Source organism: Macaca thibetana, chromosome 3, assembly GCF_024542745.1.
Source record: "Macaca thibetana thibetana isolate TM-01 chromosome 3, ASM2454274v1, whole genome shotgun sequence".
NCBI classification, from domain to species: Eukaryota; Metazoa; Chordata; class Mammalia; order Primates; family Cercopithecidae; genus Macaca; species Macaca thibetana.
In genome coordinates, this window is record NC_065580.1 from 160,905,352 (window position 1) to 161,048,891 (window position 143,540).

Genomic DNA, 143,540 nt, shown 5'->3' on the forward strand with positions numbered 1-143,540 from the left:
CCAGAGCTGCAACGCCGGAGGGGCTGAATGTTCCAGAAAGTTTTCTAATGCCCCGACTCCCGGATCTACCCTCTCCATGAGCTGTGTATTGTGTCATGCCAAGACACATCCCTCTTTTGATCCTGGCTGAGCCAAGCAATGCTTTGCAGGGCTAAGAGGTCTGCCTCCCTGAAAGCAAAACTTGATGGTGATGGGTCAGTAGGGGGCCTGAGACAGGTGACAGTTGAATTAAAACTATTTTGGGAGAATCCCAAAGGGAGGAAAACACGTGCCAAGTAATTTTCTTGGTTGTGCACCCATCACTCACTGCGAAATGCAGATGTTTGCTTTATCTTAAGATGCAATGAAATTATTTGCACACTAACTGCTTTAGTTAGCAGTTAGATCCCCTTTCTTGCTTAAGAGAAACTGAAACTTAAGAATTAGAGAAAAAAGATGTCCTGTAATTAGACTTCCAGGCATGGGCAGGCAATCTCTGTGTGGTTCCTAGTATTCTCAAATGGGAGAGAATGTTTATGAAACTCCTACTATGCCGTAAGCCATTTATTAGAATGTTTTCTCTAATTGTTATATAACCCCTGTTTGCTAAAAGTATCTACATTTTTGTTTTATCCAAAGTCACAGTTAATATGTAAAATATATGGCATCTCCCCATGAGATGTGGACCCATAAAACGAAGGAATTGCCAAAGGTGTGTCAATGTATGGACGGTCAGTTGGACTCCTTCATTCATCTTCTTCACTGTAACCCACGTGTTTGATCTGAGTGTGTTTGATTAGTGACTCCGAGATTAGCAGAGAGCTACCGTCTCATCATGATTCTGCTTTACTCAAGCAGATCTGGCTGAACTGCCTGTGCCCTGCCACCCTGAGTCCACTTTCTCTATCAAAGTCAATAGCTGGGCACCTGCTGGGTGTGGTTTCCTTTATGCCCCAACCAATATTTCTTTCTTTCCAAAGAGTATTTGATATTTCACTTTACAGACATGGAGCTATTCAGGTTTTCCATTGCTTCTTCAGTGAGTTGAGTGTTTTTTTAAATATTAATAAATGTGTACATTTTATGTAAGTTACCTCCAATGATATGAGGTTATTAGTAATATGCTCTTGTTTGTTTGTTTGTTTTGTTTTTTAGACAGAGTCTTACTCTGTTGACCAGGCTGCAGTGCAGTGGCATGATCTCAGCTCACTGCAACCTCTGCCTTCCGGGTTCAAGCAATTCTCCTGCCTCAGCCTCCAGAGTAGCTGGGATTACAGGTGTCCGCCACCATGCCTGGCTAGTTTTTGTATTTTTAGTAGAGACGGGGTTTCACCCTGTTGGCCAGGCTGGACTTTGAACTCCTGAGTTCAGGTGATCCACCCGCCTCGGCTTCCCAAAGTGCTGGGATTTTAGGGATGAGTCACTGCCGAACCCCTTATTATCTTTTTATTAATCATAATGATGCTATTTCTCATTCCTGACATTGGTAATCTGTGTCTTTCATTTTTTTTTTTTTCTTTTTCTGATCTGTCTGGCTAGAGGTTTAGCACTTTTTTTTTTTTTTTTTTTTTTTTTTCCTCAAGGAACTGGCTTTTGGCTTCATTGATTTTTTTTTACCTTCATTGCTTTCTTCTGATTATATTGATTTTTGTTCTGATCTTTATTTACTTTCATCTGCTCATTTGGGGTTTCATTTGCTCTTATTCTAGTTTCTTACTAGAAACTAGAGGTCATTGTTTGAGATAGTTCTTTTTTTTTTTTGAGACGTAGTTTGGCTCTTGTTGGCCAGGCTGGAGTGCAATGGCGTGATCTTGGCTCACAGCAACTTCCGCCTCCCGGGTTCAAGTGATTCTCCTGCCTCAGCCTCCCTAGTAGCTGGGATTACAGGCATGTGCCACCACGCCCGGCTAATTTTGTATTTTGAGTACAGACAGGGTTTCTCTATACTGGTCAGGCTGGTCTCGAACTCTCGACCTCAGGTGATCTGTCCGCCTCGGCCTCCCAAAGTGCTGGGATTACAGGTATGAGCTACTACGCCCGGCCGAGATAGTTCTTCTTTTCTAGTGTAGGTGTTAAGTAGTATAAATTTCCCTCTAAGTACTGCTTTAGTGCCACCCCACAAACATTGATATGTTGTGTTTTCAGTTTCATTCAGTTCAAAATACTTTTGAATTTAACTTTCAGTATCTTTTTAAAAAATTTTTAATTTTTTGTTTTTTTCTTAACTTTTGATATCTTTTTGACTAAGGGTGTTTGAAAGTGTATTTTTTTGGTTTCCAACTATTTGGGGATTTTTCTGGCTACCTTGCTATTGATTTCTAATGTAATTCCAGTGTGGTCAGAGAACCTACTTTGTGTGACTCAACTCCTTAGTTTTAAAAGCTGGGACAGATATTAAAGCATGTTTTTATGCAATGGTAACCTCAGAGAGGTGAATTTGGTGAAGGAAAGAAGGGGAATAATTACAAGAACAAAATGTTTGGGAGGGCGATAGTGGACGAACCAGGACTCAGGTGGGAGCGCTGCCTGAGAAGCAGTGTGCCTCTTCTTGTAATGGAAAGCAGGGCATGGTGTGCTGTCTGGTTAGAGGTATGTTGAACGACTCTCAGGGGCACCTATTTCTTTTTTAGGGAACAATTTGAGGACATCCTCTCGCATGATTAGTCTGGGAGATATGCGGAAAGAATAATCATTTTACAGCGTAGGAGAGTGAATTTATTGGCTAGGAGAATTGCTGTCCGTTTGGGATTGGGGTGGGAACATAAAAGAGCACAGTCAGCCTCTTGTTTCCTTTCTCCCCAGCGTCATCATGTGTTAAGAGCTGCTAGAGCAGGCTGGCATGGTTATTAATCTTGGGGATGGGTGTTTTGCCAGACTTACACAAGAGTGAAGGGTGTTTGCAAGGCAAGACTCGTAGCATCGAGCTATGGCCCTGTTCATTCTTGCATCTCTTTCTAAGTTGTACCTAACAGAGGTGCAAGTGCTGTCCTGTCTAGTGGTGATTGAATTGACCTCCTCCTCCCTGTGAAAACACCAATGTTGTCGTCATTTGCAATTCAGCTCAACATTTGTTGATTCCATATAATCTGTGCCCTTTTAGCTTTTCCTTTGAACCAGTTATAACATTTCCCTGGTTCCCGCAGGAGTAAAATACATTTTTTGAATACTACTTTTATATCTGTATGTCATGATTTTACCTTTCTGAAAATGTTATTTTAGCACCATATACCTATCACCTGGCATAAGAAATCCTTAGCAATAAAGACGGAACCATGTGTGTGTCCTCCTCCCCTCCCCCCTAGAGGTAAGCAGGTACTTGAATTTGGAACAATGCTTTCTCTAAATCTCTTAAAGAAGCTAGGTGTTATTTGTAAGGTATTAAGGGAAAAATATCTTGGCAATACAGGTATACGTTTCTAAAGTAGCACTTGAGAATACCAGTCTTGCTGTAGTAGATGTGGTTGTTTTCTGGTGTCTGTTTACAAAAACTAGGAAGAAATGAACGGCCCTACTGAAAGGTGAAACTTGTTAAAGTAAACCTCACTTTTAACATAAGGGACTAGGCCGGGGCTGGTGGCTCATGTCAGTAATCCCAATACTTTGGGAGGCTGAGTCAGGCAGATCACTTGAGGCCAGGAGTTCGAGACCAGCTTGGCCAATATGGCGAAACCCTGTCTCTACTAAAAATACAAAAGTTAGCCAGGGGTGGTGGCGGGCACCTGTAATCCCAGCTAGTCAGGAGGCTGAGGCAGGAGAATCACTTGAACCTGGGAGGCAGAAGTTGCACTGAGCTGAGATTGAGACTGTCTCCAAAAATAAATAAATAAATAAATAAATAAATAAATAAAATAAGGTACTCTTCTGAAGCAGTTTGGAGAATTAAAAAAAAGAAGACGGGTGATCGCTTTTTGTTTCTCTAAGCCTTAATTCTCACTGGTGAAGTGTGAGAGATCGTGACAATGTGATTCTGTGGAAGAAAGAGAATGGCGTGGGCACTTACTGGGTGTTAGACAGTAAACACACACTTCTCATTACCAGCAGGGATGGTGTCAGGCCCATTTACAGGAACTAATGACAGCAGGGGCTGTTCTCAACACTATTTTTTTTTTTGAGGTGAAGTCTCGCTCTGTCACCCAGGCTGGAGTGCAGTGGTGCTATCTCGGCTCACTGCAACCTCCGCCCCCTGGGTTCAAGTGATTCTCCTGCCTCCGCCTCCCGAGTAGCTGGGATTACAAGCACCCACCATCACACCCATCTAATTTGTTCTCAACACTTGATCTCAATACATATAATCCTATAACTGTCATCCCAATTTGATAGTTGAGGAAACAGAGACAAAGCACGATACAGTATTCTGCCTGAGGTCAGGAAATCAGAGGGCAGAGCTAGGAGTTTCCACTCCCAACCCCCAGGTTTTGAAAGCTTTCAACAAACAGAAAAGTTGCAAGAATAGAATAACAGATACCCATACACTCACCAAAGTTCAACAACGTGCACATTTTGTCACATTTGCCTTATCTGGTCGTCTGTAGATGCTGTGCTGAAACACATTTATGTTGTACACCTCATGACACTTCATCTCTACATAAATAACATTCCTATGGAGATCTGATAGGTCCCTCATCAGCTCGGTATTTCATGCAAGTGCACACTCACGTTTCACACATTGCAACTAGCTGTTTTTCCCCAATGACTCTGGCTTTTTAAAGAAACCAAGTCAGCTGCCTTTGCCTTTGTGGTACTGTCCATGTTTTCCTAGAGGCTGGGAAGGGCCAGAGCCAGCTATGTTCACAGGCTTACATGCTGTCAGCTTGTGTTACATAATGTGGATATGGGGAGTTCCAATGCATTGTTTGACCTACGACATTGAAACTATTGACTAACTGGCTCTTTATTTACTCTCTGAGTTCGCTCACCGAGTTGTACTGTCCCTTCCCTCGACCTTTTAGGTTGATTGTACTTGAGACAAAGATTATTTAGCATCTAAACAATCCATACAAATGGACACTTATAAAGAACCATTTATTCATCTGTTGATTTTCATTCATTATTTTCATCAATTACAATTTTTCCTCTCCCTGCATCAGAGGAAACCACAAAAGACCTGACTGATTTAGGTAGTCAACTGAGTGTGTAGGCTGCTCAATTAGTAGTATATTAGTGAGTACTAATTGATAAGAGATCTTTTTTTTTCTTTTATAAGGATATTTATGACTTTGTAAGTGCCCTTTAGACCAACTCAGGACAGGGTACAAAATGGGGCCCATGGATGGAGCTGTGAGCCCAGCTCACCACTGTTCAACTCTCTTCTCCATAACAAATTGTCCATGGGGACCCTCAGCATCCAGGGGCAAAAGGGCCAAGTACACAGGGGTCTCTGCTCCTTCTTCTGGGCTCTTGGTGGCACTGGGTCCCGCCATGTCGGTTCTCACCCACCCTGGGCAGCAGGCATTCAGGAGGATCTTGTCCCCTTTCCTCTGCTCACTCAGTTTCCTGGCGTGGATCCTGGAGAGAACGGTGACGCCAATCTTCGTCACTCCGTATGCGCTGCTGGGCCAGCCCTCCTTCTGGTGCACTCCCTTCTTGGTGTCCTCCACAAACTTGTTCATGAGCCCCACCAGCTCCTCCTCGGTGATGGTCTCACTGCGGAACTTCTGCTGCAGCTCTGGGCTGCAGCTTTTAAGGGCTCTGAGACTCATCATGCTAGATATGTTCACCACTCTCCCTAAGATACACCACAAAGCATTATGTAGAAAGGTGTGCAACAATCCTGTAGAAAGGTGAATGCCAAATTTGCAGGGATTTTGAAGCAGAAAATTTTCATATGAGAGACAGTTACTGGTATGAGTTCTAAGAGGAATGTGCATAGCAAGTGTGGTGGTAGTTGCATAGCAAGTGTGGTGGTAGTTGCATAGCAAGTGTGGTGGTAGTTGCATAGCAAGTGTGGTGGTAGTTGCATAGCAAGTGTGGTGGTAGTTGCATAGCAAGTGTGGTGGTAGTTGCATAGCAAGTGTGGTGGTAGTTGCATAGCAAGTGTGGTGGTAGTTGCATAGCAAGTGTGGTGGTAGTTGCATAAAGAACTTCATTCCTGCCTTCAAATTTTGGCTGAGTAGAGTCAGGTGAGATTTGGAAGAGCTGCCCTTTGAGGTCCTGGTGAACCAGAGCCTTAGAAGTAGCACAACTTAATAGGATGACAGGACAGGGAAACAGGATAAAAGCTGAGAGTAAGCTGTACATGCAAGTACCCAACTCGAAGCCACACATTTACATTTTTCTAACAGTAGCTGCTTAATTGCTGCTTTATTTAATGGGTGGGTTCATCTCCTGTCCCATTACTTAGGGTAACCATTACAGCAGTTTACAACCAAAGAAATGTGATAGTCGTATCCAGCACCTTGAGCACGTTGAAGGGGAGTTAAAATGGGCCCGGAGTTAAGCAGCGGCAGATTATGGACATCTCTGTGTGCCATGCTAAGGGCTTGGACTTTCCGCCTGAAGGATTTTTGGGAGCGGCATGACCATGCACACAGCATGCAGGATGCTGGGAAAGGAAAAGACTCAAGACCAGAGGTGCCCTGTGAGGGTTTGCAGTTGTCCAGAGGGACAGGTGAGGGCCTGCTGTAAAGCCGGAGAGATGGATTCAGGAGGAACTCAGTGGGCACAACTCCTAGGACCTAGTAAGTGATTATGAGGGGCGGGGCATGGTGACCTGCACGATCCTGGTGGGTAGGTGGTGGGGTCTGTGTCCCAGATAACTTAGGGAAAAGGACAGGGATCCTCTGGAAACATCTTAGATTGTGGGGAAAGGCATCAGAAAGAGACGGAAAGGCAGCAAGACAACTATGTGGTCGGGAGCTTAAGGAGTGTTCCAGACAGGTGACAGGTATTAGAAGGGCCTAATGAACTGGTGGTAGTAAAGGTTGCACCAGCCTGAATAACATCTCTCTGAAAGAGCAGAGAAAGGGTACAGGATGGACTCCCACGCGGAGAGGCATGGAGCAAAGAAAGAGCATCTCTCAGGAGACGTTTGAGCTAAGACCTGAAGGCTAAGAGAGTCAGCCAGGTGTGCAAAGACCAGTGGGATGGGGAGGACGAATGGCCATGGGAGTGGGAGAAGTGAGGACAAAGTCCTGAGGCAGAATGGCACCTATCAGCTGGCAGGAGACAAAGCACACAGGTCAGTGCACATGCAGCATGGAGAGGAAGCAGGAGCCTGTAGGAGAAATCCCAGACAAGCAGGGGCCAGAGTCAAGCCCCAAAGAGAAGGTGCGCTGTTTCCCATCAGACTCACCTTGGGGTTTTATTAGAGGGAGTAATTCTGTGCACACATCTCGGGTACCAAAGAAGTTTGTTTTCATCGTCACTTCCGCTTGAATATGAAAGGGTGTGGGATCAGCAACTTTTAGGAGAAAAAGAGAACATAGTTAACACATTGTACCCACAAGGTAAAATTCTACAGAATGATACTAAAAATAATAAATTAGTGCCTTCTGTCTAAAGTCTGTGTCTGGTTACAGTATTGTGCCAATCTATTGGTTTGATAACGTTCTAGTGTTTTTGTAAGATGGTACCATTGGGGGAAAGAGGATGAAGGGCGCACACACTGGATCTTGGCATAACCATTTTTTCTTTTTGCAATTTATCGTTTATTTTAAAATCAGTTCAAAATTCATTCAATGGCCTTAAAGCTCAATTCAGAAAAACTGCAGAAAATCTGAAAGAGATCCCCAAAAGTCCGAGCCAGGGAAACACAAAGTTCCCTTTGGCTGGAAAACTCCCTTTCTCTAAGGTTTCTGCACTCCCTACATCTCCCAGCTCCTCCCTCTCCTCCCTAGGGAGTCCTTCTGGACCCCGCAGCCGGTAGGAGCCCCAGTGCAGCGCTTCTTCGACAGGAGCAGCCCACGTCGGGGGGGCCACGTCCCCTCCCCGTACCCTTGAAGGCGATGCCCGCGTTGTTGACCAGCACGTCCAGGCCCCCGTACTCCTTGAGCAGGAAGTCGCGCAGGGTGCGGATGCTCTGCGGGTCGTCGATGTCCAGCTGGTGGAAACGCGGGCTCAGACCCTCCGCCTGCAGCTGCTGCACGGCTGCCTGGCCCCGCGCCACGTCCCGCGCCGTGAGCACCACTTCCCCCGAGAACAGCCGGCACAAGTCGCGCACGATGGCCAAGCCGATGCCCTTGTTGCCTCCAGTCACCAGCGCTACACGGATGCCGGACTTCATGGCTGAATGGGACGCGCGGGACACCTGCGTGAAGAACAGACCTGGCTCAGGCCCTGGAGATGCGCGGCGTGTATCCCAGAGACTGCGCGAATCTGGCGGGTGTGGGGCGCCCACCCGTAGGTTACACTCCCGGCCTCTGAGCGCGCAGGCGCAGGCGCAGGCGCAGGCTCCGCCCCTAGCGGGGAGGGGCGGGCGCGGGGCGGGGCGGATCGGAACCACCCCTACCCCTCCCCACCCGAACTTCGCCTGGGTGCCGAGCGGGCGGAGAGCCAGCTGGCCTGACTTTGCAGAACCTGCTGGCTGAAGAGCGAGCCCGCGGGCGGAGAGCCAGCTGGCCTGACTTTGCAGAACTGCTGGCTGAAGAGCGAGGACGGACTCTAGCTGCTGGCTGCCGGCTGCCCACATAGCAGTGAAGAACCATTCGTAGTGGCCATGTGCCACTGCTTGTCCTTGGTTCTCTGAGGGGTTTTCTTCCTATTCCCCCAGCTGTTCAATCATTCCTAGTTGTGTTTGAAGAAATAGTACATTTGCATGTTTATTTTTCCTGTTAAAAAAAAAAAATATATATATATATATATACTGCAGGAACTGCAGTCTTTGGAGCTAGAGTTGCAGAAGAAACTGGAAGGAAATGACAGGGTATCAAGTTTTTGTTGATTTCCCCCCTAAGTATATGAAAACAAAGCTACTGACTTAGCCAGATTTTCCAATAATGGTGGGAAACATTCATTAAATCTTTACAAGGTGACTTCTCTGGGCATTTGCAGGGCCATCAGTTTACCTGTGCATAGGTGTAGGAGGTTTCACAGCCATACTTTACACTGAAAATAACACTCCAGGATGTACCTTTTAATCCCCATCTTAAAATGAAGAAACAGAGATCTATCCTGAGAGTTTATAACTTAGTTCAGTGGTGGGAAATAGAGAAATGCCAGGGGTTCAGTCTAGGTCCGGTGGTTCACAGCACAGAAAGCCTATCATTGAGACCCCATTATTGCCAGGGAAGAAGGCATTATTTGGGTGCTACAGCCTATGGGGGGAGATCAGTCTCAAATCTATCTTCTCAACTGATTAAAATTAGGATATAGCAGGGAAGAAATGTAACTGCATGTGCAAAAACAGCAGGATTTGGGGAGAGATGAGGAGGAGTGGATCAACAGGCATCAGTTAGGAAATTGTTAGAGGTGAGGGGTCTGGCATCTGATTGTCCAGATGTGGTGATCTGATAAGTTTCAGTTCCTAGGTGCTACCTGGGAGGTCTGATGACTAGTTTCCTGAGAAAGGAACTCAGATAAGACAAATGTAAATTTCTCAAGTTTTTAGACTGGGAGAGTCAATTTGTTTATTTAAAGGAGACCAGGCCAGATGCGGTGGCTCACACCTGTAATCCCAGCACTTTGGGAGGCTGAGGCAGGTGGATCATGAGGTCAGGAACTCAAGACCAGCCTGGCCAACATGGTGAAACCCCATCTCTACTAAAAAAAAAAATACAAAAATTAGTTGGGTGTGGTGGCAGGCGCCTGTAATCCCAGCTACTTGGAAGGCTGAAGCAGAGACTTGCTTGCTTGAACCCCAGAGGCAGAGGTTGCAGTGAGCCGAGATCACGCCACTGCACTCCAGCCTGGGCAACAGAGCAAGACTCTGTCTCAAAAAAAAAAAAAAAAAAAAGACCATAAACATCCGTCCTATGGGACAATTGCATGGTTTCCAAATGAGTGTTCTTCCTTCCTACTTACAAGGGAATCGGGAATAAGGTCAAGTTTCATTTCTGTGCTGTCCCATAGGTTGCCACTATCACAGGTGGCCTTTTAAACATAAATTCAAATTAAGCGATATTTGTAATTCAGTTTTTTAGTTGCACTAGCCACATCTCCGGTGCTCAATATTTGCATGTGTTAGTGGTTACTGTATTGGGCAGTATAGATTTAGGATATTTCCATCCTTGCAGAAAGGTCTGTTGAACAGCACTGCTTTAAATAGATTGCAATTACATTGCAATTTCAAGGTAGGATTCCAATCAGTTGCTTTAAAACAAGTTAGTAATCAAGGAAAGACCCTTGTTTTTTTCAACTGAAATTTTTGTTGAGCTAATTATAGATTCATATGCAGTTGTAAGAAATAATACAGAGATTCCTTACCCTTTACTCAGTTTCACTCAATAGTAACATATTGCAGAAGTATAGTACAGCATCACAATGAAGATATTGACAACAAAATAGTCCACCAATCATACTCAGATTTCCCCAGTTTGATGTGTACTTTGTATATGTATTTAGTCCTATATAATTTTATCAAATGTTGGTTTGTGTATCCACCACTACAGTTAAATGAGTATGTTTCCATTAGCACAAAGAGCCCTCCTGTTGCACTTTTATCACCAAACATACCTATTACTCCCCAAACCGACTCTATTTCATGGCACCCACTAATCTGTTCACCATTTCTACAAGTTTGTTGTTTCAAAAATGTTACATAGATGGAGTCATACAGTTTGTAGTCTTTTGTTTTGTTTTGTTTTGTTTTTTTCCACTCAGGATAATTCAGAGCTCTGTTTTGGATTTTCTTTCCTATCCCAGGGTGTGGGGTTGGGTCTGTCATTGGCTGGGTTCTCTCCACTTAATCAGCTACTGTCTTCTGTAGCTGGTGTGAGTGAGTGTTAAGAGTGGGATGGATTAAATTTATTAAGAGGGCCAGTCACAATAGAACATGGTGTACAGGGAACTTTGGACAGGGTGAGGGTCCTGCTGTTTAAAAAGGCAAATCCTATGAGGGCATGAATCATGAGTTTGAGTCTGATTTGTTTATTTTTTTAGGACAGGTACCAACATAAGAATTGACAGGTACATTGGGCAGGATGCTCCGGAAAATATATAAAATATGTATTAACAAGAATTTACTGTATGATAAAGGTGGCCTTAACAACTAGTGAGGGAAATAATTATTCCAAAATTGGCACTGGGGAAAGGGCATAGTGATTGGAAAGAAAAAAGATCCCTTACAACATACACTAAATAATTTCTGGAGACAGAAAGAGAAACAGTGATTTATAAATGAATCCATAAAACAACTAAAAGAAAACAAAAGTAACTTTTATTTTCAATAGGGGAAAATGCTTTATTTTATAAGCATAAAAATAAGGGAAGAATCATAAATGTCTGATGGGTTTGACTATGGGAAACTTTTTGAAAATTTGTTTTTGAAAAGCACAATTTAAAGCCTGTGAATTAAGCTCTACTTGGATGATTTTGTATTGTTTTCTCTGTTATATCTGGGTCTTGATTCTGGTGCTATATGTGAGGAGCCTCCAATATGCAGCACCTTGTCTGGATTCTGAACAATTTAAGAAATAAAACAGAAATTTAAAGATGGAGTTTCCAGATCTCTGCTATTACTGCTCTACTATTGGCTAAGTTGGAAGACATGCCTTAGTTGTGAGAATCAAAAGTCTGAGACTATATTGGCTGCTATATAGATCAAGAATTTTATAATACCAATTAACCTGTGGAATGAATTCATATCTTTACTACCCACCTTTTTTTTGTTTTTTAATAGAACACTTCATGAATTTGCATGCCATCCTTCTACAGGCACCATGCTAATCTTGTATCATTCCAGTTTTAGTATATATGCTGCCCAAACGAGCACTACTACCCACTAGTTTAAAGCAATTAAAGAACACAGTTCCCACAGTCACAAAAAAGAATGGAATCATTTCCTTTGCAGCAACATGGATGCAGCTGGAGGCTATTGTGCTAGGTGAATTAACGCAGAAACAGAAAACCAAATAATGCATGTTTTCACTTATAAGTGGGAGCTAAACATTTGAGTACACAGGGACACAAAGAAGGGAACAATAACACTGGGGATTCCAAAAAGGGGAGAGTGGGTAAGGATTGAAAAACGACCTATTGGGTACTATGTTTTCTACTTGGGATCATTAGATGCCCAAACCTCAGCATCAGGCAATATACTGATGTAACAAACCTGCACATGTACCCCCTGAATCTAAAAACAAAAACAAAATACCCTAAAACACAGTTCCATGGTATATATTAAAAGATGTTGGAAAATAATATTCTTAAATTACGAATTGTGAGGTTCTCTGGGTTGTTCCTTTGATTATTTACTCTCATGGAGCTCTGCTTGACACTGACTGTGTTCCTCTTTCATTTTATGTTTGTTTAGGATATTCAATAAGCCTTTCTAAAGTGGTAGACCATGGACTTTGAGACCTGGAATCAATCTGTGGCTTAGGTGCTTAGTAGTTATGTAACTCAAGCAATTCGCTGAATTCTGTGAAAGACAAAGCCAGACACTAAGGTGGTAAGGACAGATTTTAGTCAATAATGAACTACTATAATAGAAAGAGGGTCTAGTGTAAATGAACTTTCATTTGTACGGAGGTGACTGTGCCTTTTAAAGGGAGAATGAAGGATCAGGAAGGGGGAGGAATTAGGGAAATGACAAATTACCAAGGATTGCTCAGTGGAAATGTTGGTTAGGCCAGCTGTGTCTGTTAGCTGGCAATTAGCAAAGTTGGGATTCTATTCTCCCACTACAAAGACTGAAAGACAGGGGCCCTATCATTTCTGATGATTACATTTCAGAGGAATGGCTTTCAGGTCTGAGAAAGACATTCTTTTTCTTTTCTTTTTTTTGAGACGGAGTTTCTCATTTCTGTCTCAGGCTGGAGTGCAGTGGTGCAATCTTGGCTCACTGCAACCTCTGCCTCCCAGGTTCAAGAGATTCTCGTGCCTCAGCCTCTCAAGTAGCTGGAACTACAAGCATGCGCTACCACACCTGGCTAACTTTTTGTATATTTAGTAGAGAAAGGGTTTCACCATGTTGGCCAGGCTGGTCTCGAACTCCTGACCTCAGGTGATCTGCCCGCCTTGGCCTCCCAAAGTTCTGGGATTACAGGCGTAAGCCACCTCACCTGGCCAAAAAACACTCCTGAGTAGGACATACATCTCAAAGGGTCAGAGGAAGAATTCACAGCTGTAAGCCGTTTTCAGTAAATGCTTTAAGAAAGGGCAGTCAGGGACCTATTGTCAGAAGTTGGTTATTACAACCACCACATTTTTTTTTGGCAGCTTAAACATTCTCAGTAAGGGACTAGAGTCATACTAGGTGTTAGGGTCATCCTAGCCATGTAGTCTTGAACTGTGTGTTTTTTTTTTTTTAGAAAGAAAAACAAAAACAACTCACAATGTATAAATTTAGAAAAGGAGATGGAGACTTTATTTCTTCTAAAGGGGTACAACCTGCAAGGTAGCCATCCTGGAGGCTGGGGACCTGACTCCAGCAGAAACTCAGAGACAGGCACTTTGAAGGGGGAGGCTTTGAGGCAGGAGCTTTAGACTGCACAGGTTGGCTAAACTTACACATTCAACAGGTTACATGATGGGCTATGAATATTCATGAAGGTGGACCTGATACATGCATGTTGAAGAAACATGCACGTAACATACGACTCATGTATATTCAGTTTGGGATGGTGACTTGACATTTAAGTGTATTACGATTAGGTCCTATCTGTCAAAAGTCTTTCAGGACATCAAGGCACACAAGTACACAGCCTCTGTAAACCAGAACCAGTCCATTCCATAGTCCGTGATCTTCTTATAGGGAGAAAGTTGTTGAAATCAGTCTCTTGTCTAATCAAAGCCGTAGTTACGGCTTTTGTGTAAGAGTTAGAGAAAGAGGAAAGAAGCAAAAATACGTTGGCAGTTAGAAACAGGTTTACTTTAGATGGCCCATTTTGGTTCGGAGCCCTTTCTCTTACTAAGAGTATATATTGGTTTTAGGGTGAGGGGGCTTATCACAAGCTTGGAATGTTTATGTGTGTGGATAAGTTTATGGCGGGGTTGAAATCCCGCCATAAGGGGAGGAGGGGAGGTTATCTTGAGGCAGACATTTTTCTGGCCTGGAGGGGGCTTTATCTAGGGTCTAGCATGTCTCTGGTCAGGAAGGAGTTTGGAATGTTTCTGGTGGGAGATGTTACTTGTGATTTATGGTCATGCTGACCTTAGCCATTCGGCTGATGCTCTTTGGATTTAGGCAGTTTTTTATTAAAGTGAACTTTAGCATGAGGGGCTTGTCCAAGATGACGATGCTCCTGCTCTGTCAATCCAGACCCTATGGTTATAAAAAGGAGGAGGGACAGCATTTTCTTTCTGGCTACTTCCTGCTGATGAGGGTACAGAGAGTTTTCTGGTCTTGGGTTGACTGTAGGAGCAATGCCGTCTATAGATGTTTTTGGGTAGTTGTTTGTGAAATGGCCATGATCCTGTCAGTTAAAAATCTTTGAAAAAGGTTAATTAGGCAGGGTAAGAACATTAGTCCCAGGCATATTATTAGAAGAGGGCCCAAGAATGGAATGACCCATGCTATGATTTTGTTCCCAAACCAAGCATTTATTTGGTTGTTTTGGTACTTCCTTTTTAGCCCTTTCCTTAATAATAATCAATCAAAATGCTACAGTAATTGAGATTTTCTGTCCGATATTCCACCCTGAGAGTGCTACAGTATATAGTCCTACTGCAAATAGTAGAGTAAAGCAATTTCCACAAGGGTGGTATAGTAAGTAATTTCCATTAAAAAGTTTTCACATTTGACTTAAAAGGAGAGATAGGAATGACAAAAACTATTTGGTGAGGTAGGGATGAGACTAAGGTGAGTAGTTCTCGGTTACTTATCACTTATCTTCATTTTTTTTTTTTTGAGATGGAGCTTTGCTCTTGTCACCCAGACTGCAGTGCAATGGTACAGTCTTGGCTCACTGCAACCTCCGCCTCCCGAGTTTAAGTGATTCTCCTGCCTCAGCCTCCCGAGTAGCTGGGACTACAGGCGCACACCACCACATCTGGCTAATTTTTGTATTTTTAGTAGAGACGGGATTTCACCATATTGGCCAGGCTGGTCTCGAACTCCTGACCTTGTGATCTGCCTGCCTCGGCCTCCCATAGTGCTGGGATTACAGGCATGAGCCACCGCACCCAGCCTAGTTACTTATCTTTTATGATTTTCAGTGTAAGATTTCCTATTTATTTACATTAATATTTAAGATTTTTTTTTGGGCTCTCAGGTTGCTTCCTTAGCTTTCCAGGCTTTGACTTGCCTGTGATGTATTTAGGAGTTGATTCCTGTAACAGATACCCTCTTAATTACCCTGGGTTCCATGGACTCACTAGACTTGGTGGGAAGGATTCCGGGAACCCTTAGTTATTAGTTGTCAGCACCAGCAGTGAAGAGATTTTCTCCTGTCATGGTTGGGGGGCTTAGAGGCAGCATCCGCTGAAACATCTAGTTTTCAGCTTCTAGGGCTTTAAGAAAGCACAGCTTATGTTGGAATCTTGTAGCCAAAACAATTAGAATTTAATTTAAAATGAAGAAAATAACAAAAATTGAAAAACGTACTAGAATTTAATGACAGGTATGCTATAGTTTTTGAAACATAATTTTCTTTCTCCAGTTTCCCATTTTTATTAAAAGACAAATCATGGTAGGCCTAGTTTGCTTTATTATATGTGGCTTAATTATCTGGATACAGTGCAGCAAGAATAATTATTTGTTACATAGGCCTTTTAAATTAGCTTTGATGGAACTTTGTTCTGTAGAGAGAATCTGAGGTGAGACCTTTTTAAAGGCATGCCCAGTCATAGATTTGTACCATCAAATACCTATGAGTTGTTGAATTTGTCTCTTCTTGAGGTCCCAAGATAACCTGGGGTTCCTGGCCTGTTAGAAAGGGACATTCTTTACTTGCCACAGATCAGAAACCCTGTACAGGAACTTTGTACACAGAATATGAGGCCAGTTTCCAAGGGCTTTATTGGCTTCATAAATTTTGATTCCTCAAAGGAAAGCACACCATTCCAGTCAAAGCCTTGGTAAAATAACCAGTTTTTCCAATTGTGTCCTGTTACAAAAGAAAACAGATACTTATTGCACTTATGCAAATAACTATATTGCCATAACTTAAGAATACTCACAGATAGTTTCCAAATTCTGGAGAAAATCAGGTAGAGAGAAACAAGTATGCTCCAAATTTTGTTCACGGGCGCATACTAAATTGTTAAAAGCTGTCAGTATCTCCAAAGAACAGTTTCTTTAACTTTGAAAAACGAAACAAAACGTTGGCAATATTTTAAGCGAAACATCAAGATTACTACAGTCTCCTATTAGTTTAGTTCATGCAGTTAATTCCTGTCCTGCTTGATATTAATGAAAATTTTAGCTTTTCAAGAGTTCTGAACGTTTTTCTTCCATTCTGATGTTACAATTTCCAAAGTTATCAGAAACCTGCATTCAAGAGCACCTGTTAGACTTTTATAGCTGATCATAAAACCACCTTTTAAGGAGCACCGAAATAAGACAATTGTATGGATGAGAAAAATTTTAGGGTGGCCATAAGTAAAGACACAATTGACAAGGATAGCTGTTACCTCTGTGGCACACAGTAAGTTTAACATAACAATTATAATTATTACTGATAATGTACACTAAGATATATCAGAATTATCAGAGTCTCCTATAACCCTGGAAAACATATCAATAACATATCATATAAATATAGATCAAAGAAAACCAAACACCATTTTATATTTAGCAATGCTTCCTTGTATGATTTTATACCAAATAAGCTAAATTTTACCTTTATATTCGTGTGCTATTAATGTTAAACTCAATTTTAATAAAACCTTGTAGACATAGTTACCCGATTTTAATGTTTGACGATGAGGTAAGATTTTCATAGACTCATTTCAACCCTTTATAATTTTTGTTAAAGAACAGGTTAATGCTTTAAGAGAAACCCGTTGTGCTTTTATTTTAATGCCTAATTTACAGAAAAGCTGGATGACACCCCTTCAATCTTTAGCCAAAATGTTTACACACAGAATTTCCTTTACAATTAACCTTTCGAAACTTGCTTAAACCTTCAAAAACAATTCTTTAAACTTTTAACATAGGTTAAAAATCCACGTTCTTATGCCTACCAAAATATACTTTTTACCAAAAGTGTATTTTATTTTCCTTATGCACCCCTTGCACATAAACTGTCTCTTTAATAGTTTTAAATACATGTTGCACTGTTAACTTTTAGCAACCTTTACCTTTGTTGAGAACCCTGGTAAGCGGGATTTTAATGATGTGCTAGGTGTAGAGCTTAGGACCTAGACAGAAATGCAGTAAGGTCTGGCTTAGCCCAGCGTTTAACTCCATGTGTCCTAGATTTTCCCTAGCTGCAAAGCAGGCAAATTGTACAGCCAAGAGTTCTAGCGACATTTCATAAAGCACTCGGGAGGCCTACTTACTTTTAAATTATACATTTCTTGCCTAAATTCCAGGTTACTGGGTTTTCTGACCCCAGACTCGACGTAGGGGTTATGGGGGCGTAGGGGTGCCGACCTCGTCCCAGACTATCGGGCATTGGCGGCGAGTCCGCGGACACTGCGCATGCGCGAGCCGGAAGCTGCCGCCCGCGGCGGAAGGGGCCGACCCGGGAGACTGAGGACTTGGATTGCTTGAGGACACCAGGCGGGCGCGACGACCTTCAGCCTCTTTCTCTGCAGCTTTGGCCCGTTCCTTTAACTTTTGTTCACTTGGGGCCGTTTGGCGTTTCCACGTGCCTTGGGCCCGCCCACTGCAGCCGCCATCTTGGAAACGGCCGCTGGCGCCTAGCTGAGCTGGTAGGACTTCCGGGTCGGGCCTCCAGTTGCCCGGGTAACGGGAGCAAAGTCTCGCTGTAGAGTTACTTAGTCTTTCATTCATCAGCGTAAAAAGAATTGAGTTCAGGTCGCAGGTCTCCTCCAGTGCGGACATTATCGTGTGCGCTGTAATAACCTCTCATCGTGTGGAGTTGTTCACTTAGCGCGTATTGCTCCGGCGCCCTGCGTAACGCTAAGGAGCCTGAGGCCTGGGGTCCGATGCTCGCCGGGCTGTACTGTGGCGGCGGGAGCGGTGTGTGTGGGACCGTAGGGCGGCCTCACGGCTAGAGTTTCAGGACTGTGGGGTGCCAGTGTCTGTGGCGGTCGCCGGTGTCCTCGTGGTCCTCAGCAGGGTGCGGGTGGACAGCTCGCGCGAGGGCCCGGGAGTCTTGGAAACACTTTCCGGCGCGGTCTCTGGACTGAGCGCTGGGACCCGGACCGAACCAGCCGCGCTTGCCTCTGGAGCTGGACTAGCCGACTTTCGTTAGGTCAAATAATGAACCTTATACTGCTCAAGTGCGGTATTAATACCGCCTGGAGTTCTTGTCTCTTACTCATTTCTATCCCCGTATATTTTAGAAGTAGATTTATTTTATTTTTATTTATTTATTTTTTTCTGTGACAGAGTCTCGCTCTGTCGCCCAGGCTGGAGTGCAGTGGCGTGATCTCGTCTGGCTGCAACCTCCGCCTCCTGAGTTCAAGCGATTCTCCTGCCTCAGCCTCCCGAGTAGCTGGTATTACAGGTGCCTGCCACCAGTCCTGGCTAATTTTTGTATTTTTAGTAGAGACGGGGTTTCACCATGTTTGCCAGGCTGGGCTCGAACTCCTGACCTCAGCCCGCCTCGGGCTCCCAAAGTGCTGGGTTTACAGGCATGAGCCACCATGGCCGGCCCTTATTTTGTTTTTATTTTTATTTTTATTTATGCATTTATTTTTTGAGGCGGAGCCTCGCTCTGTCGCCCAGGCTGGAGTGCAGTAGTGCGATCTCAGCTCACTGCAACCTCGCCCTCCCGGGTTCAGGCGATTCTCCCGCCTCAGCCTCCCAAGTAGCTGGGATTACAGGCGTGTGCCACCACGCCCAGCTATTTTTTGTATTTTTAGTAGATTAAGCTGTAGTCACTAGGTCTGCAAGATAAAACTGTTTTAGAGGGACTGATAATAATGGGAATTCTGTAACTGTAGGGATCATGATTTAGCTTACAGTATAAACCTTTCATTTACAAAAACACTTGAGAGAAACAGTTTACCAAAATATACATTTGTATACTTAAAGGTACAAAGAACAGTGATTATCATATAACTGGAAAGTAAAAGAAATGTTTTTTATTTTAGATTGAGCATTTCCACAGAAATTACAGTTTTATCCTTTTTGAAAAAATAGAATTGTGTTTCAGAAAGAAGAAACTACAGTTTTAGCATGCAGAAAGGAAAAGGGAGAACAAGCCGGATCAGAAGACGAAAACTTTGCAGAAGTTCTGAACCAAGAGGAGGTACAGTTTTTGTTTTAGTGACAGTGATGAAAAAAGAAATCCTTTTGTGATTGCTTGTTTGTTCATACGTAGCTTTCCTTTCTTTCTTTTTTTTCTGAGACGGATTCTTGCTCTGTTGCCCACGCTGGAGTACAGTGGCGTGATCTTGGCTCACTGTAACCTCCACTTCCCAGGTTCAAGTGATTCTCTTGCCTCAGCCTCCCAAGTTGCTGGGACTACAGGCATGAGCCACCATGCTCGGCCTAACACATAGCTTTTCTCAAAGGCACACAGTGTTCAAAGAGAATCTTTCTTTTTTCTTTTCTTTTTTTTTTTTTTTTTTTTTGGAGACAAGGTACAGTCTGTTACCCAGATTGGAGTGCAGTGGCGTGATCATGGCTCTCTACAGCCTTGAACTGCCAGGCTCAAGTGATCTCCTGCCTTAGCCTCCCTCCTGCCTCAGCCTCCCAAGTACCTCGGACTACAGGTACATGCCACTCCATCCGGCTAATGTTTTTTTAAATTAGTTTTAGCAACAGGGTCTCACTATGTTGCCCAGGCCAGTCTTGAACTCCTGGGCTCAAGTGGTCCTCCTGCCTCGGCCTCCCAAAGCACTGGGATTACAGGCATGAGTCACTGTGCCCAACCCAAAGAGAATATTTCTTAAATAACACTCTTTTTTTTTTTTTTTTTTTGAGACGGAGTCTCGCGCTGTTGCCCAGGCTGGAGTGCAGTGGCCGGATCTCAGCTCACTGCAAGTTCCGCCTCCCGGGTTTACGCCATTCTCCTGCCTCAGCCTCCCGAGTAACTGGGATTACAGGCGCCCGCCAACTCACCCGGCTAGCTTTTTGTATTTTTTTAGTAGAGACGGGGTTTCACCGTGTTTGCCAGGATGGTCTCGATCTCCTGACCTCGTGATCCACCCGCCTCGGCCTCCCAAAGTGCTGGGATTACAGGCTTGAGCCACCGCGCCCGGCCTATAACACTCTTTTTAATGGTGCCATTGTATTCTTTTAGATCCTGGTGGGAATGTGAAGATATCTAACTCATTGTTTCAACTGTCTTCTCTGGGGGTGACTCCCAAGTTTCTTTTTCTGGTCTTGACCTTCAGCCACCTGTAGGATATCAGTGTTTGGATGTAAATTTATCACTTCAAATTCGGGGTAACCCTGTCTGAAGAAGATACTGTATCTTGTTCAATACAAAAGTGGCCATCTGGAAAGTCCTATGTAAATCCAACTGAATATGGTACAAGATATGGATAAGTTCACTTGTTTTTTCTCTTACGGAGATCCAGTTGTTGGATCATCATTTATTGAAAAGACTACCTTTTTCCACTGATTTGCCTTCACACTTTGTCAGAAATCAGTTGTTCATTTACATATGGGCCTCTTCCAATTTTCTGTCCTGTTCCATTGACCTATTTGTCTGTCTTGACAATATCACAGTAATTTGATTACTGTAGATTTAGAATAAGTTTTAAAATCAATCTTTCAAAGACATCGTGGCTATTCGAGGGTTTTTGCATTTCCATATGAGTTTTGGGATCAGCTTGTTAATTCCTGTACGAAAGCCTGCTTGAATTTTGATTAGGATTACATTGAATGAATATAGTCATATGTTGCATAAGGATGTTTTGGTTGATGGATCACATGTACAGTGGTGGTCCTATTAGATTACAATACCGTATTTTTTTTTTTTCTTAAGAGGTGGGGTCTTTCTATGTTTGCCAGGCTGGTCTCAAACTCCTGGCCTCAAGCAACCCTCCCGCCTTGGTCTCCCAAATGCTGGGAATACAGATGTGAGCCACTGTGCCTGGCCAATACTGTGTTTTTATTGTACCTTTTCTATGTTTAGATACACCAGTTCTCACTATTGTGCAAGTCTCTCTGACACATTTCATCAGACATGTTCTTTTAAAAATGGTAATCTGATTATATAGTGGTTTTAATCACCATTTGTTCTCTCCTTGCCTGATAGTGAATGAGAGCCACAAGTCTGAATTTATAGAGCTAAGGAAGTGGCTGAAAGCTAGGAAGTTTCAAGATTCAAACTTAGCGCCTGCTTGTTTTCCAGGTAAGATCTAGCCTTCAGCTGTCCTGCCCTTTCCCACGCGAGAGCCAGGTAGACAGCAGGGGCCACTCTTGCAAGTGGGCCTCAGCAGATATTGTCCCTCAGCTGGTTTGCTTGTGCTCCCCTTGGGTTGGAGGAGGAGCCCCCTGTGTGTGGCCAGTTAATTGCAGAGCTGTGGGCTTCAGCACTGAGCTGAGGTAGATTGACATTCTCTTCTGGAACTTGCGCTTATTAGGGAGGTTAGGTTAACATTTTGCCAGGCGCAGTGGCTCATGTCTGTAATCCCAGCACTTTGGGAGGCTGAGGCAGGCAGATCACTTGAGCTCGGGGGTTTGAGACCATCCTGGCCAAAATGACGAAATCCTATCTCTACTAAAAGTCCGAAAGTTAGCCAGGCGCGGTGGTGTGCCCTGTAGTCCCAGCTACTCTAGAGGCTTAGGCGGGAGGATTGCTTGAGCCTGGGAGGTTGAGGCTGCAGAGAGCCATGATCATGCCCCTGCACTCCAGCTTGGGCGATAGAGTGAGACCTTGTCTCAAAAAACTAACAAAAACCAAAAACCACTTTCTTCTGGAACATTCTCTCACAGAGGTTGGGCAGCTTGCTCTGGGTGTGTGCCTGCATACATGGCCACTCCACTCTTCCACAGGTGGGCAGGAGATAACCACGGGGAGGACCAAGATGCTCTTTACAAGGATTTGGAGTCTGCTGCAGCACAGAGATAGTGGTGCAATTAGGGCCCCAAAGTTCTACATCACAGGGCAGGCTGCACCTTACAGAAAAGTTAAGGCATATGCCACACAATGCTCCCATTGTCCATCAGAATTATTACTCAAGTACCCGTTAGGTAATTGAACTTTGAGCAAATTAACTTCCTCATATACCCCCCGCCAAGGCAAATGATTTCCCACTTGTGCCCCTTGCTGAGTGAGGTGATGTGTGTAAAGTTGTTTTCCATGAGTCAGTTACACATCATGACTTTGAACGAAAATGCTTGATTTGAGCCATTTTCTCTTAGGGCCCCTTCTAGTTGATGGTCACGAACCACATTGTCAGCCTCTAACATAATGGTTGCCTTTCTGTTTTTCTGTGTCAAAGATGGTCAGTAAAAGCCACACTCTTAGATTATACTGAACAGAGTTCTTCCCCAGATGATCAAGAGAGTCAGTAGTGTCAGAGGTAGACTTGCCGTATCTAAGGCCTGCCCACATCTCAGGTGTCATTTGCCCTAAGAAGGATGGGTTTAAAATCATCAAGCAGGAATCAGCAGATGGTTTAGATGGAATACCTGAGAATAGGTCATCTGTTTGTAATTTGGAGCAGTAAAGAGTTCCTATTTTTAAAAGTGAGAACAACTTGCCCTGGCCCCAGCCCCAGATTTCAGGCGATGCAGGTGCAAAAGCACAGTGGCTTGGCAGTGACCTGAGCCCAGTGCTTACAGTTCTGGGGACAAGGAACCTTCTGTAAGTGCTTCATATAGTTTTTAGCTCCTAATCAGTGTATGATAGGAGGTAACATTTTTGGGCTTCAGTCAAAATGTATGAACTCTGGGGAATTCATCTTAGTTTGTGGAGGGGCATAGGAAATCTCCTAAGCAGGATTCCATCTTTAGACTCTCTCTTCTTTTCTGCCTTGGAAACTGACCCCAGCATTTCCTTTCACCACCAAAAGCGCTAGCCAGGTCAGGGCCTCCCATGTAGATTGATGATAGTGGAAATTTTGAGGCTTTGAGACATTTGTAATAAGCTTTACTCTTACGAGCTCCTAATGGCCACTTCTACTTTGCCTAATATATGCAATATGAAAATGAAAGTAAGTGTAGATTACTATGTGTTTTTTGATATTAAACACTATCATGTAAATATAGGTAAAGGCTCTTCTAGATGTATTCCATAGGCCAGCTTTTGTTCACATACATGTTTGGAGAGAATTTCCACTTAGATTAGCACGTAAGGTTTTGGAAGGATAACCACGCAGAAGAAAATCTTCCCGTTAGTAATTGATTCTAGGAGGAGTTCTGGCGCACAGGGGCGATTAACTCCACAATGCGGTACACGAAATCAATGAAATACGCTATCAACACTAGAACCAGCTGTGTGAGCAGACAGTATCCTCCTGGGAGGGGAGATGAATTGGGACTCATCAAATCCAACTTGCTGGGAAACCCATAGAGGACTTGAGGCAGGAATTCCCACCATGAACCAGGAGCATCAAATCCAAGTTGCGGGAAACTGATGAAGACTTGAGGCAGGAGTTCCCACTGTGAGCCAGGAGCTCCCAGTAGTCCTGCATTGACTTGGCTGAATTATTTTCCCTCCCAGCTAAGAGAGGAAAGGTGAGGAATGATGAATTGGAGACGTTAATGCTCTAGGCCTCTTATGATCATGTAATACCTATGCCTGCCAGAAAAGCTGTCATCTGAGCATCCTTTCAATGTTCGTCTGACTGCTCCAGGAGCAGAAGCTTAGGCATGGAGGGAGAAACTTCTGGAAGTTGGTGGGGTATTAATGCAGCTGCTGAGGTTACTGTGGTGACTGTGCTCCAGCTGGAGCCTTGGCTCACAGGCACCCGCTGGAGCTGACCTACCCAGCTGAGCTCACCAGGTCATGGAGAACCCATCTCATGGGTTACCTGATCAGAGAGGGGAGGATGTCTGCAGGCTATGTGGGGACTTAAGTGGGGTTTACTGGCCAGCCAGCCAATCAAAGGGGTCTCGAGGTTTTTACTCTGGAGAGCTGAGTCTGGTAATGGGGATAAGTGGCCTGGGGCTCTAGCCTCAGAGGTTGGCTGGGCATTGGGAATAGCACCTTATTGGTCAGTAGGCCCCAGGGGAGAGAGTCCAGCCAAAGCTTCCTGCAAGAGGCCAGGAGTAGGTCTGTATCAAGTCCACGGTGGTCTTTAGGTCTCACCTCTGAAGCTGACTTTGCCCTTCAAGGATTATAACTCACTGGAGGTCAAGACATTTTCTGGAATAGCTTTCTGACTCCCTGTTTCTCCTTGGAATCAAAGACTGAGACACATCCAGCTTCAGCCTTGTGTAATTTTGAAGTTCACATTTTTTTTTTTTTTCCATAATGATATGTCTAGGGCCTCGAAGGTGTAGTAGGATTTACTCTTTGTGTCTTTGCTTTCCTAGGTACAGGAAGAGGGCTGATGAGCCAAACATCCTTGCAGGTGAGAATTTTCCTTTGATCCTTGAAACCCAGTGTAGATTTTGCTGCTTTGTTTTTGTGGTTCAAATGAAGTGGATTAAAAAAATTTCAGACATACAGTCATTTCTTACTTACCTAATAGATATGTTTGAATATGGTTCTATCAACTAGGATTAAGTTTGTTGCAATGAAAGACAAGCCCAAAGTTGAGGTGCTTAAGCAGCATGGAAATTTATTTTTTTCTCACTCAGAAACAAGCTTGGAGTAGGCTGACCCGAGCTGGTGGGGCAGTCCCATGGTCCGTGGAGGCCCCAGCTCCTTCCAGCTCTCTCATGTCCTTAAGGGAACTGCACCGTCAGGTCAGGGTGCAGGTCTTGGAACTTGGGCAGCAGGAGAGAGCAAGGGGGTGAGGAAGGGCAGGCTTCCTCCCTTTAAGGAAATTCCAGTCCCTCTGTCCTTGACCGGTGATCAGGTACACAGCCCTAGCCAGCTGCAAGGGAGGAGAGCCGTGCTGGCCTTTCCCCAGCCACGTGCCCTCTAAGTAGGATTCTGTTAGTGAGGACGGGGTGAGAAGGCGTGTTGGGATAGGCAACTAGCAATCTCTGCCACAACACATTACATGTCAGATCACGTTTAAAGTGTGCTGAGGCAGCTGCTGCTGTTTGTGAGGCAGTTGTGGTGCAGCAGGTAGAAACCAGAGCTAAGGGAGGATGAGGCCTCGGGTTTGGGCCAGAGTTGCCTTCAGCTGCCTGGGGGCCCCAACCCGAGACCCCCTCATACCCTTGCCTTCCGTTTCCTCCTCTACAAAATGAGGAAGTAAATGATGACCTCCAAGGTTTCTTTTCGTTCTTCCGATCCTGTTTTAAAGATCTCTAATGCACGATTTTCTGTAAAGCTAGAAATTAATTTCTTCCTTTATTTAAAAATTGTCCTTTAAAAAATTCTTTATTTAAAACTCATACTCAGATGTGTACATACGTTTAGTCTAAGGAATGGTATCTTTTTTTGTTTTGTTTTGTTAGTAGATAAAAAGTAATTTTTTTTTTTTTGAGACAGAGTCTTGCTCTGTCGCCCAGGCTGGAGTGCAGTGGCATGACCTTGGCTCCCTGCAACCTCCGTCTCCTGGGTTCAAGCAATTCTCTTGCCTGAGCCTCCTGAATAGCTGAGATTACAGGCGTGTGCCATCAAGCCTAGCTAATTTTTTTGTGTTTTTAGTAGAGACAGGGTTTCACCGTGTTGGCCAGGCTGGTCTTGAACTCCTGACCTCAGGATCTACCCGCCTCGGCCTCCCAAAGTGTTGGGATTACAAGCATGAGCCACTATGCCTGGTCCAAAGGTAATTTTAATTGTTAAAAATGTTGTGCTAAAAAGATAAATTTTTAAAATATTAAAGGAAAATATAATTTCTTTAAAATGCAAACACAGTCAGCAAGGGAATTCAGGTTATGTTTCCTAAACAGGTGAAAATCACAAACACAAGAAGTCCAGTATATAAAGAATGGTATGTTTTGAGGTCGTAATTCTATTATGCTGTGTTAATGTTTTCGTCATTTAAATTTTTTTAATTGTGGTAAAATATATGTAACGTAAAACTTAACATCTTAACCATTTTGAAGTTCAGTAGTATTAAGTACTTTCATATTGTCGTGCAGTATTTTTATTTTTGGAGGAAAGTGTAATTGACTTTATTCTGTAGCAGAATTTGGGGATGAGAAATGTCATGTATGCAGCAGTAACTACAGGTAGTCTTTGTTTAGGTCATGAAATAATTGGCAGTTGTTTCACATGTACATTCAAATGTTGTTTTATCAAAAGTTTTTGAAATTTGAGACATTTTACATATAGTGAAATGCACAGCGAAGTGTACAGTTTGCATTTTGATGATAAAGAGATTTACCCAAATATTTTCTAACCATAAGATCATAGGATGTTGGAATGGGAAGTGACCATGGTGATCATCCAGCTTAATCTTGCTTTACAGATGAGGAAACCAGAAATTGATCCCGGAAGATTTTTTGGCTGAGATTTTTTTTTTTTCTTTCTTTTTTGAGAAGGAGTCACGTTCTGTCACCCAGGCCAGAGTGCAGTGGCGCAATCTCTGCTCACTGCCATCTCTGCCTCCTGAGTTCAACTGATTCTCCTGCCTCAGCCTCCGGAGTAGCTGGGGATTACAGGCACCTGCCACCACGGTCGGCTAATTTTTGTACTTTTAGTAGAGATGGGGTTTCATCATGTTGGTCAGGCTGGTCTTGAACTCCTGGCCTCAAGCAATCCACCCGCCTAAGCCTCCCAAAGTTCTGGGATTACAGGCGTGAGCCACCATGCCCGGGCTTGGCTGAGATTTTTAACCAACTTAGATGCCAGTTAGAATTAAAGGAGAATCTCACATCTGGCTTCATCATGTTGTGTTTATTTAAACTGTTTTCTATTACTTTACATCGAATTTTTCTTCTCTGGTTCCATCTCAGTGGGAGACACTGAGAACGATACTCTTGCAAGTGGTAGAATTCGATCCTTACTACGTTGGGCATGCTGGCCTTTCTTTAGCTCCTAGGCGTGGGTTATGTAGAGAGCAGACCATTGCCTAGCCACTTGGATTTCACTGAAAACAATTTTTTGGGGGTAGTTTCTGAAGGGGGCTGCCCCTCTACACCTGTGGGTATTTCTCATCAGGAGGGATGAGAGACTGAGAAAAGAAATAAGACACAGAGACAAAGTATAGAGAAAGAACAGTGGGCCCAGGGGACTGGCACACTCAGCATGCGAGGACCTGCACCAGCGCCGGTCTCCGGGTGTCCTCAGTATTTATTGATGACTATTTTCACTATCTCGGCAAGGGGAGTGGGGCAGGAGAACAGGGTGAACGGGGTGATGGTGGGGAGAAGATCAGCAGGAAAACATGTGAGTAAAGGAATCTGCATTGTAAATAAGTTGAAGGGAAGGTACTGTGTCCGGATGTGTACATAGGCTAGATTTGTTTCTCTTTACCCAAGCATCTCAGTATAGGAAAGAGTGACAGAGTAGTATTGCTGCCAGCATATCTCGCCTCCAGCCACAGGGTGGTTTTCTCCTATCTCAGAATAGAACGAATAGTTGGATTTACACCGAGACATTCTGTTCCCAGGGACTTGCGGGAAACAGGCCTTCCTCTTTTACTAATCCTTCTTAGCACAGACCCTTTACAGGTGTTGGGCTGGGGGACGATAAGGTCTTTTCCTTCCCACGAGGCCATATGTCAGGCTGTCTCAGTGGGGGGAAACCTTGGACAATACCCAGACTTTTTTGGGCAGAGGTCCCTGCGGCTTTCCGCAGTGCATCGTGCCCCTGGTTAATAGAGAATGGAGAATGGCGATGACTTTTACCAAGCATACTGTCTGCAAACATATTGTTAACAAGGCACATCCTGCATAGCCTTAAATCCCTTAAACCTTGATTCAATACAGCACATGTTTCTGTGAGCACAGGGTTGGGCCTAAAGTTACAGATTAACAGCATCTCAAAGCAGAATGATTTTTCTTTGTACAGATCAAAATGGAGTTTCTTATGTCTTCCTTTTTCTACATAGACACAGTAACAGTCTGATCTCTATTTCTTTTCCCCACAGTTTCTGTTTGTTTGCTATTGGTAGCACTATTTCCTGGCATAAGAAAGTGCAGAAACAGGTGAAACCCTGTCTGTACTAAAAATACAAAAATTAGCTGGGCATGATGGCAGGCGCCTGTAGTCCCAGCTGCTCAGGAGGCTGAGGCAGGAGAATCGCTTGAACCTGGGAGGTGGAGGTTGCAGTGAGCTGAGATCGCGCCATTGCATTCTAGCCTGGGAGACAAGAGGAAAACTCCATCTCAAAAAAAAAAGTGAAGAAACAGTATAATTTGAATTGTCAACATGTTTCCACCACTCATTCTGGTGAAGGGTTGACTGCCTGTCAATGCTTTCATTTTTGTTGGGGTTGTGGGACCTGGCATTGGAGCAGCCTTATGTGCATCTGCTGACTCGCAGAGTTGGGAGCGACTCCATTGGTGGCTTTTGGTTGAGTTATAGTGGGTTCTTGGTAGGTGACTGTGGGATCAAAGACTTTTTCAGACTCATACTCCTGGGTTCTTCCCAAAGCATAGGCATCCTCAACTTTGCTTTCCTTTTGGCCAGGAGGGACAGATGATTATTTCGTTGCCTGAGAGTTGCCTGCTCACCACGGACACAGTGATTCGAAGCTACTTAGGGGCATACATTACTAAGTAAGTGACCACACACATGCTTACCTGGTGCAAGTGCTTCTCCTTAAAGTCTGTCATTGGCGAATATGTCTCTTGAGACATAATTCATTAATACCCAGTCCCTTTTAGAGCAGATAAATACCTGAAATGATGTGAAAAGTTTACTCTGTTCTAGAAAGTTTGTCCTTCCTCTTCCCCTCCCTCCCTCCCTCCCTCCTTCCCCCCTCCCTCCCTCCCTCCCTCCCTTCCTTCCTTCCTTCCTTCCTTCCTTCCTTCCTTCCTTCCTTCCTTCCTTCCTTCCTTCCTTCCTTCCTTCCTTCCTTTCCTTTCCTTTCCTTTCCTTTTCTCTCTCTGTCTGTCTGTCTTTCTTGAGACGGAGTCTCACCTGTTGCCCAGGCTAGAGTGCAGTGGTGTGATCTTGGCTCATTGCAACCACTGCCTCCTGGGTTCAAGCGATTCTCCTGCCTCAACCTCCCAAGTAGCTGGGATTACAGGGGCCCGCCACCATGCCTGGCTAATTTTTTTTTTTTTGTATTTTTAGTAGAGTTAGCGTTTCACCATCTTGGCCAGGCTGATCTTGAACTTCTGACCTCGTGATCCTCCCGCCTCGGGCTCCCAAAGTGCTGGGATTACAGGTGTGAGCCACCGTGCCCAGCCGGAAAGTTTGTTCTTAATTCACTGTAAATGGCATTTTTAAGGTTTTTAATAGGCTTCCTGGAGTGTGGGTGTGATACCACCATCTATCACTTACTAAGAAATAAAAATTAAATGGGATAATATATGTAAATCACAGCTGAGTGCTTTGGTTCTTAGTAGCCTGTTCTCTTCCATCACAGTAGCTCTTGACAAATGTAAGTTACTCTCTCTTATTTCTACCCTTACTGTACTTCAGTTTTTCTTGAACTTTGAAGAGCTGTTGACATTATGAAAGAATTAGTTTTATTTGGGTATAGAAGAGAGGAGGCTGATGTGGGAGAACTGTTTTCTGGCACACGTTCTGCTGGGCCTTTGTTTTGGGGCATCTCTGAAGACAGAGTGAGAGACCCGCAGCGGAAGGGATTTCTAAATTACGAGGGTACCGTTTCTTTCTTTCTTTTCTTTTTTGTTTTTTTTCTTTTTCTTTTTCTTTTTTTTTTTTTTTTGAGACAGGGTCTTGCTGTGTCGCCTAGGCTGGAGTGCAGTGGCGATCTTAGCTCCCTGCAACCTCCACCTTCTGGGTTTAAGCAGTTCTCATGCCTCAGCCTCCCAAGTAGCTGGGATTACAGGCATGCTCCACCGTGCCTAATTTTTGCATTTCTATTAAAGATGGGGTTTCACCATGTTGACCAGGCTGGTCTCAAACTCCTGGCCTCAAGTGATTCACCCACCTCAGCCTCCCAAAGTGCTGGGATATAGGCAAAGGGCCACTGTGCCTGGCATATACTGTTTCTTAACCGTTAGGTAAGTTCTGGACTTTCTTCCCCTGGCATGTTTTTGGAAGAAGGTGAATAGGTCTTTTAGGCCCGTGTAGAGGCAAGGATGCTGTCATAAACATTTTCTGAATCATTCTGAAATTTTGAGTAGAATGTATGGCAGTATAGGAATCTGGACCTTGAAGGATTGATGAAAACTTTTTCTAAATACCTTCAGGCAACATGAGATCTTTTTATTGGCAATTGTGCAAAACAAATAAAAATACTGTGATACATAATTTGTAATAGAGCAGGTAAACTTAGGAATAAAAGCGTTAGAACTGCACAAGTGTATATGAGCATATTCCATTTTGGTTAAGGTTGGTGCCTTCCAACAGAGCTTTCAGCAATGACAGATGTTTTTTCTGCATTGTCTGGTATGGTGGCCATTAGCTCTGAATGGCTATTGCGCACTTAAAACATAGCTTATCTCACTGAGGGATTGAATTTTAAATATTATTTAATTCTAAATAATTAAGGGTTAAATTTAAATAGCTCTGCGTACCCAGTGATTACTATATCGGATGGTGCAGGTCTCTGTTCTTTCCACCATTTTTTCCCCACCATATTTTATATCTTTATTTAGGTGAGACAAATGGAGTTAGGTCAAAAGCTTTGTAACTGGAGAACCAAGTTGGAAGCAAAGAGGTTTTTTTGCAACGAGGAATCTCTTGCAAACAAACCTGGAACTTGGCCTAGTGAGTCAGTTTTTCTGACATGTAAGTATGGCTCTTTCAGAGCACTGGCACTGGGGCTGTGCTCCCCCGGAGAGGAAGAGCCTTAAGGAAGGAAGGAAGGAACTCTTTTGAGTCTGTTAAGTAAACTGAGTGTGTTGACAGTTTGAACACACTCCCTCTGGCAGCAAAACAAACTGCTTGGCTTATTTCATATTTTGAATCAAAGTAATTCCTTTAAACCGGCTTTTAATTTTCAAAGGTGGAAGCCGCCTCCGTCTCCTCTGCTGGCGCTGTGTACCTTTTTAGTTTCAGAGAAGCATGCTGGGGACCGATCTCTTTGGAAGCCTTACCTGGAGATTTTACCCAAGGCCTATACCTGCCCTGTTTGTTTGGAGCCGGAAGTGGTGAACCTTCTTCCCAAATCTTTAAAAGCAAAGGCTGAAGAGCAGAGAGCCCATGTGCAGGAGTTCTTTGCTTCCTCCAGAGACTTTTTCTCTTCTCTGCAGCCTCTGTTTGTGGAGGCTGTTGACAGCATCTTCAGCTACAGTGCCCTGCTGTGGGCTTGGTGCACCGTCAACACCAGAGCCGTGTACCTGAGGCCCAGGCAGCGGGAATGCCTTTCTGCAGAGCCGGACACCTGTGCGCTCGCTCCATACCTGGACCTGCTGAATCATAGCCCACGTGTCCAGGTGAGAAGCTGACAAGGGAGCAGCTATTCTATTTGGATAGGAAAGCTTCCACTGCCCAGAACCTGTGACTGTAGATGGTGAGTGACACCACAGGGAGAGGCGTCGGCAGCTTCAGGTGACCCTGTTGGGATGGCCTGCCGTCAGGAGGCTCCTGTTGTTCTTCCAGACCCCACTGTCCCTCTTGCAGTGCTTGCCTCTGCCCATTTTCTCCACTTTGCTCTTCAGGCCTACAGAACCTCATGTTGCATTCCCTGTCCGGTCTTTCCCAGCAGGTGGTGCAGAGCCCTCCTTCCTTCTCCCTCGTTCCTCCTTCAAGACCAGGACTGAAGCCCAGCCTGCTTTCCTGCCCTGTCGCTTTTAAACTTGGTGTTATAGCTGTCACAGCTTTTCTCTTTGCTCTGATCGCTGACTGACTTGATCTTTTTCCCACTGAGCTCTGAAATCTTTGAGAATGGGGTCTTTGCCTTGTTCCTCTTTGTCACCCCAGTGCTCATGCAGGGCCTGGCACATAGTAGGTGTTCAGTAAATGTTTATTGAATGGATGGGTATTTGTGGGGAAAGGGTTCTGGGAAATAATGAAAGAAACCCGATTTGGGAGGTGGTCACAGATCGCATCCTCCCGAGCCTTTTCCCCAGGTGGCTCATTTGGGAAACGAGTGTTATTTGCAGGGCATGCAGGGGTAGAGGCCTGGCTTGGAGAGCAGGAGAATGTCCATCAGTCGACTCACCTGTAACGCTTTTGGGGTGTGTTGTGGAGGGACATGGCTGGGATCCGTGTCCTGGCTGTCACCTTTACATGACACTCCACTGTGAGAAGAGCAGTCATGCCTTGTGAGCCCACGTGCTAAGCTCATGTGCTCTCCACATGAGATCAGAGCTTAGGGAGGTTCCCGCTCTGCTTTCTTAGCCCAGGAACAAGGGCTGTCTGCTTGTTACTTTTGTAGAAAGAAGTATCTTTAACAATCAGGAGCAAAGGAGCCTGGGATTAGATGAGTGTTTCTGTGGTTGATGTTGATGAAATAATATCAGGGGTGTGTAGTGTGATGGATGCTAGACATGGGAACTCCGTCTGTCCCCAGTGCAGTAATTTATTTTTATTGGGACTTTTGGTGCATTTATGTGCCAAACCAATGATTTTATAGTCTACTGTAGGAAGACCACACCACAAACTACAGCCTGTGGGCATGTGGCCCGAAAGCCCTGAGCTAAGAGTGGTTTTTACACTTTGAAAGGATGGTAAAAATACAACTTGTGACAGAGACCACATAGGGCTGGCAAAGCTGAACATGTTTACTCTCTAGCTTTTTACAGATAAAGTTTATTGGCACCACCATGTCCTCCTTCCCTGGGCTATGAGTGGACGTGACCAATAAACTGCTGATGATCTCATCTGTGCTGTGTCAGGTGATGTGGTGTGGCCATCCCCAGCGCCCTAGGGCAGGACTCCCTCCCTCATCAACAGGGTGAAGTCGAGGTGGATGAAACCGGAAGTGGCATGTTCCCTATGCATAGTTACATTTATTGATGGGTGTTTGAAAGCTGCACTTGACTCACATTAATATTACATAATAACTTAATTAGTTTTTGTAGTTTTACACCTTACTTTAAAAAAAACCTTTAACATTTTTTCTTTCTAGGTAAAAGCAGCATTTAATGAAGAAACTCACTCTTACGAAATTAGAACGACTTCACGTTGGAGAAAGCATGAAGAGGTATTCATCTGTTACGGCCCTCACGATAATCAGCGGCTGTTCCTGGAATATGGATTTGTTTCCGTCCATAATCCTCATGCTTGTGTTTATGTCTCAAGAGGTGGGAATCAACTTTGTTCTTAACGTAAACACTGTATAATTTTTTTTCCCAGTTGGAGATGTGTATTTTCAGTTTTAATAAAAATATCAAAACCATAAGACTGACATACACATCACTAATTTTCTTCTAGGTAGGCCTAGCCTTACTCTTACTGACTGTAATTTCAGTGTTGAAGTAAAAACAACAAAGCTCTGACTGATATTTAGGATAAGAAGAATTAAGAAGTTTTCATTGCATTGGGTCAAAATATAGAATAGAAGAAGAGGAAAACTGCTAAGGAAATAAATACAGTATTAAAGGATGGAAATCTTTATACTGAGATGTTGGCACTGGCACTAAAGACAATAGAATTAGAGAGCAATGAATAAAAAATATTTATTAAGCACCTACTGTGTGTAAGACACTGTGCTAATCACAGAGATAAATCTATAGTCCTTGTTTCTGGAGGTTGATGCCATGATGACATTTGATTTCATCTATGTTCTTTTGTTTTTGGTTTTATTATTTTTGGTTTTATCATTGGTTGTATTTTTGAGTGAGTCGCACTCTGTTGCTCAGGCTGGAGTGCAGTGGCGTGATCTTTGCTTGTTGCAACCTCCGCCTCCCAGGTTCAGGCGATTCTTGTGCCCTAGCCTCCGGAGTAGTTGGGATTACAGGCATGCGCTACCACGCCTGGCTACTTTTTGTAATTTTAGTAGAGATGGGGTTTCGCCATGTTGGTTAGGCTGGTCTTGAACTCCTAGCCTCAAGTGATCTACCTGTCTCAGCCTCCCAAAGTGCTAGGATTATAGGAGTGAGCCACTGCACCTGACCTGGTTTTATTATTATTATTTTTAATTTTTGTTTTTTCATATGATAGAGACAAGCTTGTTATGTTGCCCAGGCTGTCTTCAAGTCCTGGGCTCAAGAGATCCTCCTGCCTCAGCCTCCCAAAGTGTTGGTATTATAGGCGGGAGCCACCGTACTTGGCCCAGTTTTATTATTTTAAAATAGTAAGTTAGCCATTACACTTAAAATGTGAAAATTCCAAATATAGTGTTAAAAAAGTACATAGAAGACTGATTTTTCCCTTTGTGAAACAGTAGAGAAGCAGTTTTCTAGGCCATGAAAAAATGGCAAGAGACTTATTAAATACATAATTTGATGCATTTTTAATATAGATTTGATTGGAAATAGAAACTTGGCCAAGCTGTTACTACTCCATCTTATAAGGCAGAATAATAATGTGATTTCTCAAAATAAAAATAGAAAAGCAAAAACTGGGTCTTGCTGCTAGAAAACCAGCTTTGAGATTGGCTTCATGTTTTCAAAATCCTGATAAATTTAATATTGATGTCCATGAAGTATTCATTTGTTGAATAAATTAATTTGAGCAAAAATTATATTTTAGTTATATTTACATTTTAAAAGTAAAATAGAAAAATCTCTCATTACCCTGCTTCTCCAAATAGCTTTGTTAGTTTGTGCGTATTTACTTTAAGTTTTTTGTAGTTGCAGTCACTAATATCCAGACTACTTTGAATTCTGGTTTGGAAAAAGCTCAGTATTGTAAACCTTTCCTCATGTTTTTGCATGGCCTCTACTTTTGTTGACTGTAATTTTCCAACAGTCATGCTGATGTCCTAATGACCTGCTTGTTTTTGGTGGATTTACTTAGTGGGAGCATGAGCTGAGGTTATGCGTGTTTAGTCCTCCAGCCTTGGAATTCTGATAGCCTTTCAGGGACTCAGTACTGATGTGACTGAATTGGACTCGAAGAGTAGACTTCCTTGTGAATTAGGTGGAATTGTTTGTGCATGTCTGGGTTGCTAAGGGGAAAGGAGGTGAGTTGAGAAGGGAAGGAAGACATACTTTCGTCCAAATTTACGCCCTAACAGTCTGATTTTTTTTTAAATATAGAAATACTTGTTAAATATCTTCCATCAAGAGATAAACACATGGACAAAAAGATTTCTATTCTAAAGGATCATGGCTACATAGAGTAAGTGTTTCTCTTTCCCTCTTAGAATTATTCCTTTAGGAAATGTTCATGGAAAACCTGGGGTTACATTTTCCATGGGGGTGAGACACCTCTTGACCCTGTGTCAGCTGACGGGTAGGTATTGAGCACTTACTGTGTGCAGTAAAACTGCTTGATGTTGTGGAGGACATGAGGAGTAGAAGACACTTGAAAGAAACTTCTTTAGGGACATAAGGTCCAAGCTAGAAATATTAAATTACAGTACCAAAAGGGAGCTTGGGTGTGTTGATGGGTGGCCCAGGATGAGTCTGTCTACCCTGTGGTCATGTGGAAAGGCCAGGCTGGCCCTCAGGAGAGCCCAGGCACCTGGCACCATGGTGCAGGCTCTTGGGGTAGGTGGGTAGCCAGGTGATTCCATGCCAAGTGGCTAAACGGGGTTCAAGGCTCTCCCTTTTGGATTTTCTTTTCTGGATGAAATTAAGTTTGAAATGATCCCGCCATGGTGTGAGAGCAGCCTGGCAGTGGTGGCTGCCATCTGTGGGATGCCCGGGTAGTTCCAGTTCTTAAGCGTTTCTCTTACTGGGAACTCCTGCCCTTGGGCCCTGCCTCAGGCCCCTCATTCATGTTCAAGCTTCTTACTAAAATTATTGCAAAAGAGCTGTTTACTCTTTAAAAAAAATGGGGAGAGAATTTTCTGTTACTTAGGCTTTCTTTTTAAGTATTTGCAGACTGATTTTCTCCTGTCCTTTGACCAAGATTGCAGGTTACATGACATTTAGCAACCCCTTTAAAAATGTGTTTGACTCTTCAGTCATTTGCTATGAGGTCATGAAATACTGAAATGACGGATTTGTCATTATTTGTTTTTCTGCTTCAGAAATTTGACATTCGGATGGGATGGACCATCTTGGAGGCTACTCACAGCCCTTAAGTTGTTATGTCTGGAAGCTGAAAAATTGTAAGTTTCACATGTGTTGGTCTTAAGCTGAGGCAACAGGCTAGATATAACTTTGGAGCGTTTGTTTGTGTTTTGGCTTGCATTCAGATACCCAACCAGGGAGGAAAAAGGAATGTCCTACATTGAAGTTGCTTTTTTGTTATGTAACTTGCCCATGTAGTGAATGTTTCATTTCTCAGTTTTAACCGTTTTGGAATTCTGGTTTTAGAATCATAATCAGAATACATAGTTCTGATAATTTTTTTGTTTCTACTCATATTTTCCTACTGGTGACCTGAAATCCTTTAGAAAGTGTGGGCATTGGCACCGTTCAGAGGAAAGTCTGAGAGTAGGTAGGTTTTGCCCGGGACAAATAGAGCTCGAGCTCCTAACGTCGGTCCTGCCCTGGGGCAGATCCAGAAGCCTGGCTGAAGAGCTGGACTTTTCCATGGGGGAGGCAGGTCGGGGAGCCCCCGGTGTGGGTCTGCATCCTGGCCAGGCTCCCTCATGTTCCTGCCTGCTGTCAGTCCTGCTCCCTGCAGCCACCTGTCGGCACATCCAGCTGTGCTGTACCCAGTACAGGGGCCGCTTCGGCCTGAGTCCCTGGCAGGGAGAGCAGCCTTCAACCTTCTGCTGCTAGATATCCAGGGAGAACCTCTTGAAGATGGTGCAGGCTGTCCTTGAGCAGTTGGGAGGACTGACTGAGATGAGGCACAGTGCCTGGGAGCAGTCAGTGCCCCTTCTGTGATGCCTGTTCTTCTTGTGGATGAGATGATGTTGCTTCCTTCTTTTTCTCTAGGAACTTTTGGAGTAAAATTTCTCCCTGGTCTCAACACCAAACATAGTTTTTGTTTTTATTCTTAGCAAATGGAGTGTTTTTATCTTACAGATACTATGAATTCTTTAACTGATGTTTCCTTCTTTTTCTTGTTCGCTGGAAAACTGAGAGGCAAATCTGAGGTCCATCCAAATGTACCTAATGTTAGGGCGTGCGGTTTCACACTGGCCCGTTCCTGCTGTGTCTTGTCTTTTCTCCCCTCTTCTTCCTTTGTCTTGTTTTCTGCCTTCATTCATCTTACCTTTAATTTTGTGTGCATTCATGTAAGCTTCTTTAAATCCTTCTGGCAACAAGGTATGAGTCCTTTTTGGACACTTCAGCCTAAAATTAAATACAACAACTGGCTGTTTCCCAGAGGTCTTCCTTAGGCCTCTTTTCTTCCGTTTGAGTTACTGCTTACTGAGTGGGTGGTGGAGAAAACATGTGTGGGCTCTGGCTGATGCGTGTTTGCAGTTCTTTCTGCCTCTCATTAGGTCTGTCACTTAGGGTGGGTGCTTCAACTTTCCTGAGTGAGCCCTGGCATGGGGATAATCGTGCTTTCTTTGCTAGGTAACTGTGAAGATTAAATTAGATAATGGTTATTCATGAACACCATGCCTGACAATCATTTTTTTTTCTTTCCTGAGAACTCATTTCACCTGTCATCTCTGACGCTGAAGCCTTCTGAGACTATTCCGGGCTATGTCTTGCCAGCTGTTCTGAATTCTAATGGGCTCCTGTTTACTTCCACAGCAGCCATCTTTCCTCCCCTTGGAAGCCACTTCCACTTCCAGATTCTCGGTGTTCAGAATCCGGTCCTCCATCCTTTTCTCCCGGTCGTTCTTTCTAGTGTCTAGGTCTGGCGCTGCCACCTCTGCTCCACATCCTGCTGTGGCTCCCTTGCACCTGCCACAGCAGACCTGCCAGAGTGGGCCCTGCCTGCTGACTGAGCCCCATTTCCTACGAGCCTTTGTAGTAGAGCTTTGGAATGACTTGCATGGGGATAGAGGCTTGCTGTAGATTCCTCCTTCCAGACGCGGAGCATTTGGCTTTGTGAATTGTGTCCCAGTTTGCTACTATTTTGGACAGACTGTCACTTGAAGAGAAGGAAAACTCCCACCTTTGCTCCTTAGTCCTCTGCCTTTCGGCTGTGGACTCGCCCTCCTGTTCTGTCACTGGCTTCGTTCCCATGGCTGGGGGCAGGACTTCATTCACTTATGGGTCACACAGGCTTGTCATGATGATAACATTCAGTCCTTGCCTGCAGAGAGCACCCACCCCTCGTGCTTTTTCTTCTCAGCTCCTCCTCCTCCTTTCTTATTACCTGGTCGGCTTCCACACAGGAGCTACAAGTGGCGTGGAGGTTTGGGGAGTCTGCTTATGGAATGAGTTGTATTATGCTCCTGGAGAAATAGGAGAAGGAGTTTATGTGTTGCATTGAAATAGAAAAGTCTGCTTTTTGAGAGCCTGCTAAAATTGTGTCATGGAACATTTTGGTTCTAGTACATGCTGGAAAAAAGTACTTCTTGGGGAAGTAATTTCAGATATGAATGAGAAGACAAGTTTGGACATAGCCCAGAAAATATGCTATTATTTCATGGAAGAGACTAATGCTATGCTTCAAAAGGTATGTTTCCAGAATGTGACATCCTTAAAGAAGTGTCTGGATTCAGCAGTTCCTTGTTTTGTACATGTTGTTAGGGATAGTGCATTTCATAAGAGCATTGTTTAGTCCCTTAAATAAATAAATGTTGATGTAATTACCTCTATTTTTGTTTTCTTTGAGATGGAGTTTCACTCTTGTTGCCCAGGCTGGAGTGCAATGGCACGATCTTGGCTCACTGCAACCTCCACCTCGCAGGTTCAAGCGATTCTCCTGCCTCAGCCTCCCAGGTAGCTGGATTACAGGTGCCCGCCACCATGCCCAGCTAATGTTTGTATTTTTAGTACAGATGGGGTTTCACCATGTTGGCCAGGCTGGTCTCGAACTCCTGACCTCAGGTGATCCACCCACCTCAGCCTCCCAAAGTGCTGGGATTACAAGTGTGAACCACTGCACCTGGCCTGAACCACTGTGTCCGGCCTCCATTTTTGACTGTTAACCTTGTCCCTATGCTTTTTCTCTCAATTTTTTCTTTATTTTTTCTTTTTATTTTATTTTATTTTTGAGACAGGGTCTTGCTCTTGTCTCCCAGACTGGAGTACTGTGGCACAATCTCGGCTCCCTGCAACCTCCGTCTCCTGGGTTGAGGCGATTCTTCTGCCTCAGCCTCCTGAGTAGCTGGGATTACAGGCGCCCACCACCATGTCTGGCTAATTTTTGTGGTTTTAGTAGAGACGGGGTTTCACCATGTTGGGCAGGCTGGTCTCGAACTCCTGACCTCAGGTGATCCACCCACCTCAGCCTCCCAAAGTGCTGGGATTACAGGCATGAGCCACCACACCTGGCCTCTTTATTTTTAATTGTATGTATTTATAGTGTACCACATGATGTTTTAAAATATGTATACGTTGTAGATGGCTAAATGAAGATATTTAACATGCATGATCACATATACTTATTTTTTTGTGGTGAGAACACTTAAAATCTACTCTTAGCAATTTTCAAGTACATGATATGTTGTTACTAACTAGTCATCACAATGTACAATAGGTCTCTTGAACTAATCCTCTGTCCAGCTGAGATTTTGTGTCTTTTGATCAACATCTCCCTAATCCCCCTCCAACCCCTCGGCCTCTGGTGACCACAATTTGACTCCCTGCTTCTATGAGTTTGATGATTTTAGAGTCCACATATAGTGAGATCATGCAATATTTGTCATTCTGTGCTGGCTTATTGCCCTGTGACAACATGTCCTCCAGGTTCATCCATGTTGTCACAAATGACAAAATTTCCTTTTTTTTTTTTTTTTATAAGGCTGAATGTACTTCACTGGGTATATATGCCACGTTTTCTTTCTTTCTTCATCTGTTGATGAATACTTAGGTTGACTCCATATCTTTGCCTTTACCTTTTATTAAAAGGTAAAAAGTAAAAAAGGTAAAAAGTAAAAGTTACTGTATGACTTCAAGCATTTTTTCTCATTGATGCGTTTATTTAGTAAAAGTTTTAGTTAAATGAGAAATCAGCTCATTCGTATGAAAACACGCCTGGGATTTAAGGAGTGATTTTAATGTAGAAGACATTATGGAAATGAAATAAGCCAGACACAAAAGGACAAATACTGTATGATTTCACTTCTGTGAGGTTCCTAGAACAGGCAAGTTCATAGAGACAGAGAGTGGAGTAGAGGTAACTGGGGGTTTGGGGAAGAGGGGAATAGGATTACTGATAAATGGTTATAGAGTTTCTGTTTGGGGTGATAGAAACAGTTCCAGAGCTGGAGAGTGGTGGTGGATCTATAACAGTGCGAATATACTTCATGCTGCTGAACCGTACACTTAAAAACCGTACACTTAAAACCGTACACTTAAAAGTGTAAAAAACCGTACACTTAAAAGTGTAAAAAACCGTACACTTAAAAAGATACATTCTATGATATATATATATAACTGCAATAATAATAATTAAAAAATATCTTTCAGGTGTCGCATATGAAGGATGAAAAAGAGGCCCTAATAAATCAACTAACTTTGGTGGAATCCTTGTGGACGGAAGAGCTAAAGGTTCTCAGGGCATCTGCCAAGACCCTGCACAGTTTGCAAACAGCTTTTACCTGATTTCACCAAAGTGCGTTTGGTCACCTCCTCTGGTGGGTGTTAGTCACACATTTTAGACTAAGGTTTGATGGACTAAATTTATATAGTTTAGAGTCGAGAGTGGCATCTACTCAACAATTAGGAACGTCATCCTTTTCTTTTTGCTTTTCCTACAGAAACAGAAGTTAATTTGAAGAGCGTCATCGTGGCCTGGGGCGGTGGCTGCCCCCAGGACGTGCAGGATTTCTGCAGGGGGCAGCACAGGTTCTGGGACTGTGAGGCTGTGAGTGAAGGTGGACAAGCTGTCTGGATAGCACGTCTAATGCTCTTCCGAATAAAGTGCTGAACTGTGAGGAGAGAGGCGGACTGCCAGGGAGCCAGGAGCCAGCTGCGTCCGTGTGTGGTCTGTCACCACGGGGCCTGCTTCTTATCTGACACAGCAGCTCTCAGAGTCTAGCGGTTGTGCTTTTAAGATGCTCTGATACCGTTGGGTTAAGGGGCAGGTTGGCGGTGGGTGGCTTTGGGCAGTGGGTGTGGGGAAGTGTGAGGTAGTCCTGGGTTCCCGCCAGGGTGGCCCAGCCACCAGCCGTTCCCTGTGTGATTGCACTGAGGTGGGCGTTGAAGAGTCCCCTGGGGGACACAGGGCTTCCAAGAGGAAGGAATGTCCTCTAAACATGCTCCTGGCCTCCCAAGGCGGCGCTTGTCTAATTATTCACTTGGGAAGAATGACTGGCTTAGCCAGCGGCCCTTTCTGCTTTGTTCTGGTGGCTGTCCTGGGCAGGCCTTTCAACCTGGGGAGCTGGCCCATCCGCGGTGGGCCTGTCTGCTTGATTCTGGGGTTCAGTGTAGGTCAGCTGATTGCAAACCATGGTGGTGGTTTGGCCTCTGTTCTTACTCTTGAGTTTTGATCCTGCTCAGACCCTGGGTGGGGAAAAGGGGCGCTTCCTGCACAGCTCTCAGCTGCCTGTGGCCTCAGGACTGCCTGCGTAAGTAATGCAGGGGCTGCTAGTCCTGTTCAGGCCCATGCCGGAGACGCTGCGTAGACAGTGTTGCCCAGGGTCCTGTTTACTCTCCCAGGGTTCATTCTTCCCAAGAACTGAAATTCCTTTCTCACTGGAGCCCAGCAAAACCAAATGAATGGGGCCTGCTGGCCTCAGAAGGCAGGCAGAGTTTAAAATAAAACTTTCTCATGATTTCTTGAACATCTTTCCCTGTTTGTATATACAGTTTGTGTTTATTTTTCAATAGTTGCAGTATATTTCTTTTTTTTAATATTCAGTATAATGCAGTGTATTTCATCATACAATGTATGGAGAGTGGGCAGACTCTTCTGTGGAGGGCCCGGTAGTGACCATTTGAAGCTTTCTGGACCTGTGGCCTTAGTCCCAGCGATTCTGCAGAGCAGCTATCAGCAGCATGTCAACCACTTGCAAGGCTGGGCTCCCGGGAAACTATTGACAGTGACAGGTGGTGGGCCGTAAGTTTCCTGACCCCTGTGCTGTGCCAGAATTTCTTTCTCCTGTTTCCTGTGAATGCACCTAAATATGTTAATTCCTTTACACCTTTCAAAATGGACAGCCCCTTGAACATTAAAAACTTTGCAGACCCTACATGGTCATTGTGCTTCCCTCATCTAGTGATTAGAAAAAATGCACAATGGGTGGGTGCGGTGCTCACACCTGTAATCACTTTAGGGGAGGCTGAGGGGGGAGGATCTCTTGAGTCCAGGAACAGCATGGGTGACATAATGAGCCTCCCCCACCCCCCCCACAAAACAATTTAAAAAATGAGCGGGCGGGTTGACCTGTGCCTGTAGCTGCAGCTACTCGGAAGGGTCAGGCAGGAGGATGGCTTAGAGCCCGGGAGTTTGAGGTTGCAGTGAGCCAGGATCGCGCCACTGCACTCCAGTCTGGCCAACAACTGAGTGAGACCCTGTCTCTCAAAATAATAATAAAAATTAAAAACACAGTGACAAAAAGAAGCTACCCAGAAACGTTTACAACTGAGTAATACTCCATCAGCACAGCAGATCTGCATTTATTTACAGCCGAGTAATACTCCATCAGCACAGCAGATCTGCATTTATTTACAGCCGAGTAATACTCCATCGGCACAGCAGATCTGCATTTATTTACAGCCGAGGAATACTCCATCGGCACAGCAGATCTGCATTTATTTACAGCCGAGGAATACTCCATCCATCGCATTTATTTACAGCCGAGGAATACTCCATCGGCACAGCAGATCTGCATTTATTTACAGCCGAGGAATACTCCATCGGCACAGCAGATCTGCATTTATTTACAGCCGAGGAATACTCCATCGGCACAGCAGATCTGCATTTATTTACAGCCGAGGAATACTCCATCGGCACAGCAGATCTGCATTTATTTACAGCCGAGGAATACTCCATCGGCACAGCAGATCTGCATTTATTTACAGCCGAGTAATACTCCATCGGCACAGCAGATCTGCATTTATTTACAGCCGAGGAATACTCCATCGGCACAGCAGATCTGCATTTATTTACAGCCGAGGAATACTCCATCGGCACAGCAGATCTGCATTTATTTACAGCCGAGGAATACTCCATCGGCACAGCAGATCTGCATTTATTTACAGCCGAGGAATACTCCATCGGCACAGCAGATCTGCATTTATTTACAGCCGAGTAATACTCCATCAACACAGCAGATCTGCATTTATTTACAGCCGAGGAATACTCCATCAGCACAGCAGATCTGCATTTATTTACAGCTGAGTAATACTCCATCAGCACAGCAGATCTGCATTTATTTACAGCTGAGTAATACTCCATCGGCACAGCAGATCTGCATTTATTTACAGCTGAGTAAGAGTTCATCAGCACAGCAGATCTGCATTTATTTACAGCTGAGTAATACTCCATCGGCACAGCAGATCTGCATTTATTTACAGCTGAGTAAGAGTTCATCAGCACAGCAGATCTGCATTTATTTACAGCTGAGGAATACTCCATCGGCACAGCAGATCTGCATTTATTTACAGCTGAGGAATACTCCATCGGCACAGCAGATCTGCATTTATTTACAGCTGAGTAATACTCCATCAACACAGCAGATCTGCATTTATTTACAGCTGAGTAATACTCCATCGGCACAGCAGATCTGCATTTATTTACAGCTGAGGAATACTCCATCAGCACAGCAGATCTGCATTTATTTACAGCCGAGGAATACTCCATCAGCACAGCAGATCTGCATTTATTTACAGCTGAGTAATACTCCATCAGCACAGCAGATCTGCATTTATTTACAGCTGAGTAATACTCCATCAGCACAGCAGATCTGCATTTATTTACAGCTGAGTAAGAGTTCATCAGCACAGCAGATCTGCATTTATTTACAGCTGAGTAATACTCCATCGGCACAGCAGATCTGCATTTATTTACAGCTGAGTAAGAGTTCATCAGCACAGCAGATCTGCATTTATTTACAGCTGAGTAATACTCCATCGGCACAGCAGATCTGCATTTATTTACAGCTGAGGAATACTCCATCGGCACAGCAGATCTGCATTTATTTACAGCTGAGTAATACTCCATCAACACAGCAGATCTGCATTTATTTACAGCTGAGTAATACTCCATCGGCACAGCAGATCTGCATTTATTTACAGCTGAGGAATACTCCATCGGCACAGCAGATCTGCATTTATTTACAGCCGAGGAATACTCCATCGGCACAGCAGATCTGCATTTATTTACAGCCGAGGAATACTCCATCAGCACAGCAGATCTGCATTTATTTACAGCTGAGTAATACTCCATCAGCACAGCAGATCTGCATTTATTTACAGCTGAGTAATACTCCATCAGCACAGCAGATCTGCATTTATTTGAAGAATAGTAGTATGAGACTGTAGACAATGCTAGTTATGTGAAGTCACAGACCCTTTGCAAGAAACCTGTGGCTCCACACACTTCCTTTTGGCTGCTCTTTTGTTTTGGACTCCAAGACTCCAGTGGCAAGTTGTTCTTGTAAAATCATTCTGAGGGCAGCAAACCCATCTGTCCCCACCTAGGGAGAGGCAGCTTGCACTGCTGTTTAACCAATGGCGCTGTTTTCTTCCTTATTCTCTAATCACCACCGCCCTCCCCGATGCCCCCTGCCATCTTTCTTGGTTTTCTCTTTGCTGGTGCTTTGGGTGTGCCTGAGGCTCCTAAAGACTCGCACCCCTGTTGGTGTCAGGTTCTGAGTTTGGGTGGTAAACCTCCAACTGCTGACTTGGCCTGAGGGGACAGACCGCAAGAAGTTAAGGATGATTGGAGATGGGAGGCATTCCTCGATACTCTTTCCAGCTAAGCATAGAATAGGCCCTCCTCTGTGGAGGGTGTGAAGTCTGGAGGCTGGCAGTGATGTTTGAGGAAATAGAAATAGAAAATAGGTCTGTAATTCTGTGAAAATGGCTTTCTCACTGAAACTCCTGGCCGTGCCCCTTGGGGGCCCTTGGGGTCCAGAGAGGCAATTCTGGCTCCTCCTTGGTGGTCAGCTGCTGCCTTCCATACTGTAGGTAAATGCTGGACAGCAGGTTTTGTCCCGAGGGGGAACCTGTAGCAGAACCCGTGACTTGTGGGCTGATATTTGAACAGCCTTGTCAGGAATCCCTTGTGAAAGGATTGTTTTTACAGCCCACAGTCCAGAACGCCCTGTGGGAACTAAAGGGAAAAAAAGGGAGGAAAGAAGGAGCAGGACCAATGCATCTATCTCCAGCCTGGCCCACTGTCTATCCATGCATCAGCGCCCCCACAATAGGACAGCGACCCCCACACATCAGAGCCCCCCACAATCAGCGGCCCCCGTAATAGGACAGCAACCCCCCAACAATCAGCGGCCCCTGCAATGGGACAGCGACTCCCCCAGACATCAGAGCCCCCCACAGTAGGACAGCGACCCCCACACCATCAGAGCCCTCCACAATAGGACAGCGACCACCCGACACATCAGAGCCCCCCACACATCAGAGCCCCCCATAGTAGGACAGCGACCCCCCCACACATCCGTGCCCCCCAAAATAGGACAGCGACCCCCCACATCCGTGCCCCCTACAATAGGACAGCAACCCCTACACACACATCAGAGCCCCCCACAGTAGGGCAGCAACCTCCACACACACATCAAAGTACCCCTCACACAACACACCAGTGTCCCTGCAGACAACACACCAGCATTTCCCACACACGCCAGTATCCCCCACACAACACGCCAGTATCCCCCACACAACACTCCTGTGTCCCTCACACACATGCCAGCGTCCCCCAGACATGCTGAGTCCCACCGACAGCACACCAGCGCCTGCCCTCACCAACACATTCCTCTCCTGTGCTCATCCCTCTCACCTTTCAGAGGGCGTTTCTCATCTTCATGTTACAACCTTTCACTATTTTCTTGTGTTAATATCCTTTTGTTCTATGTAGTTTTAACATTAGGCTATAAGAAAATTAAAAAACAAAAAAGAAAAACAACTCCTGGGCCGGGCGTGGTGGCTCACGCCTGTAATCCCAGCACTTTGGGAGGCTGGGGCGGGTGGATCACGGGGTCAGGAGATTGAGACCATCCTGGCAAACATGGTGAAACCCCTAAAAACACAAAAAATAAGCTGGGTGTGGTGGCGGGCGCCTGTAGTCCCAGCTACTCAGGAGACTTAGGCAGGAGAATCGCTTGAACCCAGGAGGCGGAGGTTGCAGTGAGCCAATATCATGCCACTGCGCTCCAGCGTGGGCAACAGAGTGAGACTCTGTCTCAAACCAAAAAACAAAAAAGTCCCCAAAATACAATGTATTTAATAAAAATGTAAGGTTACCACTCCACACCTTGATGGCTGTAATTAACAAGGTAGATAGTAGCAGGTGCTGTTGCTATCTGAGGTGGGAGGATCACTTGAGGCCAGAAGTTTGAGACCAGCCTGGGCAACATAGTGAGACCCCCATCTCTACAAAAAATTAAAAAAAAATAGCTGGGTGTGGTGCTGCGTGCCTGTAGTCCTAGCTACTTTGGAGGCCGAGGCAGGAGGATCACATGAGTCTAGGAGCTTGAGGCTGCATTGAGCTATGATCACACAGCTGCACTCCAGCCTGGATGACAAATCTCTGGAGACCTAATTAGGCCAAAGGAGTCAGGCTGGTGGGACTGAGGGAGTTAAAGAGATAAAGCAGGTAAGTTATCAGCCTCCCTTTCTTCATGGTCCAGGACACATAGCCCTCCAGTGCAGATAACGTACATTACCCACAGTCCTCCTGCACCCAACTTAACATCAAACACTTCCGTTTATCATGAGACATCTTGGCTGATAGAAAAAGGCACGTTAGCTCCATTGCAGCCCTGGCGTTATCAGTATTGCGTGTAGCCTTCTGCAGCTGAAACCATCCTATCAATCTCTAGGAACCTTTGTCTGGCAGTCAGCTCCTCTGCTGATCCGCCCGTTGCCTCCTCACGTGTTTTCATTCTTCTTCGTGTAAATCCGCCTTTCTTTACCTACAGCTGTCTTGGTAAATTCTTTTACCCCTGCATGCCACTGACCCAAATGGTTGTCACCCACCTGTGACAAGTGAGACCCTGTCTGTTAAAAAAAAAAAAAAAAAAAAGGTGGAGTGGGGCTCACAGCCACTGTGTCCTCCTGGTGCCAGGCATGGTATCCCTTTCTCATCTAATTGTCACAGTAGCTCTATGAGGTAGGTATTCCATCTTTTGTTAGAGTTGAAGACACTGAGGCATAGACGGGTCAAATGACTTCTCCCACATCACATGGCAGGGATTAGAACCCAGCAGTGTCTGGTGTCTGAGTTCCTGCCTCTGATGTGTGATACCTGTTTCTGCCTCCTGAGTTAGGCAGTCTAGGGTATGGGAGGGGACCTGCCGCCTTCCAGCAATTTGTGTTGTCTGGTTTTTGCTTTGTGAAAGGCTGCGTGACTGCCTCACCTTGCAGGCTGTTCTGGAGGAACCGGGCAGCTCCACCCCCTGGCCTAGCCGCAGGGCAAAGAGCGAGCCAGTCTGTCTCACTGCAGCCTCGCCTCGAATGGTCCCATTTCAGTTTTATAGCCCCCTCCTCATCACACTGACAACCCGGATCTCATACAGGGCATACCTGTTATTAGAGGGCCGAGAAGGGGTGAGTGAGCCCAAAGCATGCCTTCTCCCATTTCTGTGGAATTCGTGCTGGGGGAGAGGCTCTCCTGTTGCCGTTGAAAACATTGTCTCGGTACCACAGAAACTGCTCAGAACCCTGAAATCTCTTCCTAATGCCCAGATTCAGAAGATAGGGCCAAGACCAGAGAAACAAAGCCTACTCAGCAATGATTGGGACAGTCACCAATTCCAGTTTTTGCTGTGATAATCACAAAGGGAGACTAAACTGCTGACAGATAAAAGGGGGTTCAGGATGTCACAGAGGAAGCAGGTTGGGTCTAGGGGAGTGTGTTTGGGACAGGCAGCGTAGACTTCTGCTTCTCGCGCTGTGGCTGAGACCTGTGTCACTGGACGTCTTTGCCTTCCAAGCCTCTGATGGTAAAGGCTGTAGCAGTGGTTGGCGGCTTTGCTGTTTCCTGGAATCACAACGCGGAGCTTTAACAACTTCTAAGGCCGGGTTCCCACTGCAGGGGTCTGAGCTAGTTGGCCTGGGGTGCACCGGGGTGTTGGAGATTTAAAGCTTCCACGTGACCGATGTTCACCAAAGTCCCCTTTCTGAACCTCTGGGTTATGGGAGCAAGCGATTTTACCTTTTCCCAGCTGGAACTTTCTGGTTTTCGGAGGTGTGGGAGGCAAGCTGGAGAGTGTCAATTCTTTTTTTTTTTTTCTTAATTTTTTTTGGAGACAGAGCCTTGCTCTGTCGCCCAGGCTGGAGTGCAATGGTGTGATCTCGGCTCACTGCAACCTCTGCCTTCCGGGTTTGAGCACTTCTCCTGCCTCAGCCTCCCGAGTAGCTGGGATTACAGGCACATGCCGCCACACCCGGCTAATTTGTATTTAGTAGAGATGGGTTTTCACCATGTTGCCCAGGCTGGTCTCGAACTCTTGAGCTCAGGCAATCCACCCGCCTCGGCCTCCCAAAGTGCTGAGATAACAGGCGAGAGCCACCAGGCCTAACCAAGAGTGTCAATTCTTATACTACACAAGTTCATGCTGCCTAAGTGGTCTTTTAAACAGTACCACTTCATGTTGAGCACAGACGAATCCAGAGATCAACTCTTTATCATTTGGCTCAGTAAATACAGCTGGAGTGAGTGCCCCCAGCCCACAACAAGTGATTAGCAAATGTTAATTCCACGTGTCTCCCTTAAAAGGCGCCACACCTCTCCGTGTCCAGAGTGTGTCGGCTGATGCTTGGGAAGTACCAGGTGGATCTTGTGGAATCCTGGTGGGACTTTGCAACGTGCTTGAATCACTTCCACCTTTGGGACGCTAGATGGCGCGAGAGGACCGCCGAGCTGACCTGGGTACGGAGGCTCGGTCAAGTCAGGCAGCAGAGAGTGGTTTTCCCAAATAGTAGTAGCATCTAAACAAGGCAAAAGCAGCTCTCTGCGTTTCTTCTGGGAGATAATGCCAACGTTCACCCTCTCCTTTGGGCGGTTAACACCACTTCAAGGTGATAGCTGCTTCGGAAGGGACCTGGCCAGGTGGGGCAGGGGCTGGAGAGGGCAGCGGTGGCTCAGAGGTCATAGCGAGAGGAGGAGGGGTGAGAACCATGCAGGAACCATCCTGGCTCTGCCTACAGAGGACCCACAAATAAAGGCATATATTTAGCCCTTACTTTTGAGAAGGAAAGGACTTTTCACACCGGGTAGCAGGTTTCAGTTTCTATCCTAATTGATAGCAGGTGGACTCAGGCTGTTTCAGGCAGGCCAAGAAAAGAAGGACGGCTTTTGTTTTTTTTTTTTTGAGACGGGAGTTTCACTCTTGTTGCTCAGGCTGGAGCGCAATGGTGCGATCTCTGCTCACTGCAAACTCCACCCCCGAGGTTCAAGTGGTTCTCCTGCCTCAGCCTCCCAAGTAGCTGGAATTATAGGCATGCACCACCAGCCTGGCTGATTTTTTGCATTTTTAGTAGAGATGGGGCTGGTCTTGAACTCCAGACCTCAGGTGATCTACCTGCCTTGGGCTCCCAAATTGCTGGGAAGTGCTGGGATTACAGGCATGAGCCACCGAGCCCGGCCAGAAGGATGGCTTTTAAGGAGTTGAAACCGACCACCCAAACAGAGACAGAGGGACGCATCCAGTGACTCCTAGCTTCTCATCTGCCAGGTGTTTCTAGAATAAGAACGTGAAGCATTTTGTGGTGAGGTGGAAAGAATCCATTTCTGCTGACCAAGGGGAGGCCTGGCCCATCTGTTGTTAGAGGTAGGTGCATGATTGATCAGAGGTTGGGGCCTCAAGGTAGAGTGAAAAAAAAACAGGGTGCACTTGAGCTTCTCTGTCCACAGGTGACTGAGACACTGTAGATCCCCCAAATGGCTGGTGATGTGGACTGACTCAGTACAACATCAGTACAGTATCACACGATGACTTGACGCTGGTGGCCTCACTTGAAATGATTTCTTTGGTCAGCTGGACTTGATCAGAGGCTCTGTCATCTGCTTTTATGTGCAGACAAATTCAACTTGTGAACCGGGAAGCTGCTGTAATGCTTTTCTTCCCTCCTGATACCCTTCTCTTCCCTGGCCCCGTGCAATTGATACACATTCTGGCTTCGTCTTGAGTGGAAGTTTGTTTTCTCTTTGGCATGTTGATCTAGAGTGCTACCAAGACCTCGATGAGGCCAATATTCAATATCACAATATTGAAGGGTTTTTTTTGTTTGTTTTTTAATTGGAGTAGAGAAAGGTATACATTACTGTTTATCTGATTGGAATTGTCTCACTGGTGATGGTGGTTATGTATATGGAATTCAGACGTTATTTAAGAGTATTCAGGTTGGGGCCAGGCACGGTGTCTCATGGCTGTAATTCCAGCACTTTGGGAGGCTGAGGTGAGCATATCACTTGAGGCTAGGAGTTCCAGACCAGCCTGGTCAACACAGCAAAACCCCATCGCTACTAAAAAATACAAAAATTAGCCAGGTGTGGTGGCTCGTGCCTGTAATCCTAGCTACTCAGGAGGCCAAGGCATGAAAATTGAATCTGGGAGGCCCAGGTTATAGTGAGCCTAGATCATGCCACTGTACTCCAGTCTGGGTGAAGAGCAAGAATTTGTCTCAAAAAAAAAAAAAAAAAAAAAAAAAGAGTAGGCCTGGCGTGGTGGCTCATGCCTGTAGTCCCAGCACTTTGGGAGGCTGAGGCAGGCGGATCACCTGAGATCAGGAGTTCGAGGCCAGCCTGACCAACATAGATAAACCCTGTCTCTACTAAAAATGCAAAATTAGCAGGGCATGGTGGCTCACACCTGTAATCCCAGCTACTTGGGAGCCTGAGGCAGGAGAATCGCTTGAACCTGGGAGGTGGAGGTTGTGGTGAGCCGAGATCATGCCTTTGCACTCCAGCCTGGGCAACAAGAGCGAAACTCCGTCTCAAAAAAAAAAAAAGTATTCAGGTTGGAATAACAAGTTTTGTTTTGAGACAGTTTCGTGCTCTGTCGCCAGGCTGGAATGCAGCAGTGGCACAATCTCAGCTCACTACAACCTCTGCCTCCTGGGTTCAAGTGATTCTCCTGCCTCAGCCTCCTAAGTAGCTGGGGTTGAAGGCGTGCACTACACTGCTACTCCCAGCTAATGTTTTGTTTTTTTTTTTTTTTAGTAGAGACAGGTTTTGCAATGTTAGCCAGGCTGGTCTTGAACTTCTGACCTTAGGTGATTCAACCGCCTTGGCCTCCCAAAAGTGCTGGAATTACAGGCGTGAGCCACCCACACCTGGCCACAAGTGATTTTGGATTGTTGTGGTTCAATGTTAAGAATAGGTAGCCACCATGTAGTCCAGTCGGGGAGTCTTGACTCACAACCATAGCAGCAATCATGCAAGAGAAGAAATACTGTCTCTGAATTAGAAGGCAGTGTCTTTGATACCAGCAGGAGGAAAGTGCTGGCAGGGGGCAACTGCTAGGATTTATCTTCTTTCTTTTATAGGTCCCCAGGGCAGACGTCTATAAAGGAGGCCACTACCACCAAAAAATGTCCCCCAGGAAGCTAAATAAATGCTTTCAGCTTCATTGACTGGGGCTGTTTGCCTTAGAACCCTGCTCCTCACAGGCTGATCTGAGAGCACAGCATCAGCAGCACCTGGGAGCTTATTAGAAATTCAGGATCTCGGCCGGGCGCGGTGGCTCACACCTGTAATCTCAGCACTCTGGGAGGCCGAGGATCACCTGAGGTCAGGAGTTCACGAGCAGCCTGGCCAACATGGTGAAACCCCGTCTCTACTAAAAACACCAAAATTAGCCAGGTGTGGTGGTGGCGCCTATAATCCCAGCTACTCGGGGAGGCTGAGCCGGATCACTTGAGGTCAGGAGAATTGCTCGAACCTGGGAGGTGAAGCTGAAGGGATTGCCGATGGACAGCCCAGAAGACAGGTCATAACCTATCCAACTGGCTTGATCCCTGGAGTCAGTCACACCTCTAAGACACTGCTTTTCTAACTTTCACATACATAGGAATCTTGTTCCAATGCAGATTCTGATTCAGTGGGTCTAGGCAGGGCCTGAGATCTTGAATTTCTTTTTTTTTTTTTTTTTTTTTTGTGAGTGTGTGCGTATGTTTGTTTGAGACAGAGTCTCGCTCTGTCGCACAGGCTAGAGTGCAGTGGCATGATCTCGGCTCACTGCACCCTCAGATTCCTGAGCTCAAGCAACCATCCTGACTCAGTCTCCTGAGCAGCTGGAACTACAGGCATATGCACCACCACACCTGGTTAATTCTAAACATACTTTGTAGAGACAGGGGTCTCACCATATTGCCCAGTCTGGTCTCAAACTCTAGGCCTCAAGCGATCCTCCCACCTTGGTCTCCCAAAATGCTGGGATTACAGGCATGAGCCACCATGCACAGTCACCACCCAGGCTCTTTCCAGTCGTTGCCCCTGGCTGCTCTCTGATTCCCCACAGCACTGAGGTCGAGCTTGAGTTTTGCCAGAGTCTTAAAGAACGGGGAGCAGAGAAGGATGTTGGGAAAGGTGGTGGTGGAGGGGGAGCGGACTTCACCTTTCCTTTGTCTTGGCCATCGTAGATTCTGGGACAGGAACCTCAGAAAAGCAGGAAACTTGGCCGGGCGCCGTGGCCCACACCTGTAATCCCAGCACTTTGGGAGGCCAAGGCGGGCAGATCATTTGAAGTCAGGAGTTTGAGACCAGCCTGGCCAACATGGTGAAACCCCGTCTCTGCTAAAAATGCAAAAATTAGTCGAGTGTGATGGTGGATGCCTGTAATCCCAGCTACTTGGGAGGCTGAAGCACTAGAATCGCTTGAACCCGGGAGGTGGAGGTTGCAGGAGCCGAAGTTGCACCACTGCACTCCAGCCTGGACAAAAGAGGGAGACTCTGTCTCAAAAAAAAAATAAATAAATAAAAATAAATAAATAAAATAAAAAGGAGGAAACTTCAGGAGATATAGGTGTGGGGGGGAACAGATGACTGTACTTTGAAAGCTGACTGTGCCCTCTCTTTCCTGTGGCTTTGGTTGCCTTCAGCTGGTTCGAACATGCTCAGAGCTCACGTATGGAGGCAGGCGGGGCTGCTGGCCGCCCGGGCATGCTGGCTTGGCTGATTTCATGGGATTGTTTTCAGCCATTAGTGTGTATTGTGCAGAATGACGGGGAACAGGGCCTAGTGTCCCTTTTTCCCTTCTTTTGTTTATATACTTTTTTTCCTCCTTGTGAGGGAGAAAAAAGAGCTGACTCCCTTTCAAGGGACATGAAAACTGAGTTTTGTCTTCCCTTCCTATTACTGTCAAACAAAAGTCACCTTCAAACTCCAGCTCACATGGAGTCCGTCACTGGCAGGAAGCAGGACCTTCCCTCCTGAATGTATAACTTACAGTAAGTTCTCAGCAGACCAAAAAAAAAAAAAAAAATTCCTTTTATCATGTTCTGGTTTTTTTCCTTCCACTGTTTTATTTCACTTACAACATCACTCAGGCCCAAATGGTATTTGTCAGGAGTAATTGGCAAATGCTGGAGGCTGTGTTCAAGGCTGCTTGAATGGAAAATCTCAAAGCAGTTGTACATGTTGAAAGAAAATATTACATTTGATCTTTTTTAAAAATGATTTTTGCAGACATGATGTGTGTCTGCATTCTTTAGCCTTACAACCTCTTTCTATTTGGGGGGGAAAAAACCTCCCTGCAGGAAGTAGCACTTCACAGTTAATTTACAGTATGCCTGAGAAGTAATGACAACACATGAAAAGTCATTTTAAAAACACGACTATGATTTATTTTATTAGCTAGCTCGTAAACCTGCACTGGTTTGCAGGTTGTTATGTACTGAGTTATGACTTCAAGCTTTGCATTTCATGTGTATTTCTCTGAGGATGTTTATTCTTCTGGATGAAAATATGCTGAAGGATGGTGGCAGCCGTCCACGGGGGGTGGTGTAACACCTTCACATGCTGTCTCATTTCTAAGCTACATGCTTTTCCAGAGCAGGACATCATATAGCCAGCAAATGAGAATCATCTGATTAAACTGAGGCCCAGAGAGCAGGGATAACGTGACTGAGGCCTTGCAGTGAGGGTGACTGGGCACCCTAAACCCGTTATCATCATACTCTACCAGCTGGTTCCTCTGTCTGTGCATTTTCCCTTCCAGGAACAGAGCATAGCATCAATGACACAGTTTTGAGGCTTTTAAACCCATACTACCCCCTATTAATATGCCTTCCTCCATGTTCCACGGGCACACGTGCACTTCCCCAAAGGAAATGATGCAGTCCAGGGACTGAGGTCCTTCCCTTGTATCTGTTGTGCTGGAGGAATTCTGGAACAATCACATACCAAGAGCCACTTTGATGTTATACAAAACTCTATACCAGGAGTTGGCAACCTATGGCCAGTTTCTATTTTTGTAAATAATTTTTTTATCTAAGACAGGCATGGTTGCTCACGCCTGTAATCCCAGCACTTTGGGAGGCTGAGCTGGGTAGATCACTTGAGGTCAGAAGTTTGAGACCAGCCTGGCTAAAATGGTGAAACCCCGTTTCTACTAAAAATACAAAAATTAGCTGGGTGTGGTGATGCATACCTGTAATCTCAGCTACTCAGGAGGCTGAGGCAGGAAGAATCGCTTGAACCTGGGAGGCGGAGGTTGCAGTAAGCCGAGATCATGCCACTGCAGTCCAGCGTGGGTGACAGAGTGAGACTCTGTCTAACAACAACAACAAAAGGAAGGTGGTTTAAGATTCTTGTCTATTTCTCTCTTCCCAAAGGATCTGTTGGATGTCTTCATTGTTGAGTTCACAGCACAAGTAGTTCCTCTATGTTTCTGAAACACTGATTCACTTTAATCAGTTCCTAAAATGTTGATAAATACTGACTAATGGATGTTTGCAACATTTGTAATGCATTTGAAAAGCCACTAATCAGAAACACAGCAATCAAGTCATTTATCAAATATGAGAAGTCCCTGTTCACAAGACTGTGAATTCTCATGATTGATTCCATGACTATAAAATAGCATCATGGTTTTTTAGATACTCAACCTGCAGCGGCATACGCCCCATATTTTGACAATGGGGGAAAAAAGCCTAGTATCTTGTGTCTTCTTTAACTTGATGTTGAATATTCAGAGCTTTGAGACTTTCGGGATGCCTGAGTCATATCCAACATTTTACTCAGCAATTTTAAAGAAATAGTGGATTGGAACAAAACATGCTGGATTGAGAGCCGTGGACAGAACTTCCACCTGGACCTGTCAGGGACTCATTTCTCCGGTGTTTCTTCCTGGGTAACTTGATCCAGCTGACACATCTAGGAAGTAAGATTGATTTGCTCACCCTTCAGAAGAGCACTGAGAAAAGAATCTGTTTCTCAATGGCTTTTGCAGTAAAAGCTCATCAGTTGGGACTCTGGAATAGTTTGGATATAGCAGATCCCTGAGGAGTTCTGTTTTCACAACTCGGACACAGGTTGGATTATCCTGGAGCAGTATGCTATTGAAGGGAGCATGGCCCCCACAGGAGTTTCAATCTCTTTGGAGGATTTTTTGTTTGTTCGTTTTCTGAGATGGAGTCTTACTGTGTCGCCCAGGCTGTAGTGCATTGGTGCGATCTTGGATCTCTGCAACCTCCGCCTCCTGGGTTCAAGCGATTCTCCTGCCTCAGCCTCCTGAGTGGCTGGGATTACAGGCGCCCACCACCATGACCAACTACATTTTGTATTTTTAGTGGAGATGGGGTTCATGTTTCCCAGGCTGGTCTCAAACTCCTGACCTCAAGTAATCCACCCGCCTCGGCCTCCCAAAGTCCTGGGATTACAGGTGTGAGCCACCGCACCCGGCCTGCTGAGAGTATTGAGACGTTCACTGCGTCACTCCAACACGCCTTACACTAAGCGCCCATGCGTGCCTTCTCCTCGCTAGGTGTGAGGCTCCCTTCTGTTTTCTGAGCTTGTGTCCTCGGTCTCACAAGAGGGATTGGAGGGGAGCCCTGTTACACACAGCAGCATCAACTTAAAATTGTACCTTAGCAGCTCTGCGTTTCAAGGCCTTCCAGTCCTTGTGAAGCTGACTTCTCATCCATTGCACCAGCCCATAAGCCTGTGCTCCTCATGACCTCATGATCTCACCCCTTCTCCTTCTTTTCTCTTGTATCCTGACGACATCCCTTTCAGAACATTCTTGGGAACTTCGAATTCTCATTGTGTTTTAAAAAATCAAGATATAGGCCAGGCGTGGTGGCTCACACCTGTAATCTCAGCACTTTGGGAGGCTGAGTCAGGCGGATCATGAGGTCAAGAGATCGAGACCATCCTGGCTAACATGGTGAAACCCTGTCTCTACTAAAAATACAAAAAATTAGCTGGGCATGGTGATACGCACTGTTGTTCCAGCTACTTGGGAGGCTGAGGCAGGAGAATCGCTTGAACCCGGGAGGAGGAGGTTGCAGTGAGCTGAGATCACGCCACTGCACTCCAGCCTGGTGACAGAGTGAGACTCCGTCTCAAAGAAAAAAAAAAAAAAGTCAAGATATAATCCACATATAAAATTCACTCTTTAAAAGTGCAAAATTCACTAGTTTTTAGTATAATTACAACATCGTACAACTATGACTACTCTCATCCCAGAACATTCTCATCACCCCTAGAAGAAATACCCATCAGCAGTCACTACCTACCACAGCCTCCCTTCAGCCCCAGGCACCCACCAATCTAGTTTCTGTCTCTATGAATTTATCTATTCTAGGTATTTCATATAATAAAGGAAACTGGGTATTTCATATAATAAAGGAATCTGGGTCATATAACAAAGGAATGTAAAGGAATCATACAATGCGTGGCCTTTTGCGACTGGCTTCTTTCACTCGGCATAATGTTTTCAAAGTTCATCCATGTTGCAGCATGTCTCTGTACTTCATTAATTTTTATGTGGAGTAATATTCCATTGTATGATATACCATGTTTTATTTGTCCATTCATCAGTTGATGAACATTTATTTAGGTTGTTTCCGCTTTTTGGCTCTTACGAATAATGCTGCTGTGAACATTTCTATACATGTTCTAGTGTGAACATGTGTTTTTAATTCTCTTGGATATATAACTAGGAGTGGAATTTTGAGGAACTGCCAAACTGTTTTTAAAAGTGGCTGCACAGGCCAGGCACGGTGGCTCACACCTGTAATCCTAGCACTTTGGGAGGCTGAGGTGGGCAGATCACTTGAGGTCAGGAGTTCGAGGCCAGCCTGGGCAACATAATGAAACCCCGTCTCTACTAAAAATACAAAAAATTAGCCAGGCGTAGTGTCATGCACCTGTAGTCGGAGCTACTTGGGAGGCTGAGGCAGGAGAATCATTCAAACCCAGGAGGCGGAGGTTGCAGTGAGCTGAGATCATGCCATTGCACTCCAACCTGGGTGACAGAGCAAGACTCTGTCTCAAAAAAAAAAAAAAAAAATTGGCTGCATCATCTTACATTCCCACCAGTAATGTATGAGGGTCCCAGTTTCTCCACATCTTCACCAACACTTGTTTTTTTGTCTTTGTGATTGAAGCCATCCTAGTGGGTGTGAGGAAGTATCTAGTGGTTTTGATTTGCATTTAACAATTGAATTATTTATCCTTTTATTGTTGAGTTTTAAGATTTCTTTATATGTTGTGGATGCTAGACCCTTAACAGATATACATGATTTGAAATATCTTCTCCCATTCTGTAGGTTGCCTGTGCATTTTCCTGACAGTGTCCTTCGAAGAACAAAATTTTTGATTTTGATGAAGTCCGATTTATCTATTTGTTTTATTTGGTTGTCTGTGCTTTTGGTGTCATATCAAAGAAACCATTGCCTAATTGAAGGTCTTGAAGGCTTATTTTTTTCTTCTGAGAGTTTTAGAGTTTTAGCTCTTGCATTCAGGACTTTGATTCATTTCAATTACTTTTTGTATATGTTAAGAGATAAGGGTCCAACTGTATGACATTGGTCTGGGCAGTTATTTTTTTGAATTTGACTCCAAAATCATAGGCACAACAAAAATATACAAATGGGATTACTTCAAACTAAAAAGCTTCTGCACCACAAAGGAAACAACAGAGTGAAGAAACAACCTATAGATTGGGAGAACATATTTACAAACCATACATGTGATAAGGGGTTAATATCCAAATAATACAGTTGACTGTATCCGAAGAATACAGTTAAAAATGGTCAAAGGACTTGAATAAACATTTCTTAAAAGAAGACCTACAGGCTGGGTATGGTGGCTCACGCCTGTAATCCCAACACTTTGGGAGGCCGAGGCAGGTGGATCGCTTGAGCTCAGGAGTTCCAGATCAGACTGGCCAACATGGTGAAACCCTGTCTCTACCAAAAACATAAAATTAGCCGGATGTGGTGACACACGCCTGTAGTCCCAGCTACTCAAGTGGCAGGGCACAAGGATCACTTGATCCCAGGAGGTGAAGGTTGCAGTGAGTTGAGATCATGCCACTGTACTGTAGCCTGGGCGACAGAGAGAGACTCTGTCTCAAAAAAAAACAACAACAAAAAAACCCAGAAGACATACAAATGGCCAACAGCTATATGAAAAAGCTTTCAACTTACTAATTAGTAATTCAATGTACTAATTAGTAATTCAAATTACTAATCATTAGGCAAATGCAAATTAAAACCACAATGAAATATCACCTCACACCTATCAGAGTGGCTATCATAAAAAAGATGCAAGCTAAGTGTTGGCAAGGATGTGGAGAAAAGAAACCCCTTGTACACTGTTGATGGGAATATAACTTAGTACGGCCATTATGGAAAATTGTATGAAGATTCCTCAAGAAACTAAACATAGAATTACCATATGATCCAGTAATCTCTGGGAATGTATCCAAAGAATTTGAAATCAGTATGTCAAAGACATACCTCACTCCCGTATTCCTTGCAGCATTATTCACAATCAACCTAAATGTTCATCAGTGGATAAATGGATAAAGAAAATGTGGTATATGTATACAATGGAATACTATTTAGCCTTAAAAGGAAGGAAATTCTCTTATTTGCAACAACATGGATGAACCTGGAGGACATTATGCTAAATGTAATAAGTCAAGTACCAAAAGACAAATACCGTATGATCTCACTTGTATATGGAATCTGAAACAATCAAACTCACAGAAGCAGAGAGTAGAAAGGTGGTTGCTGGAGGATGGGGTTGTGAGAACAGGGAGGTTATGGTCAAAGGATATAAAGTTTCAGTTAGAAGGAATAAGTTTCGGAGACCAATTGCACAACAGGGCACCTATAATTAACAATAGTATATTGTATATTTCTTTTTTTTTTTGAGATGGAGTCTTGCTCTGTCGCCCAGGCTGTAGTGCAGTGGCACAATCTGGGCTCACTGCAAGCTCCGCCTCCTGGGTTCACGCCATTCTCCTGCCTCAGCCTCCCGAGTAGCTGGGACTACAGGCGCCCGCCAGCTCACCCGGCTAGTTTTTTGTATTCTTTTGAGTAGAGACAGGGTTTCACCGTGTTAGCCAGGATGGTCTCGATCTCCTGACCTCATGATCCGCCCGTCTCGGCCTCCCAAAGTGCTGGGATTACAGGCTTGAGCCACTGCGCCGGGCCGTGTATTGTATATTTCAAGATTGCTGAGAGTAAGTTTCAAATGTTCTCACCACAAAAAAATGATAAGTATTTGAGGTGATGGGTATGTTAGTAGCTTGATTTAATCATTCCACATTGTATAAATATATCATAAATCTTTGTACGTCATAAATATATACAATTACGATTTGTAAATTTACAATGAAAAATATGATATTAGCTATGAGTTTTTCTATATGCCCTTTGTCAGGTGGAGAAAGTTCCCTTCTATTTCTACTTTATTCATTGTTTTTATCATGGAAGAGTTTTGGGTTTTGTTAAGTGCTTTTTTCAGGTCAGATCATGTGGTTTTTGCACTTTATTCCATTAAGGTGTATTACATTGATTGATCTTCATATCAACCAACCTTGTATTCCTGAGATAGATCCCACCTGGTCACAGTACATAAACCTGTTTTTATGTTGCTGTTATCAGTTTGCTAGTATTATGTTGAGGATTTTTGTATCTCTATTCATAAGGGATATTGGCCTATAGTTTTCTTTTCTTGTAATATCTTTGTGATGGTTTTGGTATCATGGTAATACTAGCCTCACAGAGTGAGTTGGGAAGTGTTTCGTCTTCTTTTTGTGGAATAATTTGTGAAGCATTGGTGTTTTTCACTATTTTGCAGTGCAATTTAGCTCTTCTCAGCCTCTATTCTAAAAGGTAAAAAGAGGCAGGTGAGAAGGACTACCTCGTGCCTCTAGATTTCATCACTGTGTGATACCTGGATCTATGGCAGCCTCTCTGGGAATATAATGGGAGATATTCCCAAGCCAGCATCCTAAGGGTGGCAGAGGAGAAAGAAGGAAAGAACCCATGTACTTTATGAGCAATTGAATAATCAACCTGGAGCCTCTCTGTCTCCATACCTCATATGGACACGTTTTTATTGTGGTTTAAGCCCCATTTGGTTAGGGTTTTAGTCATTTGCCGCTGAAAGCATATCTGATAGTTAATATCATATCCATTGCAATAGGAGCATTCTCTGTTTATTGTCTTCCACTTTCTGTGTCATCAGGCTGAGAACACTAATTGTGCCTACAGAAAAGTCTCCCAAGGGGGATGTGATAGTCACTGGTTTCTGGGTAAAGTAAACCAACAACAACCTCAAGGTTACATGGAATTCAAGTCTGCCAGAGCCCTCTGGGCTGAACTGAACGTTTAAGCATCCTTGAGGGTTAACATTCTTGCCCCTCGTGTGAAGGTAGTTAAAACACGGGACAGTTTGGGTTTGGGGAGATGCACAGTGGACCCAAATTGTAACTCACACACTAACCTTGTGTATGTGCCAGCGTTCTCCAGAGGAATGCAACCAATAACATTCTGTGATGGCCCCAATTCCTGCCTCTGGTGAACATACCCTATATAATCTCCTTCCTTCTTAAGTGTGGATGGGACAGTGAATACCATGTTATAAGACAAATGTGAAAGGGTTTTGTAGGTATAATCAAGGTCCCAAATCAACTGATTACGAGGCAATTAAAAGAAAGACTATCCTGGGTGGGCCTGGCCTAATCAGGTGAGTCCTTAACTAGATCTTTAGATCCTTCCTGAAGAGATAGATCTGAAGTGGAGAGAGCCTATTGAGGGCACCATGTGTCAAGGGCTTGAAAGCAGCCTCTAGTCACTGAGAATGCTTCCTAGATGATGGCTAGCCAAGAAAATGGGGACCTCAGTCATAGAGCTACAGAAAAATGAATTCTGTCATCGATCTGATGGAACTTGAAGATGGCACTTTTCCTGGTTGAACCTCCACATGAAGATGAATCTGGCTAGCAAGTTGATTTCAGCCTTGTGAGACCCTGAGCAGAGAACCCACTTAACATGTGCTGGGCTCCTGGCCTCAGAAACTGTGAGATTATAAATTCGTATTGTGCTAAGATAACTAGGTTTATGGTCATTTATTATGCAGTGATAGAAAATTAATACAGGTACCATTTCAAATATTGCACCTTTATATTGGAAAAAAAAGCTAAATATCAACAAAGAGCAAATTGCAAAAAGTAATGTTTGACAATGCAGGAAATGACAGAGATCAAATGCTTTTGTGTTTCTTCATTCAACTTTGTCACTTCTAATGAAACTCCATGGACAAGGGACTGGATTGGGGAGAATTTAGGGGATGTACTTATATCTTCCTCCAGATGGTTGACCACACATGCTCAGCCCTTGGGAGGCTAGTGCACCTGTGTGACCCTCGTCCTGGCCCTGGGACAACCTCAGCCAGTGGAAGTCACAATCAGCCCTGGCCTGTACACATTCTGGGGTTCCTTCTGTCAACAAGAGATCTACTCTAGGTGAGACTATCCAAGTTAAAAAGAGTTACAGCTTTGAGAGAGAGTACCTATAATACATGGGATAGATATCTGGTTGAATTATTGTTCTCTATGGTGTGAGACATGGTTATTTCTTAAAATCTTGTAACCCAGTAGAAATGATTTGGGCAGATCAGCTTGCTAGGTAGCTCCACTTGTGCTATGACCAGTTTTGGCATGAGAGTAGTTAGGGATAGCAGGAGGATCATGTCCCATCTATAAGTGACTAAATTATTTATAAATTGATTTTAAAAAATGATCAAAACTGCTGACTTTTTATTAACCTTAGAGAAGACGTTTTGGGGATTACTTTTTAATGTCATAGATCTGTACAGGACAATTTTCTTTTCTTTCTTTGGCTTTGATGGGATCAAAGGTACTTGTGAGAATTTCTAGCTTGCAAGACAATGGAAAATGAGAAGAGAATTGCATACCTTTTTTGTTGATTGACAATGAAAATGAGAATCAGATGGAGGGCCTTTTTTTTTTTTTTTTTTCAAATTTAAAAAATGTCCAGTCATTTGTACAAATGCTTTAAAAGCCTTGAGATTTTAGGATTGTTGTATTTGCAATTATTCTCCTTTAATAATTAATTACTAATATGTTTTAATCACTGAGAACCTTGTTTTGATCATTAAGAATTTACAATGTAAAGATTATTTCAAGGTCAAATTTCAGATGTTAATCATCGTAACCTAATGCATGTAAATCTCTGCAGAATTCAGTTTAAAAATAAAAAGTAAATCATTAATTCGAACTGGCATACTTACTGGAAATCGTCTTTTATTTTTCTTTACTGTGGTTCAAGGTCATTTCTTTAATCAAACCTCAGAGTTTGATATAGTCATCAAAAGAAAAATCATTCTTCTTCCTCTCTTTCTTTCCCTAAAAATACAACACTCACAGGAGACCTAACTTTCCTTTTTTCTTAATTGTTCTCATCTCATCTTTAATTATTGCTGCTGCTGTTATGTGTTTATGTTTACTTTTTTTTTTTTTTTAAGTTTTGAGGGCAGATCGTGTCACTGGGCATAAGATACTGAGAAATCAGGTAACTTCACTGACTGGTAGGGGACTTTTGCTTTTGAAACGTCACAGGTTGTCTTCCTTTGGATGTAATGACACCCTGATGACCCAAGTCGTCTGCTTAGCTGTGTTCTGACCAGGGCCTTGGGGATATGGATGACCAGCATGGGCTCTACAGTGGCCTTCCCTGGGTTTGAGTCCTCAGCACCACTTGTTAGTTCTGTGACTGTGGAAAGTTTTCGTCCATCCTGTGCCCCACCTCCTCATCTGTAAAATGGGAACAAGAAGAGCACCAATTACTTAATTAGCCAATTAATTAACTAGAGATGGTGTCGCTCTGTCACTCAGGCTAGTGCACAGCAGTGAGATCATAGCTCACTGCAACCTCGAACTCCTGAGCTCAAGGCATCCTCTTGCCTCAGCCTCCAGAGTAGCTGAGTCTACAGGCATGAGCTACTGCATCCAGCCAGGTAATCTCTTTAACTCATGCTACAGACAAAATGTAACCCCTCATCTCCCCTCCCCTCCCCTTTTCTTTTCTTTTTGAGACGGAGTTTTGCTCTGTTGCCTAGGCTGGAGTACAATGGAGCAATCTCAGCTCACTGCAACCTCTACCTCTCAGGTTCAAGGGATTCTCCTGGCTCAGTCTCCTGAAAAGCTGGGATTACAGGCATGAGCCACCACACCTGGCTATTGTTTTTGTATTTTTAGTAGAGATGGGGTTTCACTATGTTGGCCAAGCTGGTCTTGACTCCTGACCTCAGGTGATCCACCCGCCTTCCAAAGTGCTGGGATTACAGGTCTGAGCCACCCTGCCTTTACTTTGATCTGGTCTTTTCCTGAACCCACTCCACAGGTTATTGGGTAAAATATGACTTCTAATCCCATCCAGTTTAAATCTTTGTCTCATCCAATTTAATTAAAAAAGTCCCCATTGAATTTGCATAGCTTCTTTTGGTAACAGCCCAAAGAGAAACATGCTCAAAGCGCTGCCCCTTGTGTCGTCCCCAAAATGTCGCAGGGTGTGTGGTGGGGTTGCGTGTTTACACAGCTTCTCCACTATGCTGATTCTCCTGTCTGTAACTGGTGAACTCGTGGTCTGTTCTTTGGGCTCAGGCACTATCTCGGGGACACATCTGCTATCTATCCCTGGCTGGCTTTTTCTACCTGCAGACCCCTGAGCTTTATTCTCTACCTGGCCCCAGGCTGGGATCCACAAGGCCAGGGAGGTACTTGGCTTACTGCCTCTCGGCTCAGGGTCTCTGCCATGTGAGAATGAAGTGGCCTGGGACAGCCAATCTTCAAGGTTTCCTTTGAAATGTTTTTGACTTTTTTTTCCTTTTCTTTTTTTTTTTTTTTGAGACAGAGTCTCGCTCTGTCTCAGCCCAGGCTGGAGTGCAGTGGTGCAATCTCGGCTCACTGCAACCTCTGCCTCCCGGGTTCAAGCAATTCTCCTGCCTCAGCCCCCTGAGTAGCTGGGATTACAGGCGCCCGCCACCATGCCCAGCTAATTTTTGTATTTTTAGTAGAGACGGGGTTTCACCATGTTGGTCAGGCTGGTCTCGAACCCCTAACCTTGTGATCCACCCACCTCGGCCTCCCAAAGTGCTGGGATTACAGGCATGACCTACCACGCCCGGCCCTGCTTTTTGTTTTTAAAGAGTTTTAGAGACAAGGTCTTGCTCTATTGCCCAAGCTGGAGTGCAGTGGTGTGATCACAGCTCACTGTAACCTTGAACTCCTAGGCTCAAGCGATCCTCCCACCTCTGCCTCCTGAGTAGCTGGGACTACAGGTGTGCACTGGCACTCCTGGTTAATTTTTAATTTCTTTGTAGTGATAGCATCTCGCTATGTTGCCCAGACTGGTCTCAAACTCCTTGCCTCACGTGATCCTAGCCCAGACTGCTTTTTGAGCTGTCGAATTTGCTAGGACATCTCCAAGCTCTGGATTGGTATATGGGGCAGGCTGTTAGGTTGCTCTTTCTATAACCTGACACATGGGGAAAGACAGGATATACTCATTGAAAAACAGGACAACTGTTGGCTTGGCTTGACTTCCTGGCTTCAGGTTCCCATTTTTCCCACTTTACCCCTGGCATCTTTCCGCCTGGCATCTCTGTCCCCATTTTTCCTACTTTACCACTTCTTGTTGGTCAACCACTGAACAGTTTTTTTTTTTTTTTTTTTTTTTGAGATGGAGTCTCCCTCTGTCACCCAGGCTGGAGTGCAGTGGTGCGATCTTGGCTCACTACAAGCTCTGCCTCCCAGGTTCACGCCATTCTCCTGCCTCAGCCTCCAGAGTAGCTAGGATTACAGGCGCCCGCCACCACGCCTGGCTAATTTCTCATATTTTTAGTATAGATGGGATTTCACCGTGTTAGCCAGGATGGTCTTGATGTCCTGACCTCGTGATCTGTCTGCCTTGGCCTCCCAACGTGCTGGGATTACAGGCGTGAGCCATCGCGTCCGGCCTGAACAGTTTTTATAACATTTCCTGTTTTAGTCTTCCACCTCTGGCTCTTGATATGCCAAGGGGAGGAGAAAAGCTGGACACTCTCTCTCAGGTCATCAGTCCGGCCTGAAAGACTAGCTCTTACTGCAACATCGTCCTCTTGAGTGCATGAAGGAGAATCTCACGTTGGCCTATCTCCTTGCATTCTTTCTGTATTCCTTATCTTTCCACTAGGCAGAGGGATGTCTCCAAGATCAGAGCAAAGAGAAACTCTGCCAAAGAGAAAAGCACCTTAATGCTTTCTGCAAGGCTCTTGGATCTGTTGGAACCCTGAGAGCGCCCGCACAAAGCGGTGTGGAGCAACACACTGTTTCAATGAGGGCCTGGGTGCAGATGGGCTGAGGCTTAAAACGGCGTCAGCCCCAAATGAGGAGGAGGCAGGAATTGTATAGTCTCCAGTAAACAGGAAGTGGCTCAGTCTGATGTAACTGCTACGCGGTAGACTGACCGTCTCTCTCTCGGTCTTCCAGCGGGTGCATGCCTTCTGGCCAGCTCTCTTCCTGCTTCTGCTATAGGCGGAGTTATTCACCTCCCTATGCTGGCCTCCCCGCGCCCCGCCAACCCCCGCCTGCCCCCGCCTGCCCCCGCCTGCCCCCGCCTGCCCCCGCCTGCCCCCGCCTGCCCCCGCCTGCCCCCGCCTCCCCGCACCCCACCTCCTCCCCGCCCCGGCCTCCCCGCACTCCACCTCCTCCCCAACTCCCCGCCTCCCCCACCCCACCTCCTCCCCACCCCCCTCCCCCCTCCCCCTCCTCCCCCCACCACCCGCCTCCCCCACCCCCGCCTCCCCCCCACCCCCTCCTCCCCCACCACCCGCCTCCCCCACCACCCGCCTCCCCCACCACCCGCCTCCCCCCACCACCCGCCTCCCCCACCACCCGCCCTCCCCCACCCCCGCCTCCCCCACCACCTGCCGTTTTCCCTCCCCTCCCCCCCCTCTCCGCTCCCCCCACCGGCATCAGCTTCCAAGCCCCAGGTAGTCTTTCACTTTCTAAACTGCTGGCCGTCTAGTGCTGATGCTGGACGGAAGCTTCCTGCAGGCTGGGATCCTGTCTGCATATTTCGCAATGTGTTCCCAGGAGCAGGAGTAGTTTCTGGTAAAAAGTCAAGGAATATTTGTTGAATGAATTAATGAATGAATAATGATGATTCATACCAGAGTTGCCTATAAATAAGCATATGGTGAACCCAGTGAACAAGTCGTTTTCACTTGGAAATTGGACGTGAATATTTTATACTGCTCACTGTAAATATTCCTCACTGACGTAAAATGCCATCAGATTACTAATACGAGGATGTAGTTAATGTTCCTATATTTTGCTTTTTTGGGTCAATCATTTGGTAACAGCAATTAGAAAAGAAATTGGAGAGTATAGGGCCTGTCTGTGGAAGTTCTTCAGAACCTCAGTGCCATTGTCAAGAGAAAATGGCCTGGGTTTTTCGCACTTTAGAGGGTGTGTTAGCAATGAGTGCTTTCCCAGTTCGATGCCATCACCGGCCATATTTGTGTTGAATCAGGTGCCCTATGGTAAAATATGTCATGAGTATACAAATATTTTTCCTAAAAAGTCTGTGCTATGCGCTGTTTCTCTTTGTGTTTCACTTACAACTATGTCTTCTTTCCTATCATTGCACTTGGCTAATGATTGTTAGTAGATATTAGTCACCATAACTCTCCAGCATTGGAGAAGCTTCAAGAGAAAACTTTCTGGCTCACGTCTGTAATCCCAGCACTTTGGGAGGCCGAGGAAGGCGGATCACCTGAGGTTGGCAGTTCGAGACCAGCCTGACCAACATGGAGAAACCTTGTCTCTACTAAAAATACAAAATTAGCCGGCTGTGGTGGTGCATGCCTGTAATCCCGGCTACTCGGGAGGCTGAGGCAGGAGAATCTCTTGAACCCGGGAGATGGAGGCTGCAGTGAGCCGAGATCTCGCCATTGCACTCCAGCCTGGGCAACAAGAGTGAGACTCCGTCTCAGAAAACAAAACAAAACAAAAACAAAAAAAGAGAGAAAACTTCCATGGGAGGTGGCACGCATTGGATGAAAGTGTGGTTATATAAAGAAATATGACTTAAAGTAATCCAATGCTGGAAGTGAGGAGAAAATAATAAAGGATGAAAAGATAAATGGGAAATCTGAGCTAATGGTATTAGTTAGGCTAAGAAGGCACCTGCATATTTTCACCTTGATGGTGTCAATTGTGGAGTGCCTGATAAAAATGTTGTGAGCTGCCAGAAAGACTGCACTATGCCCTTCAGAAAAATCTATCAGTAGGGAGGAGTTAAATCTGTCGTGGGCATATAGTTTAACACAATTTAGGACAATTTAGTTCCAGGACCTTACCTCTCTCTTAAATGATCACATGTTATAGACTGCCTCTTGGCTACGTTAGGCCATTTGCAAAACAGGTATTAGTTAATCCTTATGGAGTTTTATAGTCATGTACCTTGATGAAGAAAAATATTAAGAACCATGGGCCAATGGTGATTTAGTGCCAGAAACCAGAAATCTCCATCAGCTAGTCACTTTTAATGATTTACACAGATTTCACACATGTTGGATTAAGTGCCTTCTGGATTATGTCTCACTGTTTATAAAACAGTAATTGCTTTTAAGTTTAGCAGCAGCAGATTTTTGGATCATGAGAATATTGAGTGAAAAGCTCTCATACCTTATTTATTAAATGCTGTGTCCACATTTTTTTCTCCCATCAGAAGCTAAATACAAGTGGTTTCTAAGATACGTATTTTGACATACTTTATCATTTGGATATAAAATGAATGTCCGAGCGTTTCTGAGTGAATGGAAGTCCCTTTCAATTCAATGGAATTTCAATTCAATGGAAATTATATACTCCCTATATAAAAGAGTAAAGACTAGAAATAGTATCATCTTCTCCCATGCATATGGGGTTTTCTTATACGTATAGTTGATTTATTTTAGAGGTATGGTTTAACCCATGGTATTTGTATATTGATGTGTTATGGATCAAGTTGTGACAGAGTAATATCTTAAATGTCTCCACCATTTTACATAATTTTATTTTATTTATTTATTTTTTTTGAGACAGAGTCTTGCTCTGTCGCCAAGGCTGGAATCCAGTGGCCCAATCTTGGCTCACTACAAGCTCTGCCTCCCGGGTCCACACCATTCTCCTGCCTCAGATTTTATTTTATTCCTGAGACGGAGTCTTGCCCTGTCACCCAGACTGGAGTGCAGTGGTATGATCATGGCTCACTGCAGCCTCCTCCTCCCCAGCTCAAGAAATCCTCCCACCTCAGCCTCTTGAGTAGCTGGGCCCACAGGTGCATGCCACCATGCCTGGCCAATTGTTTTTAGGTTTTTTAGTAGAGATGAGGTCTCACTATGTTGCCTAGGCTGGTCTTGAACTCCTGGGCTCAAGCAATCTTCCTGCCTGGACCTCCCAAAGTGGTGGGATTACAGGCGTGAGCCACCACACCAGCCTCTTCAGAGGCTTAATAATTGACTCTGTTAATATTTTTGGAATATCCTCTATCATGAAGTGAATTGTGTTCCCACAGAATTCATGTTGAAGTCCTAACCCCCAATGTGACTGCATTTGGGAAAAGAGCATTTAAGAAGATAAATAAGGTTAAATGTGGTCATAAGGGTGGCGTCCTCATAAGAAGGCAGTGGGCCAGGGGTGGTGGCTCACGCTGTAATCCCAGCACTTTGGGAGGCCGAGGCGGGTGGATCATGAGGTCAGGAGTTCAAGACCAGGCTGACCAACATGGTGAAACCCTGTCTACTAAAAATACAAAAATTAGCCGGGCTTGGCGGTGCGTGCCTGTAATCCTAGCTACTCAGGAAGCTGAGGCAGGAGAATTGTTTGAACCTGGGAGACGGAGGTTGCAGTGAGCTGAGATCACGCCATTGTACTCCAGCCTGGGTGACAGAGTGAGACTCTGTCTCAAAAAAAAAAAAAAAAAAAAGAAAAGGAGTGGCACCAGGGTGTACATGCACAAAGGGGTGACCTTGTGAAGATGCAGCAAGAAGGTGGCTATTGGTACGCCAAGGATGGAGTCCCCAGGAGAAAACAGACCCGTGGACACCTTGATCTTGGGCTTCAGTCTCCAGAACTGTGAGAAAATAAATGTCTGTTGTTGAAGCTTTCTAGTCTATGGTATGTTGTTATGGTAGCCTCAGCAAACTAACAAATCCTCTTTCTAAGGAAGTAAGAATTGGGCCAGAGTTGAAAATCCAAGGACTCAGGAAATGCCAACAGATCAAAGCCACTGTGCACTTAATACCTTACCCTGTTGAAAACACCTTTTCCTTCTAGTCATTTGAATAATTAAAAAAACCCCACTGGAATTGGAATGATCAAAGTTAGTATATGTAAAAGCAGAGAGGTAGAAGGAAGTTTTGTCTTCTATGGTGGGTGAGTGAAACCTAGAACTGTTAGCACTGGCTGGCAGGCTCTGCGGGGTCCCCTTCAGTTGTCCTCAAATAGCTAGTTACTGGTTTGGTCAGCAAATGCTACACGTATGACTGATGCAGAGATTCCAAACATACGTAAAGGCAAGCATAGAAGAAGCGCAAATGAGAAATCATTATGGAAAAATCAGAGAAAATCCATAAAGCGTCTTCTTTAGTCTATACTGCTATTCTCAGTGAGCACATCTGTTGTGATAGGAGTGGTCAAGACACAGATGGAGACAAGCATGCTTCCCGGAAGCCTGAAGTCAAATGCACCAGGCCATCCTGCTGGCCAACCCCCTCACAAGTGTTCATGAGCATTCGCTCATTAGCCTCCAGACACTCCCAAGAAGGCGCTGAGCGTCTTCGTCCTCATTTTTCCTACTTTACCGCTTCTTGTCTGGTGAACTGCTGAGAGGCTCAGCAAATTGTCCAGTGTTGGGCTCCCAATAAGACTCCTCCACCCCCTGCAGCATCGAGCTAGATTCCCCACCCCCACCGAAGTGTCTTCTGGACGCTGCAGATCCCACAGTCCGTCCATTTACCTGTAGCTCTGCAAATCTGGTCCTAGTCCCAAAACAACATTACTTGATATTTAAGAAGTGACCGGAATTCTGAGTTATTTTTACTTGCAATTTCAAGGCTTTTTCCTTTCTCCAAATCTCCTTGGGCTATAAATTAATCTTAGTCAAAACATGCTTTTAAGAGAAGGGGACTCAAAGTGGGACAGCGACTTGTTCTTTTTGAAATTGCAGATAATTTAACAGGGAATAACCTTTGAAGAGGAAATATGACCTGCGTAGAACATCGCAGTGGGATTGAAGGAGGCTCTATGTCTGAAAGCTTCATCTCAAAGAAGGCAGGTATTTGGTTTCAAATTATCAAAACAGCCTTGTACTCTTCTTGCAGTTATTTTGACATCCAAATAATAGTTCTGGCATTTCTTTCACAGTGTAAGTCAATAACATTGACTTAGTGCATTCTTTCCTCTTATTTTCGTTCCTTATTATAACCTTAAATCAAGTATTAATAATTATTTTAAGCCTTAGCTTAGGTTTGGTACCTTGCCACTTAGTGATGCAGGAGGCACCTCCCCCGTCTCCCCTTCCTTTTACCAGTTGCCCAGCTCTTCCAGAATATTCTCCTCTTGGGATAAAGACAACATTCATTGTCAAAGGCAGATAAGTAGATTTAGTGGTCGCCTTTGACACATTTCTTTTTTTCTTTTCCAGTTCTCACAATCTTAGAATGTAACACTTTTCTCCTTTTTTTCTGTAATCACAGCCTCTTATCATGAATTCCTCCCTGGTCTCTCCCTGGGGTTTCTGAAGGATGACCTCAGAATCAACTGATGCTTGCTGCAGTGGCACTTCTTGGGCCTCATCCCTGACCCAAAGAATTGGAATCTCTGGGGATGAGGACCTAGGTGGTGCAGTTTTAACAAGCACACAGAGATGCTTACAGCATGAACATGTGGGAAGCCCTACCTCACACCTTCCTGGCTTTCCAATTCCCTCCATTCCAGTTAAAGTAGTTATTGAATTCTTGTATACAAACTTTTGATATGGATATTACTGCATTTTCAGAAATATTAACACAAGCTCCAAAGTCCTCATGATTGACTTTCAGACTCTGCAGGATGTGGGGGTAGTATAGTGGGGAGAGGGCAGACAGACATGAAAGGGGGTGGGAGGGGCTTGGAGGTCAGTCAAACCTAGGTTACATTTCCAGTCCAGCCGTATAACTAGCTGAATGACCTTGGGTGTGTGATTTCACTTTGTGAAACTCAGATTTCGCTAAGTGGGGGTGATAATCTATCCTGCAGAGTTGTTTCAGGGCTGTTTAGGAGGATTAAATGAAAGAATGCACGTAGAGTTAGGAGGTGCTACTATGTGACAATTTTTTTTTGAGGCGGGGGATGGAGTCTTGCTCTGTTGCTCAGGCTAGAGTGCCATGGCGTGATCTTGGCTCACTGCAACCTCTGCCTCCTGGGTTCAAGTGAGTCTCCTGCCTCAGTCTCCTGAGTAGCTGGGATTACAGGCACTTGCCACCTCATCCTGCTAATTTTTTGTCTTTTTAATAGAGATGGAGTTTCACCAAGTTGGCCAGGCTTGTCTCGAAATCCTGACCTCAGGTGATCCACCGGCCTCGGCCTTCCAAAGTGCTGGGATTACAGGCGTGAGCCACCGTGCCCAGCCTATGTGACAACTTTTATTGCTCTTTAGTTTCTTTTGTCTTTTTCGTTCCTGTACTTCTATTTCTTGGTTGTCTTAGCTCCTTGTCTTTTTTCCATATTATCCTCTTGGAGAACCTTAAGGTTTTATCTTAGCACCTTCTTTTTCAGAAACTCCTCTCTAAAGTGATTTTGACTTATTCATACCTTTTATTCTTGACCTTGTTAGGTTAACCGTCTAGAAATCCCTCAGGCGGGGAGTCCCCAGTAGATATCTGCTGTTTTGGTGTGTTTAGCACTTCTTCCTCCAGTAACAGCACCTCTCTTCACCTTTGAGGTCCTGCTGGTCCTCCTCTAATGTGTGTGGTTGTGGGGGGTTGGCTAACTCAACAGGCACCTGACGCAGGGTGTGCCACCTATGGTACCACTTCCTTCCCACCATGGTGATTGGTCCTGGAGTTGTCCAGTAATGCAAAAAGGGCCAATCAGCATCGTTCCCCGTAGTTTTCTACATTGGACTTGTTGGTACAACTTGCTTTTGTTTCTGGAGCTCCAAGTCCGCTAGAGCTCTAAGACTCCTTTGGGCTGCTGATACTTGCTTGGGGCGGTGGGGAGGTGGGGGTAGCAGTGAAAGTGAGGAGGGAAGGCATCCTCTTCTGCTTCCTGGACTTTAGGTGTGCTGGGGCTTACCCCTCTCTTGCTGCTAGAGAAACATCTTCCAATCTCTGCTTTTCTAGAGGCTCTCCCTCTTCAGAGATGCTGGGAGCCTCTTAATTGTTTGTATTGTACATCCTTTTTCTTCCCCAAATCATGTACACACTGTCAATGTGCTTGAGCCTGCGGGCAGCATCCAGGCAGAATCGTATCTAGAATTACCGTTTCTCTCTATCCCACAGGTCCTGCTGGTGAATCTGACACATCAGGTTCAACCTTTATCCAGCACAGTAGACTCTGTCCCAGGGACTGTCACAGTCTCCTCTGTTCCCACCTTCTGTGGCCCCCCTACTTGGCACTGTTCTGCCTGTTCCTCGGCTCAACAGAGATTCTGGCAATTTGCGGGGGAGGTTCCTGGACCCCATGATAATTAGTGGATGCCATGCCTGTGGGTGGGTCTTTCACCTCCACAAGCTTCATCTACAGCCTAGACAAGATTCCTGTTGCACATGTCATTAGAACTCTGCAAAAGAATGTACACAACATTCAAATATGGGAATAGTTAATAATCGAGGGATCATTAGCAGATGCAAGTTCAACAATTTCAATTGTATTTAATTGGTGAAAGTTTCAATGGGATGTGGTAGAAATAGGAGGAGGCAGGAATTAAGGTACACATATAATTCTTTTGTCTCTGCCATTGAGTGGCTATGACTTTAGACAAGTCAGGAAGGTCCTTCTTTCCACAGTTTTGTCAATGGCAAAATGGAGTTTAGTTTACACAACTCTCCCAACTATAAATCATGAATAAGTCCATGACAATGGTTTTAAGTGGAAATTTAGTGGCCCATGGCTGGATTTTGAACCATCGACTCAGGTCCCACAGTGCTGAGGGTGTGCTCCTTGGTACTCAGGATTTCTGAGACCTCAGTGTCTGCGGCTGCCATGTTTGCATTAAGATGGTTCCCCCCTCCTTCTGTGGTTGTTTGGACCACTGGGGCAAGCTGGGTAAATCAGCTTTCCTGAGCACTTACAATTGGGTCTCAGAAATCCTGAGTACCAAGGAGCACACAAAGATCCAGAAGTCATGGAGTGGCCATAGGTATTCCTTAGAGCTATAAGATGGTCTTCTTCTACCCTATGAAGTGAACAATGAAGTTCTAGAGAAAGTAGTTGTACAAAGAGACGTGGAGCTAAGAGGCAGAGAGCTCGTGGATTTCCAAGTCCCCAGTCGCTCATGAAGTCTCCTTATCCTCGGGTTCCATAAAGCACCCCAGTATCCTTCTCACAAATTTCATTTTTCTGATCGAGGAGCCCAAGTTGGTTTTCATTACTTGTTTTGCAAAGAGCCTTGACTAAGATACTCTCTGCTGTTCCATACTAGCATCCAAAGTTGGGGTGGTCCTTAGCAAATGCTTATGCTAAGAAAATTCCTAAAATAAGGAAAATCATTCAATCGATGTTGAACATTTATGGAAAGGATAAGGATCATAAATAAATACGTCCTAAAAGTGCCTGAAGTGGGAAGTAGTATGTTTTCCTGTTCCTTTCCAGGAAGATGTAAAATCATCCCACCAGAAATCAGGAGAATAGATTCCCAAAATAAACATGAGGCTGTCAACCAATCTTTTGCTAAAAGGGCTGCTCTCAGTTTATTTAAAAATTTATAATAATTACAAAAATAATAAGGCATGGCTCATGTACTGCTACTATCTTTTAATGGAACAACATTGGTTATTTAGTCCTAGAGTCTCATAACAAGTCAACTGAATGTTTATTGTATTTGAACGAGGCTCCAGGAAGCTGCAAGAGAGGTATGCAGTGGATGCTTAGGTTTCGGACCTTTTTTTTTGTTTTTTAAAGACCATTTTTTTCTTCTACTCCCTTTCCCTTTTTTAGTAGTCTTATGCTGGAAAATACAACTTTCTGTGATGACACAAATGTTCTGTATCTGTGCTGTCCAATATGGTAGTCACTAACCACATGTAGCTTTTCAGCACTTGATACATATGGTTAGCATGACTGCAGAGCTGAATTTTAAATGTTGTTTCAGTTTAATGAACTAAAATTTAAATTGAAATAGCTACATGTGGCTAATGACTACTGAGTTAGACAGTGCACATTTAGTCAGTAAACCCTAATTTTTGTTGTTGGTGTTGTTAAAACTTCATTTGTGGGAGCTAAGCTATGAGGATGCAAAGGCATAAGAATGATACATTGGACTTTGGGGACTTGGGGGAAAGGAGGGTGAGTGATAAAAGACTACCCATTGGATACAGTGTACACTGCTTGGCTGATGGGTGCATCAAAATCCCAGAAATCACCACTTAAGAACTTATTCATGTAACCAAACACCTGTTCCCCAAAAACCTATTGAAATAAAAAAAAATAAAAACTTCATTTATGATTTTTGGCCGGGTTTTACAGGGGTTTGATTTACTCACCTGATTTCTCTAATTCTGTCACTTCCCACTTCAAGAAGATCCACGATCACGAAGCCGGCTGTATCACCTTTTAAGCACATTTGATTTTGTTCTCTGGATAAGAAACTCTGCCCCAGTTCTGGTTTATTTTAGATGGGGTTTCTGTGGTTGTGTGTGGGTGAACTGTGGCTTTTTATGATAATGCTGGCATTCACAAAATACACCTGACACTGAGGGCAGTCAAATGTAACCTGGAAGGAAGGGCATTTGCTTATCTTTCAACTTGTTTGAAGACTAAACCACAGCCATGTTGGGATAAAAGAGCCTGGTGAGATAGTACCAGCAAACTCTAGGGAGAACTCATCATGGCTCACCACAAAAACCTCAATGTTGATGTGCACTTTTTTTCCTTTATGGACCTTAATGACAGACTTTCCTGGGTCTGGGTTACTATGAAGAGGTTACTTGAGGTGGGGAGTAGTATATTTACTACACGTAATTTTTCCTGCAGTTGCCCTCTTCATTTAAAAAATAAACTCAGAGCAACCCTTTCCATAAGAGGTGAGTTGACAGCCTCATGCTCCGCCTAGGTAGCCTGTCCTCCTGGTTCCTGGTAAAATGGGTTCAACTTCAAGCCAACTGGATCCAGAACTGGGAGTCTTTTGAGATAGGACTGAATGCATTGGTTCAAAGACAGTAAGGCCTGTTGCAGAAGATGACAACACATTTGATTGAGATAGTTGAGAAGGTGTCCCTTCTGTTGTTTCTGATTGGGTTTCTTCATTAGAGACTTGAGTGGTCGTTCGATTTCCTGCCTTGTGCCCTGCTGAGAAGCAGCCTGGTCTCTAATGGCTGGATCATTTCGTTTTGTGCACCTTGTGACATCTGTGACTGTAACTATCCACAGGCCTGGCAAAGCCAGTCAATCTGTGGATGTTATCCACAGGACTTCTCCAATCTTCCTGAAAAGGGGAGGGAAAGCATCCTTCTCTGTACTTTGGCCATCCGATGCCTGAACTGCCTGAGGTTGAAGGGAGGTTTGTTTATTGGTGTGGTGAGTGGTTAAGTCAACCTTCCGAGGAGGGCTGGGGCCTAGAAGCAGGAAAGCAGAAAGGTTGAAGTCTGGGGCCACTTTCTGCTATTGTCACCATAGGTACCCTTATCAGGAGAGTCTGGGAAGACCCTGCTGCCCTCCTGATTAAGCGTCGTCTGTGCAGTTCTCATTGCACTCATCCTTGCTTATTGCACCACTTGCTTACTCAGTGGTCCATGTGGCTACTGCTTAAGGAAGTGCTGGGTCAGGTCAGTGAGTCAGGTAGGTGCTGGCATTTGTGGAACAAGCCCTTTGTTGGGGTGTGTGTTGTGACAGTTGGGGTGTGTGTGAGTTGGGATGTGAGAGTTGTGTGTGTGAGAGTTGGGGTGTGTGTTGTGACAGTTGGGGTGTGAGTTGGGATGTAAGAGCTGAGGTGTAAGAGTTGTGCGTGTTGTGAGAGCTGGGGTGTGTGTGAATTGGGATGCATGTGAGAGCTGGTGTGTATGTGAGTTGGGATGTGTGTGAGGGTTGAGGTGTGTGAGAGTTGGGTCATCTGATAGTTGGGGTGTGTGTTATGAGAGTTTGGGTGTGTGTGAGAGTTGAGGTGTGAGTTGCAGTGTGTGTGAGTTGAGGTGTGTGAGAGTTGGGGTATGTGTGAGTTGGGGTGTGTGTGTGAGTTGAGGTGTGTGAGAGTTGGGGTATGTGTGAGTTGGGGTGTATGTGAGTTGGGGTGTGTGAGAGTTGAGGTGTGTGAGAGCTGGGTCATCTGATAGTTGGGGTGTGTGTTGTGAGAGTTGGGGTATATGAGAGAGTTGGGGTGCATGTTGTGGGAAGCTTGGGCATTGTGGTGGGTGTTGTGTGTGTGTGAGGCACTGAACAGTAAGGGGCCTCAGCAGCCTCTGAGACAGACCTCTGATCCCCAGCTTGAACTGGAAGGGCCCAGCCCATCACCTTCAGGTAGACTTGGGCAGTAACCCTGCAATAGGGAAACAACAGTCTTTTGGGATGCGCCCTTCACTTCTGTTTATCTGTTTGGGAAGCTGTGAGAAAGGGCTGCAAACTCCAACAAATATGTGTACGCTTGTCCTAACAGCAGCATTATTCACCATAGCCGAGAGGCGGAAGCAGGCCGGGTGTCCGTCGAATGGGGACTAAATACAGAGAATGCTGTGTGGCCGTAGATAGACCAGCGCAGCACCCAGCCTGGAAAGGAAGGGAATTTGGACACACGGATGAACCTCGGGGACATTACACTAAGTGAAAAAAGTCAGTTAAAGAAGGACAACTACTGTATGATTCCACTTATACGAGGTCTGTAGAGTAGTCAAATTCATAGAGACGGAGGTAGAACGGTGGTTGCCGGGGGCTGGGGCGACGGGGAATGGGGAGTTTGTGTTTAATGGGGCAGAGTTGCAGTTTTGCAAGATGAATGGAGTTCTGGAGATGGTGGTGAAGGTGGCTGCACACGCATGTGAATGTACTTAGCACTGCCGAACTGTAGACTTAAAAATGGTGAAGATGGTAAATTTTGTGTGACGTGTATTTTAGCCATTGCAGGGGGCTGTTCCAGTCCCTACTACTAAGCCTGATGGTTTATTTTGGCTGCTAGCACTTGGGAGCGCACTGTTTGCTCCCCTTAGCCTCTGCCCAGGGAGGCGTGCTCCCAAAATCTCTAACAGAAGGAGAAATGAGGTCACACTGGCCCAGCATCAGGGAAGCATCAGTCCGGTTCGGCACACTGGAAACGATGCAGTACATGGGCCTCCCAAGTGGCTACAACTGCACGCCCAGAACAAGGCTAAATAAAACAAAATGGAATTGTAGGCTGAGTTGGAAAACAGTTATTTTTCCCAGGTTACTAGGCTTTACCTTCCTAGATGCAATAGGCGCTGGCCCTAGTTGGCTTTTAACTGCAGCTCTGTGAGGTGGTGGGGCCGAGCTTTTTTTTTTTTTTTTCTCTTTTTTGAGAGAGTCTCACTCTGTAGCCCAGGCTGGAGTGCAGTGGCATGATCTCGACTCACTGCAACCTCTGCCTCCCCAGAGTTAAGCGATTCTTGTGCTTCAGGCTCCTGAGTAGCTGGGACTACAGCTGCACACCACCATGCCCAGCTAATTTTTGTATTTTTGGTAGAGACGGGGTTTCACCATGTTGACCAGGCTGGTCTCGAACTCTTGCCCTCAGATGATCTGCCCGTCTTGGCCTCCCAAAGTGCTGGGATTACAGGTGTGAACCATGGTGCCTGGCCTGGAGCCAAGCATTTTTATCCCCAGTGGTGAAAAGGAAACTGTGACCTCAGTGAGGGACAGTGACGCTCCTCTCCCTCCTCACTTTCCTGCTGTGACCCCTCAAGGTCACCTCTGTTTGCACTGGGAAAATGCAGATGTGCGAACAGAAGGCTGGACAACGGGCTTCTCTCTCCTCATGGCTGCAGTCAGGAGTCTGGCCAGGCCAGTGCCTGGGTTCTGGTGGGAGACTCAGCCTCCTGCCTCCTCAGTGGGCCTGGTCTTTGAGCTCCTACTTCTCCATTGGGGGACCAGATCGTATTCCAGAGTCCCTTCAAGGGGCTGCTCACTATCAAATCTTTCGATATTTTAACTTAAACCGGTATCCCATTGGAGCCACTGATGGAAGCAGCAGCTGAGGCCTTTGTGTACAGCCCTCTTACCTCACATTTCTGGGTGGATTTCTTTCTGGAGACAATGTTCGAGAATCACCTTTGAAATGAACATTTATCTGCTTAGGGACTATTCTCTTTGGATTGTCAGAATAAGAACAAGCCTAACTCTCTGAAATCCTGTTTCTGTAGTCCTAGGCCTACTCCAAAGGAGGAGAAGAATCTCCCCCCAGCCCCACCTGGGGATCTATGCTTTATCTCATTTTTCCCAAAGACTAGCACAGCAATTCTCACTTGCTTCTTTCATCTCCCTACGGAACCGCAGGCCTGACTCATCGCACTGTTCTCCTGGTTCTGCCCCTTACTTTCCAAGTCTCAGTTTCCTCTTCTGTAAATTGGGTACAATAGCTCAGGATGGCTGAGAGTTTAAGTGAGTTTCTTTTTTTTTGACAGAATCTCACTCTGTCGTCCAGGCTGGAGTGCAGTGGCACCATCTCGGCTCACTGCAACCTCCTTCTCCCCGGTTCCAGAGATTCTCCTGCCTCAGCCTCCTGAGTAACTGGTATTACAGGCATGTGCCACCATGCCTGGCTAATTTTGTATTTTTAGTGGAGACAGGGTTTCTCCATGTTGATCAGGCTGGTCTCGAACTCCCGACCTCAGGTGATCTGCCCACCTCGGTCTCCTAAAGTGCTGGGATTACAGGTGTGAGCCACTGCACCCACCCTTAAGTGAGTTTCTATAGGTGAAAGTGCCGTATCGATTTGAAACTGCTATGCCAATGGGCATTACTCTTGTGCTAAAAACCCATGAGAAGGTGGGCAGTTTGTCTCCCTCTGGACTTGCTGCCTGGCAGGGAGACTATGTCTTAATCATGCTGCCATATTAAAAACATTAATAACGAAGATCGTTTCTCCTTTCGGCCCTCTTTCCCTCTGCCCCCATTTCTGTCTTGGTGATCATGCAAATTGATTTTCATTTATTTTTCTCTCTCCTAGCCTCACTGTCGGGAGAGTTTCGTCAAAGCTGTTTCTCCTTGAATGTCTGTTATTTGCCGTTGCCTTCACACGAGTCAGTGGAAGGTCACGCTTTAAGCCTTTGAAGGTGTTGGAGAGTTAGACAGACTTTGTCTTCTGACCCGCAGAGACTGATGTGAATTTAGAGGCGGATTTTTTGGCCTTGTTTGTTTGTTTGTTTGTTTGTTTATTTTGAGATGAAGTTTCACCCTTGTTGCCCAGGCTGGAGTGCAGTGGCACGATCTCGGCTCACTGTAACCTCTGCCTCCCAGGTTCAAGTGATTCTCCTGCCTCAGCCTCCCAAGTAGCTGGGATTACAGGCACGCACCACCACACCCACCTAATTTTTTGTACTTTTAGTAGAGATGGGGTTTCACCATGTTGGCCAGGCTGGTCTCAAACTCCTGACCTCAGGTGATCCACCCACCTCGGCCTCCCAAAGTGCTGGGATTACAGGCGTGAGCCACTGCGCCTGGCCTTTGGTCTTGTTTTGCTTTTTTTCCAGGGAAGGGCATCATTTGGGAAGACAAAGAGGCCCAGAGAGTGGGCTCAGCTCAGGAGTGGCGAGGGCAGCTGGGAACCACCTTCTGCTGGCTCCCTGCAACTCTGGCTCAACTCTGCCCCTGGATAGTGAACCTCTCTTCATGCCCAGAACTGCTAACCGTATTCCCAGGTTCGCGGGAAAGTTAATATCTGTTCTGTGTTTTGTTGAAAAGTCCACATCTGACTGTGTGATTCAAGGCAGTAGTGTCAAACTTTGGCCAGGGAGGGGTGGTTTTTGGGGGAAGCTTGGAGAAGTGAGCAGTTATCTAAATATTGTGACATGAGAAGCTTTTCTGTTGATTTTAATGCACTTTGCATAGTTTTCCAAGGCTCTTGGCAGCTCGGTGGTGGCCTGATTCTTTGTGTAACATGAGACTGCCACGGATGAGGCTCAATAATACTTGGGTGTGTGGTTTGTCACCTGGGAACCTGGGTGCACATGCTCTGTATTTTCTTGCCAAGCAGAAATCTTGAGCAAATGACCAGCTCATCAACATTTCTTTTTGACCCTTGATGTGCCAGCAAATTCTTGAAAATTACTACCATGTGACAGCTTTTCTCTGGTTTCTGTGTGGAGGAGACAGAAAGGAATCAATTGTAAAAAATTGGCACCACACTTGGTGTTTTGGCCGGCCGTCTCAGCAAAGTGGCTGTTGTTGTATAAAGTAATCTGCTTTGTCAAGGGCGGGTGGGAAGGAACGCTGAGCTTCTAGCTCAGATTGGGTTGTTGAAAGTCAACCTTCTGGAAAACATTGTTGAAATCAGGAAGCCAAGTATATTGTGAGTATGAGAGGATTGAGATGGAAGTTCCTAAGATATAGGTGAAATCTAAGAAGCTGGTGGCAGGGAGCAAAATATTTTTTTTTTTTTTTGAAGAAAAGCTCTTTGTTTTGAAATAATCGTAGATTCACAGGTTGTTGCAAAAAATATACAAGGAGATTCCATGTTTCCTTCACTTCCGTCACATCTTGCCTAACTGTAGTATAGAGGAAGTCATTAAATGAAGCCGAGTGCTTTTGAGATAGCTAATTGGCACTTCTGACAATGCAATCATAATCCTATTGTGGGGATAGCGGCAACAAAAAATTGTTTTGGGCCCCTGCTATTTGTCAGTATACCGAGCATTGGGAAGGTAAACAGGTCAGTCCCGGTTCCTCCCTTTGGGGGGTTACAGAACGAGCAGGGAGACTGACATAAAATAGATCATTATGCAGCTAATTCATTAATTGCTGTTGTGATAGTGCTATAAAATGGAAATAGAGTCAAAAGAAAAAAAATCATTTCATGAAAAGAGACCTTAAACATTTCCATGAAGTTTAATCATATTAAAATTTTCTTTCTTTTTTTTTTTTGAGATGGAGTCTCGCTCTGTCACCCAGGCTGGAGTGCAGTGGCGTGGTCTCGGCTCACTGCAAGCTCCGCCTCCTGGGTTCACACCATTCTCCTGCCTCAGTCTCCCGAGCAGCTGGGACCACGGGCGCCTGCCACCACGCCCGGCTAATTTTTTGTATGTTTCGTAGAGACAGTTTCATCATGTTAGCCAGGATGGTCTTGATCTCCTGACCTCGTGATCCACCTGCCTCGGCCTCCCAAAGTGCTGGGATTACAGACGTGAGCCACTGTGCCCAGCCATATTAAAATTTTCTAAACGTTCTATAGGATTTGTCACCTTGAAGTTTGCTCCTACTATAAACTTTATAATCGTGTCCTTTTTGGGAATAATTTTTCCAAATTTTCTTTTTCTTTTTTAGAGCTGTGGAAGCCAGCTATGTTTTTGAATTAATGGCAGCGATGACTGTGCCCACAGATGGAAGTTTACAAGGATGTTATTAATATACGTCAAAAATTTGGCTGCAGAAAGAAAATTAGACTTCAGAAATCTGTTCTGCAATATCGCCAGCAATTAAAACACGCTCCTGCCAAGGGGCAAGATTCTTGAACGTTTGCTGTGTTTGATGAGACGCTAACATCTTGTCGATAGCAAAGCTTCCTGCCTTTAGTTCCAGAGTGTAGCTTTGCAAACCACACTGAGAGTTCAGATGCACAAGGTTCACTCATGTGGTTCAGCAATGTGATCTAATTTGGAATCCTTAGGGTTTAAGTGAAGAGAGGAACAATTAGATTTATGTTCCCTGTTGAACTCAAGATGTGGTATCCGGGCAACTCAAGCTGAACGCACCCAAGATAGCGACCCTACCCACCTACTTGGTAAACTCTGCACAGGTGGTGGAAATAATACCTGGATAAATATCACTGGTCACTTAGGACATTTTCTTTATATCAACATTTGCTGTGGGAGGTTCTCACGTCTCCTGGCTTTTGCCAAACAAACAGTGTACTTCAGACAAGAAGCAGGAAACAAAGGTTTGTCAGAAGGTGCTGGGAGTCATTGGACTTATCAGTGATGTGCCCAGCCAGGTTATTTGACTGCTTGCCAGCTCCAGTTTGTGTGAGATGCTGTCTTGAATTAGGATACGTGTCCAAGAAGCACATAATATTTAAAAGCGCTGACCTCACATTTGTTTAAAGGGGAACATCTTTGTAATGTTTCATTCCTCATTGATGTTTGGTATCACTGAGCCTGTCAAAATGCATTTAGTATAGAAGCAAGAGCTCCATTTCCAATGCCTTATTCTAAATAAAATGGGGAAAGAAAGCCCACAAAAATCCAAGGAGCCTCAAACCTAGCTTTTCCTCCCCTGGTAGGGAAATCGCAGCATCAGTTCATGTTAATCTTGATGTTAATCTCTTGATGTTAATCCTTTTGTTGAATTTCACTTTTACAATAATTTTCTTGTTATGAGACAGAGTCTTGCTCTGTCACCCAGGCTGGAGTTCAGTGGCTTGATCTCGGCTCATTGCAACCTCTGCCTCCTGGGCTCAGGTGATCGTCCTGCCTCAGCCTCCTGAATAGCTGGAATTACAGGCATGCGTCAGCATACCCAGCTAATTTTTGTATTTTTAGTAGAGACAGGGTTTTACCATGTTGACCAGCTGGTCTCGAACTCCTGACCTCAGGTGATCCACCCGCCTAAGCCTCCCAAAGTGCTGGGATTACAGGCGTGAGCCACCGTACCTGGCCAACTTTTGCTATAATTTGTAAATAATAATTTTTGGTATTTTTTTCAGAATGTTGGAGCTGAGATTGGGAGTATTTATTATTTTCAGTGAATGCTGGTGAGCAGGTGGGTGTTCTCTTAGACACTGGAAGCCTGGTGTCCCCTAGGCAGCCAGATGCTGCACTAACTCTTGGAGGCAGGCCCCAGTCACCTCTCTATTCCCCAGGACCTGGCACACAAGCTGTCATCAGTGGACGCTGGCTGCATTTGCTGTTGAAAACTTGCAACTGGATGATGGTGGACTTTGGAGAAGACATATCTGATTTTGAATCCTGGCTCTGCCACTCGTTCATCTGAGTCCTTGGGCAAACCAGTTAACCTCTCTGAGCCTTTTCTTTTTTTCACATGCGAAATGAAAAATAATAGGACCCACTACATAGAGTTGGAAAAATTAGATGAGATGATATTTAGTGCTTTCTATGGAACCTGAGGTATGTTTACTTGTAGATTGCCCATGTATACATATATACACATAGTGTATATATACACTATATGTGTACACACACACACACACACGTATATACATATATACACATAGTGTATATACACATATACATAAACACATATACATATATAATATCATATTATTATGTATATGTGTATATACACTATGTGTATATATGTATACACGTGTATGTGTGTGTGTGTGTGTGTATATATATATTTTTTTTTTGGAGACAGAGTTTCACTCTGTTGCCCAGGCTGGAGTGCAGTGGTGCGATCTCAGCTCACTGCAACCTCTGGCTCCTGGGTTCATGCAATTCTCCTGTCTCAGCCTCCTGAGTAGCTGGGATTTCAGGTGCCTGCCACCACACTCGGCTAATTTTGTGTTTTTAGTGGAGATGGGATTTCACCATGTTGGTCAGGCTGGTCTCAAACTCCTGGCCTCAAGTGATCGACCCATCTCAGCCTCCTAACGTGCTGGGATTACAGGCATGAGCCACTATGCCGGGCCTCATATATTTTCAATCTAATTATGTATTCTTATTTTTGGGTCTCCACCCATTATGGCAATAACTGCGACTGCCCCTCTCTCCCATTCCCTCTCTCCCCCTTTCTTATTTCTTGCTATTTTACTCTGCCTCCAGGATAAAATATTATAGTGCATTAAAAATATTTCTGAGAATTAATGATATAGGGGAATGTTAGCTTCTCAGGGAAAAGTTTAAATAAAGTCAAAATAGTGTTTTTCCTTAGGGCTATCTCATCTTTGTACTAGTAATTCTATAGGCAGTCAGTAATTGACCTGCCCTTGCAATTACCAGAATCTGGTGTCAATTAGTAATCAATTTGGGGGATCAGTACGTGTCTAACTGCTGGGACTCAGGCCGGCACTGATGCTACTTTGCAAAGTCACGACTGGATTTAAAAGTGTTTTAGGGACAATTCTTTAATCCACCACCAGATGGGAAAGGTACTCCATTGAAGTGGAGTGTAGCATTGGGTTTGTTCAAACAGGTTTGGTCACTTTGCTGCTTCCTAGACTGGATGGTTTGCATTTTTCTGGGCGCAGGAAAGAGAGCCATTCACTTGGGCCTGTATTTTAACATTTTACATAAGAATTAAAGTACATGTTGGTACAGATTCTGGTACTCTATGTGCTCTTAAAATATCTAAAGGGTTACATATTTTCAACCTTTAAGAGGATGCTATTGATATGTAAGTTTGATATTTTTTCCCCCTCAAAGTAAACTTTGGTTTCCCATTTCATAACTTCCAATCCCCTCTCTTCCATGTCGTCCCCCACTTTCTTTGTGGGATCATTAACAATAGGTTAATGATTAAGAACACATGCGACAGAGATCAACAGCTCTGTGTTCAAGTCCAAACTCTTCCCTTCGGCAAGGTACGTGACTTCCCTGTGCCTCAGGTTCTTGTAGAGTGGAAATGCCCACTTCGCAGAATGGCTGTGGGTGTGGATGAGACGATGTAGTGGACGCTCCTGCCTGACACCCATGGGTGCTCATGAAGATTGTGTTTGCTGTTGGCTGCAATATGTCGTGACTTATCATGTGTGATCCTTGAGTGAAGAGGCAGGTGAGTGCAATATTTTTATACTTCTCTGGTACATTAGCATCTCAAACTCCACTAAATGATAATTTAGTTATAACCCCTTGCTTCCTCCTCCCCACCCCACCCCCACTTCTGGATAGGTAAAATAAGTGGTTTTCAGTGGTGAGGGTAGGGGATGATACTGCTCTCCCAGGGAACATTTGGCAATGTCTGGAGACATTTTTGATTGGGGGTGGGTGTTACTGACATCTACTGTGTAGAGGCCAGGGATGCTGCTAAATATCCTATCATGCACAGAACAACCCCCATACAACAGAGAATTATCTGGTTCCAAATGTCAATAGTGCTGAGGTTAAGAAATACTGGGCCAAAAGAAAAAAAAATAAAAAGAAACACTGGGCTAAGCGGTATTCAGTAGAAGGAAAGTTCCCTGTCTTCAGTCTAGTCCATTGAACTTCATTACTTTCTACATATATACTAATCAGGACCTATGCTTGACTCTGGGGCCAGTCATGTTGGCCCCATGAGCGTCATCTTGGCATTGATTCCCTTTGCCCCTCAAGTCCCACAGGGGTAACCTGGTTGTGCCAAGGTGAATGCTAAGCATGTAGTGAGTTTACATTTTAGCTGATGAACACTGAACTTGGGAAATCTACAGCTCTTATAGTAAACAGTAAGTCTGCTCCTTGTCTGTTACTACGTTTGCTCCTAAAGTGACGGAAATTAAGGGGGAAGACTTTCCCTCATCCCTCAAGGGCATAAAGAATCCTAAACAAGGTGCAGAGGACATAGAATAGGGTATTTCAGATTGGTGGTGGTTGAGAAGGCTTCATAGAAGTGGAGATACCTGAACTGGGTTTTATGTAATTTTTTTTATTTTTAAAATTTCAATAACATACTTTGTTTCTAGAAGCTTTGCCAATGAAGGTAAAAAGCATAGAAGTACAGCTCTGACGAAGATTTGTAGTAAGAAAAATAATTAAACGTGAAATTAAAGGAAGCTGTACCAAAATCACATGTGCATCCAAGTGGCTCAGGATTGGGGAACAGAGGGAGCACCTGATTTTAGCACAGATCAGAAAGCACTGGAAGAAGGAGGCCCGCTTGGCCTCTGGTCCTGGAGGCATCAAGGATTTGGTTCCTGGCCGGTTGCGGTGGCGCACACCTGTAATCCCAGCACTTTGGGAGACCGGGGTGGGAGGATCGCTTGAGGTCAGGAGTTTGAGACCAGCCTGGGCCAACATGGTGAAACTCTGTCTCTACTAAAATCCAAAAATTAGCTGGGCGTGGTGGTGCATGCCTGTAATCTCAGCTACTTGGGAGGCTGAGGCACAATAATTGCTTGAACCTGGAAGGCCAAGGGTGCAATGAGCCGAGGTCACGGCACTGCATTCCAGCCTGGGTGATGGAGCAAAACTCTGTCTGAAAAAAAAAAAAAGGATGTGGCTTCCATTCTGCAGATTCCTGGAATTGCACTTAGCAATACACAGCCCCAGCTGCCAGCCCCCAGCCTGTCTCCAGAAGAGGAAGAAACCTAGACAGGGACACGGAGAGGCATGTATCTTGCTTGCTCATGTGATTGGGAAGTGCTGCCTGGAGCGCTGTTCTGCTAGAGTTTTTGAGCCATATCTGGACCTAACAGGAACGTGACCTGGACTAGGTTAGTGTTGTTTGCCTTGGGGAAAAAGAGGGTGAAGTGATGTGTAGTGTCTGCACAGAGGATACTTTCTGATCCTTTCAGAAGTCCAACTCAGAATGAACTGGGTGTTAAAGGGTGAGTAGGGCTTCAACCCAAAGGCAAGGAGAGAAAAGGTGTGCCCAGAAGCAGAAATAGGATAGGCAAAAGGCACAGAAGCACAGACCATCATGGGATGTTCAGGAACAACATGCCATTTCATGTTGACAGAGTGAAGCATGCGGTCAGAGAGGGCGGATGGTCTACTCTTGGTGGGACAGTCAGGGTTGCATCTCGCCTGTTGGGCTTCCTCAGAAGGAGCAGGAGCATCTCTTACTGTGGTCTATGAGTGCCCTAGAATGGAGGGGCATGAAAATATGTGTCATGGATGTAATTGCAATTGTAGATCTCTGTGAAATACAGAGAGCTTTATCTGCCCTCTTTGAAAGGCTCAGTGACACCAAACATGGAATGAGGAATGAATGATACAAAGGGATACAAAGAGGTGGAGGAGAATTGGGAGTTCTGGTGATGCTGGGAACCCTCTAAAGAGAGACTTATTTTTTGTCCCAGTAATGCGTTAACTTCTGTGCTGAGCATCTCAACATAGATTATGTGGGGAGAGGGAGGACCCTCCGGAAGAGTCCTGGCTGAGCTTAATCAGCTTGTTAGCACAGAGAAGCAGTTGCATCTGTGTCCCACGAAGATAAACGCAGGTATAACAAGGACTTACTGTAAGCAGCTGAGCTACATTTTTCTGAGATGATTTTTTTCATGTTGGCAGCTGCGAACCTGAACTGACTCCTATGAACTAGTCTTCTCCAGCAATAGACCCTCCTTCAACTTATGGTAGCCTGTACACCAAGGGTGACAGACTGGAAAGCAGGATCCACTGGGACATCTATGGGAAAAGGAGGGGGAATGAGATCAAGGATTGAGGACGCTAATGGGTAAGCATGAGAACCATTTGGGTAAACGCCGCAGCACGGTCTCTGTGAACACTGAGAACACTGGCTATGAAAAGCATCAGAGGCTGGGCAGGCAGGTTGTAAAATGGAGCCAAGTTAGGGAGAATCCTGTGGGAGATGGTCACAAAATGGGACATTATACCACAGTGAAAATGATGAGAGTAGGTAACAGGCATTAGCATGAATACATTCTAGCCTTTTAATCTGAGAACCAGAAACCATTTTATTTATTTCCGGCAGGAAAGGTTTAATTCAGGAAATCAGGTGCCTGGAAAATGGTTGCAAGGCCATCCTGGCCAATGTGGTGAAACCCCGTCTGTACTAAAAATACAAAAATTAGCCAAGCGTGGTGGCGGGTGCCTGAGGCGGGAGAATTGTTTGAACCCGGGAGGCGAAGATTGCAGTGAGCAGAGATCACGCCACTGCACTCCAGCCTGGGTGACAGAGTGAGATTCCATCTCAAAAAAAAAAAAAAAAAAAAAAAAAAAAAAGTGGTTGCAAGGGATGGTCAGGGAGCAAAATCCTAGGGAGGTGGTGCTCCTCAGAAGTCAGGAGGGATCAGGAAGCCTCTGTTGCTACTGCGGAAGCCCGGTTATCTGCTGCTGTCACTGCTCCAGGAAGAGTGAAATCCATGTTTGTCCCACCATGCACTTCTCGCTGGTGATCTCAGAACAGAGACCGTAAGGGCTGTTCCCAGGCTGCCCCATCCTGTGATTCATCAGCTGAGAGCAAAGAAGAGGCAAGGATCATGTTGAGGGTCAAAAGACAAGAGTAACATGATGTGGTGTGAAAAAGCAACTCCCAGTGCCTGCAGCATATTACCATTTCTTAAAGTACAAAAACAAAATAACATTTTTTTTGGGCGTTTTTGTCATGGTGTGTTGGGGCTGGGTTGAACTGGCATGCAAGAGCCAACAGTTAACTTTTCAGGAATTTTGCAAGCCAGTTGTTAAACACAGCCATTATTAAAAATTAATTACACTTATAGTTAAATAAATTATATTGAATTTAATAATATTCTAAACTCATCATTTCTTAATCATTTTACTGCCTTTTACTATTAGCTGTGCTTTGGTTATTTATAGCTATTGCATCTGTTTATTTTTTATTTTTTTGAGATGGAGTTTCACTCTTGTTGCCCAGGCTGGAGTGCAATGGCACCATTTCAGCTCACTGCAACTTCTACCTCCCAGGTTCAAGCTATTTTCCTGCCTCAGCCTCCCAAGTAGCTGGGATTATAGGCATGTGACACTAAGCCTTGCTAATTTTTGTATTTTTAGTAGAGATGGGGTTTCACCCTGTGGGCCAGACTGGTCTTGAACTCCTGACCTCAAGTGACCTGCTTGTCTCAGCCTCCCAAAGTGCTGGGATTCCAGGCCTGAGCCACCGCGCCTGGCAGCTATTGCAGCTGCATGATGAAAATACACTACTCTGGTTTGCTACTGTACATCTCTTTGCAGCTCTGTGTTCAGTAATATCACCTTGGTAGCCTGGAATAGGCCACAATGGGAGTATTTACACCAAAAAATTGACAAATGCTGCCAATCAGAGCTTGCTTGTTTTGTTGATTATCTAGACACAAGGGAGTGGCAGGGTAGGGGGAATGTTAGTCATGCAGATTTGACTTAAAAGTTTGCCATGTCTTCAGCTGCTGCATTGTAAATGGCACAAAAATTAAGGAAACAGTCTTCTAGTATTTGACAACTACTACCTAATTCAACAAAGAGTCGCCCTTATGAGTGATGAAAATGTTTTCCACCATATGTCTTTGTCATTTATTTTGCTTTCTTCTTACTTGTTAATGTAAACAAAAATATTAACCAGCATTCATATTGGAACTACACTTGTTCATCAGTTGCAACCATATGTCGGCTGCAATTACAATGGTTTGGCAAATATCAACAAAACCATTCTGTAAGAATCAATTGACTTTACCGATTTACATAAAAGTCAATCTTATTATTTGTAAATTGGGTGCTATACATCCTTTATGTCAAAAAATTTATAAGACACAGCATGATGACTATAGTTAATGTATTTGTCTTAGTCTGTTTGGGTTGCTATAACAAAATATCATAAACTGAGTGGCTTATAAACAACAGAAATGTATTGCTCACAGTTCTGGAGGCTGAGGAAGTCCAAGATCAAGGTGCTGGAAGATTCGGTGTCTGACGAGGGCTTGCTCTCTGCTTCACAGACGGTGCCTTCTAGCTGGGTCCTCACATGGCAGAAGAACAAGTTTCCTCAGTCCTGAGTCCTCTGTGAGGGCTCAACCCCAACGGCCTCCTCACCTCTTAAAGGTCCCTTAAGACGATTGCATTGGGGATTAGGCTTCAACATATGCATTTTGGAGGGACACACACATTCAGATCGTAATAGTATTGTATACTTGAAAATTGCTAAGACAGTAGGTCTTAAGTGTTCTTACCACAAACATAAGCTAAGTATGTGAGGTGAGGTGATGGATATGTTAGCTTGATTTAATCTTTTACAGTGTGTACGTAGATCAAAACGTCACATTATACATTATAAATATGTATACTTTTGATTTTTCAATTATACCTTAATTAAGCTGGAAAAAATTTTTAAAAATTTGTAGTAAACTTATAAAGGAATAGGCACACATACCCACATGCGTACATTCAATTTCTTGGAGATGTGGTTGCTAAACATTTACCATCACATCACTGCATATATATATCAAGAACAAAGAGGTGAAAACATTTCATATAGTGGTTGCCTGTGTGGGGCAGTTGTGGGTGGAAATCCACCAATACCTGCGTCTGTTGTGTCTTCCCTGGTTTGCCGTTTACCTGGGCATCCAAGTTCAAAGTCGGGGAGCCATGGAGGAATCCTCCCTCCCACTTCACAGCCCATCACCAGCTGTGGTTGAGTTTTCTTTTGTTTTTGGAAAACAGCTTTATTGCAGTATAATTGATACATTTGAAAAACTAGGTAGGCCCCAGGGGCTCACACCTGTAATCCCAGCACTTTGGAGACTGAGGCAGGAGGATTGCTTGAGCCCAGGAGTTTAAGACCAGCCTGGGCAACAAAGTGAGACTCTGTCTCAACAACAACAACAAAAACATTAGACTGGTATGGTGGCACATGCACATGCCTGTGGTCCCAGCTACATGAGAAGCTGACATAGGAGGATTGCTTGAGCCCAGGAGTTTGAAGCTGCAGTGAGGTATGATTGCACCACTGTACTCTGAACTGTACTTTGAACAGGACCCTGTGTCAAAACAAAACCAAAACCAAAACTGCACGTTTGATGTATATGATTTGGTGAATTTGGACGTAGGCATATACCCATGATACTATCCCGACAATCAAGGTTAATGAACATATGCTCTCCAAAGGTTTCCTTGTGTTCTTAATTTTATATGTTTATTTGTTGTGGTAAAAATGTTTAACATGAGGTCTGCCCTCTTAACACATTCTTAAGTGTACTATACTGTGTGAACTATAGGCATGATGTTGTGCAGCAGATCTCTAGAACTCATTCATCTTGTATATTGGTTCATTTTCACGTTACTGAAAAAGACATTCCCGAGACTGGGTAATTTACAAGAGAAAGAGGTTTAATAAACTCACAGTTCCACATAGCTAGGGAGGCCTCAAGATCATGGTGGAAGGCGAAAGGCACTTCTTATGTGGTGGCGGCAAGAGAGAGAATGAGAGCCAAGCTAAAGGAGTTTCCCCTTATCAAACCATCAGATCTCGTGAGACTTATTCGGTACCATGACAACAGTATGGGAGAAACTGCCGCTGTGATTCAGTTATCTCCACCAGGTCCCTCCCACAACACATGGGAATTACGGGAGTACAGTTCAAAATGAGATTTGCGTGGGGACACAGCCAAACCATATCATCTTGCATAACTGAATCTTTATACCCACTGAAAAGCTCCCCCTTTTCCCCCTCCACAGCCCCTGACACCCAACATTCTATTCTCTGCTTCTTGAGATTTGTTGTTGAGTTTTCTTCCTAAGCCTTTCATTGTATTTATGTTTCCACTTGACAGTTTCCAACTTGGAGTCCAGTTGGAAAAATGGTTTTTCCCAGCAAGTCCTCTCCTGTAACTTTCAGAGCACAGACTGCGGTGGAGAATGTGGTTGCTAGAGAGCATGGAGGGTAGAGAGATACAGAGAGCTCTCTGAGTGTCACCCAGCTTCCTCAGCAAAGTGTGCTGTGGGCATTTATTAATCTCCAGGGAAGCAAACCTCTGCAAAAAAAAAAAAACCTCAATGAAGAACACGTATCAGGGGACCTTGAGCAGTTCAAAAGGAGAGGCCAAGACTAAGGTCCCTGAAAAAAAAGTGACATCTCAGCATAGCCTCTGCAGAAACAAGAGCAGGACACACGGAAAAGGGTGAGTTGAGCCCACGTAGAGAAATCCAGGCCAAAGGACAGGGCTGCTTCTTGAAGCCATTTCTCAGGATGGGGCAACTGGAGGTGGCAGAGCTGGGTGAATATAACCCCAGTGTTGTCCTGGCCCGAGGGCGATGCAGGGCCTGCACAGCTGTGTGTGCAACAGAACTCCAGGTACCGTGAGCTCAGCTGTTCCTTCTCTTAGTGGAAACTCCTGGGGCAGAAGGTTAGGAAAGTGGGCAGGGCATGAAGGGACATGGGGCAGCAGGCTTGGGGAGGCTGCGTGGGCCCATGAGTGCTACCTATGATGCCAGCTGTGTTCTGAGGCTCCTTCAGCACCTGTGTCTGCAGGATGGTCAGTGCCATGAGTTGAGGTGGATGCCCACTCAGCTTGCTTGTGCTTTTCTGTTCCACGAACAAATCCCTACCTGCCTCCCTCCTTTCCTCCCCAGAACCCTGAACCCAGCCTGACTCCTTTCCTCTTTTCTAGAAAAAAGGAAGGGAAGCTTTTTGTCACCCCAACAATGCCCTGGGCCTCATTCCCTTGTTGATATCAGTATCTTGCTAAACATACTTCTTAGATTTGGATGCCCGTGTCAGCTCCTAGGAGAACAAATACACTATATATAGAGTAGTTTTCAGTTCCTAGGGGGTTTAATGGTTTAGCTGTTTTCACCACATCCTGTATTTAACCTCGGGTCAAGGCTCAACATTGAGACTTGGACTGAGTGGACCCAACTGGGTAGACCCATTTGCTTCACTAATGTGGGCATAATCAGGTAAGCTGTGTACCCCTTTCGGAACGTGGCTCACCCTCCTCTGGGTGTGTCCCAGGCTGTATAAAGACAAGGTGCAAATAAAGAAAGTGTGTTTGTAGCTGGCAGTGTGGAATTCAGCATGTAAAGATACTACCCAGTCAAGGCAACCACAATATCTCAGGATCCAAAAGAGATCGATTCCACTCAACTGGGAAATGCAAATTAAAGATTTGGCTTCACTCCTCCACCAGAGCAAGAAGCCAAACAGTCTTGCCCTTAAAAAGGTGGGGTCTAAGTTCATGTGACCTGCCTTGGAGGGTGACTGTCCTCACAGTCACATGCTAGGTGTCCTTGGCATTAAAGACCTTATTTGCTCTGTCTCTGCCGTTAGCTTCAATGTCCCATGGTGCATTGAGCTGGAAATACTTGTCCTAACTCCAGCCCCGAGGAATCTCTCTAGCAAAGACCCCTGGCCAGCCCTTGTTTCCCTAAATATGAGGAGACTGTGATTCTTCTCACATCTACACCCATGCACACGCTAGAACATTCCTAAAGGGATGATTTCTACATGGTTATCAACAGTCTGCAATCTTACAGGAGTCATTCATTCATTCATTCATTCATTGTCTTCATTCTATCTCATTCTGCCTCAAACAAGTATATGATGTTGGATGGGCACAGCTTGTTCAATAGTTGCTGAGACTTCTCCTTAAGAGAGAGAGGCAAAGTATGCTTTCTTGGATTCTGAGTTCTGTGCTTCCTGTGTTTAAGATTGCAAACTACCATGGCTTCCTTCGGGACAAAAGGAAGAAATAAACACGGAAGGTCTTACCCCTGTACAAATATTAGCACAGTATGAAGATGCCAGGCAGGATGGGAAAGGCTGCTGCCGAAATGAGGACTAAAGGGAAGCATTTCGTTACCCCTATCCCATGGCTGACATTTTCCCATTTCCTCCTTGCTTGGGTACGCACCAGCTCTGTCCATTTCCCATCCTGGGAGAGACACATTCCGATTCCGTGATACATTGATCATTTTCAGGTTTGGCGACTAACCGTGAGACTGGATATAGCATTCTCTTAAGAGATGGATGCATCCTGGCTGGGTGCAGTGGCACATGCCTGTAATCCCACCACTTTGGGAGACTGAGGCGGGTGGATCACCTGAGATCAGGAGTTCAAGCCCAGCCTGGCCAACATGGTGAAACCCCGTCTCTGCTAAAAATACAAAAAATTAGCCAGGTGTGGTAGCGGGTGCCTGTAATTCCAGCTACTTGGGAGGCTGAGGCAGGAGAATTGCTTGAACCTGGGAGGCAGAGGTTGCAGTGAGCCGAGATTGCGCCACTGCACTCCAGCCTGGGTCACAGCGTGAGACTCTGTCTAAAAGAAAGAAAGAAAGAGAGAGAGAGAGAGAGAGGGAGAGAGGGAGGGAGGGAGGGAGGGAAAGAGATGTATCCTACGGTTAGATCAAAAGGATCTGCTCAGTAGCTATTTCTAATTTGGCTGCTGTACTGAGAAGCGACCTGGGTTGTGGGTGTGGCTGCTCTTATCACATTGTGCTGAAATTCTCTGCACTGTTTGCCCAGCTGGTGTCTGTTTAGAGAGCTATTTAGATCCTCCCACAGAAAGGAAAGCTTTCCATCCTCGAAGAAACCACAGTGATTAAATACATATAAGAGAAAAGCATTATGATGACTAATCAGCTCAAAATCAATGATTCCCTTTTTGCATTATAAATGATGAGGTTTAGAGTGGACAGCTTTTAGCATGAGTGCTGGTGTGACTTTGGGAGGGGGCGGGGAGAGAATCACACAAATGCCATGGAGCACCATTCTTCAGGCTTCGAAGACAGGTTTTGTAGAGAATTTCTTCTTTAGCATCAGAAAGCAGTGAGGATGGTCAGGAGACAACAAGACAAAGAAAACACGAGTGTCATCCTCAAATGTTGCAAGAACCGCAGTGTGAAGAGAGCTACGTTTTCGATATAGTTCCGAAGAGCAGCACTAAGATCAACAGATAAAAGTTACCAGGAGACAAATTTCACCTACATGTGGCCTGTCAGGTGGGAAAAAGACTAGAAACATTAGTGATGTGATTAGGTTGCTCACTGAGAATCTGAAGCAGGACATTCTTTTTTTTAAGTATCATTTCATTTTAAGTTCCAGGATACATGCGCAGGACATGCAGGTTTGTTGCACAGGTAAATGTGTGCCGCAGTGATTTGCTGCACCTGTCAACCCATCACCCAGGTATTAAGCCCTGCATGCAGGAAATTCTTAACCTTTGTAGTGGAAGAAAATATTATCAAAGGAAGTAAGAATTTTCGGTTAGCTTGTGGGCAGTCATTTGAGGACACCCATCCTAACCTCTCTGTCCATGTGGAAATTCTCTACAAAACCTGACTTCGAAGCCTGAAGAATCTCATGATCCCCTGAAATTCCAGGCAGCCAAGAAAGTGAAAGGCAGCCTTTGTAGGAATTGTCAGTGACAGGACGCTCATCACCTCCTGTGGCTCTTCCAGTTTTTGAATGGCTTTCATTACTGGAAAGGTCACCCTCACACGTAGGTGAAATGTGCCTCCTGGTAACTTTTATCTGTTGGTCTTAGAGCTGCTCTTCGGAACTATGGGGAAAACCTAGCTGTCTTCACGCTACGGTTCTTGCAACATTTGAGGATGACACTAGTGTTTTCTCTGTCTTCTTGTCTCCTGACCATCCTCACTGCTTTCTGATGCTAAAGAAGAACATTCATCACTACTCGGCCACCTTCCAGGTCTGAACATGTGGGGTCCATATGTTGTTCATATATGGAGAAAGAACTGTGGGATTGTTGCCCACCTTTGTTTACAACACTATACCTCTATTAACCAGCTGCTAGTGTTTTAGCAGCTATTGGATCCTGCCTACCTTAAAATCTGAATTTAAGCCTTCTATTCCCTCACATTTCCATGTACCTGAGGAGTTGGAAAGAAGCAGAAACAAATTTTCTGACCTGTCACTATTGACCTGTTTTGCTTCGATCCAGGCCTTTGTGGTATTTGATGTTAGAATCTTAGGTAAGTGGATATATTGCATACTTTACATAGTTTTGCATTTTTAATATGATAGGATCACACAAAAATCCACGTTCTCCTTTGGGAATGGTGGCTGGAGCTTTGTTAGATTTTTGACAAAAATTATATGTGCTGGTCATAGCCACGTAAACAGTTCAACCAGCTGAAGGTGTTATCAATAAGGAACTAATGCCGCCAGAATTAGGAGTTTGAGGGCATTTGTGTGCAATGTTTACAGAGCAATGGGAATCTCTTACGCTATTCTGGGAATCCTCTTTGTGTGCCTGGTGCGGGTGTTAGGGTCTACCTGAGCAAATTGTGCCAGGCAAAGTCCCAACCTTCAGTGTGAAGTACAACCAGTATATCTACCCTTGAGCAGGCCTTCCAAGAGCATGTGCTGGGTGGACAAATTCATTCAAAAGTATACTTGTTATACTTTTCTGAACCATTAGGTCGTACCTGTGGACGTATCTGGTTTGAGTGGACTGAGCTGGTCAGAAAATCTCTATCTCCCTCATTATTAATTTGATGACCTTCTTGGGTTAGAAAGAGTAGCCAGCTCAGCAGTGGGCAGACTTGGCCTTGGGAAGGAAGGCAGGAAGGGCCTCTCTTTTCCCATTTCCTTGTGCTGAATCGCTAGCCTGAATCCCAGGAGCCCAGGGGTGTCTCTTCTTTCTTTGAACTTCTTGAGCACTGTGGTCTACATTAAACACTTGGGCATTTACACATTTCATTAATAAGCCTGTTAACCTTTCCCCATGGGTACATATTGCCTCTCCAGCTAGATTGTTCCATCTTTTGCATCCTCTACACTCAAGCGTGGAGTTTTACCCATCAAAAGGCCTAGATAGATAGATGTAGAATCATGAAGATCTGAGAAGGTTCAGCTTCTTCCTCAGAAGAAAGGGCAAGAGAAAAAGGAAAACAGACTTAGGAAATTCCTATCTTATGCCAGACACTGATCTGGGAACTTTACATTTGTTATTCCCTACAAATCTCCATAAGACCCTCAAGTAAGCATTATCATCCTCATTTTGCAGAAGAAGAAACTAAGTCTCAGAGAAGTCAGGGAATATATCCAAGTTCATGCAAAGCATAAGAGACCAGGCGAGGCTTGACCTCAGGTTCCTCCACCTGCGGGAGCAGCAGTGTTAGGAGACTGTCCTGCCCTGGGAGGGGGCCACAGGGCTGGGTGTGAAGACACGGTTTGTGGCTGTAGCTGCTGCATGGCCACCTTTGAGTTACCAGCCAGGACCATCTCACTGCTGAAGACAGATGGGAGAAGGGCCAGGCCTGAAAGAACAAAGAGGCACATACATCATCAAGGAAGGTGGAACCATGAAGAAGGAAAAAGAGAGAGAGGAATATCACAGATTGCTTACAGTTCTCTAAACAGGAGGAATCTCACGTCTGCTCAGCAGAGTAATGTGCTCATCAATGAAGTAGCTGTAACCCCCTGAAAAGGCAAAGCAGTGACATGAGTTTATCTTAGTCCCTTCTTTCAAAAGCAGGAAGACATGTTTTTTTGCTAGAGATGACAAGGATTTTTAATGTTGTTGTAGAGCTTTGAAAACTTGGATCCCAATCATTGGATCATGTTTGCAAACTTTATTAGTCAGTTTGCACCTGTTGCAGTAAATAAACCTTGATACCTCAATGGCTCACATGACAAAGATTTCCTTCTGGCTTGTGAAAACTCCAGTGTGGGTTGGGTAAGCCTCCAGGGCAGCTGTCCTTGTGGTGACATGGGGATCAAGGCTGTTTCCATGCATGGAGGCCACCGTCTCAGCACATGGCTTCCAGATTGCTGTGGCAGCCAGTGTGGAAGGTCAAAAACCAGCTTTAAATTTATTTAGTTTTTATTTTTGGGGGACAAGGTCTCTGTCACCCAGGGTGGAGTGCAGTGGTACAATGATAGTTCACTGCAGTCTCGAACTCCTGACCTCAAGTGATTCTCCCACCTAGTCCTTCAACAGTGTTGGGATTACAGGCATGAGCCACTGTGCCTGGTCAAGTACCAGTTTTTACAAGCTTCAGCATGGAAATGTCACAGGTCACTTCCACTCACTGTGCCTTGGCCAGAGCTACTCACATAGCACTGCCTCACCACGGAGCAAAACTGTGCTGGGAAGGGTGGGGGAACATTTGGGTAGTCAATGACTTTCAGATGTCCTGACACATTTTCCTTACTCTCTTCCACTCAACACGCTTCCTAAGGCAGCTCATTGATCTTGGAAAGAGTATAGACTCCCTAATACAGCTTGTAGGCCGCTGGCCTTGGCCTCCACCTTCCAGTCGCATTGAACATTTTCCGCCGAGTCTCTTGGCTGAGCTTACCTTCTCTTACCTTCTACCTTGTTCTTCTGCCTGCCTGAAATATTCTCCCCTTTCTGCTTTTCTGGCCAACTCCTTTGCTTATGTGGAGGCTTAGCTATCACTTCTTAAGGAAACCTTTCCTGAACCTCTAAATCTGGATCAAGTCCTTTCTTTGAGTATCCAGGCATCCTTTATTTCTCCCGTTACATTGCACTGTGGAAATTCAGTATTTCTTTTCTTTTCTTTTTTGAGACAAGGTCTTGTTTCATCATCTAGGCTGGAGTGCAGTGGTATAATCTCAGCTCACTATGACCTCCACCTCCTGGGTTCAAGTGATTCTCCTGCCTCAGCCTTCCAAGTAGCTGGGACTACAGGTGCATACCACCATGCCTGGCTAATTTTTGTATTTTTGGTAAAGACAGGGTTTCAACATGTTGACCAGGCTGGTCTTGAACCCCTGACTTCAAGTGATCCACCCACCTTGGCCTCCCAAAGTGGTGGGATTACAGGCATGAACCACCAAGCCTGGCCGGAAAGTCACTATTAACTAGTCTGTAGTCTATTAGACTGTGGCTCTGTGACACTTGGGACCATTGTGAGAGCAGCCCCTGGGCACAGTGGCCCTCACACAGTAGATGCTTCATTAGTATACCTTGCATAAAGGAAGAAGGGAAGGAACTTCCTTTGAGGCTGAATGTAGATGATGATACTGTTGCAGATTTTATTCTAAAGTTAAAAAAGCAAAGGCAGTAGAAAAGGCAAGAAACTTGAAAAAGAATAATGGAGAGATTTTCACATTCTTCGAGGTGAAGATGAACTATGGAGTTTCAGTAATTAAAAGAGAGAGATGCTGGTGTAGGAATAGACCAAGAGACAGATAGAATAAAATAAAGAGTTGACATTGCAGTCTTGATTCTGAATTCTGTAGGCCGGGCCAGGCAGGCTGGAAACTCGGGTAGTTTCTGTATTGCAGTCTTGAGGCAGAATTGCTGCATCTTTGGGAAATCTCAGTCTTTGCTCTTAAGGTGTTCAACTGTATGAGTATTATACATGGGAAATTGGCATGCGATAAAGGAGGCACATTATTTTATTTTATTTTATTTTATTTTGAGACAGAGTCTCACTCTGTCACCCAGGCTGGAATGCAGTGGCACAATCATGGCTGCCTACACCCTCGACCTCCAGGGCCAAGCCATCCTCCCACCTCAGCCTCTTGAGTAGTTGGGACTATGGGCGTGTGCCACCATGCCCCACTAATTTCTGTATTTTTTTTGTAGAGATGGGTTTTTACCTTGTTGCCCAGGCTGGTCTTGAACTCCTAGACTCAAGCGATCCACTCATCTTGGCCTCCCAAAGTGCTGGGATTACAGGTATGCACCATTGTGCCCAGCCAAAGGAGGCATTTTAAATCAGTGGAGAAAAAATGAATTATTGAACAAATTATTTTTATGCAATTGGCTATTATTTGTAAAATTAAAAAATTCAGTAATTTAATAATTAAAAAATAATCTTAAATAAGATTTAAGTTAAAAAATTAAAAAATAAAGTCATATCCCTAACGTGTTTTCCTATGTGGTTCTCATCTATGCAAGTTTCTTTCCTTCTGTATTGCAGAAAATGAATAAATTGGAAAGTAATTAAGGACCTAAAGCAAATGCATGGTTTTGAGGGAGGCTTTTGTGTGCCTGGCAGTGTGCTCTGTGACTGGCCACCAAGTGTTATTAGCTTGGGTGTCTAAGAAATCCTTTCTCATCCAGTCTGAAAGATTCAGGTTGGAATACAGGATATTTTTATTAAAAGTTCTCCCCTCTCCATAGTCGTATTATAGATGAACACTGTGCTGGCTCTCTGTACATCAGGACAACCAGTCTTGTTCCTCCATAGGCCTTTGGCAGAGCAGGGAGCTAAATGGGCAAGTTCATGCCATGCACTTCAAAGGCAGCTGGTTACGTCAAGTCTCATCATAATGAAAGATGAAAATGAAAGGTGACTGTCTAAACTTTGCTCTGTCTTGGTATTCAAATGCCACATGAATGCTGGTTTACTGAACGCAAAACCAGAAAAATATAGTGACTATGCACTGTCTTGTGTACTTTGTACCCAAGACAAATGGGTACAAAGGAGGTACAAGGAGGACCTTGTTGGCATGACAAAGTTACTGTCATACCATTGAATGCATTTCTGTTGTTGCTCCTGTTTTTGGTCTGTATTGACTTGTATTGCACTGTAGTATTCATTTAATATAAAAGCAAAGCATGCTTTGGATACTAAGTCCTAAACCAAACATGTAAAATACAGGGCTAGCCTCCTGAAAGATTTCTGGATAAATGTGAATATACACAACAGATAAAAATCAGTTGCAATTATTCATATCACAAAATGATACTTAGCATGAAAAAGATTCAATGCAGGGTCTTTAAAGAGAATTTTCCTAATTTAGATGAAATATAATATGGTCAATGTCAATGTACCTTTAAGAGCAAAATCTGTAATGAAGCCCGATATAGTACATTTTACAATTAAAATATTTCAAGTCCCCCAAATTCATGGTAAGTGCAAATAGGACTTTTATTCCTCTCTGTCTGTCTGTCTGTCTCTCTCTCTCTCTCTCTCCCCCCTCTTCCCTCCCTTTGTCTTGTGTTTTACCAAACTGTAGTTTAAGATATACGAACTTCTGTCCCTTGCACACACTTCAAGTTGCCTTATGATTGGGGATGTCTAGCAGCTAAAGGGTAGAAAGCTATGAGAAACTGAAAAGGAGCTTTGGCCACAGTTAAAGTAAAAACAGAATTGCAGAATTTATACAATTTGTCTAGCTAATTAAGCAAAAATCCACAAGACAGAATAGCAATAGTGAGCTGAAAGAATGTGCCCAATGGGATACAATTCATCATTTAAACCAATTCTGGTTTCCTATATCAGCTTTACTGGTTGAACAGGCATAATTCCCTGAAAATCTGTGGTTAATGTCTCAGGTTGAATTAATGCATTAAGGAAATGTCAACATTTTAGCTGTTATGTAGCTTTGTTTCTTATTTTTATTTTTATTGTTTTGAGATGGAGTTTCACTCACTTTGTCGCCCAGGCTGGAGAGCAGTGGTGTGATCTCAGCTTACTGCAGCCTCCACCTCCCAGGTTCAAGTGATTCTCCTGCTTCAGCCAACTGAGTAGCTGGGATTACAGATGCATGCCACCACACCTGGCTAATTTTTGTTATCTTTGGTAGAGACGGGGTTTCATCATGTTGGCCTGACTGGTCTTGATTTCCTGACCTCAAGCGATCCACCGGCTTTGGCCTCCCAAAGTGCTGGGATTACAAGTGTGAGCCACCACTGCTTTTTTTTTTTTTTTTTTTTTTTTAGTAGAGATGGGATTTCACCATGTTGGCCAAGCTGGTCTCAAACTCCTGACCTTACATGATTGGCCCGCCTCAGCCTCCCAAAGTGCTGGGATTACAGGTGTGAGCCACCACACCCAGCCTACTTTGTTTTTTTAAAAAACAAAATCTCCCAGTGCTTTGGGAGGCCAAGGCAGGAGGATTGCTTGAGGCTAGAAGTTCGAGATCAGCTGGGCAACATAGCAAAATACTGCCTCTACAAAAAAAAAAAAAAAAAAAAAAAAAAGAGAGAATAAAATAAGCTGGGTGTGGCAGCACGTGCCTATAGTCTCAACTACTTGGAGGCTGAGGTGGGAGGATCACTTGAGCCCAGGAGCTCGAGGCTGCAGTGAGCTGTGATTGTGCCACTGCACTCCAGCCTGGGTGACAGAGAGAGACCTTGTCTCTAACAACAAAAACAAACATACCAAAACAAACAAACAAACAACAACAAGAAAACAACCCACCCAAACCCCAAAAACTAAGGGCATGAGTTTGCAAAGAATCAGATAGGACTTCACATGACTTTGCCAGTCTCTGCATCTTGCGCCTGTGCTGAAATGAGCTTATTTATATTCAAGTGTGAGGCCTGAGGTTAGGGCTTGTCTCTAACTCAGTTTCTGTACCACCACAGAGCTGCCCACCTCTCTTGCCCACTGGCTGGCTTGACCCCAGCCATGGCTTGTGCTGCTCCTGCAGTTCATTGCTGCCATTGTTGCTGCCTGTACTACAGGCCAAGTTGCTCTCCATGCAGTACTAAATTGGCTAGAAGAAGATTCACCTGAAGAGGCTGGGGCATGTATCTAGAAAGCACGGAGAAACTAAAACCCCCTGTTGCCAACTTTGCCTAGCAGTAGGTGGTGGATAGGAAGGGACTGGCTAATTAGTTATTTTCCTTTCTCCACCTCATGCCCCGCCCCACATACAGTTCTGAGATGCAAGCATCCATGTGACCTTCCTGAAGACATTATATGAGATCAAGCCATCATCCAGGCTATTATAAAGCAGCTCAGTAGGCCGGGCACTGTAGCTCACGCCTGTAATTCCGGCACTTTGGGAGGCCAAGGCAAGTAGATCACCTGAGGTCAGGAGTTCGAAACCATTCTGGCCAACATGGTGAACTCCCGTCTCTACCAAAAATACAAAAATTAGCTGGGCATGGTGGTCTGTGCCTGGAATCCCGGCTACTTGGGAGGCTGAAGCAGGAGAATCACTTGAACCTGGGAGGTGGAGGTTGCAGTGAGCTGAGGTTGTGCCACTGCACTCCAACCTGGGCAACAAGAGCAAAACTCCGTCTCAAAAAAAAAAAAAAAAAAAAAAAAAAAAAAAAAAAGTAGCTCAGTAACCCATGCCCTTGTGTTTGGTCTTCCTCTTCCTTGCCTCACTGGTCTCCCTCATACTTCTGCTTCCCCAGGATTGCACTTGTCAGTGAAGTCTTAGCACATAAACGTGTGCCCCAGGCTCTACTGTCCAGGGAAACGTGGCCCTAGAAAGCAGAGCTTCTGATGGGTTTTGGTAGCAGTAAGTGGATGGTGACAATCTTTGACATTCTGCAGCATCACAATTACAAAAACTTTTATCTGAAGCTAATTAGGATGAGGTAGAGGAGGAAGCCAAAATACTGACTTAACAAGACACTGAGACACTTGATGCATTTTGGAGCAATAATAACCCTAAGGACTTGGATGTGGGCGGTAACTTTTGAAGGCATTGGAAGCCTTGCAAAAAGAAAATAACAAGTGTAGGGCAGCTAATTGCCACCTTGAGGCCCTGTCTAAAAGCCAGAGTATTTCTGAAGTCACTTGAGAGGAGGTTCTCATCTCTAAAACCCGCAGGATAGAAGGTTCTTAAACCCAGGGTCTCATTATAAGGGTGGCAGAAATGCAAAAGAAGCAAGATGCACAGCCTCAACAGCTCCTCAGTGTCAAAGTAAAGACCTGATGGGAGAGTAGACCACCAAGACCTTGGATGGTGATGTTTGCATGGCCAAGGCTGAGAATATTGTAGCCCTCAATTCCCTGAAGCTTCCTGGCTGGCAGAAGCTGTTCCCAACAACTTGGGGAGAGAACAGCCTCCTCTTCCCAGGGCATTAGACTATGACCTCACCTGGAGGTGCTCCACACATTGACCATTGTTTTTCTCCAGACATGTCTCCACTATCTCTCATTATTTCCTGGTTAACAACCAGAGTCAGGCCTGGGCACAGCTTCAATGAGGAAGTACAATCCCTGCTCCAGGAGAAAACAGTCTATGTGTTGAAGGCTTACAGGAGCTGGCAAGCATGAATTAGCAAACACCTTGTAGTAGCGTATCTTGAGGGTGTTAGATCATCATGATTACCTGGAGCTGCTCCTAATAATCTTTTGAGACAGCTCCATGATGTTTAGATAGGATGATGGCTGCAATTGATAAGGTGGAAATGCTGGAGCATATCGGGCATTATTTTGAGAAAAGGGCTAAGGCTCAAGCAGTTGGGAATGTTAGAATGAATTTACTATGTAAATCCTGAGAACCTGCCACATCACTGTGTTTCCTGAAAAAGACCGGGAGACACTTTTGCTATGAACGCAGCAGGAATACGCAAGTGAAGGGCTCACTAATATCTTTGAGAAGCTTAGTGTCTGTCTTCTGTAGGCAGGGGTAGTGGGTACAGACACTTCCATGGAACTGAACTTCTTCTTCTTTTTTTAATAGGAATCTCACTCTGTCGCCCAGGCTGGAGTGCATTGGTGCAATCCGGGCTTACTGCAACCTCTACCTCCTGGGTTCAAGCAATTCTCCTGCCTTAACTGAGATTACAGGCACCCACCACCATGGCCAGCTAATTTTTGTATTTTTAGTAGAGATGGGGTTTCATCATGTTGGCCAGGCTGGTCTTGACCTTTGACCTCAAGCAGTCCTCCTGCCTCGGCCTCCCAAAGTGCTGGGATTACAGGCATGAGCCACTGCACCCGGCTGGAACTGAACTTCGTTATGTCAATGGGGATGGTGAGATTCCAGAATTATAAAACTGGATGACAGCTCGTAACCACCAGAGGCAAGGTGGCCATAATGATTATAATTGGAAGCAGTGCAGAATAGTACTTAGGATGCCTCAACCTTCAGAGATTTGTAGCAATGGTTAAGAGATCATGGTGTTCCTAGACATGAGACAGAAGGACAGCTAACTAGGGTGTTATTAAGATTGTATAATAAGAAAGAAAGCTGGAGAATAGAAGGTTGACATCAGTCTCGGTTTTCAAATGTAAGCCAGCTTGAAAACTAGCTTGAAGTAAAGTTTTCAAACTGACTTATTAGGTTGATGCAAAGGTAACCGTGGTTTTGGCCATGACTTTTAATAGCAAAATCGCAATTATTTTTGCAGCAACCAAATACATTTGAAAACTGAGTGAGAGTCCCCAATTTTTTATTGCAATGACTGATGCGTGGATTGAGGGGAAGACTTAGGCCTCCTTGAAGAACGACCCTGCTATTTTCCACAGTATACATGAAAATTTGTTCTTCTAATCTTCCCCTTTAAGGAATTTGCAGCCATTTCCCCAAGTAACTAGTGCCGGAGAATGGGGACAATTCAGACTTTTTGAGGATTAGTAATACACAAGGTTTGAGCTGATACTGACACAGGAGTTAAGAAGAAATTACTTAGGCAGATAGTGAGGATATGGATGCCCTCAGTAAGGTTTTTCCTTTAATGAAAAGCAGCCCCAAATCATTTTCTAACAAAGAGCAGCCTGTAAAATCAAGCTGCACATGGTGAAACCCCGTCTCTACTAAAAAAAATACAAAAAATCAGCCGAGCGTGGTGGCAGGCGCCTGTAGTCCCAGCTACTCAGGAGGCTGAGGCAGGAGAATGGCTTGAACCTGGGAGGCGGAGCTTGTAGTAAGCCAAGATCGCGCCACTGCACTCCTGCTTGGGCGACAGAGGGAGACTCCATCTCAAAAAAAAAAAAAAAAAAAAAAAATCAAACTGCAGACATAGATGCTGGCAGCTGTGCCAATCATGTTCAAGATGAGTGTACGGTAAGGAGCAGACAAGATGACCCAGCCAAGGGGAAAGTTTATTTGCATAATAAGATTAGGGTGGGGTGGTCAGCCTTCCCCAGTGGTATGTAAACATCATACCTGATTGAACCAATCTGTGAGCCCTGTGTAAATCTGGCACTGCCTTGAACCAATCTGTGAGTCCTATGTAAATCAGGCACCGCCTCAAACCAATCTGTGGGCACTATGTAAATCAGACACCACCTCCTCAGGCCTGACTATAAAATCTGGCACATCCACCCCCAGCAGGCCTTTTCCTCTCAGAAGTTGCCTCTCTCTCACTAGAGAAAGAGCTGTTTTCCTTTCTCTTTCTTTTGCCTATTAAACTTCTGCTCCTAAATGCCTCATGTGTGTCCATGTCCTAAGTTTTCCCCGTGTGAGATGACGAACCCCAGGTATTTACCCCAGACAACGTAGCCACTTCAATACCAAGGGATCTTAAATGCCTTATGCTGTCCCTCCCCACCTGCCCTGTCCCCTGTTAGATTGGCAGTTTTAGGAAGTCAGGTGATAAATAGAGTTGTACCCCAAGTCTGTTTCACAATGGTTGCATTTGGTCCACTGGGTCCAAAAACTACCCTGTGGTTATTTATCAGGTCCCCAAATATATAATTGGGATAGATATATTTAGTGGTTGGCAGAACTCCCACTTGTGAAGTAAGGAACATGGTGGGAAGGGCCAAGTAAAATATCTGCAACTGTTCTTTCCCCATTATTCAAGATGGTAATCAGGAATAACAAGGCATTCTAGGAGGAAGTGCAGATATGATTGCTGTCATCAAGAACATCAAAGCTGCAAGGTGGTGGTCCCCATAATATCTCCATTCAGTTTACGCACTGTGTCCCTGTAAAAACCAGATAAATTATGGCACATGCTATTAGGTGATAGCCCCCTTGAAGCTGTTGTGCTGGGTTTGCTATATTTACTGATGAAGAGCAACACGCATTCTCAAACTTCGTATGTGACTATTGATCTGGCAAATGATTTCTTCTCGACCTCCATCAATAGGGGGACTCTGCAGTGGTTGGCCTTTCTGTGGCAAGGACAGCAGTATACATTCACTGTCTGCATGTCTGCAGGGATGTTGATCATACTGACAATCTGCTGAACATTGCTCTGGCTCACCTATTAGTGACATCATGCTAATTGGACTTACTGATCTGGGAGTTGCAAGTATCATAGATGCCCTAATACAGGGCATCAACCTGGGATGATTTTAAGCCCCAGGGGATATTTGGGAACATCTGCAGATATTGTGGTTGTTATAATTGGTTGATGTGAGCAACTGGCATCTAGTGGCTAGAGTTCAGGGATGCTTCTGTACACCCTACAACACAAAGGATAGCCCCCAACCCCAGCAAAGAATTATCTGTCCCCAAATGCCGATAGTGTCAAGGTTGGGAAACACTGTCCTAGAAGACCCCTGTGTACCCGTGGTGGGAGGTCAACTCTATGCAAACTCAGGGGTCTGTTACATCAGTGAAGTTTCTAGGAGTTCTGGGGCATGCCGGACCATCCTTTTTAAAGTTAAAGGATAATTGGCATATAACAGGCTCTTAAAAACATTTGCTGAATGAATGAGCAAATGAACAGCTTATAGAAAAGTTCCCTGTGCAAAGAGAAGGAGGCTTGAGAGAGAGAGAGAGTTTCCCAGAGGAAGGCAGAAGTTTGCTGTGGCCAGAGGCCAGGAGAGGGACTGGAGGTGCGGCCTGGGAGAAGGCTGTGGTTTATACGGTTTACATGCTATTCCTTTAGACACCGCCCACAGAAGGTGGAGGGCAAACAAGTGAGAGACAAGGCCTGGTTTGTATTCTAGAAAGATCACTTTAGGACTGGTTAGAGAGGTTTTCCTGAAAGGTTATGAGACCAGAGTCATTCAGACTAGTCTGGCCCCCTTTTTTTTGCAATAGTCTGGGTGGGAAACCTTGGACACCTGTTCTGGGTCAGAATGGAAATAAATGGAAGAAACAGATTCCAGAAGATTTGGGAGAAAAAAATTATCAGGAGTTGGTGACTGAACTGAGAGTGTGGGTAAAGGGAGAAGGGGGGATAGAAGAAAACTCTCAGTTATCTTGGTCTTTGGGTAAATGGGGAATGCAGGAAAATAATACCATTTTAAACGGCATTTTTGAGAAGGTTTTGTTCCGGATATTTTGTAATTTAAAGATATGGGGCTGGGCACAGTGGCTCACACCTGTAATCCCAGCACTTAAGGAGGCCGAGGTGGGCGGATCACTTGAGGCCACCAGTCTGGCGAACATGGTGAAGCCCCATCTCTATTAAAAATACAGAAACTTGGCTGGGCATGATGGTGCACACCTGTAAGCCCAGCTACTCGGGAGGCTGAGGCAGGAGAATCACTTGAACCCAGGAAGCGGAGGTTGCAGTGAGCCAAGATTGTACCACTGCACTCCAGCCTGGGCGACAGAGTGAGACTCCGGGGGCATACAAAACAAAACAAAGACTGGGGGCATACAAGATATACAAGAGAAAGAATCCAGTGGGTACCTGGAAAAACAGGGCAGGTTTCAGCTGAAGAAGGAGACTTGGGAGCCTTCCTGTGATGGGTGATGTTTGAAGTGATGGATTGCATGAGAGCATGCAAGAGAAGAAGCTAAATGCTTCATGTGTGTTATTCTGTTTCATCCTCAGCCATGTGGAGAGGAATATTGTCTCCATTTTATAGATGAAGAAACTGAGGCTCAGAGAGTTTATCTAACTCAAGTTGACAAAGCTGATGATGGATAGAACTCATATTCAAACCCAGACATTTCTGCCTTTACGGCTTACTCCACCACCTCCTAACTTACCTTTATTCAACTTCTTTGAACCTTTACTTTAAAATGCCATGGGTCGCAGTGACTCATGCCTGTAGTCCCAGCACTTTGGGAGGCCGAGGTGGGTGGATTACTTGAGGTTAGGAGTTCAAGACCAGCCTAGCCAACATGGTGAAACCCCATCTCTACTAAAAACACAAAAATTAGCCGGGCACGGTGGCGTGTGCCTGTAATCCCAGCTACTTGGGAAGCTGAGGCAGGAGAATTGCTTGAATCCGGGAGGTGGAGGATGCAGTGAATCGAGATCATGCCACTGCATTCCAGCCTGGATGATGGAGTGAGAACCTGTCTTAAAAAAATATTCTGTGGATAGCAATTTATCAAAACCACCACTGCATTTACAAGCTGGCCCAGCTGGCCCACTTCTGTAGGAAGTGACCTATGGTCTGACCTAGACAGGTACAAAATGACATATGCCCAATATTACCCATTGCCACCTTGTTTCAAATAGCAAAAGACGAAGCAGCAAGATGAGAAGGGTTAAATAAAGGATGGTGCATCCATACAATGGACTGCCACGGAGCTGTACCACGAGTAAGAAAGCTCTCAGGGAATGAATCAGAGAGCTCTGGAGTATGTTGTTAGGTTAAACAAAAGCAACGACAAAATCCAGTGTGTCAAAACACTGTGTATACTATTCTCTCTTTTGTGTAAGAAAGTGAAAATAACATTTGCTTGTATCTGTGCAAAGAAACACAACAAATATAAGATACTTATTGAACTAGTTGCTTACAAAGGCAGTGAAAAACAGAGCAGAAGGGCACAGAACAGGAGCAAATCTTCTCAGGGGACACCTTGTAGATTTGAAGTATGTGCATATGGTACCTATTCAGCAATTAAAACATTAAAAAAGTGGTATATTTACCCATTAGCCTCTATCTACATTTGATATTATTTCTGCCCCTGGAAAGATGGCTTATAGATTTATAATATTTCTGGCTTATGGTTTTACAATATTCCGGTACTTAGCAATCAGTCAATCAATGGATCGATTGACCATCCATCCATCCATCCATCCATCCATCCATCCATCCATCCAATTATTCATCCATGAGCCAGATGCTAGGCTAGCCACAGGTGGAATGATTGAGAAAATTAAAGGCAGGCATAGTTTCTGCATTAAGTCGAGATAGAAAAACAGAGATTAGTCAAACCACCCTACAAATATGCTAAAAATGTCAACCATGCTACAAAAAGTATATATATATATAGACTGAGTTGTTCTGGGATGGGGTAGGCAGGGCATGTTAGGAAAGGTTTTCCTGAGGAACTGGCGTCTGCGCTTCAGGCAATGCAGGAAGTAATAGGCAAAGAGAGGGAGGAAAGGTGGAGGGAACAGTATTTGCAAAGGCTCTGAGGTAAGATGGAGCATGATATCTGATGAACCCAAAGAAGGTCTGTGTGGTTGCTGTGTAGGGACTGAGGAGATGGGGCTGATATATTAGAAAGGGAGGGGTTACAAACATGCAGGATCTTGTCAAGCATGAGGGTTTTTGTGATGACAACTGGATTGGAACCCACTGGAGAGGTTTAGACTACAGTGGAACAATATGATCCCATTTATTTATTTATTTATTTATTTATTTATTTATTTATTTATTTATAAATAAAGGCATCTCACTGTGTTGCCCAGGCTGGTGTGCAGTGGCATGATCTTGGCTCACCGCAAACCTCTGCCTCCTGGGTTCAAGCGATTCTCCTGCCTCAGCCTCAAGAGTAGCTGGGATTACAGGTACACGCCACCACACCCAGCTAATTTTTTGTATTTTTAGTAGAGACGGGGTTTCACCATATTGGGCAGGCTGGTCTCAAACTCCTGATCTCAGGTGATCCACCCACCTCGGCCTCCCAAAGTGCTGGGATTACATTTATGTTTTAAGAGGACCACTGAGGACTCTTTAGAGAATGATGGGGGCATGTAGCAAGAGTTGACTCAAGGAGACCAGTTGGATGATCCATCGTTAAAGAGTAGGCAAAATGTGACCTTCACTTGGACCAGGGTGGACGTTAGGGTTAAGAGAAGTAGGTGGATTCAAGAGAAAACGAAACCAAGAAGACCAGGTGATGTGTTGTATAGGAGCGAAGGAGAGAAGTTGTCAAACATGGACAGGTTTCTGATGGGTGCAGTGGAAGAAATGGGGTTTCCATTTCCTGAAAAACAAAACAAAACAAAACAAAAAACCCACACGTTAGGGCAGGGTGTTTTCTGGGGAACATGTTGAGTATGAGGGTTCCTGGGCTTTCTGACAGTTGCCTGTTTTCTTCTGGTTCCTGTGAAGCTTTAGCTGTTAATCTTCCTTCATGTTTCATAATTCCTTTGTGTTTTTGAAAGGCTGCCCTTCTATTGCTGCTCTCTTCACTGCTTCCGTATTTACAGGGATCTTTTTTCTTTATTTTCTCTTGGCCTTCCACAGAATGATTTTGGTAACTTGAGACTACCTTGGGGAATGCAGCCATTATATTTTCAGTCCCTCTGTGTGGCAACACTGCCACTGATATTTTCCCAGGTCCTCGGTTTGGTAGTGCTGGGTTTTTTTTTTTTCCTTCTCAACTTTGAAAATACAACACTAACACTGTTTTTTGCATCCATGGAAGAAGCAGTGGCATCACTGGAAGTTTCCTAAGGGGAACACTTTTCTGTATGGAAAGGAAAGGGTGGGAAATTGCTTTATGATTCAAAAGCTGGCATAAACATTTGTTATTATTATTATTTTTTAATTGTGGTTTATTCCTGTATAACTTATCCAACCATGGAGCCACATTCAGTCAGGGGCATTGTGACCTCTGTGGGGAAACAGAACAACCTGAACACCTGATGCAAACTTTCTGGCCTGAAGGCAACTCCAGTGACTGACTTCCAACAGGTCTGTAAGGACAGCTTGTTTTGAAGTTGTGTCTGCTCCTAGCACAGGTCCCGCAAGGTCCATTTTTCAAGGAATGAATTATTTCCATGTTTCTGAATGGAATGGATAGCTAAACTTTCATTTGGTTGGTAGTGAGGTATAGGCATGGAGAGATGACAGTTGGTGAGAGAATGAAGCATGAGAGTTTAACAAGGGCCTGGGCGATCTCAGATTGCTGACCTTCAGGTGTTTTCTATTGGGCACTATGGAGGATATGAGAATGGCCTCAGATCTATGACAGCAGGTGGCATTGTTGACCAACAGCCCTAGCTGCTGTGCTCTGAAATCCATCACTGATTGGCCCGAGACCTTGCTTTTCATGACTGAGCAAGGTGGGATACCCAGACAGGCCTGTTTCTGGGAGAGGTGAGATGCCTCTGACTGTGGCTTGAGGCCTCCCAACTGGCCTTGCAGAACTTCCTGGAGAAATGCACTGTAGTTGAAGAAGCATCTAATTCACCTTGCTTCCTTCCCTCTCTCCTTCAAGGAGGTCAGACCTACATGATGGTCTAACATCTCTGGTAGCCTGCTCCTCATGTTCTCTCTGTTGTAGACCGAATGTCTTTCCCCCCAGATTCATATTTGAAACTCTAATTTCAATGTGACAGCCTTTGGGAGGTGATTAGCTCATGAGGGTGGAGCCTCATGAATGGTATTAGTGCCCTTTAAAAATACTCAGAGAGTTCTTTTGTCCTATCTTGCCATATGAAGATGTAACAAGAAGTCAGCTGCCTGCAACCCAGAAGAGAGCCCTCCCCAGAACCTAACCCTGCTGCTGGCATCCTGATGTCCAACTTGCAGCCTCTGGCACTGTGAGAAATCATGTTCAGCTATTTATAAGTCACCTAGTCTATGATATTTTGTTATAGCAGCCTGAATAAGAGACTTATAGGCACTTCTCTTAATAAATTACTTGTGCATTGAATCCTGCCCTGGTTTCTGCTTTTCAGAAGATCCTGACTTGATTAAAGATTCAGAAGATCCCTTGATTTTAAAAAGTGGCTGGGCACGGTGGCTGACACCTGTAAAATTCCAGCACTTTGGGAGGCCGAGGTGGGCGGATCACTTGAGGTCAGGAGTTTGAGACCAGCCTGCCAACATGGTGACATCACGTCTCTACTAAAAATACAAAAATTAGCTGGGTGTGGTGGTGCGCGCCTGTAATCCCAGCCACTTGGGAGGCTGAGGCAGAATTGCTTGAACCCAGGAGGTGGAGGTTGCAGTGAGCTGAGATTGTGCCACTGTGCTGTAGCTTGGGTGACAAAGGAATATCCTGCCTCAAACAAGTTTTAGAAGGTACACATGCAGTCCCACTGTCTTACCCCTTCTATCTTGTGTTCAGCCTGGTTCGCATGTTTACGTTACATGTCTGACTTCTGTAGGTATTTGATTTTATTTCCTAGGTCTTGTATTATCTTTCATAGAATAGTAGAGATAGAGAAATAGGGAAGGATTGACAAATTAGGAAAATATGACTCAGTTGGTGTATTGGTCAGGGTTCTCTAGAGGAATAGAACTAATAGAAGATATATATATGTGTGTGTGTGTGTGTGTGTGTGTGTGTGTGTGTAGTCTGAGTCCCAAAACTGAAGAACTTGGAGTCTGATGTTCGAGGGCAGGAAGCATCCAGCATGGGAGAAAGATGTAGGCTGGGAGGCTAGGCCAGTCTTTCCTTTCACATTTTTCTGCCTCCTTTATGTTTGCTGGCAAATGATTAGATTATGTCCTCCAGGTTAAGTGTGGGTCTGCCTTCCCCAGCCCACTGACTCAAATGTTAATCTCTTTTGGCAACACCCTCACAGACACATCCAGGATCAATTCTTTGTATCCTTCAATCCAACCAAGTTGACGCTTATTATTAACCATCACAAGTTAGATGAAGTTGAACTTTTTGATCTTTTGAAATTTATCAAATTTGGGTATCGTTCTCATTCAACATGTGAATGACCCATCTAACTTTTAAATTTTAGCAATGCATTTAATTTTTTTTCTATTTTAATTTAACTTGTGAGTCTACGGAGTTTTCTCAAAATTAGAAAGTTATAGAATTAATGATGCATTTTGCCATTTATTAATATGCATAATTGTTGAATAGCCAAGTTCTCTTCAGTATTTGTAAAGCCCTGGGTTTTATGTCCACTAATTCTGACTCTTCCCTTGGGAAGAGGTGGATTAACAATTCCCTTTTGGTACATGGTGCACATGTAGTAGAAATTGTGATGTGACTTCAATAAATAACCTTCTGAAGTTTCCAAACAACAAAAATAGCTTCCCAACAACAAAAGTAGTTTCCCAGCTACTCTTAGCATTTCCAGTAATGATTTTTATAAAAGAATTTTCTCTATTATTTCTTTCCTTCAAAGCAACTCGTCAGCTCAATTATTCTCCTTGATTTGGGATTTAATAGAATCTAAGCTTTGTTGTTGCTGTTGTTAGCCAAAAAGAGATGACCACGCTTCTTTCAACTTGGGAGAACAGAACCATTAGACAGAGTGGATTTTCTCCACCTTCGAAAGTTTTCCCTCCACAAAGAACATGAATACATCCAGGACCAACTACATAATTTTTAGGGCTCAGTGCAAAAAGAAAATATGGATCTGCTTGTTGAAAAAGCAGAGAAAAAATGCTGCTAAAGGTACTAAAATACAAAGTTTTTCTTTTGGTTTTACGAATCTCTTCTGCTCACGTGCATGCTCCACTGTCCCAGGTTCAAAGGTAAAATTGGCAAGAATTTCCAGATGGCCACAGCAGAGCATGAAACCAAGCTTGGGACTCTTCTGAGTGTGGGACCCTGGGTGTGACTACAGCAGTTCCCATGGAGCTGGCCCTGGATACGACTCACCAGCAAGCCACAAGCAAACTAGAAGCAAGAGGGAACATTACCCCTCTTCCCTCTGGAGTTTCAGGTGGAGGTGTGGGCAGGGATCGTGGTAGTTGCCTGAGTCTGGGCTCCCAGGTGACATGGAAGGCACGGTGCTTTTTATCTGATGTGGGAGAACAGGAGCAGTTTTTCTCTCTCTTCTTTGTTCTTGGCTCACCTGGGCAGTGGCTTGGCCACACTGTCTGTCTTTGTGGAGAGAAGGGGAATGACTTGTTCATGACGGGCAGTGGTATTTTGACTTTCCATTGTAAATACTTTATGTATATGTCTCATTTTATTTATTGAGTGCTGGCTCTACGTTGGCTTCTGTTCTAGGTGTTGCTGGGATCTTCCTGTCCTCAAGGAGTTTACATTCTCATGGTGGGGAGGCATGCAATAATCAAAAGGGAGGAGTGGACACAATATAAGGAATGTCAAGCCTGGGAGTGCTATGGAGGAAAGCAGGGTGGAGAAGGGATGCGGGTGTCAGGGCTGCTGGTTCATAATTGTCAGTAGGGAGGTGAGGGAAGGTCTCACCAAAAGGTGACGCTTGATGACGAACTGAAGAAGATAAAGAAGGGAACCATGCTGACCTCTGGGAAAGAGTGTCTGGGACAGTGACAGTCGATGCAAAGATTCTGTGGTGGGAACAGATAACTTTGTTCTTCATTGACCTTGCATGAGGTTTTGGTGTGATTTTAGCATGCGAAGATCTACATGAAAACATTCTTTCCCTCTTTTTTAAGTAGAAAAGCAGTACTTCTGGTACTGGCTGGGTGCAGTGGCTCACACCTATAATCTCAGCACTTTGGGAGGCTAAGACAGGAGAATCGCTTGAGTCCAGGAGTTTGAGACCAGCCTGGGCAACCTAGGGAGACCCCCTCTCTACCAAAAAAAAAAAAAAAAAGAAAAAGAAAAAGAAAAATAGTATGCCCCTGTCCTTGCAGTTAAAGATGAACAAGGAAGAGTTCCTAAGCCTTGATTGAATGTGGCTTCATCTCCTCCAGCAGCCACACAGCTGGGCTCTGACATCGAAGAACTACAGACAGAGCTCTCTTATTAAAGGACATTTCTTATTAATGGCTGACTTCAAAGCAAACTTTAAAAAAGTCCAATCGATTTCTCATTTATTACATTTTGTTTTGTAAAAGATTTTATGTCAGTGATTGCAGAATGAAGATGCCAATAGTAAAATAATTGGTTTATAAATGGAAAGTTAATCAGGCGTTCCCCTTTACATCGTCCTCTCCAAGGTCAGGGCATGACTGAAATGCAAAGAAAATGCGTTTGTACAGCAGGCAGATGATAGGCTCACGTGGAGGGCTGTTAACCTTGGGGCTTGGCTCCTCAAGTGTTGAAGCAAATGGCTTGATGAGCTTCAAAGGCATGGGACATTATTGTACCTGGGAATATAAGAATGGTGTCTGCAGTTACATTAATTGGGATAACAATTATGAAAGCTTGAGAAGCCTCAAATTTCAGAGCCCACTCTAATCCCCAGGAAGACTTTTCCCTGGGTGGATATAATATTGCTGTTTTCCAGGTGCATTCCTAAGATGTATTACATTTCTCAGACTTACTTTGTATAGGCCACTGCCAGGGGCAGGTTTAGGGGTGGCCAGAAGATTCTTTGGTTTCAGCCAGGCATCTCTCTGCCTCCCTGGAGTGTTCGTGTACTTGGGGAAAGCCAGAGTCAAAGTAGACTTGACGTTTGTCTGGAAGCATGAGCTCCATGTCCCGGTTTCAGTGAAACAAAAGGCAGGAATGCAAAGATCTGTTTCCTGGAACTGTTCATATTTACACAGTGATAACGTATTTCTTCATGTTGTTGACCCAGATGTAGTCATATCTTGCCTGGTGACTGAGTCTGCTTTGTTGATTGTCCGCTTTGGAATTTACTGGGCTTCTGTTGAACATGGACTATGTTTTCCTGGAAAATAGAATATTAAAATAGTTGACAATTATCCCATAAGTGGAGCTGCGTTCCAAGAACAGCAATGTAGGTAATCCTACCTGATTCACCTCTAGCTCTCTACTTTGAATTTCTGTTGGTGGCAACAAAGCTTTCATGAAAAACAACATCCTTCACCTTTGAAAGAGAAAACTTCCATTAAAAAGAAAGGCAGGCAGGTTTTTAAAAAGTTATCATTTAAGGCTCTTGTCTGATCCTTACTTTAGGGGGAAATCCTTGCAATGTAACAAAAATATCAATGGGTTTACAGGAGCGATTCCAAACTCCTTGCAGAAAAACTCTTAGATAGCATTTGGAAGTGTCCTTGCGGCAGAAGTATATTGAATAACCACGGTCATCTCGATCAGTGATGTTTCTGTATTCACATGGGCCTTGACTTTTGAAGCCTTTAGAGAAGGAAGAGTTGGCATATGTTAGACACCAAAGTTTTTGCCAGCTGAACGTGTCATTCTTTCCTTTTTCTCTTTACAGGAAATGTTAAGTTATTAAATTCATTGATGTTTCCTGAAATGATATTGCTATTTCCCATCCAAGGGGCCATAGGGGTGGGCCTCTAGAACATTGTCCCTAAAGGTGTTCATGTGATGATTCCAGCACTTACATCCTCCAGATCTTTCTTTTCTTTCGGGCAGTGGCACAGAGGCGTTAGGTCTGACACGAAACGCAGAAGCATGCATAGCCCTTGCCCTGATCCTTCCCGCTAGGAAGCCGTTTCCTTCCCTCCAGACACCACTGCCAGTTTTGGACAATCTCCTGCTGATGTTGGTATCATAGGGGACAGGGAGGAAATGGGACAGGAATGTGCTGGAGCTTCTAGCCCCTGCATTTCTACTTGATTGGCCAAAAGTAATGGGCAGACACGGCATTTTGGCTGATTTTGGCACAGAAAATGAAGGGAAGCTGGGCAGGACATGCAGCACAGACCCATGCACTTCATCCATAAAGAAAAAAGTATTTCTTTAAGTTAAATTAACTTCAGAAGCATGAGCCAGGATGACTCAGTTGGAGCTATGAGGTTCCCAGTTGTTGGCTCTAGTGTTACAAACCGTCCCTTACCTCTGTCCTTTCACTTTAGCTCCTTCTTCCCTGTTTCAATGTCCATGGGTCTGGAAATGAGTTCATATCTTGTCTGAGAATTTCTACAACTGCCAGAGGCTCACAGGTTTGTTGGAAGCTCACAGATGAAAGCACCTGAAAGCTTTTATTTCTCCGCTAAAATGTCTTCCCCGAGGACACACATATAGTGTCGTTGTGAGCTTTAATCTTACTTCCTAATCCTTTTTTTTTTGGACAGGGTCTCATTCTTTTGACCAGGCTGGAGTGCAGTGGCATAATGTTGGCTCACTGCAACCTCTACCTCCTGAGTTCAAGTGATTCTCCTGCCTCAGCTTTCTGAGTAGCTGGGATTACAGGCACATGCCACCTCACCTGGCTAGTTTTTGTGTTTTTTGGTAGAGACGGAGGTTTCACCATGTTGGCCAGGCTGGTCTCAAGCTCCTGACCTCAAGTGATGCATCTGCCTTGGCCTCCCGAAGTTCTGGGATTACAAGTGTGAGCCACCACATCCAGCCAATCATTTTCTTATCACAGAGAATAGTTTTAATCACTGGAAAACTGCCAGCTTCTCCAGGAAGCCAGATCTTTTGGAAATCATGCAAAAACACCAATAGCAATTACAAAACTAGCAACACAAAACGGATTAAAAAGTCTTAATGTAGATCTATTTCTATTGGCTTTTTTGACAGTAGCTGAGAGGGTCCTTACTTCTCAGGCAGCAGCTACCTGGCCACAGGTTGGTCACACTTGTGTTTGAACGGTGGGCATCACTCAATCTGAGACAGTTCATGAGGAGTCAGAATGGTCTTTAAGGTTCTTCTTTATCTCTTCTTCTGCCTTTTGACTGACTCCACTCTTCATCTTCCAAAAGAATAATCCAAGGGATCACATCCTTAGGGCACACTACTGTGCACCCCACTGGTCAGCACAGATGTAGGGTGGAAGGATCTGCGGTGACTACTGGCTCATTGAGGAGCTCTAGTTCGCTCTGATTCTTCATCCTCACTTGGCAGCGCATAGCAGAAAGTCTTTTGCAGACAGGCAGTGTCTCCAGGGGCCTCCCAGGATGGCTTACCTTAGAGAATTTGCCAGGCTTGGGTTTGGCCCCAGGCTGGCAGGCTCAGAGAGGATTGGGTCAACACATTAAGAGATGGTTTTTTTTTTTTTTTTTTTTTTTTTTTCTCTCTCTCTCTCTCTCTAGCACAGACACACGCTTCTCTCATGAGACTCAAGTGTAAAACCAGATCTCCAATTCATTGATTTTTCACAAGAAATATAACTGTAGAGAGCCTGGATTCTCAAGAATGCCAGGCAGGTCTAACTACCTGGGGAATGAAATCACAATCAGAAAGAAGGGTGATCAGCTTGGATTCAGAACTGGGGGTGTCAGTGGTAAAGGCTCAATCAGAATAATGGATGCTTTCTGCAGTGGGTTGAATGGTGAGCCACTCAAAAGGTGTGTCCACCCGAACCCTATAAATGTGACCCTATTTGGAAAAAGAGTCTTTGCAGATGTAATTATGTTAAGGATTTTAAAATGAAATCATCCTGGATTAGGTGAACCCTAAATCCAATGACAATTTATAAATTCTATGCCCTTAGAAGAGAAGAAGGCCATGTAAAGACAGAGGCAGAGGTTAGAGTTAGGAAGCTACAGGCCAAGGAGTGTCAAGGATTCCTGACAGCCCCCAGGAGCTAGAAAGAGGCATGGAATGCCTTGTCCTTCAGAGCCTTTAGAAGGAGCTAACCCTGATGATATTGGATTTTAGATTTCTGGCCTCCAAAACCGTGAAACCATACAATTGTTTTTAACCACTCAGTGTGTGCTAATTTGTTATGGCAGCTCTAGGAAATTAATACACTCTTTCATTTAGATAGAGCTGCCCCTGGGCCAGGCAGCTGGAGTCCTTGGGCCAGCCCCTTCCCTGCACCATGCTTCTATGGGGCCTGCCAACATTTGTGCACAGGCTGGGCAGCTTCCATGGCTGGCCACTCTAGTTTACAAGGAGCACATTTTATCTTTAGACATGGTAATCCATCCCCATGGGAGGATTGCTGGACTGGGATCTATTCTTTCTCTTAAACCTGCCATTTATACGTATTGTCTGATGGTTTTACAGCTTAACTCTCTGAGTGGCCACCTTATTCCCCAAATGTTCTTGGGGACAGTGATGTGATAAAGGTGGAAGATATACTTCTGCAGAAGTGTATTTCACAAGGACTCAAAATACGTGTTTGCATGTTTTACGTCTATGCACATTTTCCCATGAAATCTTGCCAGCCCGGATTGATTCCAGGACTTGTCTATTCTCCTGGGGCTTTAGTAGTGAAATCGATGTGTGGTACAGAGTCCACCTCATCAGTAGTTACTGGGTACTGAATAAAAGAAAAAGCAGAGGTAAGGTTCTCTAAGGTTGGGTGTAACTTTCTCTCCAGGGCCAAGCCCATCCCTCCGGTATTCTTCCAAGAAGATACTGATTTAAATTTCTTTCCTAATTAAACATTTTCCTGAGAAACATGTTTCATGGAAGATGGGATGCTTGTGCAGATAGGAGTTGCTCTTCTGGTGATGAGGTGGGATGAGGGTGGTGTGGGTTTGGGGAATGCATGCGCACAGGTGTGGGGCTATCACATTGGCTGCAGGAGTGGGGAAGGAGCCAGCAGGAATGACCAGAAAGGCCTGGAATACGCATGAGCAGTTCTGACTGTCTTTGGTAAGTGACATGGAACCATTGGAAAGGATTAGGCTGGGTAATATCATTATCAGATTTGACTGTTTTTTAAATTAATCCATTTATTTATTTATTCATTCATTCATTCACTCATTTTAGAGATAGGGTCTCACTCTGTTGCCCAGGCTGGAGTGCAGTGGTGCAGTCGTAGCTCATTATAACCTCAAACTCCTGGGCTCAAGTAATCCTCTTGCCTCAGCCATCCGAGTAGCTGGGACTGCAGGCACCCACCACCATGCTCAGCTAATTTAAAATTTTTATTTATTTATATTTTTTGCAGAGACAGGGTCTTACTGTGTTGCTTGGGCTGGTCTTGAACTCCTGACCTCAAGTAATCTCCTGACTTGGCCTCTGAAAGCACTGGGATTACTGGTATAAACTACCATGCCCTGCCGGACTTGAATTTTTGAAGTCCATGTGAATGGGTTGGGGTGGGATAGGGTGGAGGAGGCAGGGAAAGCAGCAAGCAGACTATGGAAGTGAATAGGAAGTATCGATGTGGAATTTGGTCTTGAGTTGTAAAGCTTTAGCATAGTCCACATTTCAACTCATGCCCCGTTGCCTTTTCCATTCATCTTGCAAAGATGTCGTGAAGCATCTTTCAAAGATGAGATAAAAATAGAAAGGAACATGCAAAAGCAGTAAAAAATAGTATTATAGCAGCTCATTCAAAGTGACGTTTCATTATCCTGGGTAAACCAGTACAACTGACCTTTTCACACAAGGCAGCTGGGAGTAGGAGCAGGAGGAATGGATAGGGGTGGGAAAGGCAGTGTCCCATGGACTGTATCACTCGGGGCCTGACCTTGCAACCCTTATAGGAATCTGTGATCCAGATGCCTTGTTAGAGCTAAAATAAATTTTATACACAATTAAACCAATGTTGCTTACCAAGTATTTTTGGAAGGACGATTATGCTTCCATAACATGTATTAAAACCAAAAATAGACATAAAAAGATTCAACAATTGGGAAAGAAGTGACCCCGCTCTTCCAAGGATCTAGGGCCACTTTCACCCATCATGGCATCTTATGTTTCTAGCAGTAGGCATGGCACATGGTGGCTGCCCATTACATTAAAAATACAATGACTGTAGGGAGCCCTCAAAGCCCATTAAGGATTTTTTAGCTGTTTGCCAGGGTACAATTTTTTTTCTTTTTCTTATGTCACACAACTAGAATTATTCAAGCTGAATGTAACTAATCAAACACTGGCCTTTACAAATACAAGGGACTTCGACCCTGTACTCTGGTTGTGCCTGCATATGCCTGCCTGTCTTTTTCTTGGTTATTTGAAAACACAGGCTGAACCCTGAGCTTGGGACCCATTTTCCCCCTTTCTCCTTTTTTTTTTTTTTTTTGGTTAGCTGAGATTGGGAAGTAGAATGCTGAATAAATAGAAACTCACTCCGGGGGCTCAGGGCTCTTTAGAAGGTAATTCTGACCTCCAGCCACTTACAGAATATTGGTAATTTGACCTCGACTTGATTTCCGCATAAGCTGTCATTTTATACGCTCAGAGAAAGCAAGAGAGGACATAAACGAAGAGGATATATTTCTAGTGGCACACTAAAACAGAATCAGTTACCAAAAACTATCCTTGCTGAAGTGATAACACGTCATATATTTTATTTAACTTTTGTTTGCAGTTATATATCTTGAGCTTCTATGGGTTCCAGTACACAGTTTGTAATAACTTTTGGGGTTATAAAATTTTACCTAATGGGCTAGCAGCCTGGTATGTAAAATTAATTTGAATTCATATACTTATAAAGTAAATATATAATTGTTAAATGGTTAAGATATAATGTAACATTTTTCTCTGATTAAAAAAGTAATGTAAGCTTATTTTAATAAATTGGGAAAATACAGAAACGTGCTGGAATCACCTGGAACTCATCACTCAGCTATAATGACCATTATTTAAAGTATTTCATTTTTTTTGTGGGGTCGTTAACAGGATGAAATGAACTGATATACGCTGAGTGCTTAGAACAGCCTGGCACATAATAAGCACAATATGAATTTTTTAGGTAAAAATAAAGATTGAAAGCTTTCTCAGTGCCACGGACTGTGATAAGGACTTTAAATGCAGTATTATAATGATGCTAAGGGATTGGTTGCTATTATCTCTACTCAAAGGTAGGAAACAAACTCAGAGAGGTGAAGGGACTGTTCAAAGTCAAGAGCTGATAAGGCAGAGCCAGGCTTTAAGAGAAGCGTGTCTGATCCCCACCTGACTCGTCACCACGTGCGATGCTGCCTGCAAATGGAGCCTGAGAAATGGCTTCGTTCTGTGAATAAATGAGCCAACGAATATTCGCTGAGTGTCTGCCATGAGGTGACAGCTTCATAACACACTTGGACAGATGACATTTATAAATAAAAGACTTATTTACACTTGAATGTCGGTTCTAATAATTCGTGTGAACTGTGCTCTGCCACCTTCTCTGCATTTACTAGTATTAAAAGTAAATAAAGATGTTCATGGATTTCACCCCATTTGAATTTTGAATTGAGCTTCTTTAAAAGGTTTCAGTGATTACTTACTACTGAGTAGCTGACTATCTTCCTTAACCTTATGGATAATTATTTGTATTATGGATCCATTAATAGGATTCAATACATTAGAGTTCTTCTCTCTTGTTGAGTATTCACTCACCTATGTGTCTGATGCAGATTCGAGTTCAACATGATCGAAGATGGAAGGTAGAAGGCAGAAGGCATGTGTGATCCATTTACCTTGGACAACAAGTACATGGTCTACAAGGTGTCCACATTGGCCTCTGGGAACCACGGACAGGGCCAATGTATAATCACGGAGTTGTGCAAGGATCAGCATCCCATGTTTACACTGACACTGCAAGTGAACAGGTAGGAAAGGTGTGTTGGTGGAGAAAACAGGTAAATTGCCATGTAATGTATTATCCAGACCAAAGCTCTTTTTAGAATAAAAAGAGAGTGCTAATAACAATTTTGCCAGGCATAAGTGGGACTGTCCTGGCCAATGGGGTGATGGCCACCCCCACCTACAGTCTACCAGGATGACAGAGCACTGGGTGCAGACCTAGGAGAGGTGGGGAGGAGTGGCACGAGGTCCTTGCTAGGGCCTGTGACAAGAGGACAGGCTGGAGCTGTCTGGATGGAGGTCTTGCTGGGCCACTGTTCTGTCCTGATGTGTGTGTTCTTAATGCTCTTGTGAATGGAGGCATTAGAGAAATCCTGTTTGAAGGTAAATTCTAAGTCTTCCAATTTGATTAATCACCATAACTCTCTTTGTAATTTCTCCGGGTATTTTTCATTTGGAAGCACACTGTTCTTTCTGCTGACACAGCAGCATTGACCCAGCCTCCTTTTTGGGGAGCCGACACTATTGAAATCAGGGGTAAACAAGCTTGGTTTAATGACAATGGCCATCAGTTGTTCATTTATCTCATAAAATTATTCTTATCAAAGGCTGTGTGTGTGAGTGTGTAGTTGTATGATGTGTAATGAGGTACACAGGTAGGGATGTGTGTGTGTGTATGATGTGTAATTAGGAAGTATGTGGGAAGGGGTGTGTCTGTGCAGATGTGTGACATGTAATGAAGAGGTAAGTAGTGGTGTGTGTGTGTGTGTGTGCGTGCAGATGTGTGATGCATAATGAGGAGGTAAGTAGTGTGTGTGTGTGTGCGCGCAGATATGTGATGTGTAATGAGGTAAGTGGTGTGTGTGTGTGTGTGTGCAGATGTGTGATGTGTAATGAGGAGGTAAGTAGTGGTGTGTGTGTGTGTGCGCGCAGATGTGTGATGTGTAATGAGGTAAGTAGTGTGTGTGTGTGTGTGCACGCAGATGTGTGATGTGTAATGAGGACGTAAGTAGTGGTGTGTGTGTGTGTGCGCGCAGATGTGTGATGTGTAATGAGGACGTAAGTAGTGGTGTGTGTGTGTGTGTGCAGATGTGTGATGTGTAATGAGGAGGTAAGTAGTGTGTGTGTGTGTGCGCGCAGATGTGTGATGTGTAATGAAGAGGTAAGTAGTGGTGTGTGTGTGTGTGCAGATGTGTGATGTGTAGTGAGGAGGTAAGTGGGGTGTCTGTGTGTGCGCATGCAGGTGTATAATGTGTAATGAGAAGGTAAGTAAGTAGGAGTGTGTGTGTGTTTATGCTTGCTCATGCAGTGTGTGTGTGTGCACGCCAATGTGTGTGCAGCGTGCATGGATCCAATAGGTCTGACTCTGGCCTCCTCTGAGTGGCCTGTCTGGTAGGTGCCCTCTGTGGGCTCAGCCTGGCCTGGTACTTGTATTCAGACCAGCGGGAAGAGACTGTCAGAAGAAGATGGTGACAGGTGAGCTATTTGAAAGCCATGACTATAGAAAATGCCAGAAAGAAAGAGGCTGAGCTGAGACAGGCATGAAGTTTCATGGGCTGAGCCCCCTTGCCTTCCTCTGGCCAGCGTGGGACTGTGAGGCTTGCTGCAGGGCTGCTGGAGTGAGAGAGGTTAGAGAGGGCTGAAGGAGCCACCCTAAAGATTCGGAAGAATATGAAGGAGGACAAAAAGGCATCAATGGCCATAGCGAAACACATTTAACTTTAAAATTCTGGAAATATTCACTCACCCTTTAAATCTAAAGGGTTGAGATTTTTCCAAAGATAGCCAATCTGCCTTCGGGGCATGTAGCTCACGGTAAGTGACCACATTGGTCTCATGGTCTCTGTTTTATCCTGATTACCACCCTCATCATCGCGTCTTTTTCTGAAGTGTACATAATGTAGAACTGGAGTTTATTTTTACTTACTGCGTTTACTGAATAATTTAATGTTTCTTAGTCTTCACTTTGAAGACAATGGCAATATCCTGTATTCCTTATTCACCAAAACCCCCAAATAAAATAAACTCTGAGTTGAATTGCTTTTACTTTTATAGGTCTTACATGATCCAGTGAGTTGGGTTGTCACTGGCTCTTCCCAGACGAAAGGCACTCAACTGTGTCTAGGATTGCACACAAACTTTTTGACACGCTCTGTGTACAGCACTATTTAATTGTTTTCCTCCTTTTATAACAGAAAAGTGCGTGATGGTGTAGTTTGCAATGTGCCATTTTACACAGGCAAAACATTATGATATTCAAATAAAATACATTCCAAAACTTTCACATGTTTATATTTTTTAGCGGTGGTAGGGAGTAAAGGATTAAAACACACACACACACACACACACACATTCCTTTCAATGTTAGGTTAGAAAAGTTCCCACTTTCATGTCTTTGATAGTAGTTTTGGGGCTTGCATTCAGCATTTTCCAGTTTTGTATTTACTTTTGGTCCGTTTGTGAGCCTAATGTTGGGACTGATTAACTTAAGGAGTACGATAAAGTTAATTTCTAAAATTATCAGAACTAAGTCTGTTTTAATTCATTTTACGAGCACTGTTTCTATAATGCTCAGCCCTTGGGGTTGGGGAAGAAATATGGGAAATTGTTAACACAAATCAAAGAAAAAACCTGTTGCATGTATTGCAAGTTTGGAATTGCTGACATAGAATATTACTTTATTTCTAGTGCTTTTAGAAAATTATCTTACAATAGGAAAGGAAATAATTTGGGTTTCCTTTGAGGGATGTTCTGTTTTGAGTATGAAATTTCATTTTGTCTTTCATGAATTGAGACAACAGAAAAAATGCTTTCTAATGAGATGTTTTTCCATCAGATTTAAATTATGGAAAATCCTGTCTCTCACGGAAGGATTTTTGTCTTGTTCCTTGTAGACCCTAAATTTAGTGCAGTGCCTTGGACATGTTAGATGTTCAATACTTATTTATCAAATAAAGCACAACTTTAGGTGAAGGAGCCATGGCTACCTCCATGTAGTTTGCAGGCTGCACTGTGTTTTTTACTTAGCTGGTCACTAGATGGCCCTCTGTATCCATGCTAAATCTCTATTACTATGCATGCTCATTAATGCATGCAGACACAACTGCTCAGGCTGTGTGTGAAGCGTTTGAACGGCTCAGTTTTCCCCTTTCACCGGGCATCAGTTTACAAGTCCTCTAGACTGTTGTACACCTAAGACAAAGCTGATGATGATAATATTAAGTCATCGAAAGAAGAAACAGAGAACAGAGGAACTGTTTTAATTAGAGAGGTGCTCTTCCCTATGCTGGAAATACTGGGAAAATTTTATAGTCAGCACATTTTAAAATTAGCCAGGCACAAACTTTAGCTGTTCGCATGAATACGCATCGCACAGAGTGCTATAACCCTACAAGTGTTTTTTGGGCTGGTGGTGCATTTGTTGAATGGCTTGTCTGTGACAGTTGGGAGGCAGGATCATCTGTTGTTGAATAGACAGAACCCACTCTGCTAATGCTGCTTTGTGGTCGAACTTTGAGCCATCAATGTAACTGAAAAGTCACTCTTGGCCTGGTTCTCCAGAGTGTCTGTAATAGTATTCCACCTACGGGTGTAGACACTGCCTTTAGCAGGAGGATACCTTGCTGAGGAGGCACAGAGAGATGATGTTTTAGACGTTGGGATCATGGTGACCTTTATTGTAGTCACTTTTATCCATGCGCTGGGCTATTGCAACCATACTGTCACTGAAAAGGCGGTTTTCTTTGGGACAAATCCATTTCTTTGAATAATAATTTTCCCCCTGATTATAAAAGTCATGCATTTCCATTGTAGAAAATTTGGAAAATACAAAAAATTATTATGAAAACAAGAATTCTTACCATTTTAGAGATCAAACTGAAATCATGTTGAATGCATAACTTTATATCCTCCTTTTAATGTTATATTGTGTAATGAACATACTGTATTCCAGATCATTACTCTTCAAAAACTGAGTTTTGACAGCAACATACTATTCCACCTTTTGCCTATGCTGTATTTTTAATCATACTTAATCATTTAATATTAATATTTAATCATTTCCCTATCCGTGGACACTTAGGTTTTGTTTCACATTTTCTACTTTCAGAAATGATGCTGAAATAAACACTGTTACAGATGCATTGTTCTCACATCTCTGATTCATTTCTTACCACGAATTTCTGTAATTGGAATTAAAGGGAGGACTAATGGCTTCTTGACGTAGAAGTAAAGTACAACATTTCTCAGGAAGAGTTTTTCACCCTTCTGGTTATAAACTCACAGCTGGATCAAGGGTCTCTGAAATTAGGATACTATCAGAATTCTTGAAAATATTTCTCATGTAGCATCTTTTTAGACAAGTCCATGTCAGAGGCAGAAAACTCAGATTGTTCTGTTTTGCAAGTAAGTTCTCCTTGCCTTATACCAGCATCATTTAGTTTCTGACAGCTTAACCCTGAGGCTTTCTGTCAGCAAAGCCTGCTTTTTTATACCCTCTTGTACGTTTATAGCATCTTCTATCACTTGGAGAGATCCGTGAGAGGCCCCCTGTGTGTTTCTAAAGACATCCACAGTTCTAAAGACTGTGACACTCTCCTCCAATCGCTGGTGGGTTTAATGCAGGTGACACGTGCGAGGTTTACCTGATTTGCAACTGGGGATCTCAAGGAAGTGTTTTTGGCATGGCCCTTGTAACTATGTTCTTTCACCAGGAAAGACACATTTTATTCCCATTCTAATAAAAGAACCACATTGTAGTGGTTGAAAGTGTTTCTGTGACCATGCCATTGAGAAAGCCCTTTCTCTTTTTTAGTTTTTAAAAGATTGACATTGAATTAAAAGGATATTAATTTAACTTTTAAAATCTTTTTGAAAGAACAATTAATTCATTTCTAAAAGTCAAAAAATCAGTATTTTGGTATACACAGGAACCTCTTAATGTTTTCCAAATGGAGTTTTGAACTTAAATATGCATTTCCTTCCTAAAAATCTGGAATGCTTCTGTTCTCGGTGTTTTGGGAAAAGGGCAGAACGTTTTTTTCAACCTGTGTACACACAAGCCTTCTAACGTTCCTCTTCTGGTTTGGATTTCACAAATTATGGAAGTGATAGCTCAGAAACGGCACAAAAGAGAAACCAAGGGTTCTGTTTGAGGTTCCTTTCCTGCCCCCTGGTTCGTGCCCTGCCTGTCAGCTTTCCCACATGATTCCAAGTTCATCGGTGTGACTAACCACCTCAAAGCAGGTTACCCAATGCTCCTGGCATCTGGCCTGCCCTGAGCCTTGGGCACTGTGCAAGCAGGGCTGGTTGGGTGGGGAGTGAAGGGAGAAGGTGGCCAGCAAGTTCCTCTCTGTCACTGCTTGCTGCTCTGTCATCCCCCCTGACCCCTGAGGACTCAGATGCTCAGGCCCCCACTGGGCTCTGGGCTGCTCACTGCTGGGTTTCTTCCAAGTTTGTCCTCTCTGAGCCCAAGCCCCATGTCCTGAATTGCACCCTCCTCCCTCAAATTTCACCATGCTCTTTTGACTCAGAAATCTACTCCTGTATGAAAGCTGATAGCAGGTGGAAAATTACCTTGATGCCGTGGTAGCCTCCAATATCCCACCTCCAGTACCCCAAGGCTCTCCTTGCTGTCATGGAAGAGGAAGTCTCACAGACCAAATTGAGATGCTCAAATCACCCAGTTTATGGAATCAATTGAAAACATACCATGAGAAGCAATTAGAAATTGATGGGGTTGTGAACACATGCAGGATTGGGCAACTAGAGAGTCAAAGGACCAACCATACTTCCAGGTTTCTAGAATCCTGGGCTAGGTAATGTTCACATGTCCTGTTTTCTCTGTTTGCTGCATCTGCCTTCCCGGATGATAGTCTGGTTACAAGAACTGAGGTAAGAGCAGAGGTTCAAGAAGGGGCTTAGTTGGCCGAGTATAGTGGCTCATGCCTGTAATCCCAGCACTTTGTGAGGCTGAGGTGGGCAGATCACCTGAAGTCAGGAGTTCAAGACCAGCCTGTCCAACATGGCGGAACGCCATCTCTACTAAAAGTACAAAAATTAGCTGGGTGTGGTGGTGGGTTCCTGTAATCCCAGCTACTCAGGAGGCTGAGGCAGGGGGAATGCTTGAACCTGGGAGACGGAGGTTCCAGTGAGCCAAGATCGCGCCACTGCACTCCAGCCTGGGTGACAAGGGTGAGACTCCATCTCAAAAAAAGAAAAAAAAAAAAGGGCTCAGCAGATGCAGATGCCTGGAACTGGCACATGCTTCCTCTTGGAGAGATGCAGGAACAAGTATGGGCCAACGGCTGCAGCTCGCCAATGAACTTGTTGTGTGCCTCTGTGAGGCAGAGCAATGGCTCCTCAAAGACGTCCCTGTCTTAATTCCTAGAACCATGACTATGACACCTTACGTAGCAAAAGGGACTTTGTAGATGTGAATAAGGATCTTTAGAAAGGGGGATTATATAATGTAATAGTTAGAGGCCTTTAAGAAAAGTGGGAGGTAGAGTCAGAGAAGACATGGTGATGGAAGCAGAAGTCAGAGAGAGATGCTATTTGGAGACATAATACTGCTGGCTTTAAAGATGGAGGAAAGGCCAGGTGCGGTGGCTCACACCTATAATCCCAGCACTTTGGGAGGCCAAGGCAGGTGGATCACCGGAGGTCAGGAGTTTGAGACCAACCTGGCCAATGTGGTGAAACCCGGTCTCTACTAAAAATACAAAAAAATTAGCCAGGTGTGGTGGCGGATGCCTGTAATCCCAGCTACTCGGGAGGCTGAGGCAGGAGAATTGCTTGAACCCGAGAGGTGGAGGTTGCAGTGAGCCAAGTACATGCCATTACAGTCCAGCCTTGGCAACAAGAGTGAAACTCCGTCTCAAAAAAAAAAAAAAAAAAAAAAAAAATGGAGGAAGGGGCCATGAACCAAGGAATGCAGGTGGCCTTTAGAAGCTAGAAAAACTAAAGAGTTATGGATAGAATTGTGTTCCTTCTGTTCTTTCCTTCCCCTTGTCCCCAGATTTACATGTTGACATCCTAATCTGCAATATGTCACAATGTGATCATGTTTGGAGATAAGGTCTTTGCAGAGGTAATTAAGTTAAAACAAGGTCCTATGGGTGGGCCCTAATCTAATATGTCTAACTCACAGAAAAAGTTGTTTGACCCCCTACTCCAGAGTTTCATAAAGTAAACCTTACCACTCCAGTTTTAAATTTGAAGAAACCAAGACTCTGGAAGATTATTTACTTTCCTAAGGTTTCTAACCAACTGGAAATTAGCAGTTGTGTGATTCAATTTCAAAACCAGGATATTTCCAACATACCATGCTGCCTTGGGGGAACTTGTCTTTAGTTTGTGTGGTCTACTTTTTCTGCTCAGAGAGCATGATTTTGACCTGTCTTATGGACCTAATTTTGTTCTTGTCAATCTCCTTTTCAGCTCAGCAAACTCACACTCAATATGTAATCTCAGTTTCTGGGTCTTAGCTATCTTCTAATTTATTGGGAACTCAATAAATACTTCTTTTATTTTATAATTTAAGGCTGTGATGAAAGGGTTAAGGTTGTGTTGGATAAAGGTGTGATTGTCTGTGAAATGCCACTAGTTATGCATCCAGAGTGAATTATTAAAAGCAAAACCCACCTTTTAATGTCGAAATCATTTTAGATGTATGGAAGAGTTGCAGAGGCAGTACAGAGAACTTTTTGTGTACTCCTCACCTGTTTTCCTTAATGTTAACCTCTTATATAACAGTGGCATATTCATAAAAAGTAAGAACTCAACGTTGATACAATACTATTAATTAGACGATAGACTTTATTCTGATTTGTTTTCCTACTAATGACTTTTTTTCTTTTCCAGAATCTAATCCAGGACTCGATGCTGCATTTAGTCATTACACCCCCTTAGTCTTCTCCAATCTGTGACAATTTCTCAGTCTTTTGTCGTTTTTCACGACCTTGACATTTCTTTTTTTTTTTTTTTTTTTTTTTTTTTTTTTTTTGAGACGGAGTCTCGCTCTGTCGCCCAGGCTGGAGTGCAGTGGCCAGATCTCAGCTCACTGCAAGCTCCGCCTCCCGGGTTCACGCCATTCTCCTGCCTCAGCCTCCCGAGTAGCTGGGACAACAGGCGCCCGCCACCTCGCCCGGCTAGTTTTTTGTATTTTTTTTAGTAGAGACGGGGTTTCACCATGTTAGCCAGGATGGTCTCGATCTCCTGACCTCGTGATCCACCGGTCTCGGCCTCCCAAAGTGCTGGGATTACAGGCTTGAGCCACCGCGCCCGGCCGACCTTGACATTTCTGAAAAGAACTGGTTAGACATTTTGTAGAATGTTCCCCATTTGCATGTGTCTGATATTTTCTCATGATTAGACCAAGGTTTTGGGTTTCTGGGAAGAAGACCACGAAGATGAAGTGCCCTTTTCATTGCATCATGGCAGGTGCGTGTGATATCAACATGACTTCATACTGCTGATGTTAACCTTGATCATTTTGTTGGGTGAATGGTTTTTAATGATTGATCATCAACATTAGGTCACACTTGTTTTGTATTCAGCACAATGGTAGGTACTTACTGGGTGAGATAATTGAGAAAAGGCGTAGAAAATCATTCCAAAAAAGGGATAAAAAAGAATATTCTTTGGATAATGTGCAAGGAAATAGATGAGTAGGCAAAGAATACACAATTCACAAGGGAAAACTTTTTTCTTCTTTTCACAAGGGAAAACATTTTGAAAAATATGTTGGAAAAGTTTCTTCTTATGGATAAATAGTAATTGTTGTATCATTATAATATTAATTTAAAAATGGTACACAACTTAAGAATATTAATTGAAAAACCGGTATAACCAATTTGTATTTCCAGTCTAATTACAATTATTTAAAAATATGTGAAGTTAAAGACGACCAGATCATAGAATATATGTTAATAGCGATTGCTTTTGGATGATGAGTTTGTGGGTGATTGTTTTTCTCCTTTTGGCTTTTCTGTAGCTTTGGAAAATTTAACAGTGGGCTTGCATTAGTCTTCTAGGGTTATCCTAACAGAATATCACAGACTGGGTGGTTAAACGACAGACATTTATTTTTTCACCATTCTGGAGGTTAGAAGTCCAAAATCAAGGTGTTGACAGGGCTGGTTTCTCCTGTGGCTCTCAGATGGCTGCCTTTTCTCTGTACACACACATTCCTGGTGTCTCTTTCTCTTCTTGCAAAGATAGTAGTCTTATTGGACTATGACTTCATGTGACCTTGAAGGTTAAAAGGTTAACATTATCTCCTTAAAGGCCGTATCTAACAGTCATATTGTGGGTTAGGGCTTCAACATATAAATTTTGCAGGGACACAATTCAATCTCTAACACAACTTTTTTTTTTTTTTTGAGACAGAGTTTCACTCGCATTGTCCAGGCCAAAGTGCAGTGGCATGACCTTGGCTCACTGCAACCTCTGCCTCCTGGGTTCAAGCGATTTACCTGCCTCAGCCTCCTGAGTAGCTGGGATTATAGGCGCACACCACCACGCCCAGCTAATTTTTGTATTTTTAGTAGAGACGGTTTCACCATGTTGGCCAGGCTGGTCTCAAACTCCTGGCCTCAGGTGATCCACCCGCCTCAACCTCCCAGAGTGCTAGGATTACAGGCATGAGCCTCCGCACCCTGTCAGAGCTAAATTAACAGATGCAGTGTGAGGTACTGGAAAGAACATGAAAGTTAGAGTCAATGCTTATTTGAATAGCTACTTAAAGGCCATGTGAGCTTGGGTAGATCTGCACCTCTGTTAGTTTATTTGTCAAACTGGAATAATATAATAATTTTGCAGGATGTTTAGGGAAAAAATTAAGTGATCCAATAAGCATGGAAGTGCCTGGCACTAGTTATACTTAATACCGATTTTCTTAAAAGACGTGGCACCTGTCCTTGGGATTTTTATAATCTTCTTAGACAAGATTAAAATACATTAATGGATGAAATGCCAAGTATTGTGGAACCTCATGTAGTCATGGTAGGAATTCAGAGGAGGTGGAGGGAGAAGTGGAGGAATACTGAGAAAATTTCTAGGGAGTAGGAGGTACTTGTATGTTGAATGTGCTAGACACTGTTCTAAGTCATTTTGGATCCATGTTCATTCAAATATGTATTAAGTACCTATCATGTGCCAGGCATTATTCAGGGCATTGGTGCTACAGGGGAGAGCAGAATAGACAAACATACCTGCTTTCATGTAGTTCATATTCCAATGGAGAGAGACAGGTAATAAACAAGTAAACATGCAAGTATATGGTAGCGCTAGGGAGAAACATAGCAGGAAGCGTGTTCCTTTAGGGAAGGTGACAAAGGTGCTTAGTGCTCACATGCAAAGATGAAGGCAGTATCTTCTTGCTTTCCACTCGGGAAGACAGTCTTAAAAACAGATCAATTACCAGAAACAGGGGAAGCACTATTACATTAACCCAAGGCGATAGAGGGATAAAAGAGAGACGTACAGACTATGCCTGGGGAGTTAGGGAGGGCTTCACAGAGAGCTGGTGTTTCAGCTGAGTCTTGGAGTAGATAGCATTTCCCTGGGCAAAGACCAGGAGGGCACCCCAGATGAAGGGAATGTGATTGGGTTTGGGGGCTTGGAGGATAATTGGGTGTGTTGGGAACATAGGGTAAGGAGGGGAGACAGGTTTGAAAGGTAGATGGGCACTTATATATGAAGAACTTTTCTCTATTATGCTGGGGGAGTTTGGATTTTATTCTATAGGTGAAGGAAGTGACATTTATTTCAAGCAGGGGTTTTCAAAATATTTCTTGCATTGGAGGTTGGATGGATGCTGACTTCATTAACTGAGATCTAGAAAAGAGTGCAAGAGGGTTGAGAGGAGAAGGAGAGATGAAAATGGAAGAGGAGATAGAGTGAAGGAAGGGGAAGTACTGAGTTCAGTCTGGGAAGGTGGAGGGTCCAATGGCAGTTGGATGAGGAGGCTGAGGTGGGGGAAAGTCAGGAGGAAACATCTAGATTTTAGTTGCACCTCAAGACTCTAATTCTATCTGCCTTCCTAGGGTAGTTGATTCCACTCGTACCAAAATCTTGATTAGGTTAAATTAAAATATTAAAAAATTAAAACAAATGACACTGCTTTCATTCTTCTGTGATGTGAAGTTTAATGCTTTTTTTAAAATAAAAAACCAAGAAAGTTGCATAAATACAGACACATTTGTACTCTGCCTAATTGTGCTGATTATTTCTTAGCTAGGTTTCTGCCTATGGGTTTAAAAAGTATCATTTACACAAGAGTACTTTGCCAGTTAGGGAATTACAGTGGGAATATTTATTCATAGAAGCAGGTCATCCCTTTCTCCCACTCTCTCCACTCCCACTTTTGAAGCAGCATGTGTTTTCTGTACCTTTTTCTAGCCTTCAGAAATAACTTTTGGTCATTTTCTTCAAGTTACAAATCCCCAGGGCCTGTGAATTTGAAGACATGCGGTGTATTTAAGTGCTCCCCTTCTTGCTTTATTATTCCTTTGGGTCCTCCTTCCCTCTCCTTAGTTCTAAGTCAGCTCTTGGCTCCTTACCTCAAGTGCCTACTGAGGACATTTGGGCTCGTTTACTCTTTCTCTCAAGATCCCTGGGTCCAAGAACAGGTCAACCCTCTCCCAACATGATTTTGAGCTAAGTTATCTATTGCCTTTTCTTCTTTTTTTTTTTTTTTTCTTCATTCCTTTCCATCTTGAAAGATATCTACAGTCTGCCTTGGTCCTTTAGGGGTCAGTATACCCTCTCTTTCTCACTCTCTGGCTGGCTATTGTCGTGTGTGTGTGTGTGCACACGTATGTGATTCAGTGACTTTCTCCGGAGGCACCTGGCTTGAGTGAGTTGGTTCTGTGCCACTGGGAGGAGGACAGTTTCTTCCCCACGGGGGCCGTGCTGCTCTGACTTAGGGAGTTTAATGTCTTGTCAGATGTTGATGCTTTTACTTCCCTTCCTGTTTCAATTGGCATGAGTCACATTTGAAAATATTTTCATCCTTTTAGTGACTACATTGAGTAACACATATTTTTCATTATTATTTACTGCAATTAACCTTGACCTCATTCTTTTTTTTCTTTTAAACATTAGCACAGTTATTTCTATTATTATCTAGGTTCCCTCTGTCTCTATACTTAGCTTCATTAAAATGGATTGCAGCCTAGGCAGGTTGAGAAACAGTCTTTTTTAATTTCTGGAGACTCAGCATTCATTAATGGAATAATGAAAACTATGGTGGGAGAGTATAGATAGTTGGCTAGTAGATTGTCCCAAAGTATTTTAGATCAGCTTTCTCCTCATTTGTCCTCCCCTAAACCAAGCTACTTATAAACGTTCTCCAATACTGAGCTCCTTTTTTTTTTTTTTTTTTTTTTTTTTTTGAGGTGGAGTCTCACACTGTCACCCAGGCTGGAATGCAGTGGCATGATCTCGGCTCACTGCAACCTCCATCTCCCAGGCTCAAGTGCTTCAGCCTCCCCAGTACCAGTAGCTGGGATTACAGGCATGTGCCACCATATCTGGCTATTTTTAATTTATTTTTTATTTTTGGTAGAGATAGGGTTTTGCCATGTTGGCCAGGCTGGTCTTGAAGTCTTGACCTTAGGTGATCCACTTGCCATGGCCTCCCAAAGCGCTAGGATTACAGGTGTGAGCCACCACACCCGGCTGTGTTAATTCAACTTTCTTTACTGCCCTGAGCTCTTCTTCTGACATTTCTTTGAGATAGGACAAGTGACTCAGTCTCCTTGTAATTTATTGGTCTCTTTGATTAAAAGAGACCATTACCAGCTAAAAATTCTACCCTCTCTGCCCTCGCTGTCACATCTTTCGAACGGATGAAGGAAAGATCTTTACAACACAGTCAGATATCAATACTGCTGCATCGTGTGCCTCGCTTCCTCGTGGTAACCACCTGCTGCTTAGAAACTGTTTCAAAGGGGAACTGGCGTACTTCCCTTTTAAGCAAGAGTTACAGCACAAAAGCTGCCTCAGTCATAATTTCTAACGTAGTCATCTCCTCTTTATAAGTGCACTTCCTCAGAGACCTGTGGACATAAACTGAATGTGTTAGGCAGAGCCCTTTCAAAATTTAGACTTGTTTTCTGGACAGATGCCAGATTTCCTGGAGGGCTGGTTACAATCCCCTCATCCACCCGTGTAGTGCATCTAAGATTGTCTGTCTGGATCATCACCCTTTTTTAGTGTGTACTTAAAGTGGAAGTGATGTTTTCCAGACCCTGTGTAGGAACGAGCTCTTGTCATGAGGTTTCGCTCTCATGTTGGTTTCCCTCAGTTAGTTTAGTGACAATAGGATCTGAAGGCCGATGAATGGCTTTGATACCATTTCAAGGTGTCTTCCATTTCCAGTACTCCGGGATTACTGGGAAATTACTGGGCAGATGAAGACACTATGTAAGGCGGCAGGTCAACCTACTAGTTATTCACAGCCATGGGAAGATACTATGGGACTGTTAATAGTATGTGCTGAAAAGACTTCTCTCTTGTTGCTTTAAAAAAACATAGTTTGTTTACATGTATATTGACTTCTTTATGGTCCTATCCTAAGTGGATGCATGGCTGAATTCTATTTTTCTGCTAAGATTTTAGGCAGGAGAGTATTTTTCATGAATGTCTTGTAAATCATTAGTAAATGTTCTCTGACAAAGGGTTCCATGGCTAGATAGGTTTGAGAAATGCTGGGGAAGAATATGATGATGTCACCCGTAGGACATTTACATGGCTCTTCCTGATGCTGATATACAAATATATGTCTGTTTAAATTGATTTGATGATCTAATAAAAACTAAATTTCTCCTCTGATAAATTGATGAAAACAACCAACCATGAATATCCTAGCAAACTGTTCTCATGTCTGTTTTCAGGTAAGCATTCCCTGAAGAATTTTATTTATTCATTTGTTTACTTGTTCATTGAACAAATATCTATTTTGTGCCTTCTCTGTGCCAATACTTAGGGAAATGCTGCACTTTAATGAAAAGAAGGGTGTGGCAGACATGGCTGGTCTCACCCGCCCCTTTTCTTTAGTTATGTTGAGTCCAGTGCAACCCAGAACAAAGGTTGTGTTTCACAGCTTCCCTTGCAGCAAGAAGTGCCATGTGGCACGTGTGATGTGACCTTGAGGGCTATGTGCAGAGTTGCTATGGGGCCTCCATGCACCGGCGTAGGTAGGCACAAGTACGCACGTGTCAGTAGCCAGCAAAATGAAGCCATGTGTTTTGGATGGCAGAACAGCAAGACAGGAAGAGCAGGAACTCTGATACTATGGAGTGTTACAACACCTTGAATATTTATGATTAGATCATATTTAAAATAAATAAACTATTACCAATTTAAGTTGCTGTTACTTTGACCTTTTTTAATGACAGCCAAACCAATAACCTAACTGATCCAGAAAGGATTTTCAATGATTAGGCATTGTCATAAGATTCAGTAGGCGCATTTTGGAGCTTTTTTTTTTTTTTTTTTTTAGATGGAGTTTTGCTCTTGTTGCCCAGGCTGGAGTGCAATGGCGCGATCTTGGCTCACTGCAACCTCTGCCTCCCGGGTTCAAGCGTTTCTCCTGCTTTAGCCTCCCAAGTAGCTGGGATTACAGGCATGCACCACCACTCTCGGCTAATTTTGTATTTTTAGTAGAGACAGGCTTTCTCCATGGTGGTCAGGCTGGTCTCGAACTCCTGACCTCAGGTGATCCACCCACCTCAGCCTCCCGAAGTGTTGGGATTACAGGTGTGAGCCACCGTGCCTGGTCACATTTAGGAGCTTTTAAAAGTCAAGCAGTACATAATGACCATCTCAGTTTAGATAAAAGGCCTGAATATAGAAGGGTAACTTTTGTGACCTTCTGAAAGTTCTCATTCCCACATTTTGGGGGAAGAAATCAAAGACCCAAGGAACTGAAATTCCTTTCAGTGATGATGAAGAGAGGCACACGTTCTTTTCATTGCTTTAGCCAACATGTGTAGAGAAATAAGGCCAGCTTTTCATATGATGTCTGAATTTGCCCAGTTAGTCCAGGGGGCGCAGGCGCTCAACATGGATTCAACGGTTTTAAAATCATCAACATTTATTTTTTGAATTCCTTCTGTATATCTTTGTAAAACAAATTCTGGCATGCCAAACTTCCTTCTTACCAACAGGCTACCTCTATCCACATAGTGGGCATATGTAAACATACAAGTATATATATTTAGATGTGGGTTAGGCATAAAATAGCTTTTTCTTCCTAAGTAAGGAAAAGAAAACCTCAATGCATTACTAAATGTGACATTTTAGATCCAAGTAGACAAAAAGAACCATGTGAAAATGTGCTAAGCTTCCACATAGTTAACAACATGTCACTTTGTGAGAGAATTTTCATAATTAATGAGCCAGTTCAATTTGCTCTGCATTTGACTTTGATGAATATGTCATGGAGTAGTCCCACTGGGACTCTTTCCAGTTGGTTTGGGAAGCTCTTATGTCTATATCCTGTGTGTGTGCATGGATCAAAGTGCTGGCATCTAATGCTGCTATGTTAGGTCAGGGAACAGCCGTGCAAACCCAGTAACAATGCCTGAGATCCCACACTGGCCCAACACATGACCCAGATGAACAGACCCCAAGCCAACAAACATAAAATTGAAACCAAAGCTATTTGGAGAAAGGATTGGACCACTCATCTGGCTGTTTTACAGAGTCTTAGAGAATTTATATAATTAAATTTTCCTTCCTAATTCTGGCATTCATTTATTAATTTTAATTTTTATTTTTAAGACACAGCCTCATTCTGTTGCCCAGGCTCGAGTGCAGTGGTGCAATCACGGCTCATTGCAACCTCTACCTCTCGGGCTCAAGGGATCCTCCCACCGCAGCCTCCCGGGTAGCTGGGACTACATGCGTGCACCACCATTCCCATCTGCCGTGAATTTAGAAACTGAATGAAATGACCTTATCATTACCATATCATCTTTTTTATTTATTTTTTATTTTTTGAGATGGAGTGTCACTCAGTAGTGTGGTCTCGGCTCACTGCAATCTCCACCTCTTGGGTTCAAGCAATTCTCCTGCCTCAGCCTCCTGAGTAGCTGGGATTACAGGTGTGCACCACCACACCTAGTTAATTTTTTTGTTTATATATATATTTTTAGTAGAGACAGGGTTTCACCATGTTGGCCAGGCTGGTCTCGATCACCTGACTACGTGATCCATCTGCCTTGGCCTCCCAAAGTCCTGGGACTATAGGTGTGCACCACCGTGCCCATCTGCCGTGAATTTAGAGACTGAATGAAATGACCTTATTGTTACCATATCATCTTTAAACCATCTGATTAGCATTTGCTTCATAGCAAATACAGTGTATGGGGATAAATTATTTGCGTGATAAGTTATCAGTCAGTGTCCAATCAGTGCATTTTTCTGTCTAGAAACCACTGTATTTCAGAGAAAGAATTTAATACAAATAATCAGTAGTGCATGATTTGAGAGGAATGAAGGAGCAAATACGGGGAGTCAAGTTTACTTACAGATTAGTGACTGCAGGAAGTCACTATCCCCCTAGGCTTGAAAGCCAAAGAGAACATCATGCTTGCTGAGCCACCAAGATTGTTGCTGTTAACACTGAGCTGACCCAGCAGAAACCGAGAAGCCACCCTTCCCAGCCTTTGCCGCTGCCACCACCATCTCTAGAGGTACTACCAGAAGATGGAAAAAATAGCGTCTCCCTTGCTTCCACCTCCAGTTTGCTACTAGTGCCTCCCATTGTACAAGCTAACAAGAGGCTGATTGGCAAGAGGGATTTGGAAAAGGTAGTTTCCAGGCTTCCTGGGTCAGAGAGGAGGAGAAAGGAGAGAGAGAGTGGAGCTGAGAGTAAAAGAGACTTTAGGCAGCACCCAAGTGTTTCCAAGGATATATTTTATATGCATTTAAAGTAGGTGTACATTATCTGATTACATTAATTAATGAATATGTGTGTGTGTGTATATATATGTGTGTGTGTGTGTGTGTATATATATATATATATATTTTTTTTTTTTTTTTCCCTGAGATGGAGTCTCACTATGTCGCCAGGCTGGAGTGCCGTGGCACAACTCTGAGTTCACTGCAACCTCCACCTCCTGGGTTCAAGGGATTCTCCTGCCTCAGCCTCCAGAGTAGCTGGGACTACAGGTGCATGCTACCACGCCCAGTGAATTTTTGTATTTTTAGTAGAAACAGGGTTTCACCATGTTGATCAGGATGGTCTCTATCTCTTGACCTTGTGATCCACCTGCTTCAGCCTCCCAAAGTGTGGGGGTTACAGGTGTGAACCACTGTACCCGGCCAAATGAATCTTTGCAGCCAAGATTTCACCTCTTTAAATCCACTTCTGTGAGAGTATAATCTAACATATACATACAATTCCAAAGTTGTGTGGATGCTAATGGGCTTTATATGGAAAATGTTCGTGTTAACATTTATTGAGATGAATTATCTAACTGGCTTATTGTACTGGGAAAAGAAGACTGAAACTGTCATACGTATTATCCCTTTGCGGTACCATTCGCATCTTCCTGCAATAACCAACAAGGATCAAACGTAAACAGAAAGGTAGTGAGGAAATGAGAAGGAAATTAGTTTAAATCTCACATAGCTCCCGTTGCAGGTAAGAACCCAGATGGTCTCTTTTCTGGGCGAGTATAATCCCAAAGGCAACCCGAGCCCCAGAAATACTTTGGGGAGAGAGGAACTGGTACAAGGATAGACCTACACCTCTCTGGGCTTGTTAGTGGTCAAAGCAAGTCAAGGACTTAACGGTCTCAAGGAGTGGACACATAAGCCCTTTGTTCCACGGTGTGGCCCAGAAATGAAAGCCATTAATAAGAAGAAAAAAGCATGTTGGTCATAGTGGCATTGTGTAAACAGGACTGGATAGTTTTCTTTTATGAATTCATTCCTATCTCTTCACACGGGCCTGAGAAGTGTGTCTGGAAGGCATTTTCCTTTTTGGTTGGAGGTGACTTAACAGACTGGCAATTACTGTCATTACAAGCCCAGTCGCATAGCTGGAAGATCTAGGCGGCTGCTTATTCCTGAGCAGCAATGGGACAAGTGAGAGCAGCTGAGACCACACTGACAGGCCAGGGAACTGTAGACGAGTAATCTGCCAGGGGAAAAGGCCCCTTTGATCTTCACACCAGACGGTAATTGCAGCAGAAGTAGAGTCGATGTGGTATTTTTTTTATTGCAGTGGGATGGGCATTACCAATCTGCATGCATAGCTGTTGCCAAGAGAAAGGAAAGATGATGGTTAGCTTACCTGCATCTTAAGCCGTGCAGTGAAAAAGGTTCAGGTTTTTCTTAACCAGAAATGGTCTGAATATTTAATAAGGGTAAACATTTGTTATTTAGTGTTTTATATCATGTGGCAATTTTAGCTCACGTGGGATCTGATGCTTGCCAACCAATTTGAGTCTGTTAATGGCGTTTGTTGTATTTTTTTGTTTTATGTTTTTATAGAGACAGTGTTGCCCAGGCTGGAGTGAGTGGTACAATCACTGATCACTGTAGCCTCAAACTCCTGGGCTCAAGTGATCCTCCCACCTCAGCCTTCCCAGTAGCTAGGACTAAAGCAAGTGCCACCATGCCCAGCTAATTAATTTTTTTTTTTTTTTTTTTGTAGAGAGAGAGTCTCACTGTGTTGCCTAGGCTGATCTCAAACTACTGGGCTCAAGCTATCCTCCTGCCTTAGCTTCCCAAAGTGCTGGGATTACAGGTGTGGGCCACCATGCCTGGCCTGTTTTCTTTCTGATACTTGGGGTGGACCAAAAAAAATCAAACATTTTCATTAAATTCAGGAGTGTGCTTGCCTCCAGATTTCCCTGGAAGTATCCACTGTCAGCCTCAAGGGAATTAATAGACCTACCCCCTGGGGATAGATCAACGTGCCCTGAAAAATGTGTCTGGTTTGTTGTAATACCACATTTGAGAGAACAGAAAGGCTGTTTATATAGACAGTGGTCTAAGGAAGAAAGTGGGTCTGGATGAAAGACATCTGCTCATGTCCTCATCTTGGTTACAAAGATAGGCATCTCATCATTCCAGCCATTCTGCCTGCGGTCAGGATCTGTGGAGGACCCAGTGCCTTCAGAAAAGGTTAACGGAAGCTGCAAGAGGGCTCGTCCATGAGTCTTCTCCGTTCAGCACATAATTCAGCTCATTAGACTTCAGGTTTCAGAATCATGGTCTTTTTGTGATCTAAATAAGTTATGGTCTCTCTAATTGGACAGGATGTAGGGTGTTTATGCCAGCCACTGCTATTTTGCTCTTAAATACATACCAACAGGCTATGAATAAATACAGAATGAATTAACAAAATAAATTCTCTGCTTATGGCCATTGGTTTCCTGGTAGAAGTCCCTCTTTTTCTTGTATCTACAGGAAATGTCTTTCCTGCTTGTGTGTATGTCTGCCAGGCTTGCCAGTTCTAAGTCGGCCATGGGAGGGGTTGTTTTCAGAAGCACATACCACGTGACCTGTCAGGCAGATCAAAGCAGGGATTTCAGGGCTGACTACAAGGGGAAATGGTTAGTAATTAATAAAAGGATGTGGAATTGGTCATGTTGACTGAAAGAGCCCAGAACCTTGGCGAAAGGCTCCCAGAGGCTGCCAAGATAATAAGAGTGGCTGAGCTGAGTTATGTATGGGTGAAGCTCACGGGTGTTAATGCCACTGGGTGAGGGGAGTGGTGAGGGGTGGAATAAGAGGTTTACAAGCTTGACGGATCTCACCCAGGCCCAGGCCTC

At 44.1% G+C, this 143,540-nt stretch overlaps 2 protein-coding genes, 1 long non-coding RNA gene and 1 other non-coding gene across 9 annotated transcripts; 2 read left to right on the top strand and 2 right to left on the bottom strand.

Moving 5' to 3' along the window:
- Positions 1-4,982: 4,982 nt before the first annotated feature.
- Positions 4,983-66,875, bottom strand: LOC126951561 (carbonyl reductase [NADPH] 1). 2 transcript variants are annotated; one of them, XM_050785759.1, is made up of 4 exons: positions 66,871-66,875; positions 7,912-8,293; positions 7,271-7,378; positions 4,983-5,704 (listed from the first exon to the last, which is right to left on the bottom strand). In XM_050785759.1, exons 2-4 carry the CDS (start codon positions 8,198-8,200, stop codon positions 5,268-5,270), a joined length of 834 nt encoding a protein of 277 aa, XP_050641716.1. In that variant the 5' UTR covers positions 8,201-8,293; positions 66,871-66,875; the 3' UTR covers positions 4,983-5,267. The 2 variants fall into 2 exon arrangements, with proteins under 2 accessions (XP_050641716.1, XP_050641715.1); XM_050785758.1 differs by lacking the exon at positions 66,871-66,875 and having other exon boundaries at positions 7,912-8,385.
- LOC126951791 (U6 spliceosomal RNA) lies at positions 11,743-11,845 on the bottom strand. Its single transcript, XR_007724651.1, has one exon. It is a non-coding gene; the product is annotated as a U6 spliceosomal RNA (small nuclear RNA).
- On the top strand, positions 17,839-42,468 carry SETD4 (SET domain containing 4). 5 transcript variants are annotated; one of them, XM_050785753.1, is made up of 12 exons: positions 17,839-17,953; positions 19,309-19,400; positions 21,360-21,455; positions 24,587-24,624; positions 28,749-28,837; positions 31,204-31,633; positions 33,271-33,445; positions 35,345-35,426; positions 36,283-36,363; positions 38,663-38,786; positions 40,745-40,911; positions 41,035-42,468. In XM_050785753.1, the coding sequence occupies exons 2-11, from the start codon at positions 19,328-19,330 to the stop codon at positions 40,877-40,879; spliced, it is 1,323 nt and encodes a 440-aa protein (XP_050641710.1). In that variant the 5' UTR covers positions 17,839-17,953; positions 19,309-19,327; the 3' UTR covers positions 40,880-40,911; positions 41,035-42,468. The 5 variants fall into 5 exon arrangements, with proteins under 5 accessions (XP_050641710.1, XP_050641709.1, XP_050641711.1 ...); XM_050785752.1 differs by having other exon boundaries at positions 17,893-17,948; positions 19,291-19,400; XM_050785756.1 differs by lacking the exons at positions 17,839-17,953; positions 19,309-19,400 and adding exons at positions 25,821-25,938; positions 26,584-28,653 and having other exon boundaries at positions 21,403-21,455.
- Positions 66,876-85,819: 18,944 nt separating the features above from the next.
- Positions 85,820-116,041, top strand: LOC126951567 (uncharacterized). Its single transcript, XR_007724531.1, has 4 exons — positions 85,820-85,998; positions 88,434-88,599; positions 100,394-100,486; positions 115,881-116,041. It is a non-coding gene; the product is annotated as an uncharacterized LOC126951567 (long non-coding RNA).
- The last annotated feature ends 27,499 nt before the right edge of the window (positions 116,042-143,540 follow it).

Excerpts from the sequence above, each read along its gene's own strand:
- SETD4 (XM_050785753.1), top strand. The coding sequence starts at position 19,328 with ATGCAGAAAGGAAAAGGGAGAACAAGCCGGATCAGAAGACGAAAACTT. Across the intron at positions 28,838-31,203 it reads TTAGGGGCATACATTACTAA|GTGGAAGCCGCCTCCGTCTC; the intron begins GTAAGTGACCAC and ends TAATTTTCAAAG. Across the intron at positions 33,446-35,344 it reads TTGTGTTTATGTCTCAAGAG|AAATACTTGTTAAATATCTT; the intron begins GTGGGAATCAAC and ends TTTTAAATATAG.
- LOC126951561 (XM_050785759.1), bottom strand. The coding sequence starts at position 8,200 with ATGAAGTCCGGCATCCGTGTAGCGCTGGTGACTGGAGGCAACAAGGGC. Across the intron at positions 7,379-7,911 it reads CGCGGGCATCGCCTTCAAGG|TTGCTGATCCCACACCCTTT; the intron begins GTACGGGGAGGG and ends TTCTCCTAAAAG. Across the intron at positions 5,705-7,270 it reads CCCTCTAATAAAACCCCAAG|GGAGAGTGGTGAACATATCT; the intron begins GTGAGTCTGATG and ends GGTGTATCTTAG.